The sequence below is a fragment of the Elephantulus edwardii genome, unplaced genomic scaffold (assembly GCF_000299155.1).
Source record: "Elephantulus edwardii isolate Elephantulus edwardi_28Jun2011 unplaced genomic scaffold, EleEdw1.0 scaffold00015, whole genome shotgun sequence".
Classification (NCBI taxonomy): Eukaryota; Metazoa; Chordata; class Mammalia; order Macroscelidea; family Macroscelididae; genus Elephantulus; species Elephantulus edwardii.
In genome coordinates this window covers 28998562-29120588 of record NW_006399765.1, presented here as the reverse complement: position 1 = coordinate 29120588, position 122027 = coordinate 28998562, and the positions used below count along the sequence as shown (strand labels likewise).

At 50.6% G+C, this 122027-nt stretch overlaps 4 protein-coding genes across 5 annotated transcripts; 1 reads left to right on the top strand and 3 right to left on the bottom strand.

Annotated features, from left to right (window-relative positions):
* Positions 1 to 25765: 25765 nt before the first annotated feature.
* Positions 25766 to 27257, bottom strand: FAM209B (family with sequence similarity 209, member B). The gene is made up of 2 exons (XM_006881763.1): positions 27009 to 27257; positions 25766 to 26023 (listed from the first exon to the last, which is right to left on the bottom strand). The coding sequence occupies exons 1-2, from the start codon at positions 27255 to 27257 to the stop codon at positions 25766 to 25768; spliced, it is 507 nt and encodes a 168-aa protein (XP_006881825.1).
* Positions 27258 to 28114: 857 nt separating this feature from the next.
* Positions 28115 to 60573, bottom strand: RTFDC1 (replication termination factor 2 domain containing 1). 2 transcript variants are annotated; one of them, XM_006881655.1, is made up of 9 exons: positions 60505 to 60573; positions 57092 to 57186; positions 55589 to 55682; positions 53057 to 53196; positions 49783 to 49861; positions 32362 to 32475; positions 29699 to 29753; positions 29288 to 29444; positions 28115 to 28241 (listed from the first exon to the last, which is right to left on the bottom strand). In XM_006881655.1, the coding sequence occupies exons 1-9, from the start codon at positions 60571 to 60573 to the stop codon at positions 28115 to 28117; spliced, it is 930 nt and encodes a 309-aa protein (XP_006881717.1). The 2 variants fall into 2 exon arrangements, with proteins under 2 accessions (XP_006881717.1, XP_006881718.1); XM_006881656.1 differs by having other exon boundaries at positions 28115 to 28272; positions 29349 to 29444.
* On the top strand, positions 38359 to 44352 carry GCNT7 (glucosaminyl (N-acetyl) transferase family member 7). The gene is made up of 3 exons (XM_006881667.1): positions 38359 to 39319; positions 40482 to 40577; positions 44126 to 44352. Exons 1-3 carry the CDS (start codon positions 38359 to 38361, stop codon positions 44350 to 44352), a joined length of 1284 nt encoding a protein of 427 aa, XP_006881729.1.
* A 13905-nt stretch (positions 60574 to 74478) lies between the features above and the next one.
* Positions 74479 to 112867, bottom strand: CASS4 (Cas scaffolding protein family member 4). Its single transcript, XM_006881762.1, has 11 exons — positions 112806 to 112867; positions 111370 to 111464; positions 103142 to 103311; positions 100401 to 100506; positions 91474 to 91819; positions 89587 to 89638; positions 85586 to 85993; positions 80156 to 80257; positions 78999 to 79073; positions 76541 to 77818; positions 74479 to 74889 (listed from the first exon to the last, which is right to left on the bottom strand). Exons 1-11 carry the CDS (start codon positions 112865 to 112867, stop codon positions 74479 to 74481), a joined length of 3105 nt encoding a protein of 1034 aa, XP_006881824.1.
* Positions 112868 to 122027: the final 9160 nt, after the last annotated feature.

The window sequence follows — 122027 nt, the reverse complement described above, 5'->3', positions numbered from 1 at the left end:
TCTTCTCTTTGAAAAGTAAAATTCTTTCATTGTTAGTCAATCCCTCCCCACCAAGTCCACTGCACTGTGCAGCCTGCACGCTGGACTCTGTCATGACAATAATATCTAATCATACATCCCTTTTAAACAGTTCTCGCCCTCATCTGTTTCAATGCAATATGCATCATTTATCCATTCTTTCTCAGTCTCCCCCCTACTTCAGTGTCAGCTGATTGCTGATTTTTTAAAATTTTTATTATTATTATCATTATTAATTTTAATAGACATTTACAGAGGTTTTGGATTTCCATTCATTCATTGCCGCACTTTTCTCCCTGCTCACCCTCCCCACCAGCTCGCTTCCCCCTCTGAGGAGAAAAAAAAATTCCTTCATTAGTATACAATTCCCACCCCGAGTACACTTCTCTATGCAACCTTAAGGACTAAGGTCTTTTTCAATCACTTGCTATGGTGCTGAGAGCTAAACAGCGAATAAGGATGACAGAAGAAATATTGATGCCTTTGAACTGTGACGTTGGAGAAGAGTACTGAATATCCCATGAACTCCCCCAAAACCCAAAGATATGTCTTGCAGAAGGTAGAGCCAGAATGCTCCTCGGAGGCAAGGCTGACAAAAGGTTTGTCTCACATACTTTGAGCATGTTGCTAAGATACGCTATTCCTTGGAGAAGGACACCGTGCTTGGAAATGTGGGGGGGGGATGGGGGGGACCATGAAGGAGAGGAAGACCGTCAACCTGGTAGATTGACACAGAGCCTGCAGCAATGAGCCCGAGAGTGTCAGGGATGATGTGATGAGGATGGCACAGGAAGGGCAGGGTTCCGTTCTGTTGTTCACATACAGAATAGGACAAAGTTCTGACCTGTTGTTCATGGGGTTACCATGAGTCTTACTGGATTTGAGGACACCTAACAACATTACTATGAAGAGGAGCCCGAGGCCTGTAGTGAGTGCCAAGCCAGAGTTCAGTGGTTCAAATGATCAGCCATTCAATGGAAGACAGACACTGCCCCAATAAAGATTTATAACCTGAAAACCCAAACAAGGGTCACTGCAAGTGGGAATGAGCTAGATGGCAGTGAGTGAGTGAGTGGTTCCTGGGAAGACCTCTGCAGGCCCAGTGGTTAAAGCATTGCACTGTTAACCAAAAGGTGAGCTGTTCAAGACCACCGATCCCTCTATGGGGAAAGAAAGTTATGACAGTTTCTGCAAACGTCACAGGCTTGGAGGTGAATATTGTTCAATCAAACAGTAGACAGACCTACAAGGTGAACAGAAACACCTGGGAGGCACTCACTTCTCAGAAGACTAGCTCATGCAAGTTCAGCAGGTAGCATTGCCCTAGTATAAAACCGAGAAGACAGGAAGGGGCAGGATAGGAGGCTTAGTGGAAATGAGAGTCACAGGGAGGAAGTGGGAAGAGGGTGATTACATTGTGCGTATTGTAATTAATACTGTCAAACAAAATGTCTATGAATGAAGGGAAAACAGATCTGCTTTGTAGTCTTCCACTCAAATCACCATTTTTTAAACAAATGACAGCCTTGGAAACCCTAAGGGGCAAGCCTACTCTGTCTTCTAGGGCACAGAGATTCAGAATGGACTTTATGGAAGTGAGTTCGGTTTGGATTTAGAAACTCTTCTCCACCCTAAAAAACAAACAAACAAAAAAGCCTCCACAAATTGAAAGAAATCCAAGAACACTTAAAGAAAGGCAACATGCAATAAAGAAGGCTGTGTGGTTGTTATTAGGGGCTATGTCCTGTCCTGTGCCATCCTCATTGTCTCTGACACACTTGAACCTCTTGCTCAGTCACCATGTCAGTCCACCTGGTGAAGGGTCTTCCTCTCACCGTCCCTCCAACGTCCCAAGCATGATGTCCCTCTCCAAGGAACAGCCCCTGCTAACAACATGCCCGAGGCATGTGAGACGAAGCTTTGTCACCTTTGCCTCTAAGAGCACTCTGGCTGCACTTTCTCCAAGATTTATCTGTGTTCTCTTGGCCGCCCGTGGGGCGATTCAGTTCTTTTCTCTAACACCATACCTCAAATTCATCAATTCATCCAAAGGTTGGCTTAGACATTATCATTAATTACATTAACTCAATGTAATTAATGTTGTTGTTGTTAAGTGCCCTCAAGTCGTAGACCACTCATAGCGACCCTATGAATGAAAGACCTGAACACTTGTATAACTTCCATGCCTTTTCTAAATTCATAGGGTTTCCAGAGGCAAGCTATTTTGGAAGTGGATGCCACTCCTGCTTCCAAGCTTGTTTTAACTGGGGAGCTCCACCCAACACTGTCCGCTGTGGGTAACCATTATCACATTAGACACATCAGTGTCACAGTGTTCAGCATCACAGCAACCACGAGTTACCTCTGTACAGCAAATGTTATACCAGTGCTTCTATTCTTAGAATGTTTGACCAAAACCAATTAAAATCAGGCCTGAGGGCCGCAGATTAAAATCACCCACCTTTGACTTGGTAGCAAACTTTCTTTCTATCCACCAGGCCCACAGAGCACTCTCTATGTTGGTGTTGCTGTTCTTAAGTGCCGTCGAGTCATATACGACTCATAGCAACCCAATGAATGAAAGATTATGAATGTTACAAAACAGAAATCTATGTATGGTTATAAAATACAATATGGCTTGTAAGCTTTCAGTAATTTTTTTTAAGTTTTATTATTTTGTGTGTGTGTACTATCAATTTGGATCTGATTGGTACAGGAGGAGATTGCCCCTCCTTCTCCAGCAGAGCATCTGGTGGATTCGAACCACAGCTGTGCTGGCACCTTGGGGACTGCATCTCAGGAAGGAACAGGTGTTCCATCTGGTCACTCTCTTTCTAGAATATTTAGAAGACAACAGGCTAAGCACTTCTACTTTTCAGCTGTCGCTGAGCCAGCCACCAACACTCACCCAGTCCTGTGTCAGCCCTGAAACGGGCTGGGGTAGACCTTTGAGATCCACATGCTTGTATGATTTTCCAAGAGGATCACCAGGCCTTTCTTCCTCATCTTTCTTGGTCTAGAAGCCCTGTCAGAATGTGTCCACCCTGCTGGCCTTGGAAATACTGGTGGTATAGAGTCCAGCATCACAGCCCCACCCACTCACGTTGGCGTAACAAACTGGCAGACGGCGGTGGTTAACTGTACCTGTTGTTCTTATATGCTATGCAGTCAGTGTAGTGAAAAAGAAACCAATGTATGGGAGTCCTGGCAGTGTAATGGCTCAGTGCTTGACAGTTAACCAGAAGGTTGGTGGTTCGAGTCCACCATTGGGTCTTTGTGTCCATAAAGGTAACAGATTAGGACACCTTGTGAGACATGACTGTTACAAGTCAAAGGCAACTAGAAGTCACCCAGCAACAGAAGCTGTGAGAAAGCCCCTGGGTGGTGCGAATGTTCTTTTCTGCTCACCAGTTTGGACCCTCGAGCCACCCGCAGGCACCTCAGGAGAAAAGGATGGCGGTCTACTTCTGCAAAGACGCCCGTGAAACCTCCCAGAGCACAGCCCGGCTCCGACACTCCTCACTGGTCATCAGCAACTTCAAACACATTTTAAAAAACCCAACAACCAAAGTCACCCTGGTGTTGAGCAATCCTGGGATGAGGCGGAAGTCGCCGAGCTGAGTGCTCCAGGAAGGCTCTGCTCGTGGAAGATAAGAGTATGCATCAGCTTAAGTTTCACACTGTCCCTGGTTTGAGTTTCAGACCCTCATACCAGCCACCATTCCAAAACAATGAGGCCAGAAGCTTTGCCCTCTCCATACCAGCCCCTTCCGCCAAAACCTGCTTTCAAACAACCACCCAGCCGGGGTCCTAAAACCTTATAAATACCATTCCTTCATTTCTCCCCAATTCGAGACTGTTGACATGGCCTCTCCTTTGCCGCAGGCGGTCTATAAAACTAGCTTTCTTGATCAACGGGTTTTTCGGGTGGAATGGAGGTCTGGGAAGACACTTCAGAATGCTGCTTCTTGTTGTTAACCTCCAAGATGGGAATAACCCAAATGCAGCAGCTACCATGACAGCTCCTTAAAATGTCCACATGCAGCCCGAGATCTGACACAGCCGAAGTGGTGTGTGGATGGCAGACGTGGTGGATGGAGGACCTGGGGTTGTTGATGTTGTCCAGGGCGTTCTAGGCAGGCTCGGTGGAGTCACGAGGGCCTCATGAAAGGGAGGCAGGCGGGTTAGAGTCGGACATGTGGGTGTATAAGCAGGGGGCACGTTGAGGACGGAGGAGGGGAGGAATGTGGGTGACTTTTGTAAGAGAGAAAAGGCAAGGACACAGATGTCCCCTAGACGTCCAAAAGGAACCCAGCCTCATCCATTAAGACTTTAATTAAGACTTTTTCAAGTCAGTTTCCACTCACTCAGTGGTCCCTAACAACATTGTTAGGTGTGACCGAGTCAATTCACCTCTAGTGACTCCACGAGGGACCTCAGGTGGCCGAGTGACAAGGAGCTGAGCTGCCAATCTCCAGGTGCACAGCTCCTAGGTTTTGTTTTGGTCAGAGCTAAGGGAGCTCTAGTCATAAACTCAAGCGGAGCGCTAGTGGTAAGAAACTGTGCTGCGATCCTGAAGGCACAAGGTTCAAATCCACCAGCTGCTCCTCGGGAGATAGACGGGGAATCTCTTCCCAGGTGATTTCCTGCCTCTAAAGACCTGCTGGCTAATTGGCCCCGACTTGATGTTACACGACAATTTCAACAGTGACTGTGCGACAGAATGTAATCGCCCCAGCGGCTTCCAAGCTGAACTCTTTATGGAAGCAGATCGCTTGGTCTTCCTCCTGCAGAGTCCCTGGGTGGGTTTGAACAGCCAGCTTTTGAGTTAGCAGCCAAGAGCTTAACTGATGCACCCCTCAGGGCTCCTTCCAACCTCTAGAATCACAAGAAAATATCTTCGTGTTGTGGTACATCACTGGGTTCGAGGTGATGTGTTACAGCAGGAAGCTGGCACACCAATACTGCATAGAGACGTGCTCTGACTGTCATCTACAGAGTCCCAGCGTCTCCGAGGCTGGACTGCTTGGGTTCAAATCCCCCTCTCACCTCCCACTTGGGTGACATTGCTGAAACCATTAAAGTCACTCTCTGTGTATTCAAGTGTCCCCACTAGGGGAAGACACCTAAGTTGTGAGGTTGTGGCTGTGTGTATAAGAGCAAAGTGCACACAGTAGGTGCTCAATGCATGCAGAGTTTGGAATGGGGCAGTGCCTCTCCTTGTCTCAGGACAGAGTAAGAGAGAGAGAGCAGGCGTTGCGGAGATTAACCAGCTCACCGCAGCCATGCAGATGGACACCTATTTTGTAATGTTACTTTGCTGAAGCCATTGTTGCTGCACCTGAGTTATAAACCGAAACAGAATGAGTTACCATCAAGTTGAGTCCAATTCATGGCAAGTCCACATGTTACAGAAAAGGACTGTCCCATATGGTTTCCCAAATTGTAATCATTACAGAATTTAGAGAAGGTCAATATGGATTACATCTCAACAAGGCTCAGCAAGCCTTCAGTACAGATTACATCTCAACATCCAGAAGACAAAAGTCCTCACCACAGGCAACATCGTGTTAGATGGAGGAAAGATTGAAAATGTCAACGACTTCATCTTACTTGGATCCATAATCGACACCCTTAGTACCAGTAGTCAGGTGATCAGGACATGAATTGCAATGGGAAGAAAGTCTGCTGTCAGAGACCTCTCCACACTCTTTTTTTTTTTTAAATTTTTGTGTGCGTGTACCGTCAAATCAGATCTGACTGGTACAGGAGGAGATGGCCGCTCCTTCCCCGGCAGAGCACCTGGTGGATTCGAACCGTGCGCCTCTGCGATTGTAGTTGCAGCTTCTTGCCACTAGGCCACCAGAGCTCCCCTCTCTCCACACTCTTGAGGAGCAATGATATCCATTCGAAGACTAAGGTGAACCTGATTCTGACCATAGTCTTTTCAATCACTTGTTGGGCATCTGAGAGCTAGACCATGAATAAAGATGACAGGAGGAGAATTGATGCCTTTGAGCTGTGGTGTTGGAAGAGAACACTAAGTATCTCATGGATGCAAAAGAATCCACAGATACTGTCTTAGAGAAGGAGCAGCCGGAGTGCTCCTTACAAGAATTGAGGACAAAGCGTTGTCTCACATGTATTTTGGGCATGTTGGTAGGAGAGGCTATTCCTTGGAGAGGGATGTTATGCTTAAAGGTGGGTCAGCAAGAGGGGAAGACTCTCAACCACTTGCATTGACACAGTGACTGCAGCAATTGGAGCAACTCTGTTAAGAAATGACGACACTAGCATGGGATAGGAGAAGGTCATAGCATTGCTAGCTATATGTTCACAGCATTGCTATGAGTTGTACTTGACTCAACAGCACCTAACAACAATGGCTCAGTGGTTAAATGCGTGGCTGCGAACTGAAAGTTCAGTGGTTTGAACACAGTGGCTGCTGCTTCCAGGGAAGGTGATGTGTCAGCCTGTTTCCACAAAGACTCCAGCCTTCGAAAGTCTCCAGGGCTCTTCTGTTGTGTACCATCAAGTCATTCTGAGGCAGGACTGACTTGATGGCAGTCGGGTTTGTTGGTTTTATCTTTAGGGCATGAAGTGCTGGTGAGCTCTAGAATAGACAGTCACACAAGGTCACAAAAGCAGCAGTTGCCCAAAGAGAAAGTCCTGAAGGCGGAAAAGGGTAGGATGGAAGGATTAATGAAAATGAGAATTACAGGGAAGGGAGAGATTACACGGCGGCTTTGGCACCAAAGTCACAGAGCAAAGTGTGTATGAACGGTTGAAAGGAAAACCGATTTGCTTTGTAAAGTTTTACTCAAATCGTAATTATAAAAATAAAAATTTTACTAGGTAGTATTGTTATGGCAGGAGTCCAGAATGAAGGCAGCGTAGTGGAGCAGACTTGGGGGGAGGGATTGTATAACCATGATAGAATTTTCCTTTTATTTTTCAGAGAGAAGAGCTAATGGGGGGTAGGGGTGGGCAGGAAGAAAAGTTCAACAATGAATGAATGGAAATCCAAAGTCTCTAAACTTATGAAAAACTTACTAAAATTTATTAAAATTAATTTTAAAAATCGTTAAATAAATTGTGTGCCACCAAGCAGGAATTAACCCATAGCTGACCATCCGGCAAGTTTCCAGAGGCAGTAAGTCCACCGGGAGGAGACTCCCCACCCTTCTCCCGCAGGGTAGCTGTGAGTCGGTAGCATGACTGCTCACCACTGAAAAAACAAAAGACAACCCAAAAGGTCCCGGGGAGCAGGTCTGTGCCGTCACATGTGGGGAACGACAGGAGCTGGAACTGAGTCGATGGCAGTGGACTTGACCCTGAGCGACCTAGAGACTCTGGACCCCAGGAGCAAACATTCACATTCATCATCTCTCCTCCCTCCCTCCTTCCCCCCAGAAGCATCCGGCTGCAGTCTGCATTCTGTGGTTGGATTTCTCCAGGCCCAGGGAGCTGTAGTGGCCTAGTGGTAAGAACCTGCGCTGTAATCCCAAAGGCATTCGGTTTGAATCCCCCAGCTGCTCTGTGGGATTTACTGCCTCTCAAAACCTGCTGGAGAGTCCATGGGTTCTGACTTAATGGCACACGACAATAGAAACACCTCTAAGGCAACACAAAAATGAGAGCAGAGTCCACTGGGCACCCTCTCTGGTCTGAGGGACCAGAGAGCCCCATGGGTCTAGGACGACCGGAAGCCCACACGCTCTGTGAGAGGACTTCAGTTTGCCAGGTTGTCGCACCTGAACCAAAACCTCGTGCTGCTGAGTCAGTTACAGCTTGTGGTGAGTCTCGACTTTCTGAGGTCGGACATCTTTGTGGGAGGAGACTGCCCACCTTTCTCCTGTGGAGTAGAAGGTGAATTTGAACTGCCAATCTTGCAGTTAGCAGTCAGACACATTACACACTGCACCACCAGGACTTCTTGTTGGCTCCAGGAGAAGGTGACCATGACACAGTGAGGTTTGGACCTGCTGATTGGGGTCTCAAGGAGTGTCTCAGAACCGTGCTTGCACCCCCAGTCCCTCCTCCAAGTCTGGGGACAGGCTGTCTGCTCTCCACTGAGTGATGGGTGTTACCACTGTTTTTTTTTTCCTATAATTATATTTTATTAATTTTCATAAACATTTACAGAGATTTTGGGCTTCCACTCATTCATTGTTGCACTATTCTCTCTACCCTCCTCCCAGTTTGTTCTTGTCCAAATGCCACAGTGCTTGTCAAAGCCAGTTCTGATTAATCTTCTTTGTCAGTGTATCCTTTGCCATTCCCTATCACTCCTCCCTGAGAGAGACTTCACCCTGAGTCATAAGGAAAAGGGGATGGCGTATTCTCTTAGCTACTTCCTGCTGAAAAGGGACACTGTGGGTTTCAGGGTGAAGATCTTCTCTCACTACTCTAAAGGGCCCCTTTGGCAGTAGGTAACACATAGACTATTATGGAGATTGATTTTGGAATTCAGATGCACTCTTATTGATTGTGCTTGGCTGTACATGTACATATCCTTCAAGATGTATCATGGGGGTGTTGCAACCTAGAAGACACAAATTTGACTAACAAGTTATAAGTACATGAGTCCAAAAATTATGGAAAAGTAAAAGAAAAGATTCTTTCATTGTTTTACAAACCCTCCCCCAGGTCCCCTCCACCATGCAGCCCTCGCTCTAGTCTCCTGTGATGACAGAAATACCCAGTTACATCTCTCTTTTAGACGGTTCTCTCCCTCCTCTGCTTCCCACTGTTTTGAGGCAGCTGGGGTATTTCCAGCAAGGGATGTCCCTTCTAGTCTTCCCACGGGTACACGGCCGAGGGGCAGCCCTCAGTGACACCTTCAGGTTCCTTCATCACTTCTGAGTCACCAGGTCATGTCAGAGCCTGGCCCTGAGCGAGTGGAGGGGATGGGATGGGACAGAGATTAGATCTTGCTCCAAGCACCATGTACAGAGGGAGATAGGAGCTTTGGCCCTTAAACAAGGCCTGTGGGAGGTAGCCCCTGCCACTTTGTGTCATCTGGTTCACATCTCACATACTTGGGCCGTGTCATCAGGGGGCACCACTCCCTGGGGAAGGACGCCAGGCTTAGTAACACAGAGGGTCAGTGAAAGAGGAGATCCTGGAGGAGATAGATTGACACAGTGGTTGTACAACAGACTCCTTGAGACGGGACGTGAGGATGTCGCGGGATGGGGCAGGGTCTCGTTCTGTCACGTTGGGGCCAAAGGCTGGGAGCCGACTCCACAACACTAGTGATAGTAACGATTTCACATTTCAAACAGCGATGAGTGTGGGTGGTGGTGGGTTTGCCCTGGTCGCAGAAGGCCCAAGAAAACAGGGAAGGTAGATCTCCTGAGGACACCCCCCTCTCTCCTCGGCCTATTCTTGGGTTTTCTCCCAAAGAGCTCAGAGCACCTTGCCAAGCCGCCCCGAGTGCCGACTGACCCCGTGGACCGAGTCTGGCAGAGATGAGTGCCAATCTCCATATCACCTCAGCTCCCTGAGCCTCAGTTTCCTCATCTGTGAAAAGGGCACAAGTCTATTAGCCAGGCTGCTGGGGAAGATGAAATCAGGGTAAGTCGAGGAAGTGTCTTGTGAGTGGTTCCCTAAGAAAACAAACTCTTTGATTAAAGGTGGACAAAGGGCTGCCACCTCGGCCACAAGGGGCCACTTCCCTCTGCCGTGGCAGGAATAGATAATGGACACTGGACACTGGACACCTGTGAGCTGCCTGAGAGCCCAGCCCCGCACACATGTCCCCAGGAAGGAGGAGAGACTGGCCTTCCACAGCGTGTGAAGTGGGACTTCATTCCAGGACCCTGCGGGGACCTCAGTGTGCAGGGCCCACCCACGCCTGCAGTGGGGGCCTGACCTGCTGCTGAGCAAAGGGGGCCGGGGCCGGGCTGAACTCTGCAGTCGGGGTGCAGGCACGTCTTAAAAATGCCTCAGCCAAACCATCACAATGAAGTCGTACAAACTTTTTGATTCCCTGGTATACACAAAGGTTTCCTCTACACCACACTGCAGTCTCTTAAAGGCGCCTGGTGGCCTAGTCTGTAGGAAGTTGGACGCACTGTTAACCCAAAGGCAGTGCCTCTCTGCTGGTTCGAATCCACTCGTGGCTTGGAGGAAGAAAGATGGGCAATCTCTCTTCTCGTGTGTTTTACAGCCTCCAAAAACCCACTGGAGGCTCAGCTCCGAGTCACTTCCAACTCTGTGACCATGAGCTTGAGTTTGCAGCCTATTAACACAGATTTAGTGACTCAGTAGTTAAAGCATCTGGCTGCTATCTTGCTATCTAAAAAGTCAGTGGTTTGAACCCATCAGTTGCTCTACGGGAGAACAATATGGCCAATGACTCCCGTTAAGCTTCCAGCCTAATGAACCCTACAGGGCTCATTAAGTTGGGCTCAGCCAGGAGAAACCAAGGGGCTTCATAGCAGCTAGAATCTTCCCCTGCTGGTGGATTTGGCTGGCTTGAACAATCCATTAAGTGTGCAGTAAATCAAACCACACAAAACAGTTTGACGCCTGGTCATTTTCCCCAGTGGCTCTGCCTCCAGAAACTCAGGAACCGGGACCAGAAGGTGCAGTCTCAGCCGTGGACACTAGATGGCAAGCTGGCACCAAGCACAGGCACGTGGGGGGGCACTTTCATGGGTGCATCTGCCTTACTCTGTGTGTGTGGGTGGATTTGAACCACGGAGCTTTCAGGCAATAGGCAAGCGACCACTTAACCATTTGCATCGCTCAGGGCCTTCCTGAAGACCAATGTTGTTGTTGTGGGGGGGCCTGGGTCAACTGCAACGGCTCCAGGGTTTCCTTGGCAGCAGTCTATGGGAATAGAGTTCCAAGTCTGTCTCCTACGAGCTGCTGGTGGACTCGAACCACCGACTTTGTGCTTAGCGGATCCTTTAAAGAACAAGGAGGGAGCCTAGTGGTGTCACGAGTTAATGTGTTGGGTTGCTAACCAAAAGATCACTGGTTCAAACCCACCAGGCAGCCACTCCTTGGGAAACAGGCAATCTGCTTCTGTTGAGATTGTCAGCCTTGGAAACCAGAGAGAGGGAGGGTTGCTATGAGTCAGAGTCGACCAGAAGGTTGGGGGTTTGGTTTTGAGTTTGGGTGGTGCAGGGATTTAAGCGCCTGCAGTGTGAACCCATCAGCCACTCCTCGGGGAGGCGATCTGTTCAGGAAAGGATTTTGCCCCTGGAAACCTTACGGAGATGCTCTGCTGGGCCTTGTCCTGCGGCGTGTTTATGAGGCACAATCCACTCCAGTGCAGTATTTTGCTTTTCCTTTGTGGATGTCCACAAAGCCAGGTCTGAGCCCTGCCCCTGCCCCTCTCTGCCCACGGAGGGTGACAGAGGCTCACCAACCCGAGGTCTCGCATCTCTAGCTGTGCTGGCACCACCCGTGTGGCCTCTCAGTGGACATTGTGTCCCACAGTTTCCTCACCACTCAGAGCTTCCTGGGCCCACGGGGCCGGGGGACGTGGGGTGGTTTGGGTCAGACAGGGAGCTTGTGGCCAGGCACCCTGCAACGTCGGCAGCGGGAGATCTCTAGCACTGACTGTCCGTCATCGTGTGAGTGACCCAGGGAGGGCTTGGAGAGAAGGGGGCGCAGTCACAAACGGCCACAGCATAGAGGAGGGGTCGGCCAAGCAGGCTCCGGGAAGCCTCTGTCCCTCATCCCGGAAGTCAGAGGCCCAGACAGGCCTGGTCTTGTGGGCTGATGACACGCAGGGCTGGAGGCCAAGCCCCAGCAGCCTGGAGATAGGACTGTAACAAACACTGACTGCACATCAGCGGTGACGAGACGTCATGCGAGAGCGCATGCCAAGGTCACCACACACTCACTGTCCCAAACGGCCAGCAACACGGCCAGATCCGACTTACTCTCTGGGAAGTGGGCCTGTGCTGGGTTCCTTTTAGGGTTGAGCTCTCCGGCCTTGCTGTCATGGGTGGTTAGGTGGTGTCGGGCCTGCTAGGACACTGTGACCCTCTGAACAACAGTGTGGACTTTGCTCTGTCCTGTGCCACCTCAGGATCTGTCCTGCTCAAGCCCACCACTGCGGTCGCTGTGCCCACTCATTCCATTAGGGTCTTCCTCACTCTCACCCTCCCCCTTTTCCAGCAAGAGGTCTGTTCCCAAGGACTAGCCCATCCTGACAATATGCTCAAAGTATGTGAGGCCAAGTTTCACACCGTCCTTGCCTCTAAGAAGCACCTCTCTTGCACTTCCTTCAACATAGATGTGTTTCTTCGCTTGGCGGTCCATGGTACAGTTAATACTTTCCTCCAGCTTCCATCACAATTCAAAGGCATCGATTCCTCTCCAGTCATTTTTATGCGTAAGAAGCAACTGAAAACGCTATGACTTGGGTCAGGCTCACCTTAGTCTTTAAACTGACATCCTTGCTCTTCAGCACTTTAAAGAAGTCATTGGCAGCAGATTTCCCCATCGCAATACATCCTTTGATTTCTTGGTTGCTGCTAACATTGGTGTTGATTGTGGCCCCAAATATAATAAATTCTTGACCACTTCAATCTTCTCTCCACTTATCATGATGTGTCTAATGGTTCAATGGTGAGAATTTTCGTTTTCTTTTCTTTTTTATTTCTGGTGTTTTTTCTTTCTTTTTAAAAAAAATTATTCATTCAATGTTGCATTTCCCTCCCTCCTCCACTTTGCAATGCACCTCTTGTTCCAGATTTTTGTCACACAATGTCCAATCATATATTCCTTTCGGACAGTTCTTTCCCTTATGTGTTCCAATGCAGTGGTTTTGTTTCCTTGATGTTGAGATGTTATAACCTGTGTTGAAAGTTAAAATTTAGCCACTCTTTTCCTATTCTCTCCCCAGTCTCCCGTGTCAGTCTTATTTTGTAACAGTGGTGCTATGTAGTGTTTGTCCTTTTGAGACGGAGATATTTCACTCAGCATAATGTTTCCTGGGCTCACTCGTGTTGAGTAACGTTTTACAAGATCATTGTTGTTCAGTGCTGCGTGATATCCCGCTGTGTGAATGCACCATAGTTTTTTCTATCCATTCATTTGTCGATGGGCACTTGGGTTGCTTTCATCTCTTTGCTATTGTAAATAACACAACAACAAACATGGGCGTGCATACCTCTATTTGAGTCAGTGCTGATCTTCAGGGTACATTCCCAGAAGTGGCATTGCTGGGTCAAGTGGTATTTCTATTTTCAACTTTTTGAGAGAGCTCCAGACCACCTTCCATAATGGTTGTCTCATTTTACATTTCCTCAGGCAGTGATAAGAGCTCTGATCTCTTGACAATCTTGCCAGCATTTGTTGTTTGTTGCCCTGTTGAACTTTGCTACTGTTGCTGGGTGGGTTTTGTTTCCTTGATGTTGAGATGTAACCCATGTTGAAAGTTATAATCTTTAGTCTTTCTTCAGTAACTACTTCAAATCTAGCAAGTAAGCAAGGCTGTATTATTTTCAAAATGTAAGTTGTTGATAAGCCTTCCTCCAATCCTGATGCCATATTCTTTTTTTTTTCTTCATACAGTCCTACTTCTCAGATTATTTGCTCAGCATGCAGAATGGACAGGTATGGAAAAAGGATGCAACCCTGATGCATACCTTTCCTGATTTTAAACCAGGCAGAGTTCCCTTGTTTCTTGTTATGTATAAGTTTCTCATGAGCACACTTAAGCGTTCTCGGATTCCCATTCTTCTCAATATTATCCATAATTTAGAATTATGCACACAGTCAATGACCTTTGCATAGTCAATAATATTAATACTGTTAGATCCTTAATATCTATAGGTCTGATTCTTTCTGCATTTGAGCTTAAGGGAATTTCAGAGCAATTTTTTTAAGGTAAAAAGTAAAGATAGATTTATTAGAAAGTTTTATCTCTGTGAGTCAGATCTTGTTCCCTGAAATGTGGAGAGGCAAGAACTTCAGAGAATTTTTTTTTACTATCTACACTAGTCCCTTCCTTCTAAATTGATAAATCTGTTGTCACCATTTTCACTGCCCTTGAGAGGACTGGAATCACTTGGACTCATTGGTTCAACCAGCACCTGTCGTCGTTGGATGCCATAGAGCCCACCGATTTTCAATTCATATCTGTCTTCAATTCCTTGGGTCCAGAGGATTTTCCTATCTCTTTGTCCTGTGGAGTCAGGGGGTGAGTTCGAACTGACGGTCTTTCCCTTACAAGCCAAGTATTGACCATTGCGCCACCTAGCGTCAAGTCCTCGGGATACAATTAAGTGAAGGGCACATCCCAAGAATGGGCGGTTCAAAGCCACCCACCCCAGAATAAAGCTCAGGGCTAAACTGCCAAGAGACCCCATGGAGCGCTGATGCGCCAGTAACCACAAGAGGCCTGGTGGTGCAGTGGGTAAGCACTCAGCTGCTGACCTAAAAGTCGCTGGTTCAAACCCAGCTGCAGCAGCTTTGTGGGACAAAGACGCAGCATTCTACTTCTGTAAAGATTGGCAGTTACATGAGAGCGATGTAATTTCCACTACTGGACAACTTATGTACAGACTGGCGGAGGCAAAGCCGAACTGCTGGGAGGGCTTAATATTTTAAAAGAAATTTAAAAAAATTTAAATTTATTATCGTGTGAGTGTGTGTGTGTGTGTACCGTCAAATGGGGTCCGACTGGTACAGGAGGAGATTGCTCTTCCTTCTCCAGCACAGCATCTGGTGGATTCGAACCGCACGCCTCTGGGATTGTAGTGCAGCTTCTTGCCACTAGGCCAGCAGAGCTCCCCTTAAAACATATTTTTTTAAAAAACAAAACTCAATAAAGCTGTTCGACTCTGCTTATGGGTGGCCATGAATTGTTAAGTGTGACTAAGTGCTGATGTTGATGAATTGGAATCCACCCATAGCTGACCATCTGGTGAATTTTCAGAGGCAGTAAATCAAACGGGAGGAGATTACCCATCCTTCTCTCCCAGAGCAGCTGGTGGATTCGAACCTCTGAAGCTCACACCTTTGTGTTGGCAGTGCAACTGCTTACCACTAAGTGAACAGAGACACCCAAATGCAGGTGTCAAGGAGGCTCAAGGAGGCAACAGGCCACAGGTAGCCTCAGTCTCTCATCCTGGGTGACACCAGTGGTTAAGCGCTCAGGTAATAACTGAAATCCACTCAGAGGTGCCTTGGAAGAAAGGCCTGGTGACCCACTTCCAAAAGATCCCAGCTTGTGGATGCTGACAGAACACAGTTCCCCTCTGACACACCTGGGGTCGCTCTGAGCCAGGATCCGCATGATGGCGACCCACTGTCACAGGTCCTCAGCCTCTAGGTGACCATTAGCTCCATGTGGTGGGTGAGAGCGTCCCAAGAGAGCGTCCCAAGAGAGCGGGAGGACGATGAGGGAGGCAGATGAGGCATGAGCAGTGAAGGTGAGCTGGAGGGAAGGTGAGCCACAGGAGGGAAGCGAGTGTTTCAGGAGAAGAAAGCGGTCTCCTCGTCTCCTCGAGACTCTAACCCTTAGTCACTCTTCACCCTTGTGGCTGAACTCACCCCAAAACAATCAGTGACCAAACGGCAGATAAGTCTGTAAGGGGATCAATAACATGAAGAGGGAACACCGTCCTCAGAGCAATTAACCACACAAGATCAAGGGGCAGAATCTGTCCAGAGAAAATGCCAGGAGACAAGAGGGGAAGATGAGAAGGACGGATGGAAATGAGAAGCACAGGGCCCTGTTACAAAGTGGGATCATCGCTGCAGTAAACACAATATAATCACGAAAAACAAAGTGGGGCTCGTCGTGATCAAAGTCACTCAACGCAACGCAACGCTCGTGAACTGTTGAACAGGAAACCAGTTAGTTCACTCTAAATATTCACTAAAGTCTCAGTGAAAAGTGAGCCCTGCAGAGCTAGGCTTGTGCTAACGAGAGGGCGGAGTGACATGTGGTGGCAGATGACACTGGCTTGTGGGAAGAGTCCTGCAGGCGAGAAGGAATCCCACTCCCATCGGGCTGAGGGGGAGGTGGGTACCCTTGCTCCTTTTGAGGACAGAAGTGGCTGGATGGGGTCTCTCTGCTGGGAGGGGTGAGAGCAGCTGGGGGAAGTGACTTTCATTTTAATGAAAGTTTAGAAACTTAGGGTTTCCAGTCATTCATTGTTGCACTTTTCTCCCTGCCCACCCCTCCCCCCAATTCAGTCTTCTCCTTGAAAAGCAAAAGAGAAACTCCTTCATTGTTATGCAATCCCTCCCCCCAAGTCCACTGCAACTGTACAACCTTCATTCTGGACTCCTGTCATGACAATAATACCTAATCATATCAACACGCCTCAGGCATTTAACGAAAGAGGGTCAGGGAAGGCGGAGAAAGGAGCGCGCAGAAGACCGGGTGACCTGCCTTATCCATCCGTGGACAGCCTGACGCTGGATCGGGGCCACAGGCCATTGTTTGTATCAATGACAGGATCCAGTTCCTCCCTCCACAGAGGTGCTGGGCCGCAGGGCTCATCAAGGCTCTGTCAGCCACTCAGCAGTGCACCCCAAGTGCTTCCCACGCTTCCAGACAGCTCTGAAGGCCCTCCGCCCACAGGTGAGGCCCCGGGGCACGAAGGCGGGGCTGCCTGCCCAGCCAGCCCAGAACGAGGTGCCTAGGATTCACTGCATTGTCCTGGGCGCCCAGGGGACCCTCCCACATTTGCATACAGGACCTAAGTCATCCTCACCACCAGCCAGGTCAGCTGGAGGTCTCTGAGGAAGGTTCTAGTCCAGACTTTAACCACTGTTTCTAGTTTCCAGGTAACTTCCAGGCTTTTCTGAGGTAGAACCTCTACCTGGCTTTGCTAATAACAGAGGCTCATTGTGGTTCGGCAGAGCAGGGGGAAGGCATGGGGAAGACAATTGTTTAGAAAGTGTTGTCCCTTGGGCTTATTTATAAAAGAGAAATTGGAATTTTCCCACCTTAAAGGGAGCTCTAGTGGCCTAGTGGCAAGAGACTGCACTGCAATCCCAAAGGCATGTGGTTCGAATCCACCAGACGCTCCACTGGAGAAGGAGGGCCAGTCTCCTTCTGTGCCAGTTGGATCCAACTCGATGGTACACAACAAAGGGGCAGGGGGAAGGAAAGGAAAAATAACCCCCAGTACCCCACAAAACCTTGGTCTTGCGCCAACTTTTCCTGGTAGCCTTTTCCCTTGGAAATAGGAGCCTTTTCTCAGAATCTGGGCTTCAGCATGGAGCTTCTGAGCACTTCTGGTCATTCCTCGGGCCTCTTAGGGTCACCCAACCCAAACCCAAGGAGCCCTGCAGGCTTGGTGTATAATGTGTCACTGTGAGGTATATACCTCACATAATGGTTGTATACACTTGGTGTATAATGGTTGCTAACTGTGAGGTCAATGGTTCAAATCCCTCGGGCATTCCAGGGGAAAAAGGTGACAGTGTTTTCCCATAAGGAATTGCAGCCTGAGGGAACCTGCTGGGGGGGGGGGTGTCATTATACCCCATGGTAAGAATGCTCAAACTCACTGCCCTCGGTCCATGCCAACTGGTAGTGACCCGGTAGGACCTAACAGGGGCTCGGGGTGACTGAGGAGACACTGAGGGCCGGGTGGGGGTGGGGCTAGAGGGAGAAACGGGGGTGGGGGCCTTAGTCCAGCCCCAGGCCTCATCTGCTCCCACAGAGCAACTGGTGGGTTCGAACTGCCATCCTATTGGTGAGCAGCACTCGCTTTGACAACTGTGCCACCGTTGTTTGTGTACCGTAGAGTTGGAACCGATCCATAGCTGACCCTCCATCGGGTTTTCAGAGGTAGTTAAATCACACAGGAGATGATTGCCCATCCTTCTCCCCCTGAGCAGCTGGTGGCCTCGAACTATGTGCCTTCAGGATTGCGGCGCAGCTTCTTGCCACTAGCTTCTTGCCAGAGCTCCCCTACTCTGAGTTTTTCTTTTGCTTTTCAAAGAGAGGAGCAAACGGGGGGGGGGGGGTTTGTGCGGGGAGAAGGGTGCAACAATGAATGAATGGAATTCCAAAAAAAAAAACAACCCATGTATAGTCACTTGATAAATAATAAAATCTGGGAAAAAAAAGTTTTGAGTCACGTTCTAGGAATCCCTGGATCCAGACATCAAAGGCCGGTGTCTCCCAGCCAGCCTCAGATCAGCAAAGCCGGGGGGGGGGGGGAACCCTCGACAGTCACCCCCTACTGGGGGTTTCGGAGTGTTAACCTTAAATCACTTAAGATAGTGTTGGAAAAGTTTTTCCCTTGTTATACAGTGAAACACAGGGAGCTCTGATGGCCTCAGGGTAGGAAACCTCACTGCGATCCCAAAGGCACAAGGCTCAAATCCACCAGCTGCTCCGCAGGAGAAAGAAGGGCAATCTCCTCCTGTGCGATTTACTGTCTCTGAAAACCCAACAGAGGGTCAGTGATGGGTCAGTTCCAACTCCACCGTACTTACAACAGCAACCACATAGTACTTCCAGAAAAGCTCAGCAGTATGAAGGTGTCCGTGTGCCCCCACTGAATCGAGACGTCTGGTGTCTTCCCGACCTGCAGCTGTCACTGCTGAGCAGGCTCTCTGAGTCTTCACAGCCAGCAGAGACGGTGTGTCAGTTTGGAGCCTCTGTCTGTCTGTCTCTCTGAGAATATGCACATACGTCCTGTGCTATCTTGTAGATTCCTCCTTGTAGTGACCCAACAGGACAGAGTCGAACTGCCTCATCGTGTCCCTGGGCCTTGACAGAAGCAGATTGCCGTTTCTTCTCTCCCAAAGATTGATGGGTTCAAGCCACCAATCTTTCATTTAGCAGCTCAGAGCCCTGGGGTCCCTTGTGTACGCAGGGACGAGCTATGAAATTCAAGCTCTATCAATTCAGCCATTTCAGAGATAACCTCAAAGTTCTCTTATTTGAATTCTAAACCAGCACTGTGCAGTCAGCAGATGAAAGGGTAACAACCATGGCCACAGTTTAAAGTGTTAAATCCCCAGCTGCTCCACAGGAAGCTGGGGCAGCCCGTTCTTGTACAGAGTTACGACTTCAGAAACTTGACGGAGGGTTATCATGAGCCAGTATCGACTGGACAGGACTGAGGGGTTTTCTTTGGAAACTTTCCTCGAGTGCGTGCTGTTTGCCAGACCCAGACCCCTCTAGGCACTGGGGACGTGGAATAAGGTGACCATCCAAGTAGACTGACGCCCACTAGATAGCGTTTCCGAGACTGTGACCTTGACAGGAGCAGGCAGTCGGCCACATTGTCCCTGACAAGCAGCTAATAAGTTTGAACCATTCATCGGGATGATTGAAAAAAGGCAAAAGGGAAAGATTTTATAGAAAAATTATCGTTGCTGTTGGATGCCATCAGGCAGGGGCTGGCTCGTAAATGAAAGGACAACTTTACAGCATCTAACAACAACTAACCCTGCCCACCACTGCTTCTTCTCTGCCCTCTCCTTTCTCTGCCTCTCCCAGGTTTTGGCTCACCTTCTGTGTAGCTCAGGTCTCCAGGAAGGGGCTCCCCAGACACATCCGTTCACAGTAATATTTATTGTCAGCAAAGACCCAAAGGAAAAATTCCGGCTCACAAGGACTTGCTTTCTGTGTGATGGGCTTTGTCTGCCACATAGTGGCCATCTCCAGTAACTGCAAGCCAGATAAAACAGCCTTTCTCATCTGAAAAAGGCACTTCAGTCACCCCATCTGCTCGTTGGTCCAAAAGTCCGAGCGGACATCGCTGAGCTGACATCACCAGTGAGCATGCAAGCTGATAAGGCCCTTGTGAAGGGCGATGAAACCACGTGTTCTCTCACGGACCTACAGCAAGCCCACTCCTGGGAGCCTCCCAGACACCTGAGCCAAGCTCACTGCAGCAGCCTTGATCATTCTGATACTGGAGCAACCTCGAGGCCCATCCGTGGGAGACCTGACTCACAGGCTGTGTGGAAGGTTATCAGAAGCATCAGTCCCCGGAAAGGACGCGGTGCCTGTCAAAGTAGAGGGTCAGTCAAACAAAGGCAGACTTCCAGTGAGGTGGACCCAACTGAGCCAGTGGCCACAACAGTGGGGACAAGCCCAGAGGCGTTTGCCAGGCGGTGCAGGGCGGGATCCGCCTTCTTAGGGCAAAAGCCGACTGGATGTCTCTGCAAGAAACTGCCGCTTGTCTACATTATGACTCTGGACGGAAGTTCTGATGCTGTCTTAGCAAAGCCTCCAAGTCTGGTCTCTTTGAACTTCCGGCACCCATCCCCTACCCCCGAAGTTCCTTTATCATTCACACATGGCCTTGATATTGCTGGTCAGAGCTGTGGAGTCTTGGACTCCACTCCTAGCGACTTTATGAACATCCAAACCTCGCCCTGCCCCACACCCTCTTCCAGACTCCACCACACCCACCCCATTGTCACAGATGCTGTGTCCATCTTGTTGGGGATCTTTCTTTTCCCACTCATCTTCTGACTTTTCAAACATGACCTCAGCATTTGAAAAGGTCAAGTCTCCCTTAGAGCAAAGGCATCTTGACAACCAGGGCTGCCTTTGTGCTCAGCGCTGCGCCAGCCCCTGGCCCCCACACCGAGCCGCACACACCGAGCTGGATCAAAGAGGTTCTCTTCTGGTTCCCACAGACCGGCTGGATTGATAAAACACCTGCCCAAGCGTCACACTTTTTATTTTTACCTCTGTTTCTCTATCTCCAAATACCTTGTTTGTTGACAACGCCATTGATATCAATGAATTTGTGATCATTGGTGTGACTGCTTCGAGCTTATTGTTGAGCACCAGCGAAGTCAGAAGTGCCCCATGACTGACCCGCCAGCGGGCTTTCAGAGTGGTCTCCATGGGAAGGGCTTGTCCATCCTCCTCCCACAGAGCAGCTGGTGGATTCGAACTGTGTGCCTTTGGGGATTCTTAGGCCTCCAGAGCCCCCTTTTTAGCTGATTAGTTGGGGGAGAGGGGGCCCCAAATGCTACCTTAATCTTGATCTGGCCTCTGTGTATCTGTTTCACAGTAACGCAGTTTGTAAGTGTTTCGGGCGTCGTTGTTGTTATAGGCCACAAAGCAAGGACCTACTTACAGCTGACCCACCGATGGCTTTTCAGAGGCTGTAAATCACACAGATCTTTCTCCTACACAGCAGCCAGTGGACTTGAACTGCCTGCCTTTGGGCCAACAGGGCAGCTCCTTCCCACTAAGCTAGCAGGGCTTGGCAGTGTCTCTGGCAGAACTGGGGAGCCTGCAGGCCCTCCTTGTCCACCCCACTTCCTCCTTTATACACAGTGTGTCAAATCGAATGACTCTGACTGCGGTAGTCTGTTTCCCTGCAGCTCCACCCCAGCTCAGGATCTGTAGTGATGGGTCCTGGTCACCTCCCTGGATGCTGAAATGAGAACCCAGCGCCCATGCAGCCGCCGCCGAGCACTCTGCTACGTTCCACCTTCTAGGTTCACGGCCAGGGCATTTCTCCATGAAGACGGACAAGCTGCGTCAAGAAAAGGTGACTCTCAGGGTAAAGCGGTGGTCTGCAGAGCTTTGCACTGGGCCACGGACGCAGGGGACGCTGTTTCACGGAACTGCTAAGCAGAAATGAAGGGCAGCTCTTGTTCTGTTTCCTCTCCTTGGCCAACTTGCTCTGAGGAGTTCTGAGGCTTCGCTCTTCCCTGATACCATGTCCGCTTGCTAGTGTTCAAACAGAAGCAGACACAGAAACAGCGTGTCTACCAGTTACGCTGTCAGAGAAATAGCAGGCGATGTTGTCAAGATTACAGCTGAACACCTCTGCTCTGAACGGACGCTTCCTGGATGTTAGCGTACAAGCAGGTCAAACTGGCACAAGCCAGGGGTCATCAGACTTCCTGCAAACAAGCAGGTCAAAGTGGCACAAGCCAGGGGTCATCAGACTTCCTGCGAAAGGTCGGGGAAGGAACAGTTTTGCTTCTGGGAGTCAGAGAGGTCAGCTCAGAGCTAACCAATGCTGTGCTTGGAGCACAGAAGCCACCATAGGCCACATGGCTGAGTTCCAATAAATATGTTCTCATGGACGCTGGGATTTGAGCCACAGCCCGTGGTGCGGTGTCTACTGTGTCAGAGGAAATGAATGTTCGGCTGTTTGAGCTGTCAGACACTCTGCGAGCAGAGTCTCCTTGTGGGACGATCCCAGCCTCCGAAACCCCAGGGAGGGTCAGAAGCACCTGAAGGCTCCTGGGGACAGAGCTCTGCCCTAGTGGCCCGCAAGCTGCCGAAGACAGCAGTGAACAGGAATGACTGTGTCTAGTACAAGTGTACAGTTTGTTGTGAGGTATCATTGAGAGGAGTATGACTCAGCGATCCTATGAACAGCTGGCCTGAACTCCACCCTACATATCCTGTTCTCTCATCACCTCTGACACACCAGAGTCCACAGCTGAAGTCACTGTGTCAATCACCTGGTTTGGGGTCTGCCTCTCCTTCGCTGACCCTCCATCTTTTTTTTTTTTTAGCAATGTTTATGTTTTATTTATTCAGCTTCTTTTCCAACATATATATATGTCCAAGTATGTAATGAATCTTAACTCTGGTTTGCATGCTGAACTAATTTCTCTTTGGCTGTACCGTTGCTGACTTGAAATAGCTACTTCTTTCCCTTCTGTAGGGAATTCTTGCGGTGTCATTACAAAGAGTTGTACTGCTACCTTAAGGCAGTTGGTTCAGATCCTCCAGCAAATCTGACCCTCCAGTGGATAACCCTCCATCTTTTTAAGCTGGATGTCCCTCTCCAAGGAATAAATGGGATTTCCCCCCTTTTAATTGCGATTTTAATGAACGTGTATAGAATAGCTGGACTTTCATTCCTTCATTGTTGCATGGTTTCTTCCTTTCCCCCAGTTCACTTGCTGTCTGTGCACCTCTCAACTCTGGACATAATGCCTAGTCATATATTCCTTTTAAACAGTTCTTTCCCCCATCAGTTCCAACCTAGTGTTCCTTACTCTCTTCTCGGTTTCCCCCCAACCCACATATCGGGCCTGTTGTAAACAATGGTGTTATATTCAGTATTTTTGCTTTTGTGACTGAGATATTTCACTCAGCATATTTATTGTCCTCCAAGAAAATGTAACTTTCTTAGGATTTTCATGTTATGAAACATAATTATTTAAATTCCCACTCCCCAATCATTTAAAAGTACAAAAGAAAAAGGAATGGCCTCATGTAGCTACGTGTCCAAAGTCTCCATCTTTGCCTCTGAGGAACACTACGGCGGCACTTTCACCAAGACCTATCTGTCTGTCCTTTCGGCAGCCCATGGGATATTCAGTACTTTCCTCTAGAACCACAACTCAAAAATTCTTCTTCCGTCATCCTTATTCATTGTCTAGCTCTCTGATGCATAGCAGGTGATCAAGAAGACCATGGCCTGAATCAGGAGCACCTTAGTTAGTGTTCAACTGACATCATTGCTCTTCAGTATTTTGGAGAGGTCCCTGCCAGTGAGTGAACTTGCCCAATGCAATGTCTCTTGATTTCCTGATTGCTGGTGGTGGTGGTGGTTATGTGCCGTTGAGTCGCTTGCGACTCATAGCGACCCTACGTACAACAGACCTAAATTCTGTTCTGTCCTGTGCCAATCTCACTGTCTCCGACACACCCATCCTGATTACATCAGTCACTGAATCAATCCACCTCATAGAGGGTCTTCCTCTCGGGTATTTATTGTTGAGTCAAGCAAGATGGAATCATTGACAGTTTCAATCCTTTCTGTAGTTATTATAGTGTAGACTGTTGGTCCTGTAGTGAGGAACTTTGTTTTGTAACCCCTCAACATAATGGCTTTATATTGAATATAGTATTTTTCACCATGCGTGTATTAACCCTTAGAAAGCGTTTGTAAATTTTAAATAAGTCTTTTTTCTATTTCAATATAGTCTTCAACTTTTTTTCTCCATTCTAATATTAGATATATTGTATAAATTTTCTAAGCGTTTTTCTTCCAAAGAAATTAAGGTTTCCATATTTGATGACATTCCACCCAGCTCTGGTGACTTTAGTGGTGGGGGGTTTCGCAGTGAACTCGGCAGTCTTGTCTCCTGTGGTTCGAATCCAACAGCCTCTCTCCCTGGGGAAAAGACAGGCCATCTCCTCCCCGCAGGATTGACAGCCTGGTGAAACCGGAACTGTCTCAAAGGCTGGGAGTGAGTTCATAGAGACGTACAACAGGAATTAGGTACCAGGACGCAAACCCAATAAAAATGTGGAGAGTCCTCCATGTGCCAAGAGGCAGCAGCCGTTCTACCTAAACAAGGGCAGATTCCTGGGCTCCTGGCCCCGGGTCCCCTTCTGGGACCCCTTCCTCGTCATCTCATTTGCTTTAATCATTTATTGCCCCTCCTTTCTGATCAGCAAATGCAAACTATAGCCTTCATTTCAGATGTGAAGGAAACATCATTCCCCGTTAACTTACATTAATCTGCTCCCAGCCAGAGGCAAACATTTAAGGAGGGAAGCCGTTGCATTTATTATCCAGTTTCTTAGGAATTTTTGGAGATCAGAGGCCAGCTCTAACTTCCACTGCGAGTGACAGCGTTTGCAGGGTGAGGCATGATTCAGGACGCCCTCCCCAGTCACATCTGCATTTCTCTTTCGTGCATACACCCCTAAACAAACGCAAACCCCTCTGACTGAGAACCAGGCCTGACAAGAGGGCAAAGACATCTCTTGCTTCAGCGACAGGCAGCACCACCAGCAGGGACACGAGGACAACAGCAGCTGTGAGGCAACTGAAGCCATGATGCTGGGATCCTGCGGTTACGGGGTCTTGAAGGCTGATGGTTCCAAAGAAACGGGGTGTATACGCGGAGTTCCGGATGCTGAAGCTGACAGGTTCCACGTGATGCCTCCCCGCAAGCAGCCCTTACAGGAACGGCAACGAGGACCATGACCTTTGTTTTCTTGATGCCCAGATGTCATCGTGGCCCTTTGTAATGAATTCATAAAGTAAAAAGAAATTCCCCCTCCCGCTTAACACAAGTAACTATAAAGCAAACAAAGAGTTTCAGTAAAAATTCTGCACTGCAATCTTAAAGGTGCATGGCTCGAATCCACCAGAGGCTCCGTCAGAGGAGGAGGAGCAAACCTCCTGTGCCTGTCAGATCCAATTCGATGGTACACCCAATTAAAAATAAAAAACAAAAAATGGGTTCTTTTCACAGAAAGATAAATAGTGTATAAAATCATTATTGTAAAATGAGTATTAGGATCCAGGAGGGGTGGGAGAGGCTGGAGCAGATGGATGTGGATGTGCGGGGGGAAGAGGGGATTAATCATTGCGTTGTAAAATTTGATGGGTGGGGGGTGTGAGAGAAATGTAAAGAATTTGTTCAAAGTTGTATTTGAATTTTGTAAATAAACTAGTGTGGGGGGAAGAGTTTCAGTAATAATTACATCTCCCATTCCCATGCCTTCCACCCACAGGGACCACGACACCCTCTGTGGTTTTCCACTGGGTTCCCACACAGTCACCATCGTGCAGCTGGTACAGGGCAGTGTCCATGCAGCTGCACCCATGCCAGCTCCTAACGACACGCACGTCCCCTTACACCGCCCTCACCACCCAAAGATGCAGAGGACTCAGGAAAGGCTACAAGGAAACCAGGACGTGGCAGGCTACTAAGGTCACGTTCATCTTTAATTCTAGGTAGAAAGGGAAACAGGAAGGTCTCTAACGAGGAAACTTTCTTCACAACAGCTCTGTGTTAACAGTTAACAGCACCCAACTCGCCTCCTGGGCTGAACACGAGCCCCTCACTCGGAGTCCTCTTCGTGGATCTCATAGATGGTAATATTGCGGGCGCTGACGGGCAGGTCTATGTTCTGCAGGTTGAGACTGTTGCTCGTTGACATGGCGAATTTCAGGCTCCGTACTCGGGACACGAATTTCACAAGGTCCACCTCGAGCTGGTTTAGGGTGTTGAAGACACACTCCTGGGCGGGGGAAACGCCATGGCTTTTCCTGAGCGCAGAGCGAAATGAACAGCTCTGAAGGCCGGAAGGATTCTGACCCTGTCAAGAGAGAGTGAGGGTGAGGCCGGTGATGGTGCTGCCAGTGACAGGTGAGGGTCCCTCCAGAGGAGGCACCGGCAGCAGCATCGCACCAGGCCAGTGATGGGGAAACTGGCCAAACCCGGCCTGCTCCCTATTTTCCGTACATGAAGCTTTATTGCCGCCCAGCCACGCTCATTTACTTGGTGTCAATGGCTTTCCGGTTCAGATGGTGGAGTGGCCCAGAGACACAGCAGGGTGTGAAAAGCTGACAGCACTTGCGAGCCGGCCCTCCACAGGCCTCTGCTGACTTCTGCTCCAAGCAGGTGGGACCAAGTCCCGAGGTGTCATGTCTGTCTGGGAGATCACTGTGCCGAGGACTCTCGGGTCTCTCTGGGGACAAGGTACTGTTTTACAACATCATCCTTTTACTATAGGTTCATATCTCCCTTATTCGGAGAAACGACTCCATTTCCATCTAGCCAGCACCTCTTAGTAAGTGGCTCGGGAGGGGAATGCGGGAGTCAGAGACTGGGGACGGAGCTTTGTGAATAGATGAAGTACATCCAGCTCCTGGTTCACTCCTCATATGAAGGCGCCCCCGACCTCACGTAAGAGAACGAGTCAAGGCCCAGCCCAGTCCATCCCTTAGAGAGAGGGTCACTGTCAACTCCTTGTTCTGCCCTGTGGATCCAGGGCGGGCTGGTTTCACCAGAGAAGTGTCAGGGAATGATCTTGCTGCCATTGGCCCAGGGCCCTGAGCCAGTGCCCTGGCCGTACGCTGCTCTCTGGCACAGCTCGGAGGGACTGGGCAGCGCCTCCCGAGCTGAGCTTTCTGACGGTGCGCACAGGGTGCTGAGGACAGCAGCGGGCCCCTGCCCACCCCTACCCCCGGACTGGGCCTCCTGCTCTCTGAGCTGAGATTTCCGACTGGACTGGGCAGCGCCTCCCGAGCTGAGCTTTCTGACCGCGCACACAGGGTGCTGAGGACAGCAGCTCCGCTCACCTCGCTTCTCTTCCCCTCTCCTCGCAGCTTCAGGACCGCGTAGAGCACAACAAGGACCAGGAGCCAGAACCAGGTGCTCTTGAGCCAGCCTCGGGAGGGCTCAGCGAGGTCCAGCCTCTTCCGGAAGTGCTCCCCACAAGATGCCTTGTTCTGGGGCTCTGTGCCTTTCTCCCTCAGAGAAAAAAACATAAAGGCATAGCTGCAGGAGAGCCAGAGGGGCAGAAGCCAGAGCCATTTCCGCGTCCGCATGGTGAGCAGAGAAGACGGAGGAAGTTGCTCATGGTGCCCTGGACACCAGGACACTGGGCGCTGAGGGTGGCCCACTGGTGATGTCACAGAGGGCCCTGGGCTGGCCACTGTGACGTGTACAGCGGAGGTGGAGTCTTAAAGCGGCACATTGCTCCTGTTACAGAAGCCCGCAGAGGCTGAGCCGCGGTGTCCCCCAACTTTAAATGGGTATGAGGCAACCCCCCTAAGCACCACAAACACAGGGTCACGGCTCTTCTGGGGGTGCAGAGGGCGGGTGCTCATGACAGACCCCAGCAGCAGTCACCATGCAGGGAAAACTGACCTCTCCAAGGCTAGTTCACCTGCACGACTGTCCACCTACCACTGGAGGCCTACTGGTAAGCCGGGCAATCACCCTCTGGGATTTACAGCCTCCGCAAACCTGCCAGAAGCTCGGTCACGAGCTGGTTCTGACCTGACGGCGTGCTACAACCACCGTTGAACTTACTGCTGGCAGCAAAACCCACACAATTTAATCACCAAGAGGCAACACAGCTGTGAGCAATGTGGGTCTTTAATGATTTCAAGCAGAGAAAGCGCAGCCTCCAGCCTCCTCCTAGAGCCCAGTGCACCTCCACCTGGAAGTGGGGAGACAGGACGTGCACCCCCAAAGCCACTGCCCGCCTGGGTAGCAGAAGGGACCGTGGCGGTTGTGAGGTTTGAGGACAATCTTCAGTGGAACACCAGTTGACACAGGTCCACAGAGACTGGAGTAACCTGCCCCAAGGGGACCAAGGGTCCCCTTGGGGGGGGCGGTCAGAAGCAGTAGGAGGTGTGGGTGACACAGGGACCGAGGGGCTCCTTGGGGGGAAGGGAACTCAGAAGCAGTAGGAGGTGTGGGTGACCCAGTGGGCCGACTCCTCCTTGGAGCGCTTGGCAGAGCTGTGGGTGGTGAAGAGCGACTTGTAGGCCTCAGACTCCTCGCTGTCGGCGATAGATCTCTTGGTGGATTTCCCAGGAATGATCCCACTGGTGGCTGGAAATAGAAGTCAAAGGTCACTCGTCACTCCAAACATCCCGTTTTCAGAGGGGGTGCACATGCGACTGTCTAGGCACAGATGGTGACAAGCGTCCTCTCACGTGTCAACATTTGTAACAGTCACAGCAATGCTGTTTTCTGGTGTCGCCTCTGAGTCATGTGACCCGCCACAACAGAGCACAAGTGGCCAGGAGGGTTTCCTGGGCCCGGACCTCCAGGGGAGCAGACAGGCTCTCTCCCGTGGGGCTGCTGGTCAGCTGTACTGCCAGCCTTTCAGTTAGCGGCCAATGCTTATCACTGAGCCATGAGGTTCCTTCCAATCTGTACGAGACTAAGCACAAGCGCTGCCAACTGGAAGGTGTGTGGTTCGAATCAGTGAGCTGCTCTGCAGGGAAGGAAGGGCCATCTCCTCCCGTGGGACACCTGCCTCTGGAAGCCTGCTGGACAGTCAGCTGTGGGTCAGCTGTACCTCGAAGGCAAACAACAACTACGACACACGACCCGGAGGTACACTCTTACCCAAGATGCCATGTTTTGTTTCCGGAAGTAAATACTATTTTCTTTGAATTAAAGAGAGAAATGCATTAAAAACTACTCTTTGACAGGTGGCCAATAGGCCGCTAGGAGTGGGACGCTAAAAGAGTGCTGTGTGGGTGCACTTACAGTCCCCAACCTTAGGGAGATCAAAGCCAGTCCTGCCAGATATCCTGAGCCTCTCTGATTTCAACCACACTAAAAAGCTACAATCATCAAAACTGTGTGGTAATTGTGTGTCTACAGATACACAGACCAATGGAACCAAACTGAGATTCTAGAAATAAGCCCACACATATAAGGTGACCCACGGCCATAACTCACACCATGCATGAAAATGAAAGAAAACTAGACCAATGACTTAAGTCCAAGTATGAAAAACACAGGGGTGGCCTTCTAGGCCTTTTACAACAGAGGACTCTTAGACATGGCACCTGAAGCACAGGCAGGACAAGACAGAGCAGACAAGCAGGACAATGGTAAGCCTGGCCCTGGGAGCGTCAGGGTCCCGCTCTCCAGGCCGTTCTCAGCAGACCCACCTGTGCTCTTGGGCGCCGAGCTGCCTATCTTCTCTCGAGAGTCAAGGCTGGGTTCCCCGGGCTTTCTCGTCTTAACGTCGGACGGCCCCGCGGGTTCTGTGCCAGGAACACAGAAGAGAGATAAAATGGTAAGCATACTGCCCAGCCTCGCTTCTAAAGCCAGAGCTTCCTGTGGAAAGGCCGCATCCTCCATGGATGGCCCAGGCACCCAAGGTGCACTCCTCAGCTTCTGGAATTTTCCAGAGCCAACGCTTGAACCATATGTGTCCTTGTTTGGCCTCTGATCCAGGCAAGAGCTAGTTCCCAGACAGTTCAACAAATAAAGTAAGTACATCCTCTCTGCCTCTTACCTTCAGGAACATCAGACTTTGAGGCTGTTTCTGTCGCTTTGGGTTTCTTTGTTTTCTGTAAAAGAGAACAGCAGTCAGGGAACGCCGAGGGCCCTGGAGGTCTGGTCATAACCTGATCCCTGGCTCCCCATCAGACTGAGGTCTGGTCGCAGCCTGACCTCCTGAACCCCATCAGGCCAACGGCCCTGGAGATCTGGTCACAGCCTGACCCCCAGCTCCATGTCAGGCTGAGGTCTGGTCACAGCCTGACCCCGACTCCCCGTAAGACCGAGGGCCCTGGAGGTCTGGTCACAGCCTGACCCCGACTCCCCTCAGACCGAAGGCCCTGGAGATGTGGTCCCAGCCTGACCCTGCATCAGGCTGAAGGAGACACAGGCAGCCACTCCCTAAGGCAAGGCTCACAGGCCACAAACGCTGACCCTCACTCTGGGATGCAGTGGTCACACGAGGAGGACTCCATGACCCACGTGCCCTCGGGCTGCTCGTCAACCACTACGAGGAGGAATGCCCTCTGCAGGGACTGGCATTGCGTTAGACTCGTGTTCTTAAAGTGACTCTCAAGCAGTTAAGTGGAGGTGGCAGGTCTCAGTGGGAACAATGTTCACAGGGACAGCTCCGAGAGTAGCTAAGAGCACGGTGGCTGGGTGCACAGACGGGGCCACAGGGCCATGTACTGGGGGAGCACGACGGAGATGTGGGGAGACAGGGACACACAGAGAGATGGGGACGGAGATGGGAACGTGCAGACAACAGGCACAGATGGGGCCTGTACAGACGGGGACACGGGGGCCTGCAGACAGCAGAGCACAGGGCCGGGGCACACAACCTTACCAGCCCAGAGACTCCTCGACAGCGGGCCACACGGCTTCAATGTGTGTCCACACTCACTGTGCACTGAAAACCTTGGCCACAGCCATCTCACAACTTGAGCCACTCACCACTCTTGTTAAGAGTTTTAAATTTCAGGCACTAGAATCTTGTCACTTACAACAGTTATTTCTAACAGCTCAACCACAAGAAACTAAAAAGGCTTCGTTCCTCAAAACCTAACAGTACACAAGGTCCGGTCAGTCACAGAGAAGGAACAAGGTTCTCAGAGGTCACTTCAAAGCTGTCGTTCTCCTTAGACCCCAGAAGGTGATGCCAGAGACACAGACTAGAGGACCCCCCCAAGCAGCCCCCTCCCCCACAGGCAGGTGGGAGACCCTGCTCCCTGCCTTGAACCTGTGCAGCTGCCTTGTACTTTAGTCTGAATAAAACACACAATCCCTCTGTTCACCTCTCGAGAGCCTCCCTGAACGTGGGAGGGGAGGGAAACCACCGGTCCTTCAGAAATGAGGGTGACCATACTTGAACACACGGCCAGCAGTGCGCTCCCAGCCAGGCGTATTTGGGAAATATTTCGTATCCTGGCAGCAGTAGCTAAGAGACAATCCCCGAAGCTCTGTGAGTGCTGTGCTCTGAGAGGGGGCGCGCGCACTCCACTGGGCTTTGGGGGCCTTGGCACAAAGCCTGGGACAAGAGAAAAGTCACCAAAGAAGACGGTGAGGGATTACAGGAACCCTAACAGTGCTATGGTTTTGCCCTTTCATGTTTGTTTGGGGTTTTTTTTAAGTTTTTTTCTTATTTTTTGTGTGTGTACTGTCAAAAAGGATCTGACTGGTATAGGAGGAGATTGCCCCTCCTTCTCCAGCAATCTAGAGGATTTGAACCACATACCTCTGAGATTGTAATGCAGCTACTTGCCAGTAGGCCACCAGAGCTGCCTGTGTTTTATTTTTACATTTTCTTCAGTTGATAATTGGGAAGATAAATGCAAACCCTGTATCCATCCAGCACTTCTTCATGCGCGAGATGGGGACATGTCTCGCTGGGCCGCTCTCCCCTCCTCTGGGTTGACTTTCTCTGCTTCCCATCTAACCTCTCGAGCTGCCGCTGTCACTCTGACCCACAGCGACATCCTCACGAACACGGTGCCGAGGGCAGGCACTCCAGCGGCCACGTGAACGAGCCTGTGATTTCAGAAGCGAGCTTGCCAGTGGTTCAGTGAAGAGCCTGCACCGACCTCTGCACACGGTTCTTCGTGAAGACCTCAGGCTTGCCTCTCCCTTTCTCACTCACAGCAGTGAAGGCAGTGACTCAGGAAGTCCACAGGGGCCAAGACACGTGTGTGCTCTTGACACAACACAACATGACTGTGTGGCACTTCAGCCCTCCAGACACCGTTTTATCATAAACACACAACACGCAGCCTCTCTGGAGGTTACAAAGGCTGCGCACAGGTTCCTCGCATCCCACGGCTCCAGACATCAGTCACATCCCCTCCACTGCAGCACGCTGATGACGCAGACCCACAGCCCAGCTCGGTCACTGTCACCACGTGGCCATGAGCCATGTGACTGCAAACCATGGCCTTCCGGCCTCTCAGACCCACTCCACTAAGTGTCCGCTCGAGGCCCCCCGGTGCTGGGTCCTTGGGGCAGGTACGCACTTTCTGACATGTCAAGTGTTTATCTGCTTTGGTCCTCACCACATCAGCTTCCCCGTGTGGGCCTGACTTGAGTCCCCACGACTCGGGCTTTGGGGAGGTCAGGACAGGAGGAACCAAGAGGCAGTGGACCCCACAGTACCTTACCCGAGAGGCAGTGGACCCCACACAGTACCTTGCCCAGCTTGGCTTTCTGTCTTCTCTCCTCCATCCGCGTCTTCAGCCGTTCCACGTCTTCCTTGGTGCCATTGAGCACGATGACGTCATCTTCCTGGAAGGCAGCCCCACACTGCAGAGAGTAACAGAAGGGGCAGAGCCCTCAGCCTGGGGAGCACCATTCAAAGCTTACCCACTGCTCCCCAATTCCTCCCCTCTCTGACCTGGCTGAGGTGAAGTCCCCATGCACAGTGAGTGACAGGAGAGGGGGCAGAGCCATCAGCCTGGGGAGCACCATCCCCCAAACCAAATCAGCCCTCACAGCTTTCCACTACCTCCCCGCTCTGTGCTCTACACTGGCTAGGGTGACGGACCCGGGCACAGAGGGAAGTCAGCACAGCTGGCCTGGGGTGCGTTCTGCAAAGGGGCCTGTCTGCTGGGCAGGTCTGTGGCTTGTGCTTGAGAAGGTGGTGTCTAGGAGGGTTCCCACCATCTCTCACTGGGAAAGGCACTCCATGCCTAGAATGCATGCACAACGTGGGTCCCGCTGAGCACCCCCTTTCCTGGGACCAGGAAGAAGGGAAGATGGAAACCCAGGGAGGGAGAGGGCAAAGTGCTATTACACTGAGGGGATTACAACTAGTGTCACAAATACAAAAATACTGTTAAACAGAAAGCTCACTCTATAAATTTTGAGGTAAACCATAAAACAGAAAAAGAAACAAGATCATGCCGTATCTCTGCCTGTGATGAGCTCTGCTAGGAGAGGCTGAGGCAGCACACACAGACACAGGGATGGCCCTGAGGACTTCGCCGGCACACACAGACACATGGCCCTGAGGACTTCGCCGGCGCACACAGACACAGGGATGGCCCTGAGGACTTCGCCGGCGCACACAGGCACATGGCCCTGAGGACTTCGCCGGCGCACACAGACACATGGCCCTGAGGACTTCGCCGGCGCACACAGACACAGGGATGGCCCTGAGGACTTCGTCAGCTCAGTGCCCCATGTTCTCTACCAGGAAGGGCTGAGGCAGCGGACACAAGCTCACGGTCATGAGTACAAGACTTGCTCGTAAGTTCAGTCTAAGAGCAGTAGGGTTTTCTTTTTCATTCTTACACTGAATTCACCCACGCAGACATGTTCTGTGTCTGGTGTGAGACAAAGGTCCTCCCTCATCTCAGTGCATATGGAAAGCGGCGTTTCCGGCCTCATCTGCGGACAATTCCCTTCTCCCTGCGTGCTGTCGGGCTGACCATGAAGGTGCAGGCTTGCTTCTGCACTCTCAGTCCTCCTGATCTGCATGTCTGTCCCACATCAGCACCACACCGTGCGGTAACTGTGGCCCAGACGATTGTTAACAATTACACACGAGTGTCTCAGCCAACAAGCTTCCCCTCCCCCGATTCCTCTAAAAAGCAAATGGGTTAAATGTTTTAATCATTAATAGTTGGCTCCGAACATGTCCCCAGGCTGAGAGCATGCGGGTCTCACCGATGACTGGCTGCCCAGGTGGCATTTACAGACACAGCACACAGCTGCGCCCACCGGTCCCAGGAAACACCGGGGCAGCGGCAACACCTGCCCTGCAGATGAGCACAAGGTCCAGAGCACCCCACCACCTGCTGCTCATACGGCCCAGGAGGCTGGTGGCCGGGGAGGGCATCTCAGCCTCGTCAATTTAACTTGGTTTTGACTGGTAAATAACTACAGAAGAAAACACGCATTGCGGCAGCAATGTTGACGAGCCCACTGACATTAAATACGCCCACCCCTGCCACCCATGCTCCTCTGTGGTCTCCAGAGACCCCTCTCCCACAGAAGTTCAGCGTCCCCTCAGCACTGCCGCCTCCCCCTCCTGTGTGGCCACCGCTGACCCTGGAGCTCCAGCAAAGCAGGGCTGGGGCGGACCTGTCCTTCTGGCTTGCTCTGCTCAGAACATCCTCAGGGTTTCACTTCCTGCTATTAATTTTCTTGTCACTTTTTAAATTGTGGTGAAGATGACAGACCTGTTTGTGTGAAGCCTAAAGAGAGGACAGCATGTGACAGAATCTCCACAATCAGAACAGGGAAGATGGCGGAGAGGATGCATCCGCAACAGAGTAACAGGAGTCGAGTGGAAGGAGTTGCCTTGGCAACGTGCAGTGGTACACCCTCGCCTCTTGGTGGCGCCACAGACACAGAAAGGGCTCAGGTTGCTCTGCTCAGGTGAAGCAGGTCCAAACATACCTGGATTTCTCTGAATGCCACCTATGAGGTAAACAAGCCTTTAAAAGGGCTTCATTCCTTTAACGAAAAAGGATAAGCTCGGTGAATTCTGCCTCCCACCTCGGAGGGCATTTCAAGAACTAGGGCTCTGGAAGCTCCTGACCGGAGGGCTGCGGGAACTGGCACTAGCTCCGCACCCCAGGCCACAGTCAACAAGGACAAATCCTCCAGGGACATCAAGGTGACAAAACCTGCCGAGCAAGCCTGGCCCCGGAACTCAGCCGAGAGAGAGGCGGTAGATGGACGCCCTGGGCCGGGTGGTCCTGGCCAGACGCCCGCCCACGGATCTCAGCCAGCCCGGGTGAGTGTCACTGTGACCACGGGGGGGGGGGGGGCGACAATGACTCGGGGACAGGCCAGCCCGGTGCCCGTTTGGAACGGAAAGGTCCTTTCCTCCAGTGCGGGGCTATCAGTGCTCATGCCTGCCTGAGCCAAAGAGAAGGGCGACCTTTTCAGAGGGGACTTCAAGTCCCACCAGTTGCCACTTCCCCTCGGGAGAGATGAACACCTAAGTTTGCCTCAAGGTCAGGTTCAAATCCTAGATTCTCATCTGGAGTCAATAAGAGAGAGTTTGTTGTTGTTGTGTTGTTTTGAGTGGCTATCCTTAAGCCATTTACCTCTTTAAATGATAATGGCTAAAAAGATATTTCTCTGCATCTTCAGAATTGGTGTCCTGCAACACACATGCATCTTAGGGGACCCCCAGGGGCCCAGTGGTTTAGTACTCGGGGGCTAAACAAAAAGTCAGCAGTCTGAACCCATGAGCTGCTCCAAAGGAGAAAGACTGAGGCCGCTGCTTCTAGGAAGATGGGGTGCCTTGGAAATCCCGGACACCCAAAGGGCCAGCTCGGGCTGACCGTCGGCCCACTAAGAGTTGGGAGCAACTCACGGGCAGGGGGTCGGGCAGGTGGCACAGCAGTGAGGGTGCTCAGCTGCACCAAAGAGTAAAGTTCAAACTCCTCAGCCACTCTACTGGACAAAGACAGCAGTCTGCTTCCACAGGTGGGGCAGCCTTGGGCCACTGGGCAGGTCCACTCTGCCCTACAGGGTCACTGTGAGTGGGATCAACCTTTCAGAGTGCCGCTCCCGAGAGGCCAAAAGGGTGAACCTGCTCTCACACGCTGTGGGGTAGCTGTCGGGAGGGCCAGTCCTTGGAAAAAGCCATCAGCGGGGTGGGGTGGAAGGGCAGAGGAAGAGAGGAAGAGTCTCTGCAGAGGGACTGACAGTGACCGTGACCCTGGCTTGGAGCAGGACAGAGATGGGGAGGACGGCGAGGACAGGACAAGATTCTGACTGTTGTTCCTAGCGTCGCTATGAGATGTAGTTGACTGGATAGTACCTAACAACATAACCTCAGACAGTTCATCAAACAAGGGTGGGGTGGACATCACTGAGCCTAGAGACAACAAACACAACAGACAATTCTCACTGTAACTTTTTAAGGGCAAGCTTACTGCCCCACGAAGACTGCCAAGACCTGTGGGCAGGCGCACTGTTACACCGGGTCATTAGTCAGAATCTACCTGACAGCATCCAGTGACAAGAAGCAGCAGGTGTGAAGACTCCAGCATCCTCAGCCTGGGCTGCCTGGCCAGGCTGGTGGACTCCTGCCTGGAGCCTGCTCGGTGTGACTCCTCTCTTTACGGGAGGAGAATGCCAAGCCTTTCTCCCGTGGTGCTCTGGTCTCTACCCTCCCAGGGCTTGACCACTATACGGTCAGACCTCCTATAAATTATCAGGTTTCCTTTAGGGAAAAATGCAATAATGAGTACCAATATATTTTTTTCCTTGTTGTGTACCGTTGACTGAGATCTGACAGGCACAAGAAGAGATTGCCTCTCCTTCTCCAGCAGAGCATCTGATGGATTTGAACCATGCTCCTTTCAGGACCACAACACAGCTTCTTGCCACTAGACCACAAGAGCTCCCTTTCAATATATTTTAAGTACAATTCAGAAAACTTTCTTTTAGGTATTAAATACATTCTTTTGCTTAGATTTGTGCTAATGATCTAAAAAAGTAGTAAAATAGGACATGAAATGAAATCCTTTGTGTCCAACTTTAAAGATATCCATCCATCACCCATAGGAATTATCCTTTGCAAAATAATGTATAAAATAATCAACAAAAGGAGTTGGCTTGTAAGCGATCTAGCTAACTCCTGCCCACAAAGTCTTTCCAACAAACCAAACGGGCCAGGTGGCCCAGTGGTGGCACATAGCACCAAGCCCACACTGCAGGGTTCCTGGGGGTGGGGAGAGAAGGCTGCAGGGAGATTTAGAAAGAAAAATGGTTAGAAATCACGTTCACTGCCAACAACTCCTTAAGAGGATTTATGCTTGTACAAAAACACAAGATGCAAACCAAGTTCCATTCTGAGAGGTAATTTCTATTGTTTGTTGTTGTTAAGTGCCATCAAGTTGGAGGTGACTCATAGCTCTATGAACCAAAGTCCTGGACACAGGTATAACTTTCGTCTTTTCTCCAGGTTCACATTGTTTCCAGAGGCAAGCTATTATGGAAGTGGATGCCACTCCTGCTTCCAAGCTTGTTTTAATTGGGGAGCGCCACCAAACACTGTCCACGATGGGTAACCATTATCACATTGAGGGTAACCATTATCACATTGACACATCAGGGTCATAGAGGGTGGAGGGCAGTGTAAAACACTGTAACATTACTAAGTATTTCTGTTACAAAATAATCTATAACATCTTTTGAAAGTCAGAAGCCTTCAGTAAACTGCATTTATAATGTTAAAAACAGTATCCACTGCTTGGAAGCTATTTCAGTCTATATGACATGCTACATTCACACACACTAACACACACACGTTTTTACAAAGTCACCCCTTAAAAGGGCTGCATGTGAAGGCTCCCGAGACCACGTTCAGGAGCTGCTCACAGGCCTTTCCTGGCTGCATTCACGTAGCAGATCACCAGGCCTTTCTGTTGCGGCACCAGCAGGGGCTTCTGAACTCAGCTGGAAGCGCCAAAGGATAAGTATAACATTTAAGACTTGGGAAGATCATGTAAGAGAAGAAAACAGACAAGAACCCTCTTAAAATGCCCTCACACGGGAAAAATGGCCAGGGCGGCAGGGAGGGAGTCCTGACAGGACTGAGACTCCACCTAACCTTTCCAAGGGCACTGGAAATACGCTTTCCGTGGACAGAAAGAATAAATGGCTCAGAAATCAGGAAGCGCACACTTCTACAGGCGGCATAGTCTCCAAGCACAGGAAAGTGCTCTACTCAGTGATGCGAACTTGTCTGTTTAATAAACGTCATTTCATTTGGACTAAGACAGGGGACCTCTCACTGCAGGAACCAAGGTCACTCACCCAGAACTGAGCACAGGAAATGCAAAGGCCTGATAAGGTGCTCCCCACTATTTCCAAAGCTGCCAGGCTCCGAGGTGCTTACTCTCCTGGGAATTCTCACATTACCAGCTAGATGTAGGTTAAAGCAACAGCAGAACAATCTCTAACTCAGAACAGGGGTGTCTCCACACGCTCTGCTTAGGCTCGGCTGAGAAGGTGACAGAAAGCTGAGTGGTGGCCACGTGAGTCCAGCTCAGTGTGAACTCAGAAGCCACCCAAGTTGGAAGCCTGCATCTTGACGTAAGTAACACATATGTACGCTCACAGAGGCTGTTGTTACCACTAACTCCCTTTGCTGTTTGTGCAGGAAGCTGAGGGGAACACTGCAGACTCTGGTTCTGAGGAGCGCAGGGAGCACAGGACATGACCCAGCTGCGGGCCACCAAGCCTGGACTTGTGCTGGGCGCCCTCCTGGGCATCGCCGTTTTCCTCTATTTACGGAACCCAGGCCCCGAGGACCCGGAGGAGGAGCCCACCTACCCGGCTGTGGTGGAGTGCGGCTTCTACCCTGAGGAGTTGTGCTCAGCCTTATTTGAAGGCAAAGGGGCAGCCCCCCAGATTGCCAGGTTCTGTAAACCCCCTCACGGCTCCGAGACCCTCGCTGTCTTGCGCAGCCCAGGCAACTGCTCCCAGCTGGTCCGGGGCTTGCACTTCATCACCAGACCACTGTCCGCAGAAGAGGCCAACTGCTCCCTGGCCTACGTGGTCACCGTGCGCAGGGAGCTGGCCTTGTCCGTGCGCCAGCTCAGGGCCATTTACGCGCCCCAGAATGTGTACTGCATCCAGGTGGACGAACGGGCCCCCAAGAGGCTCAAGGCTGCCGTGCAAACCCTGGCCAGCTGCCTGGAGAACGTCTTCACTCTGTCAGACGTGGCTGCCTCCGGCTTCCCGAGACTCCAGGCTGATGTCGACTGTATGAAAGCTCTGGTCCATTCCAGGTTCCCGTGGGACCATGTCATTAGTCTCGGGGGGCAGGATTTCCCCCTCAAAACCAACAGGGAGATTGTCCGCTTCCTCCGAAGCCGGTGGGACGGGAAGAATCTCATTCCTGGAGGGGTTCAGCCACCCAGTAGCAATCTCAAGGCCAATCACAGCCACTCCAGATCCACCCTGGGAACAAACACCCCTGAATCTCCAAAGAAGACGTTCAAGCAGGAAGCACCGCATAACCTCAAGGTCTACTTTGGAAGCGCTTACTATGTCCTGACAAGGAAGTTTGTGGAGTTTGTCCTGAGCGACGTCCGGGCAAAGGACCTGCTTGAGTGGTGCAGGGACACCCCGAGCCCGGAGCAGCTCTACTGGGTCACCCTGAACCGTGTGGCAGGTAAGAGCCCTTTGGGTACATGGGCACGGGGTCTGGGCAATGGGGCTTTCGACTGTTTTTAAGATTTTCTTGTCATTTGGGTGAAAGTTGACAGAGCAAAGTAGTTCCTTGCTGAACATTATACACATTTTGTTTGAGGACAATGAGCGGCCATGTTCCCAGCAGAGCAGCTCCTTCCCCGCGGCCCCTCACGCGTCCCCATCTCCTCTCATCCACTTTTCATCACCCCTTCCAGAACAAAGGGAGCTTCCATTTTAACTAGTATCTTTTGACTTCAGCTTTTTGTCTAAGGCTTTTTCAAATGCTCTGGTAGCCTAGCGGGCAAGGAGGTACACTGCCAGCCCAAAGACAGGCTGTTCAAATCCACTGGTTGCAGGAGAGACGGACAATCTTCCTCTTGTGATCTCCAGCCTGAGTTGGTTCTGACTTGATGGCAATGAGGTGGGGTTTTGGTCGGCTTCTGCATTTGGCAGAGCGTTCCCTTCAGGAGGGCCCTGAAGCTCCTGGCCCACCGGCAGGCTGAAGTCAGCACAGAGGCCTGTGTGCGCACCATAAAGACTTGATGACAGGCTGTAGCTCTTCAAACAAAGCCTTCTGAAAATTCCAGGAACATACTCTTGGAAAGTTCTTCACTTATTTCAAATCTCAACAGATGCCTGCTAGGATTACCCACTCTACAGGGGTTCTTTAAGAGTAGAGATGGTACAGAGCAGAACTAGTTAGTGACTGCAGTGGCAACGAACCCTCAGACAGGACCTCTGATACTGGCTGAGAGAAGTCTGAGGGGCTTAATCAAGTATTTTCTCTTGTGTGGGGTGACTGGCTCCTAGAGGGAACGTGGTGTCATACTTGAAGCACAGACCAGTAAGAGCAGAAAACAGCCCAGACAACAAGCCTGGCAGAGATTTGTTTAAGACATGTGCACAATATCCCATATCCATTGATAATCCAATATCCAAACAAACCACCTCAGAAGGAAATGACACAGAAAACACCCCCAAAAACACCTCAGCATGAAGAACACTTTACAAATAGAAGCTAATTCAGGAGACGGAGAAAGAGATGAGAAAAGAGGTCTAAAGACACGTGACTGTGAGCCCCCACCTTCAGGGTGAAGTCCTGGCGGGAGAGCACCTCGTCTACCTGTTCTCTTTCCCCTCAGATGCCCCAGGAGGTGCCCCAGACACCAGCTGGGAAGGAAACATCCGTGCTGTCAAACGGAAACACCAGGAGGGAGCTGCTCACGGAGGGTGCAAAGGTAAATCCAAATCACCCACAACACTCCTGCTGTGGAGGACTCGGTTCCCGGCTAGCACTAAGAGGCCAGGGGCCACCACACCGTGGCTAAAAACAGCAATCTGCAACACTGTGGTTGTGCTGTGCCACTGAGCCACAGCTCATGCGCCAGCAGCCTTTCAGAGGCAGTAAACTGTACAGGAGGAGATGGGCTTAGGAGTCTCACAGAGCCCACCATCCAGGGTCCCTGCCCCGCCACGCCCGGCTCTCTGCGGCCGTGACCCACCAGCAGAGGACCACAGGGAGATAGATGCAGGGCATGTTGACCTGACCTACTTGTCAGGGCACTGGATGGAGTTATGGTCTCAGGTTTGAACATAATGGATATGCAAACTAAGCGGGGGTGCCCTGGTTTTCAAGCTGTGTCAAAGAGCGCCCCAAAGTAAACAGGCTGTGGACAAGTAGGAGCTCAACAACTACCATGGCAGAGACTGAGGCCGCTGTGCTCCGGCCTTGCCTGCCCCACGGGTCCCGCTCAGGGGCTGGGGCAGTCAAGGGCAGACGTGGTCCAGCGGGGCCATTCACACAGCAGGAAGGGTAAAGTCCACGCGCTGGCTGGCAAGCGTCCTGTCTTTACAAAGCAGTGCTGTCATACACAGACTGGGGACAACAGTGAAGCTGAGCCTGCAGGCCCAGCCGTGGGTGTGTGGGTGGCCCTCAAGTCCAAGGTCACTGCTGGAGGTACTGTGACTCGGAACTTTTGTGGTTGACAAAGTTTTTAAAAAACAGGTTAAAATAATGTTGGGAAAAAAAAAAACCTGAGGTACCGTAAATCGAAAGCAATATTCTGTAATAGGCAATATTCTGGAAAGTTCTTTCGCTGTCTCTGCTGTGCAAGCTGTCCTGACAGTAACCGTACCACAGTCCCATCTCCAGTATGTCAGGTCCACACGTGGCCGATGTATGGCGACAGTGGTGAGGACCTTCTGAGTTCTGATGCGTCATGAGGCTCCAGCTATTCACACTTTACAGGTGAGGAACCCCCAGCTCAGAGAGGTAAATGCCGGGAAGTGACACAGGAAGTGACACAGGAAGTGACACAGGAAGTAGCTGAGAGAGGCCTCAGCACCTGGTGGCCCTGCCTCCACCAGCACAGGTGGTGGCTGCTGACCCACCGCCCTCCGGACAGATCACACAGGGAAACTGCTCTTACGTCCAAACGGCACCAGCCCGATCCTGAAATCGTGTCCCTTGTCGCGTGGATTGACACACACGCGTTTTTTGGTCTGAATTTCCCAGAAATTCAAGCTCTGTGACTTGCTGTCGCTCCACAGAGATCCTACACTGTGAACTCAGAAAGGCTCTTGGGGACAGCTGTCAACCACGCTGGCTGCTGCCACCTGGACAGCTTCCTCTGCCATGGGGGCTGCTCTGCACAGAGGCAGTCACCCCCTCTCCCTTGTACACAACAGCAGGCAGGCTGTGCAGCTCCAGCCCCGTCATAGGAAACCATTTCGTTAGAAGCTGGGTGAAGGCTGTGCAGAAGGGAGAGGTGGCCCCAGAGTGGCACAAACAGCCAAGCGCTTGACCAGGAACCTAAACATCTCACGCACCAGTGGCGCTGCAGGAAGGTGACAAGGTGCACTTGGTCACACAAGGGTCGCCGTGGGAAATCTTGCTCACTCACTGCCGTGGAGTCAGGACTGACTCCAGTGGGTATCAGAGGCTGTAAATGACACAGGAGACACCGCATCCTTCTCCTGAGGAGCCACTGGTAGACAGGAACCATCAGAGGCTGGGCGAGCAGCGTGATTCCCTACCCACTAGGGCTTCCACAGGAAGTACAGATGGTGTGGTCTCCCTTTCCTCACACAGAGGTCACAGAGCGTGCCCAGCTCCTCTGGTGCGGCTTGAGGACTGAAGGTGTGTACTAGGGGTCAAGCGGTCAAACCCCATGCCCAACACAGAAGTACTGTCCTGCACTCACCTCTAGGGGTCCCAGCCAGCATGAGCTGTGAGGGCAAGTCCCACCGGAATGCCCTGCAGCAAACGCTCAGCCGGCACCCAGTCAGGGAGGGATGAGATGCTGTGTGGAGACCAGCCCAGTCCTTGGCAATGGCCCATGGCTAAGGGCATCCCCAAAGCTCACAGACCAGGTTCAGCCAGGGTGATGAAGTGAAATGGGAACAGACCCTGACGTTCACAACGTGACAGATTCAGAATGATAACTGGAAAGTGAAAATTACCAGCCAGAGCCCTGGAAAGAGAGACACGCTGCTACCATAACAAACAACGCCAACAGGTGCCTAGACAGGCAGAAACGCCTTTTCTCACTATCTGGGTGACGGGAAGCCTGAATTCCAAGTAACAGCGCCAGGGAAGGGGTGCACTGAGCCCTTGCAGGAGCCCTTTCAGGGACAGCCTGCTGCCTGGGCTGTGGACAGACACATTCGCAGCTACACAACTGGCCACCATCTTCGTGGGAGCACCTGATTCTAGTGTGTTCAAAATCGGACAGGCCAGAGATCTGTCTGCTACGTGCCAGCTACACTACCCGTTCTCCGGGAGGGAGACGGAGCTTTCTAGCGGGGCTCTGCCCCCAAATTTCTCTTGGTGCAGTTCTGTCCCAATTTGCCACATTTAAGAAATCTAAGTCTGTCTCAGTTTTGCTTCCATGGCCATGACAGAGCTGGAAAGAACTGGTCAGGCTAACGTGGGACTCAGGCTTCAGATCTGACACCACGAACAAGAGGCCCTTCAGCTCCCGGTACTCACAGCCAGATGCCGACCCTGCAGGATTCACCAGTACTCGCCATCGCACGGGGCACACTGGTGGCCTAGTGCTAAGAAGCTGTGCTGCAACCCCACAGGCATGTGGTTCAAATCCGGACAATCTCCTCCTGTGTAATCACAGAAATCTGTAATCTGTAATCACTGCCTCTGAAAACCCGCTGCAGGGTCAGCTACGGGTCATTTCCAACTACACAACATCACAAGCTAGTACACACGTAAAAAAACTCACTAACAGAAAAACGGCAATTTCTCTGCCCATCTGAAACCCAAAACCAACAGAAAAGTGAACCCAGGGAAGAGGCTTTGCTACTGACCAGAGGCCTCAGTCACCGCTGTGGGGAAGAGTTTAAAGGAGGCACACGGGCAGCAACGAGGGGCCCGAACGTGGTGGATGCTGCAGGGGGCACAGGACGGGCAGGTGTCCACGTGCTGTTCACATCCAGATGACTGGATGGCAACCACAGGAGGCAGCAAAGAGAAGGAGCCCTGGTGGCACTGTGGACTGAGCAGCTGACTGTAACAGAAAGGGTGGCTGTTCGAATCCACCAGCTGCCCTGCTGGAGAACGACGTGGCAATGTGCTTCGGCCAAAGTTTCCACCCTGGAAACCCTGAGGGGCAGTTCTCTCCCATGGGCTCTCAGGGGGCTGGGACACGCTCGGTCATGGGTCAGGGATGAAGCAAGGTGTCGTCTCAGAAGGCACAGGGACAGCAGGTGTCCAGCTTGGACAAATGCTGCTGGGAAAATGGACAGCTGAAGGTTTGTGTTTGCTTTGCAGGCCATTACGTCCATGATGTCTGTGTGTACGGACTGGGTGACCTGCCGTGGCTCGTCCGCTCGCCTGCTCTGTTTGCCGGTGAATTCGAGTTCTCCACAGACCCCCTGGTGGTGACGTGCCTAGAGCGGCGACACAGGCTGCGCGCGCTGCAGCAGGCAGAGGGGCCCGTGGAGCCACCGTGGCACTTCCAACAGCACAGCCACTTCAACACGCGACTGAGTCACTGACAGGAGGCAGCCGAGGTCTGGGAGCTCCCTGCTGACCCTCGGCCGTGGGACAGAGGTGGGAAGGAAGTGCATATGGGGGAGGAGCCCCACTGTGTGGGTGGCACGTGACTCGTGCTGGGGCCTGGCTCTCCCACAAACAGTAGTTGAAAACCACACTCTTCCTGGATCTCGAACTGGGATCCTGGTTCAAGCTGGAATCAGAAGGCGAATCTCATGTCAAAGGCCTGTATAACTGGTAAGGCCCTGGAGGCACAGTCCCTAGTGAGCTGCACCGTGAAACAAATGCTGTGAGCTGGGTGTGACAGTGTGGGGTGGACGGAGTGTGGGGAGGGCTCGGGAAGGGAGCCAGAGCGGCAGGCACCCCCGTGTGCTGGAGTCTCAGGAGTGCCAGGCCTCGTGCTCACAATGCACAGCGAGGGTGGAGGCCGGGGGGCCTCGCCTGCTAGTCCAGCCTGTGTGCTCTGCCCACATCACTCTCCCTGCATTCCAGCACCAGGAAAGGACAAGACTTAACCACATGGAAGTCGGCGTGTGCCGCACCGGGCTGCCCCTCAAAGGTGATGGTCCAGTAAGGGAAAGCCTGCGTCCACGGTGCCTGGGAGTGGAAGCTGCCTGCGGGCACGCCATGTCAGCCATCTGGTTCCCTAGTTTGGTTGCCTAGCCTTTAAGGCCACTTGTGCTGTAGATGGTGAGATTCCAGGAGGCACAAGTGTGCTAGAAAGCCAGTCCCTCAGACGGCCCAGGCCTGGAACCAAGAACAAGCTGGCACAACCCGCTGTATAAACCCCCTCTCGCCAACCTCCCCCAGTTCACGCTGCACCCCCAGGGGAGAATGCAGAACAGCTGCCTGAGGGCAGACTTTCCTGCACCTCCATTTCCTCATCTGTGAAAAGGCGACACCATCCTAAGCCTTTCTGTCACGTCTACCTTCCCCTCCCCTTAACACCCACTCCCCTGTCTACAAAGCCCATCCAAGAGGCGTGGGGTCAACAGCGGGAGATGGCACCACTACTGACCCAGAACATGGCCTCCCGACTGCACCGCGTGGACCAGGGATCCTGTGAAAACGTGCACTTCTGTCTGGCTCCCCCCTAGAATAAAACCAACCAACCTAAACCAACACCAGCCCCGAAAGGCCTCAGGGGAGGCCAGTGTTGCAGGTGTGGGTTTACAATGGAGTAGCAAGCACAATATCAACATCATTTCCCTGTAACTGCTAATTACTCTAATGTGTTTCTTCTCGTTACAAGAAGGGAAAAAAAATACAGTGGGGAATACAAGTCTATTTTTCTGGTTCCTGGTTTGTTTATGTTGAAAACAAACAAGCCTAGCAACTCCATCTCTCTGGATCCTGTTTACTCAAACCGAGCAAGCCAGCCACCTGTCGCAGGATCAGCCTCTTTATAACAACAATCTTGGTCTCCAAAGGCTGGAAACACTGCAGGTCAGTCTTCTCCCGCTAAGTAAGCACGAGACCATAATGAGATGTATCACAGACAACTGCACGGAGAGGCTGAGAGAAAAGGGGTCAGCCTTCACCCAGCCCGGCAGGTGCAGTGCTGCTGGGCCCACTCTGGCTCTCGGCGACCCACTGCGACAGAGGACAGTCTGGGATGATACTTCGAGGGTGGGGATTTTATGGGAGCAGATGACTCATCTTTCTCCCAGTGAGACTCTAGTTCATCTTAAATTCACTTGGAAATTTGGGGAGGGGGGCATCTGTGTTTGATAATGGTCTTTATCCGAAGGAATAGGCGATTTTCCCTATTTCTCTAACAGGTCAGTAGCTGCTATTTGGAACTGGATGCTTAGGTTAAATTCTCAAGTTGCTCAGTGGATAGCTGGGAACAGCACCCCTTGTAGTTTATATTTCAAAAAGCAAGTCCTTCAGAAACATCCTGGGCTGTAACTGGCAAAGGACAACCTCCATATCCACGCTTAACAGGCTCGGCTCAACACAGCACATACACGTAAACATATTATTGTAACATTGTAACACGTGTTACCAGCGATAACATATAACTAACGTGCCCCACAGGGCAAGAACTACCCATGTTCAGCACCACTAAAGCTCAGAGAACCTTACGTTCAAAACAAACAGGAGCTTAAACCCTGACACATACGTCAACTCGTCACTTATTTGTGGAGAGCGGACTGCAGGGCAGGTGCCTCTGGTGGGCGTGCTAGTGAGGAACACTGAACACCCCACGGGCGGCCAGAGGAACCAACAATTCTGTCACGGAGCAAGGATAGCCATACGTTCCTCAGAAGCCAGGCCAGTGGGGCTTCAGGCACGTTCTCAGGAGGGACCAGACTCTAGACAAAACTATCATGCTGGGGACAGCCGGGGGTCAGTGCAAGAGAGGAAGACCCTGGGTGACATGGACTGATGGGGCTGCTGCCACAGCGGGCGTGACTCTGAAGAGACGCAGGGTCAGGCACGGTGTCCTTCTGCTCACAGTGGCTCATTATGCACTGGAACCGACTGGCTGGCACCTAACGACAGCAATATCCTGTTTTAGCTGCAGGGCTTGTGGACACGCACAGGGCCTCCGCTGAGGTGGGGTGTCTGGGGTTCTGTCCACCACCTGTGAGGCCTGCATGTAGCTGCAGGCTCTCCGCAGCCTCCTGCTCCTCCCGAACGTCACAGGGTCACCAGCTTTCACTACACTCTCCCAAGGCCCTGCAAACCCATCTCTGGGCTCCCCGGCACGGCTGTGATGCCAGGAAATACACTCAAGCTCCAGGCTGGACTCTGCAGAGGGCGCTGCTCCAGCGCATATCAGAGCACGTGGTTACTCATCTATGACACAACTGCTCGGGGCATTTATGGTCAGTCAACCCAAAGGAGGGCGACAACACGCCAGCTAAGAGACAGATGTCATTAGGGTTCCAGGGGTGGAAAGCGGGACTGTCCACATCTGGCCATGTGTTAGAACTATCTGGCGACCCTGAGACATCAGGCATTGTGGGGTCTGACCTGCCCGGCAGACTCTGACCCCGGAGTCTGCAGCAGGTAATGCAAACAAGTGGCGATTCTAATGTATAGCTGAGTTTAAGAACCATTGAGCTGGGCCATCCTGCCACCATAACACATTTCAGCTTCAGCAACCACCTCCCTATAGATTTCACCTGTTATAAGCAGCATGCATTGCAAACGACTCGACGACACATAACAACAAACAACAACATAAACAGCATAAATGGAAAAAGCGATTATCAGTGACTCACACAGGACAAATTTTTTTGAGTGTTTCAGACCCAAACTGTAACCCACCAAATCATAGCAAGTAACACGTACGTGTGTGTGCGCACATGCAAACGTGAACGGTGCTCACAGCGACACAGCTGTGGGCTCTGTGGCTGGATGCTGAGACGCCTGAGCGTGGGTACCAGAGTGGGGAGCGTCTGATGACCCAATGCCCACGCCGAGGTCACTGCTTTAACACACAACCTGAATGCTAAAAGGAAACCCTCCTTTGGTTAATGAGAACAGGTGCTGAAGTAGGTCTTTGGTAACATCCGTGTGGAACAAAGGAAGTGTCTGAAAAGTTAGGGATGCTGTATTCACACCTGTTCATCCAAACTTCCTGCCTGTTCCTGTTAGGGGTTTAACACCTACCCAGCCCCCCAAGCACTGTGTATAAATCACACACACACACACGCCTGCATATACCCAGCAGCCCACACACTGTGTGTAAACGCCCACATGTGAACACATCACCCACAGCTTCCATCTCAGGCCTGCTGGTGTGGCTCCTGTCTGTCCTTTCGGGGCTTGTCCTTTGCAGGTGACACATTCCTGCCCCTGGACCATTTTCCTGCTTTCTGAGATTCACAAGTGAGCAGAGATCTGAGGGACTGCCTACCACCAAGAAGGAAGGCCAGGGTTGAGCATGCCCTCTGACCCAGGGCCCATATGCTGAGGATCTCCTAGCTCCAAGGGAAACTGAAGCCAAGACAAGCAAGGGCTCCATGGGACACGGGACTCACGCTGTTCACAGGAGACGAGAGCCAGCAGCTGAACCTGGACTTCCAGTCCTCTACACTGCGAGGGAATCATGTCCTATTGCGGTAAAATCACACCCTTGTCTCTGTTTCAAGAGCAATGGAGAATTGAGAGAAGGGCCCTCTCCTGCTCCACGGAGTCCTGGAAGGACATGTCCTGCCTGTCCATGGAGCAGCCCCGGGCTGTACTCCCATCACCGGCAGCCCAGTCCCAGTCCAGAAAGTGTGACCACTGAGCATTACACACTGCAGTCAAGGCCCACGACACACACTTCCTCCCACACAAGCCTCTTCTCATCAGCACAGACCAGAGCAAGGCCCTTAACTCCACTACTCTGCCACCATGCACTTGGCAGCCGGCCTCCAACACATCACTGAATGGAATGTTCACCTGAGCTAGGATTCCTGCCAGAGGGCAGTTTTCCAGAGGGAAAGGAATGCACCACCTCACCTCCTTCCCCTCGGACACCTCTGCACTGTCTTTGTACGGCAGACGGATAAACCCCATCGGATGGCGATCTACCCTGGCCCCAAGAGCATCTCTCTCTGAATCCCCTCCTCTTCTTAAAGAGCTCAGCAGTTAGAGGACTCCAGAGTCCGCTCCAAACTAGAAACATGCAACTCTCCTCAGCGGGGAGAAGTCCACCAGCAAGGCACCCCGCCGCTGGACACGCTGGAGAGACGGAGGGGGGCTCCCCACCCTCAGGTCAGTCCAGTGAGGACGCACACATAAAGATGCAGCTCCGTCTCCACATCCAAAACCATACTGATCAGATACACTGGTCCACAGGAGCCTGGAACCGAATCCACCCTGGGGAATAATTTTAGCCAAACAACAGACAGGCCTGTGAAGCGGCCAACAGCACCGGGGAGGAACATACTCTTAAGTGCAGTTAACCACTCTAGACCAGAGGGCAGCCTGTGCTTGGAATGAAGCTTCGAAGGAAGGACAAACGGATAACCAGGAAGGAAGAGAAAAGTGCTGTTACATCAAGGACAGTGACCAGGGTCCCCGCCCAGAGCAGCATGCCAGCTGGTGGTTGGAAAACGAGCCTGCTCTAGAAATCTGCACCCAAACTACAGGAGAAATAAACAGAATCCCTTATCACGAGCTCAGCGAGAGAACCAGGCGTTCGGGGACAGAGGGAGCTGGCAGGAGGGTTCAGGAATTCACAACTGGAGAGCTAAGTCACAGGGTTGGTCAGGGACCCTCCGGAGAGCCCTGGGTGGGCAGAGAACCTCCGGAGAGCCTGGGTGGGTGGGGACCCTCTGGAGAGCCCTGGGCAGCATCATGAGGAGGAGGCTGTCCGGCGCTGGCTCCGTGCACCAGCAGCCAGGGCAGGCTGTGTGCAGAGAAGCTGACTGTAGACGCAATCAGTGATCTGAACCCACCAGTTCCCACGGCTCCTGAGGGGGACTCACCGTGTGGCAGACTTCCGCTTTTATCTCCTTCAGGGCCCGTTCAGAGAAAACACAGCCACAGCCCCGCAGGAAGCAAAACCTAGAGTCAGACCAGAGGACAGCTCGTGAGCAATTCAGAAATCAGAGGTTACACATTCGATCAACAAACACTGGTTCGGATTACACAAGCCCAGAACCACAAAGTTCAAAATCATTACCTTTTATTCCATTAAAGGAAAAGCAAAATCATCAGTATTTTTTAAAAAAAGTATTATTCTCAGATATAATGAATGGATGCAAAGGGGCCCTGGTGACAACGTACAGCATATCTGGCTTCTAACCAGAAGTCGAGCAGTTTGAACCCACCATCCATCAAGGAAGGGGAGAAATACGAGCAGTTTCCTCCTGTAAAGATTTGCACCCCTGGAAGGCCCTTGGTCACTAGAAGTTAGATGCTACAGGATGGTGATGGGTGGGTTACAGCAGGCGCAAGGGGCCCTGGTGACACAGTAGTTAAAGCTTTTTAAAATGGAAAGGCCAGTGGTCTGAATCTACCTGACACCCGAGGATAAAAGATGTGGCCATCTACTCCCACAAAGGTTACAGCCTGGGGACGTGTCATCTGTCCTGCAGGGCCGCTGACAGCTGGAACCCAGGCGGTAACTGGTTCAGCTTTTTTTTTTTTTTAAATAGTGGTTGCAGAAGGACCTTCCAAAAATCCAACTAAGAGCGCAGTATGGAATTATATCCATTAAATATTTACTACCAAAACAAATCTATTTAAAGATGCTTACTAAGTACAAGTAGTTTTGCAAATAACGGTGTTTTAAAATCAAGGTCTCTTTGAAGACTAAGGTGCACATTACCCCGAGCCACGGTGCTTCCAGCTGCCTCATACGCAGGCAGACTGAACAACCCGATGGCATGTCGAAGAGAAGAGCTGATCTGCTCATTTCATGCTAAGGTGAAGCGTGGTTGGTGAAGAACCCCCCACTAAACCACAGACTGCCAGAGGGGGACCAGATCTGTCTAAGGAGGTGAGATTCTACCTCCCGTCGTCTGGACGGGTCATCAGGAGGGCCCGACCCCTGGGGAAGGACATCATGCACAAAGTAGAAGGCTGGTGAAAAGGACAGAGACTCTCAGGGGAGGGATGACCACAGCGGGCTCAAACAATGACAACAATCAGAAAGACGGCCAGCCTGCGTTTCCTGTTACCCGCTGGGCTGCTACAAATGAGGACGGACTTGATGGCACCACAATCTGGTGTATTTGTTATGTGCATTATAATCGGTATTACTGCACTGATTAATACAATAATCGAGTGTATTTATGATATACACTATAATAGATATTATTGTCTTACTACAACAATCGAGTGTACTTATGATATACACTACAACAGATATTGTCTTACTACAATAATCGAGTGTATTTATTCTATACAACGTAATAAATATTGTTGTATTGATTAAAACAACAATCTAGGTCATTTATTATATAAGCAATCTCTACTTTTATAGAGTTATACAACCTTCTGACTTAACTGCTGCTGAGCTGACAGCAACCCTATGTACAACAGATGGAAACCCTGGTCTAGGCCATCTTCACAATCGTCTCTGTACGGAAGCCCACTCTTACAATCCCTGTGTCCATCCACCACGCTGAGGGTCTTCCTCTCCTTCGCTGACCCTACCCTTTTCAAGCATATTCTTCTCCACAGACTGGCCCCTGTTGCAAACATGTCCAAATGTGAGGGATGACGTCTCACTAGTCTTGCCTCCAAAATTTGATTTCCTAGTGCCAAAGGTCTATTTCTAAAAGGAGGACAAAGTCAAAAGAGGTAAAGCGTATTTAGCTGGGAAGAGGAGAGGGGCGAGATTAGCAAAGATATGGAAAGAGAAAACACGAGAAGCCACAATGGTACCGAGCAACCATATGCAGGGAGGAAGTTACAGGTGACCTCTGCTCAAGACCCGCAGCTGAGGTTGTTTCTGTTAAATTCCTCTTTTGGGGTCACCCTGGTGTTCCAGAAGAGAGAAGTGGGACAGGGCTAATTAGAGTGAATCTGGTTCCCCAGAAGAGTTCCTGCTTTACCGAAACACTGGTGTTGAAGGGTCCTAAATGATTCACTCCCAGGTAATGTTGCAGACGAATGCGATCTTTAAAAGCAAAAAGGCTTTGTTCTTAAATTCGACTTCTCATCATTTCACTAATCTGTCGTTCCATTAAGAGCGTGGAGGTCAGTGTATCCGGGTGTAGCTGGCCACATGTACCAACTGCTAAATCACTGGGAGGGCGTGCTGGTGGCACAGTGGTTAGCTCGTGGCTGTTAAGTGGAAGGCTGGCTTAGATCCACGGGACAGAGATGTGGCGGACTGCTTCTATAAAGGTCACAACCTTGGAAAGACACTTTTAAGTCTGAAGCAAACTTGACGACAATGGGTTTATATTACAATTTACACAAACGTGTCAGAATGCTCAAGGTGACACGTGATTATTTATAGCCAACAAAAGCTTATTCTTAGTTGAGATGTTCCCTGCTCCTGTGACCTCTTTAACGGAAATGAAAATCGTTTAAAAATGCTACCTTTTAGTGAGCAGTGTCTTACACACACAATTCCAGAGGGCCGTCTGGACTACCAGGTATTAAAGACATTTCTCATCTGCCTGAAAGGGTGAGAGAAGGTGCTCGAAGCTTTTGCTGAGTGATAGTCTACAGAAAGGCGTCTACTCACACCTTCCATGTTCTATTTGATTAAAGGGGAAATGCACAGGCCACTTCCATCTGCTGAGCAGCCCCCAGGTAAGACTCTGAGGCTCCACCCAGAGGCCAGGTCAAGTGTGAGGTAAGGCCAGCCATCAGCACCATGGACAGGGCTCTCAGTTGCCATGACTCACACAAGCTTCCCATCCTGGAATGCTTACAGTCATAAGGAAATGTGGCTGGCTTGATGGGCACTGTCAGCCCTTTGCTTCCTCTCCCACAGGAAAACATGGCCCAGTAACCCCTGAGGTCTCCTCGGCACCATGTGTGAGGCTGCCCAAAGCCGCCCGAGTCTGGGTCTTCAGGCTTCGAGAACAGACCCCGAGCACAGAGTTGAGTGCGCTCAAGAGTCATCTCACCAGTGGACAGAAGGGCACTCTTGGATCCAGCACTCTGTCCTCTTGGGCATTAGGACACTAAGAGAGCACACCATAGAGCCCGTCTGTTTGCTAAGCCACTTTGTAAATCCTAACCACCCACAGCTGCTGGACCAGACCCCACGGCATCTGTCCCTTGCCCGCAGCTGACCTGTGCCGCCCGTTCATCTCCAGGCCCACGACCGGGCAGATGAAGCGCGCCCGCTGGAGGTCATCGTGTTTGTCACCTTTGGTGTTTCCTTTGTCCCCTTCCCAGGCGGGATTATCAGAAAGCTTTAGTTCCGTCACATTCTGTGGGGGGAAAAATATCAATCAATGAGTCATTCTTTGCCTTAATAATCACCGTTGTCAACAGAGAAGATGTCATTCTAATCCCTTCCCATGCAAGCACATATTCTGGTTCCGTTTCTTTCATTTTCACTCAAAGAACTCACTGCCCTTGGCTTGGAACTGACTCAGAGCTGACCTATCAGCAGGCTTTCAGAGGCTGCAAACTGCCAGGCGGACAGTGCCCATCTTTCTCCCAACGAAGAGTTGATGGATTTGAACTGCCTGCCTTTGGGCTGACCGCTTAACTCCGTACCACTAAGGCACCAGGGCTCCCTTTATTCTGGTCACCAATTAATTGCTTGTTAAACAACAACAATTCATTGATAGAAATATAAATTATTGTTGCTGTTAGGTGCGACCAAGTCAAGTATGACTCTATAGATTAGAAGCTACACATTTTGATTTTAAAAACCCCAGTGTTTTGTTTTTTTAAATCCCTCAACTAACAAATACATTAGGCAATTTCTACTGTAGTAATAGATTGCTTTTTTAGCTGTGACTTCTGATATTGAAAGCAGCCTCATTAAGAGACAGCTTGGCATCAGCTCCACCTTTAAGGGAACACACTCTCCCTGATGATTCTCAGAGGCAGGTCCAGACAGTGGGAAGGACAGTGCAACTTACAGACCAAGACCTACTGAGGCCCTGGCAGGATAGGAGCCGGGAAACACTGCCACAATGCAAAGTGTACCTATTTAGGTTTCAAAGAATTCTGGTTTAGAAGGTATTTGATTTCAAAGCTCTACTTCAGCATTTGAGCCCTGGCTTTATACTGTTACATGCTTTATATTGTTACACTGACTCCAATTCAGAGTTGCCCCTGGGGACAGAGAACACTCGCTCTCACAGTAGGGCCGCCACAATCCTTATAGGAATAGATCGCCGGGTCTGACTCTCATGGGGCCACTGGGTGAGTCTCAGCTGCCAACCTGTGTGCTTGAGTGTGTTACAGACGTCACCGCACAGAAGTGAGGAGGGGTTGTGTCCTGCTAAGAGCAGAAGTGTATGAACACATTTCAGTGTTAATCACACTTTTGCGGTAAGATCACTCATGCTACCACTGGGCTTTCAGAAAGGAAGTCCCTTCTTGGGGACAAAGGTAACGAAAATCAGCATGACTGTTTCTGTAAGGTGGCTCTTAGCTACAATTCAGAATTACTCATTTGTCCATAATCAATATTTCCTGTACACTGTAATCGACCCCAGAAGTGAAGCAGAAGTCCTGATGGGAGTTTGGTTGGGTTTATTTTTTTAAAAAAGAAAACCCACCTACTTTTTGACCAGCATCTGCACACCTGAGCTCTGGTCCCACACAGCCAGGTGTGACTGGGAGTCGGTGAGGCTTCCCCACCATCCCAGCGCGAACCCTTCCTGCTGTTTTCCCAGGGACTAGACTTTGTCCCCTCAACAAACTTCACTTGCCAAAAATGTTTTTCCACTTTCATGAAAGGATCTTAATTACCAACCTGACCTTCTCATCAGCAGAGAAACTCCGCTTTCACAGTGATCTATTCTAAAGGCAGAGCTTCTCGCGGCAGAGTCTGTAGACCGTGTTAACATGTTTGGCTGTGTGCTGTCGAGTCGCCGCCTCACACCCAACTCTCCAGAGGGTTTTCAGGATCAGTTAGCTGCATAGGAGACTGTCCACCTTGTCCTGCAGAGCAGCTGGTGGATACGAACTGCCTGCCTTTGGGTTTGCAGCACAGCTTCTCGCCACTAGGCCACCAGAGCTCCACTGCGCAGGAACACAGCTCTGTTAACTCAGTGTGGCGCTGCTCTGGCGGTTTGGATCCACTAGCAGCTCTGCAGGAGAGACAGGCAGCTCGCCCCTTGTGATTCACAGCCTCAAGAACGCACTGGTGAGTCAGCGAGGACTGGGCGCTGAGTCCACAGCAGAGGGAGCCTGACCGCCAGCACACAGACAGGGCTTAAATGCTCAGCAGTGAACCAAAAGGCGTGCGGCTCAGAGCCATCAGCTGTTCCTGAGGATAAAACCTGGTGCTTTGCCCCACTTATCACAGCCCTGGGAACCCTCGCGGCAGCCCACGCGGCACCTAATGACAAGTACTTCTAAATCCTCTACTTCTACCAAAGTGTCTTCCAAAGAAAAACTTGAGCGGCTGACTCAGTGAGGGAAAAAAAATGCCTTTCACCATGTGCACAGCAAAGTTTCAAAACAATCTGCCACCTGGAGAAACTTCTGCTTTGGAATTTCAGGACTCTTCCCGTCATTAGGAGGCTGGGCAGGACCGGGACTCCAGGACTACGGATCTGGCCTCAACAAACCCAAGTTCTCACAACACACGCCGCAACCACGGAGCTCCCTGGAGCGTCTATGAATCACCCCGCTTACCTTGATGCTTTTAATGTGAGACGCTGCCTTCACAAGGGCCTTGTCGGAAGACTTGTCCAGCAGAAACTCAATGACGGCATCTTTGTTATAGAGCCTGAAATGACAAACTTGTCAAAGCAAAGTGGCCACAAGCTACCCTCGAATAAACCAGCACGAGAAGCCAGGAGTGGCTGGGGCAAAGCACTCCAATGCCATCGATCCACCTGTGACGACAGAGACGCCCTGAGTCAGGACGGACTCCGTGCCACCCGGCGCTCACGCATCATTGGTAGGGACAGAAGTGACACAGCTCCTGGGAGACTGCAGTCAGGAAGCCCCTCGGCGAGCTGAACACTGACCCACCAGACAACCCAGCAATCCCAATCCCAGGTCTACAGCCAGAAGATGGGAAAGCAGAAATGCAAATGGGAACCTGGACACCGGTGTCCCCTGCAGACTGTCCATCATGGTCAAAAGGCGGAAACCATGCAAATGTCTATCCCCAGGTGACGGACACGCAAAACGTGGTCTACACACGGCAGTGTGTTACCCCATGGTAAAAAGACGTGAGGTCCTGAGGCCACAACCCGGACAGGCCCTGAGAACACCACGCTGAGCAAGTTCATCAGTCACGGAAAGACAAACACTGTGGTCACACGCACAGGAAATCAGCAAACATACAGCACCAACGACTACTACAGCTACGAGGTGGAAGGGGTGCCGAGGGGAAGAGTCTGTTGGGGGGCTTTGCCTTTCCATTAATATTCTGGGAAAAGACAATGACAACACTGACACATCACAACAAATGTGACCAATGCCACGGAATTACAAATAAAGATACTGGTGCCTTGGTGAATGCTTTGGTGAGTGTATTTTTACCATAATAATAAGGAAAGTAAACTTCAGTCTGGCTCAACTGTCACAGAGCACACACAGCAGGCAGTCCATTAACACCAAAGGCAGCAAACGGAGAGTCCCAGGAAAGCCGTGACCTGGACGAGCTTTCAGCATGGGCAAGACCAAGGCAAAGGTCAAAATCAACGTCCAAAGACAAAATGCACATGGACTGCTGAACGGAAAACCTACTTGTTCTGTAAACTGTGCTCCAAATCACAATGACAATAAAAAGATTTCATGTAAACGGTCAATTTTTCTTGAGAATCAAACCAAACTAGAAGCTGTAGAAACACCAGGCTCACAGCCTAAGCAGCCACGATTGTCTGAGCTGCGAGCAGCCACCCCGTCGGGCAGGACACGGCCAGGACATGGGCTCCCTCAGACTCCCCTCAGCTCCTGTCTTGGCTTCACGTGCAGGTTGGGAACTTAGCTATGGATGGCACTGCCTCTCCAGCCCGGGGACCAAGTCAAACCCGCGGAGAGCTGCAGAGACGTTCAGAGACAAGGGGCGCTAACCCAGGCCTCACAGGTTTGCCTGGCATGATTCCTACTTGGTGAATCAAAACTCCATTTACACATTTCCTTCACACTCACATAATGACCTCCATCCGACCAAAGGGCTCCTACCTGCCAAGCTCACAGGCAACTATCGGCCGCCTCAATATTTCCTGACTTAGAGTGCAGTAGTTCCACTGGGCCACTAACTCTGCATCTTTGTCAACCTAAGAAAAAAAGAAAAGTCCCGTTAGTTACTTTCCATCTCCGAAAAGCACAAGACTAATAACAGTTCTACAGAAAAAGATTTATTCATAATCCATACGGTAGTGATTTTTGTTTTTAAACCAGAGATAAGCAAATTTACAATTCTAAATAATCAATAGTATGTCAAGCAAAGGCCTGTTGGAACAGTGACAAGTGCAAAGACATGGTTGTATTGAATCATTCAATTTTCTGTGCAAATTACATATACATATTAACACATATTTTAACAGTAACTCAGAAGGTCACATGGGGGTGGGAGGTGGGTGTCAAGATTAAATTCTAACAAAAAGAAGGGCTCAAAAGTTGTAGCAGAAGTTAGACTAAGAATTATGATGATACACATAAAAATAACAACAACAACAAAAGCCCACCAAAACTCAAACACAAAACTGACACCAAAAATCCCCCAGAAATAAAGCTGCCATGGAGTCCATACAGACTCAGAGTGACTGGAGAACAGAGCGGGCTTTCTCTCCCAAGGCTGTCAACTCTACAGAGAGCTCTGGTGGCTTAGTAGTAAGGATTTATTGCTGCTAACACAAAGGCATATGGTTCGAATCCACCAGCTGCACCTTGGGAGAAAGACAGGCCATCACTTCCTGTAAAATTTACTGTATCTGCAGACCTTCTGGAGATGCGTCAGTTCTTACGCAACAGCACACAACAACACTCTTTACAGAAGCTGAGTGCCACATCTTCCCACTGTGGAACAGCTGGTGGGTTTGAACCACTGATCTCTCAGTTAGTGGCCCCCAGTGTTTTAACCACAGCACAAGCAGGGTTTCTTAAGCTTGGCACAAGACTATAAACCAAACAAAACCCACGGCTGCAAAGTCAATTCTAACTCAGGTTTCTGGGGCTACTAATCTTCATGGGACAAAACTGCCCATTTTTCTCCCACGGAGCGGCTGGCAGATCTGAATGCCAACCTTTCAGTTAGCAGCCTAACACTGTACATTCTCCAACACCAGGGCTCCTTACAAGACTACATCATTGTTATGTGCTACTGAGTCAGAGCCGACTCATGGCGGACCCTCCAGTGGGTTTTTAGAGGCTTTAAATTGCCCACCTTTCTCTGTGGAGTTGGCTGTTGTGAACGATGAGCTGTGGACTGGCACTGCAGCTCCTTACCACTAGGCTACCAGAAGTCTACATAACGCTTTATAAAGCCATCAATGCAACAAAGGGTTCAGTAGGGGGCATATCTAGGGGGCTCTATCCACATGGTGAAAATGCTGACAGGAGACCTTCCGTGGTTCTCATGTGATAACTTGACTTAAAGAGCACTAATGATGGAGTTGTAAGAAGCCATGCTGCAATCCAAAAGGCATGCAGTTCAAATCCACCTGCTTCTGTTTGATGCAACTGCTGGAACTGTTGTTGCTGTGTACTGTTAAGTAAGAACAAACTTACAGCTGACCGTCCAGCAGGTAGGTCTTCGATACAATATCTATCAACAACTTTATCTGATAGCCTATTCAATTCCTACTTTGACAGTTTAAATGACTCTCATACATTAAAAAATAAAAAAAAAAAGTCACACCGCTACTGCAAAAGAGGGACATGGCGGAGCCTAGAGAGAGAGGCCAGCAACAAGCCAGAGGACTCTCTTTCTGGCTCCTGACCTGCAGATCTTTACTAACTCAAATCCTTGGGAGAGCCGGAAAAAGGGAGAAAGGCAATAAACAACCCTTATGCAAAGATTTAAAATTTTGTTTCCTCTCCCCGCTTACAGACCTTTATTCCCCTAGAGTCTTTTCTTAACTCTTTATCTTGTTCTGGTGGTTAAGTGTTCAGCTGGTAACTGCAAGGTCACGAGTATGAACGCACCAGCCATTCTGTGGGAAAAAGACGAAGCATTCTGCATTCTGCTTCTATTAAAATTCATAGCCTTGGAAACTCTATGGAGCAACGGTACTCTGCCTATATACTGTTATTGTTATTATTTTCATCTTTAGCTCCACAATCCCTTGGTAGTTGCTGTTGTTGTTGTTGCTGTTATGTGCTGTCGAGTCGCCTGCAACTCATAGCGACCCTATGTACAACAGCCCTAAACCTTCCTCTACGTTTTGCCAATCTTATTGTCTCTGACACATCTACCCTATTACCCCAGTGATGGATTCAATCCATCTCACCAAGGGTCTTCCTCTCCTGTGCTGTCCCTCCACCCTCCCAAGCATGACGTCCCTCTCCAAGGATCGATCCCGCCTTGCAACATGTCCAAAAGTATGACAGAGCTTCAAAATCCTTGCCTCCAAGGAGCAGCCCAGCTTCACCCTCTCCAGGATGAAACTGTTTGTTATCCTAGCAGTCCACGGTATATTCAATACTCTTCTCCAGCACCAGAGCTCAAAGGCAACAACTCTCCTTCTCTCATCCCCAGTAACTGTCCAGCTTTCTGATGCATAGTAAGTAATGGCAAAGACCATGGCCTGTATCAGGTGCACCTTAGTCTCCAGACTGACATTGTTGCTCCTCAGTACCTTGGAAAGGTCTCTGATAATAGACTTCCCCAGTGCAATTCATCTTTTAATTTCCTGGCTGCTGGTGCCAAGAGTGTTGACTGTGGAGCCAAGCAAACTGAAGCAGTGAACAATCTCAATCTCTTTACCATCTATCATGATGCTGCCAATCGTAGAAGTTAAAAAAAAAATCAAAAGACATGCTGCACTGAGAAAACAGGCTGTCAAGAACTTCGTTAAAGTGCTAAGGATCAGGGATGCCAATTTGAAGACTAAGTTCTGCCCGATCCAAGTCATGGTACCTTCAATTGCTTCCTACTCATCTGAAAGTTGGACAGAGTTAACAAGGAAGACTGAAGAATCAATGCCTTTGGATTGCGGTGTTGCAGAAGAGTACTATCTCTTGGACTGCGAAATAACGAAAGAAGTCTGTCCTGGAGGAAGTGCAAACTGAAGCAAAGATGGTAAACCTACATCTCATGCACTCTGCGAAAGTTGTCAAAAGGTGTCAGTTCTTGGGAAAAAGATATCATAACTGGAAAAGCAGATGTTCAGAGAAAGAGGGGACGATGTTTAACGAGACAGACATAGAGAGACCGCAACAATGGGCTTGAGCACGGCAGATCGTGAGGATGGCAAGGAATAGGACAAGGCTCAGATCTGTTCACGGGGTCGCTGAGTCGCCCAGTCGAACGGGAACAAGCGGGCGCAGCCGCTAGTGGACTCCTGGGTCCCCCCTTCCTACCTCGCGTCGCGCCCCGAGGGCGTCTGCCACCCCACCGACCCCCGCCGCCCCGCTGGACCCATGTCTCTGACCTTCTCAACCTTCTTGGGCCCTTTCACCAGTTCGTGCCTCTTGGGAATAGTTCCTCCGTCGCAACCCATCGTAAGCTGGCACTCGGAGCAGCCACCAACACCCTACTGCCGGCACTTCCGCGGTCGACGCCGACGAGAGCGCGACTTCCGGCGCGCCACGATGACGCACACTCCCGCCGCGCTGCGCGTCTTGGAAGCGCCGTTGCCACGCCGCGGTTGCCATGGAGAGTGTTGCTAGGCGTGGGCGTGGCCCCGCGGCGCGGTGAGTTCTGGGACCCGTGGGGGGGGTGTGCGGCCGGGGCTCGTTCCCACCGCTCTGCGGCGTCCTCGCTGTCCGCGCTCGGTCACCGTCCCGCCCACCCTCCGGCCAGCGGCCAGCGGCGCCCCGGCCACGTGCGTCTGTGCCGCTTACACTGCGTGGTCCCCGGAGGGTCCTGATGGCGTGTTAACAGAACCGACCCAGCCGGTTCACATCCTCTGTTTAAACCAGGGCCACGCTTTACAACCGCGAAGTGAAGGAAGCCGCCCACATAGCGATCAACAAAGGATAAAGAATCAATAAATGGATAAAGAAAGGACTTCCAGGCCCCCCCTGTCCGGGCGCATCCACACCCATGGACGAACCCGGAGGACGCTGTGCTGAAATAACCCCGGACTCCGCAGGAGATCGGAACCGAGACCCTGCTGCCAATTGCACGGGAGGAAAGTGTCATGTTTCTCCCTCGAAGTCGAAGCACCAGACGTGCCACCTTTTGCGTTAGCACAACTCCCTACGGGCCAAGCCACCAGAGTGACATAACGCAGCCAGAAGAGGACTTTTTAAAAAGGAAAAAGGGCTTTTCATCTCAGTGAAAGTTTACAAGTGATTTTAGTCTTTCCTTACATTAGATGATGTTTCATTTGAATGAACATTTACAAAATATGTTGGGTTTTTTATTCCATCATCCATACACTTTTTTTTTGCATTTTAATTTATTTATTTTTCATTTCAGTGAACATCTGCAGAGATTTTGGAATTCCATTCATTCATTTTTGCCCTCTTCTCCCCGCCGACCCCCCCCCCTTTGCTTCTCTCCTTGAAAAGCAAAAGAAAAACTCCCTCATTGGTACACAATCCCCCCACCTCCCCCAATCCCACCCCCAACCCCAAATATAATCCACTCTGCAACCCTCATTGCGTACTCCTACGATAAACATAATGCCCTAAAATATAATACTTTTAAACTATCCTCTCCCCCATAGACTTCAATGCTGTAAACATATTTCATCCAGTTTTTCTCAGTCTTGCCCCCACCCCGATGCCAGCCTCATTCTACAACAGTGGCACCATATAGCATTTGTCCCTTTGTGACTGAGATACCTCACTCAGCATAATGTCCTCCAGGGTCACCCATTTTGAATAATATTGCATGAGTTCCTTGTTTTTCAATGCAGCGTAGTATTCCATTGTGCGAATATACCCCGGCTTCTCTACCCATTCGTTTGTTGATGGGCATTTAGGTTGCTTCCAACTCCTTGCTAATCCAATGCCTTTCACGTAATCACACTCTCCCTACTCCAGCCCTTCTCATTCACATCAATGCTCCTTCTCTTCCTCCTTTCTGTCTTCTGGGCTTTAGCCTTACGTAAATCCTCTTTTGACATCATACAGTTGATTAATCTAAGGAGTGAATGCTTCCTGGTGTTATTGTTCACCTGATTGTCCTGTTATTTATCTGAAAGTTGAGACGCAGAGATGAGCTTTTATCCAGGTTGGAAGAATGACTAAGGGTCCAAGTATTGGGGGTTATACAAAGCACCAGAGTAGTTCTGGTGGTCTAGTGGCAAGAAGCTACGCTGCGATCCTAAAGGCGTGCGGTTCAAATCCATCAGCTGCTCTCTGGGAAAAGGATGGGCAGTCTCCTTCTGTACCATTAGCTGCCTCTGAAAACCAGCCAGAGGGTCAGCTATGGGTCAGTTCCAACTGGACGATACACAGAAACTACAGCCCAGCACCATTGATCTTAGCCTTTTTTTATGGTTTTGCATTTTGTTCCACAGTTCCCCCAACTCTGTCCAGGATGGTCTGCTACTATTCTTCTTAGAGTGATAGCCACGCTCAGTGACAGCCAGGCACCATCTAGCTCTTTTGGTCTAAAGTTATGAAAGTTGAATTTCAAGGCCATCAGTTTTTCAGAACAATTGTTCAATACATTTTACTCTTCCTTCCCTTTCTTTGTTCCGTTTAGGGGGAGGTCAAGAGTGGCACTTCAAATGACTGCTTGTGTATGATTAAGTGAATGGAAAACCAGTTTGTAAACTTGGTGAAATCACCATTTAAAAATACCTTAACAAGAGGGTCAGCAGAAAGAGGAAGAACTCGAACAGCAACCGTAGCAACGAGCACAAACATAGCAACGTTGTGAGGAGGGCACAGGAGTGGGCAGCCTTGCCGTGGGTTGGATGTGGGCTTGCTGTGAGTCAGAGCCTCTGACAGCAAGGCGACACTTCTCTCGGAAATGCTAGCTGTGGCCTAAGCCGTCGCAGCCAGTCCTATGAAGTGGTCTTCCGGGAGATTCTGGGGAGTGAGCAAACCCTGAGTTCTCTCCTGTGGACCTTGTAGGACAGAGTAGAACTGCTGCACAACACGGGGTGACCGAGCTGCAGTCTCCGTGCAAGCAGACTGCCGCATTGTTCTCTCGCAGGCAGGTCCAAACCACCGGGCTTTTGGCGACAGGCGCGCACTTAACCCCTGTGCCACCAGGCTTCCTCGAATCCACGCGAGTTGTTGTTAGGTGCTGTCCGGTCAAGCATGACTCACAGCAGCCTTGTGAACAGCAGATCTGAACCCTGTCCTGGCCTGTCCATCCTCATGGTCCTGGACCCTCTCGGGTCCATTGCAGCAGTCACCCTGGCAATCCATCTGGTTGAGGTTCTTCCTCTCTTTAGCTGACCTTCTGCCTTTCCACTCCAGGAAACCTGACAATTTCTGGTATTAGATTGGCTTCTTTCCTTCCCCAATTAAGTAGTGGTTGTGGTTGTGTGCCGTCAAGTCAGAACCGACCCCTAGCTGATCCCCCAGGGTGTTTTCAGAGGTAGAAGTTGCACAAGAGGAGATTGCGCAGTTGGTGGATTCGAACTACGTGCCTTTGAGATTGTAGCATAGCTTCTTACCACTAGGCCACCAGAGCTCCTGCCTAGTTAAGGAGCAGGTGTAATTCTGAAAATTGTTCCCCATGTCATTTCCATTAGATGGGTTGTCCTGGATCTACAACAAGGAGGAACCGAGTCTCTTGCAAAGTCACCGCTGCAGTCTGGGGTTGCAGTCTTCTCCTGACCCTTGATCTGTTCCTTATTATAAACATTAGAGGAGACCAGTCTGCTAGTCTGCAGATGTCACTGTTAGGTGCCATCGAGCCGACTCCAACTCATGGCAGCCCTGTCAACAACAGATTGGGACTTCAGCCTGTCCTGTGCTATCCTCACAGTCTCTGCTGTTCTCAAGCCCGCGGTGGCCCCCGTTGTGCCAGTTCATCTCGTGAAGGGTCTTCCTCTCTTTTGCTGGACCTCTGCTTTTCCCAGCGTGATGTCTTTCCTAAGGTCTGGTGCCTGCTGACAACATGCCCGATGTGTGTGAGACGACGTTCACCACGCTTGCCTCCATGGACACCCAGGCTGCACTTTCTCCAACTATATCTCACCAGACTGTTACCACGGGCACCCCATGTGTCCAAGCAGAACTGCTCCGAAAGGTTTTCATGCTGTAACTTCTCAGAAGATCATCTCTGGACCTTCCTTTCAGGGAACCTCTGTGGGTATTGACCCAGTACCCTTCTTTTGTTTTTTGCAGCACCCAGGGACTCCAAGCCTACAATAAGGCTTTCTTTGTGATTAAATGTTACGATGGGACATTTTTTTACCTGGTGAAACAATAAAAGCAAAATCATCCCCTAAATCAATAGTAATGGTCTGTCCCAACCAAATAGGAAGAAGCGACAGCTTCAGTCAAAAGCATAGGATTCCTGTTACTGCAATTAATGGGAATGAAAAGACTCAATCTGTCACTGGCTTTTTCTTTTTTTACTCCAGCGATCCATAGTGTACCCTTCATGAGGATGGGCACTAGTCTTCATTCATCAGCACAACTGGGGGTGCAAATGGTTAGGCGCTGCCTCCTGACTGAAAGGCACCGGAACCCTGGGGGCTACGCAGTAAGGAGCTGCACTGCCAACCCAAAGGTACCCAGTTTGAATCCTCCAGCGGCTCCACAGGAGAAAGGTGGGCAGTCTCCTCCCGTGCAATATACTGCCTCTGAAAACCCACCGGAGCGCCAGCTATGAGTCTGCTCCAACTCCACACTCCACAGCAAGACAAGAACACGGGCTCTTCAATAGAAAGGCCTGGCAAACTGCTTCCAGAAGTCCGCGGCTCCAGAACCCACTGCGCAGCTCATCCCCTGAACTTAGGGGGTCAGAGCTGACATGCCAGCAGCTCCTAGTAGCCACATGCCGGGAGGAGGTTTCAGAACAGTTGGTATAAAAGGCTGAAAAACGCCTTATGCAGAGACCAAGCTCACTGGTGGCCCTGGGCGAAGGCATTTGACTGCTGACCAAGAGGTCGGTGCTTCAAGCCCACCGGCTGCTCTGTGGGGGAGACAGAGGCAACCTCTTCCTGTAGAGTTTTACAGCCTTGGAAGTAGGGGCTCGGCTCTGAGCGGGTTGCTCAGCGCCAGAACCCGCAGTGGCAGGGTTTGCTTGCTTTTTCCATTCGTTGAAAACAGCTAAATGCTATTGTTGCTATTTTTTCCTGAGTCTTAGCAACCCGGAGATGACAGCGTAGAGCCCAGAGGTGATCTCTATGGGGCGGAGGCCAGATCTTTCCTCCCGTGAAGCTGCCTGAAAGCTGGGCCCCTGACCTGAGCGAACTCACAGGGGATCTGGGAAGCAGTCAGTGGAGAGAGTGTATGTCTGTGTCCCACCACGCAGCTGCCTGAGGCTTTAAACCTCAGACGTTTCCTTTAGTGACTGAGTGCTTTAACCACCCCACCACAGCTCTCCCTCACCAAGTACTGTTAGTATCCCATTTTACAGATGAGGCAGCGGAGGCCACGTGCTAGTGAGTGAGAGCGCCCAGGGGGATTCGGGGTGGCTGGGTCCAGTAGTGAGAGTGCTGAGGGGGGTCCAGGCGTGGCTGCCTCCAGTGAGGGGGGACCCAGGAGTGGTCACGTGCAGTGAGAGCGCCAAGGGGGGACCCAGGCGTCACCGCGCCCAGTGAGGGGGACGCAGGCGTGGCCGTGCCCTGTGCCCAAGGACACAGCGGGGGCGGCAGGAACAGGATGCTCAGGCCGGGGAAGCAGTGCTTGTTCCAGCGGATAGATCTGCCCTTACCTCCTTCATTTGGGGGAGAAAAGGAGAAACAGCTGCTTTTTATTCACTCCAAAGAGGCCCGGTGGTGCAGTGAGTTAAATGTTAGGCTGCCGACCAAAAGGTTGACAGTTCGATCCCCCCAGCCACACTGTCTGAGGGCGACAGATGCCACAGTCTGTTGCTGTAAAGATCACCCACTGCCGTGGACTTGGTACCCCTTTAGGGCAAGCACTGTCGGTTCTCCCAGGCTGTAAATCGTTCATGAGACGCAACCACAGACCCTTCTGGGCCCCGGAAACCCTGTGGGACAGTGGTCCTGTGTCCTGCAGGGTGGCCCAGGTCAGGATGGCCCCAATGGCAGTGGGCTTTAGTTTGGTTTGTTAAATCTCCACCTCACAATGCAGACTTGGAAGTGTCCTAGCACTTGGTCCTCCCCATGACCTCTAGAGGTTGGATGTGCGCACTTTCTCAGGTCACTGATGCCACCCCCCAACCCTCGGTCACACTGGGGCCGTGGCTCACAGCAGTGGAAGATGAGACACGGGCTCAGCCAAGCCCGGGTGACCGCAGATGCATCGCTGTCCACATCACCCGGCACACCAGCTGCTGCGACCAGTGGTGCCAGCTGTGTGCGGCTGCGGCCTCCCTCTTCCTCTTTCTGAGTGTCGCTCTCGAGGCCGCTCTGTGCCTCAGACCAGCGCAGCTAAGACTTCCATGCACTTTTCTGGAACCACGGTCACAGCCAGTCTGTGTCATAAGCTAGCGTCAGCTGGCAGCTCTTGGGGGCCAGCTGCATTTGAGCCATTTGGTCCTCACAGCTGTGCAGGCCAGGGTGTGTCCTTGGTCTCATTTCCCATTGACCTAAGTGGCATGAACAATAAAGGACATTCCCTTTCAAAAATCCTGGACAACAGTTATGCTCTATCAGAGTGTGGACTTGAGGAGATGGGGAAGGGATGAGGCCATGAAAAAGATGCCGCTTTCTAGTAAAACTGCTAACAGCTCAGGAGGAGAGGATCTATTTGTGTATCGACTACAAAGGCATTTGACGGTGTGGATCATAGTAAATTATAGCTAGCATTGAGAAGAATGGAAACTCCATCACATTTAATTATGCTCGTATGAAACCTTTGTCCAGACGAAGAAGCTGCTGTTCAAACCAAGCAAGGGAACACTAAATGGTTTGGAGTCAGGAAAGGTGTGCATCAAGAGTATCCATTCAATCGGCGTGCTAAGCAAATCATTCGAGATGCGGAACTCTGAAGAAAACTGTGGCATCAGAATAGGAAGGAGACTAATCAAGAACCTGTGTTATGCAGATGACACAAACTTGCCCAGCGAAAGTGAGGAGGACTTGAAATGCTTGCTGCAGAAGATCAAAGATTACAGTCTTCAGTAAGGACTGAATCTCAACATCAGAAAGTAAAACGTCTTTACCACTGCACCAATAGGCGTCATCGTGACAGATGGAGAAAAGATTGAAATTTTCACTGATTTCATCTTGCTTAGATCCACAGACAACACCTTTGGTACCGGCAGTCAGAACTTCTGGAGACGTAGTGCATTGGGAAAGTCTACTGTCAAGACCTCTCCAAAGTCCTGAAAAGCAATGATGTCAGTCTACAGCCTAAGGTGAACCTGATTCAAGCATAGTCTTTCCAGTTACCTGATGTGCATCCGAGAGCTGGACAATGAATAAGGTCGACAGGAGAATTGATGCCTCTGAGCTGTGGTGGTGGAGAAGAGTGCGGAGTATCCATCCATCCTATGGACTGCCAACAGAACAGATAAGCCCTGGCGAAAGTGAAACCAGAGTGCTCCTTGGAGAGAAGGATTGTGGAGTTTCATGTACTTTGGGCATTTTGCTAGGAGAGACTCTTCCTTGGAAAGGGACATCATGCTTGGGAAAGAGAGGAAGACCCTCAAGGTGGATTGACACAGTGACTGCAGCAATGGGCTCAAGTGTGTCAGAGATGATGAGGACAGGGCTCAGATCTGTGGTTCGGAGGGTCTCTGTGAGATGTACTCAACTCGACAGCACTTAAAAACAACAGGAGCCCTGGAGGGTGCGCTAATGGGGTAGTGGCAATGCGCTGTGCTACCAACCCAAAGGCAGATGGTTCGAATCCATCAGCTCTTCCTGGAGAGAAAGATGGGAAATCTCCTCCTGTGCAATTTGCAGCCTTGGAATCCCACTGGAGGGTCAGCTATGAGTCAATTTCAACTCGACCATAATGAGAGAGAAGGATTGAGGGGGAGACGAGTGGGGGAAAGCGCACTGTTATAAGGAGATAGCCAAGCAAATATTTCTGGAACCTTAGTGCAGCTTGTGTGGGGGGCTCTGGTGGCTTAGTCTGTAGGGAGTTGCACTGCTAATGCAAAGACGATGTCCTCCGCTGGTTTGAATCCACCACCAACTTCTCAGGAGAAGAATGTGCAATCTCCACCTGCCCTGTTCCTATCCTTAGAAGCCCACTGGACAATCAGCTGAGTCAGTGTTAGCTCAACAGCAGTGACCTTTTATTTACTGTGTTCGTGTTACCTGAAGGAACCACCAGGTCCTGGAGAAGGTCACTAGATAAAGCAGAGAGTCGGTGTAAGAGAAGGTCCTCGAGGAGATGGAGTGGCCAGTGACAGCTGCGGTGGTGAGAGCCAGCTGAGTCCGTGCAGAAGGCTCAGGGTTGTTTGACTGGCTGGGTTCTACGTAGATGGGGCCCTAGGTGTCGGGGCCGACTCTGTGGACCTAACAACAAGTGGTGCAGTGATTAAGCACTTGACCAACTCAAAGGCCAGCACGTCAAGCCCCAAACTCCCTCTACCACCCCCTCAGGTGACTGTGCTGGTTCCTGGGTCCCCTCCTCAGAGGACCTTTCCTGACCCCTCCAACAGCACAGGTCCCAGTGCGCTAGCCCCCACCTTGCCCCATCTCTCACGGTGTGGATCACTTCCTGCTGTAAATTTCATTGGGTTTTTTTTTCCTTCTGTACGACGTTTTGGCATGAAGTCTTTGTGTATTTCCTTTGTGGAGAAGGGTACACACAGCACAACACACAGGCCAGGCCAGCCCTCTCCACACGCACCCTGCGTGGCACTGATGACTTGCTCAAGGTGTGCGTCCATTCTCGCCTGCCTGTTTCTGAACTCCTCCTCCCCCTTAACATAAGCTCGCAGCCACCTCGTTTCCCATCTACCTTTTGAGCTGCTTTGTCCGTCTGTGCAGTTATTCCTTCCTCGTTATCCTGCACTGCTGCTTGGCTTAGGAGCTTGTGTGGGCTGGTCTGTAGCTTCGGTGTGTTGGTTTAAGTCCACCAGTGGCCCCTGGTGAGTCTCTTCTGTGTGACTCACAGCCTTGGAAGCCCAGTGCAGGCTCAGCTTAGTTGGACCCTTCCAAAGGCAGGGAGTTGAATGGCTTGATGTGGAACACTTCATGGGACACTTTCCTTTGGTTTAAGGTTTAACAGTTATATCTCAGGGCAATAGTTTTTGGGGTTCATCCAGTGATTCCAAGAAATCTGGATTCAATTTTGCATTTTTTTAACAATGCACCAAGTTATTATTTTGTTAATGTTTATCATGATGGCTGAGAGTTTAGTGGCCCCTCAGATCTTGGATCTTAGGGGACCACCCCCCTATCCTCATCCTACCCCTGGCCCAGACTTCCTGGCTCCCCAGTTGGTCTGGAAGCGTAATGACGGCTGAGCTGTATCTGTTCTCTGCAGTATCTCGGTGATCAGAAATGAGCAGGCTGACTGGAAATATTTGCTCAGTGACCAAATGCAATGGAAAGGGCTTGCAGTCAGTCGCTTCGTTGAGTGGACATAGAGCGGACATTGGGAGGTAGAGGATGCACGCTCAGGAAAAAAATGAAAGATGTCTTATTTAAAAATAGATGTTGTGTAGAAAAACCATAACAGCCAAACAGAAACCTAACTCCCCCGGGCTTGTCACATAGGAAGATCTCTGAATTGGGGTCCTCACCACTTCCATCCTGGTGAAGTTTAAGTTAACTGAGGTCAGGTTGCCACCATCACCATATCACTAGGCCACCCACCACTTCCTCTTCCTTCCTGGGAGGAAATGGTATCGACCTCCAGGCTTTAAACAAAAATGCTTAGCAAAAGCTGTCAAACTGAAGAAAAAAAAAATAATCTCTCTTTAAAACATTTTCAGAAGTAAGTATATTACTGAATGAGATATCCTACAGTGGAGACTCCACCCATGGTCCTTCTCTTTCCAAAAAGGGAAGGAAACACATTTAGCTAAGGGCAGCATTTTTCATTATTTTAAGCTTAATGGCTTTGTATTTTGTGAACAAATGTCCTTGGTTTGAAGTATTTTTAAAAATATATTAAATATCTAAAATGATATATATCATATACCCAAGTTTGTAGTATTTGTTAAACATAGAATATCAATATGTCAAAATAGAAAATTACATTTTATAAAATATATGTACTTTTACAAAAAACACACACACGCATGTCCCAGTTTGAACACTAAGGAATACTGACCTAAGCCATGATATTTTTCACTTGCTTCTTATGCATGTGAAAGTTGACAACGAATCAGGAAGACCAGAGAAGACTCGGTAACTTTGACTTACGGTATTGGTAAAGAGTATTGAATATCCTGCGGACACCAAAAGAACGAATAAGTGCGTCTTGGAGGAAGGGCAACTGGGGTGATCTTTAGAGGCCGGAGGGTGAAGCTTTGTCTCACGCACTGCGTGTGGTCAGGAGGGACGAGTCATTGTAAAAAGACATCATGCCGGGAACGGTCAGAGGGTCAGAGAAAGAGAGGAAGACCCTCGACTGATGGGTTAGACAGCATCTCAGCCACCTCATGGTAGTGGCCAAGTCCTTGCCTCTCTGTGATAGGTATGTATCTCAGGTCTAGGTTGACCAGGGCATTGTGTGCTGATGCCCATCATAGAACCTTCAGGAACAGGTACCTGCAGAGAAATCTCTTGTTCTTTATTCTCTTCTGCGCATATGTCTAAGAGGGTGCAGTTTGAAGTAGCACTTTGCAATCCCGGAAGTCAACCTAGAGGAAGTGGGACCGAGACAGGGTCCTCATGACATTTCTGAGGCCCCTGAAACCAAGCAGGTGTAAAGCTAGTCGAGTTCTGGATGACTTTCCGTTATTGAGACAATTGTTGTTATGTGCTGTCAAGTTGCCTGCAACTCATAATGACCCTACGCAAGATAGCTCTAAACTCTGTCCTCTCCTGAGCCAGTCTCACTGTCTCCAACACACCTGCCACTGTTACCCCAGTCACGGTGTCTGTCCATCTCTTCCAGGGTCTTCCTCTCCTGCATTGTCTCTCCACCCTTCCAAGCATGATGTCATTCTCCAACGTCTGGTCCCTCCTGGCAATATGCCCAAAGTGTGTGAGAAGGAGCTTCAAGATTCTTGCCTCCAGAGAGCAAGTTGGTTTCACCCTCTCCAGAACAGACCTGTTTGTTCTCTTGCCAGTTCGTGGTATGTTCAATACTCTTCTCCAGCACCACAACTCAAAGGCGTCAATTCTTCTTTCATCCGTAGTCATTGTCCAGCTCTCTGATGCATAGCAAGTAATAGCACAGACCATGACCTGGATCACATGCACTTTAGTCTCTAGACTGACATCTTTGCACTTCAGCATAGAGAAGTCCCCGACAGCAGACTCTCCTAATCCAGTTCATGTTACCTGGATCTACAAACACCACCCAGGGAAGCAGCAGCCAGGAAATCAAATGAAGCACTGATTGGGGTAACCTGCTGCAGAAAGTGTTAAAAAGCAGAGATGCTACTTGGAGGACTAAGGTGAGCCTGTCTGCGCCACAGTATTTTCCATCATCCCATTTGCATGTGAAAGCTGCACAATGAATAAAGAGACTGAAATGGAATTGATGCCTTTGAATTGTGATGTTGGAGGAGAATATTGAATAGTAGCATAGACTTCCGGTAAACACAGCCACAGTGCTCCTTACAGGTGAGTATGCCAAGTGTGGTGTATATACTTTGACATGTTATGTCGAAGGACCAGTCCCTGGAGAAGGACATCATGTCTGGAAAAGTAGAGGATCAGTGAAAAAGAGGAAAATCCTCAATGATGTGGGTTGTCACGGCGGCTGCGACACTGGGCTCCAACATAGCGCCAGCTGTGAGAATGGTACTGGGTCATGCGGGGTTTTGCTCTGTGTTACGTGGGGTCACCATGAGTCAAGGCCAGCTCAGCCCAGCCACCATAGCCATTCTGCTTCTGTGGAGAGTCGTAGCTTTGGTGCCCTTCCAGGGCTGTCCTCCTCTGTCCTGCAGGGTCTCCATGGGTTGAAATCAGCTTGATGGAAACAAAGTTGGGTTTTGGGGATCTAGTGCAAGATTCCCTGGGTGGTACAAATGGTGAACACAATGGAGTACAGAGCCAAATGTTAGGGGTTCTAGCCCACCCAGAGGTCCCTCAGAAGAAAAGCCTGACAAGCTACTTCTGCAAGCTCTGTCACTGTAAACCATCGGAGCACAGGTCTGATCTGAGACGTGGGGACACCGGGAGTGTGAATCCACTCAACAGCAACCGCTCACCAAGTGCAGACAGGAGCTGGACTTGGGGCCACTGGAGAGGAGGCTGTTTGCAGGCTGCAAAGGTGTTTATGTGGCTGAGATGAATACAGAGATTGGACCTTCACTTCAAGTGAAGGATGGTGTAACCATGGCAACACTGAGATTAAACGCACAGCTGTCAGGGGAGGAAGTGGAGGTGGTTTGAATTGAGGGCAGCCAGGCACCACTTTGAGGTCTGTGCCCAGCACTGGGCATCCTGTCCACATGGCACCTTCCCGCCATAACACCATAGATGGCAGGTTTCCCCATGCTGCCTGGGCCCCAAGCCCACCCCCCATTGCCTCTCAGTGGGCTGCAGGAAGAAGATTTTGAGTGTTAGTAAACGTGGAGACTTGGCTTTCATATCAGAACACATGCGATGTGAACAGAGTTTCCAAAGACAGGAAGAGTACAAAGCCACTGACAACCATAATTATATTTAAATATTACACATTGTCACAGAAAATGGTTTAAGCCTAGACTTTATCAACACAGTATACAGAATCTATCAGCACAAAGTCTATAATGTACAAGAATAAATTAACAGGGAACCCAACAGACCATATTAGGCTGTAAATATGCATCTTTAACTAGGTTAAGACAAAATTGTGTGTGTGTATTCTTGAACATCAGAACTTATGTAAGGCATAAAACCATCAAAGAAAAACACAACTATCTTCCTTTAGAATGAGTGGCGGAGAAGTGGGAGGGCTGCACCGTGACAAAGGTGGAAGACTTGTGGGACCAGGGAAGCAAGGGCGCCTCACTGCGGTCTGGCTCTCATACAAGTCACACTGTAGATAATTTAGATAGCTGCATGTCACAGGTATAACGACCCCTCACATTAACATGCTTAGGTTGCAAAAAACCAGATGCTTTGCAGATCTGGGAGGTGATCAGAACTGGAGGATGACACCACGGGCAGATTACACCAGCACATCACATACTTGCCAAAGCACCGAGAACCGTGGCCCACAGCTCTTACGGCCTGTGTTATTTCCCCCTCATGCTTCAGAGTTCAACATTCTCTATCATCAGACGTACGTCCTCAATATGCAAAAAAGTCCGATGGCAAACTCTTGCAGTAAACTCGTAGTCATGGAGATAAGAGTCTGTAGGTCCGAGACGCACGGCCCCATCAGGCTCCCATCAGTCTTTCCGGAAGCAGACCACCCAGTCCTTCTCCTCCCGAGCAGCTGGGGGGTTATAGCTGTCCGTTGACCTTTACGTTAGTGGCCGAGCACTTCAGCCTCTGCACCACTAGGGCCCTCCCAATGGTAGAATGGCATCCGGTAGCGGGTTGGTTTGATATTGTTGTAAATGGAAAATGTCAGGTGATGAGATAGCTGGTAAGTGAGGAGGACGTGTGCATAGTGTGAACAACGTTACCGAAAGAATTCTATCCAAGATGAGAAACATGCCTTCTCTAACTGATGCAACAGAAACGAATGCTGGGAGGCCAAGCTCCCTCGCTGCCTTTCCACCCCGGCACACTGTTGCTGCTGCTGCTGCCTTTCTTCGCCCTGACTGACCTCTGCCTCATTGCCCTTTCTCTAGAGCCCAGAAGTCAACATGCAGCAGGGCTTCAATACATAAGCGTTGTAAGGATTGAACTCAGGAACACAGTTCACCAACATGAACACTGATTTCTCACAAATCACTTCGGACACAACACTGTGAAAATCTTACTTCACACGGAGCTCCCCCCGACCTGCTGCGGGCTTAGTCAGTGCTCTGAGGTCCCACTGGGGTCCTGCTGACTCTGCCTCCTAACGACACCACGACACAGAGAGGAGAATGACCTTGCTGGGTTTCCAAGGCTGCAGATCTCTATGGCAGCAGACTGCATCGTCTCTCTGCCGAGGTCAACGGTGGGTTCCAATTGCTGGCCTTTCGGTTCCCATCCAAGTGAGGAAGCACTGTGTCCTAAGAGGTCTGTTCGTCCCTTGGTGATTCAGGCCCTGGGCACCGTGGTGGTGGCTGTGGGCAGCGCCCACGTGGTGGGTGTGATGCTGAGGCCGGGAGGTTGGGGTGGAGGGTCGGGGCCTCACTCCAGCACCATCCGGAAGTGGCGCGTGTGCTGCTCCAGCTTCTCGGCCTGGTCCTGCAGGCGCTGCAGGGCGGCGGGGCTGGGGTGCCGCAGCACGGCCTCCTTTGTGGCCAGCGCCAGGTCCTTGAGCAGCCCGCACAGCTGGTTGCTGTGGTGCAGGATCTCGTTGCGCGCGTCCTGCTCCTGCGTCTCCTTGCACATGGCGTCCACCAGCTTCTGCCCCACCACGATGACCAGCTTGCTCTGCGTGATTAGGGTCTCGGGGCGCTGGCCGCTGTCCAGGCCGCTGGTGAACGCGCTGATGGCCTTGAAGAGCGCCCCGAAGTAGAGCCGGCAGTGCTCGGAAAGGGGGGTCTTCTTCTCAAGGTTCTGCTGACTCAGGTGCTGTGGTGTGGAAGCGATGGGGTTCTGGGGGGAGGCAGAGAGAACAGGTGAGAGGATCAGCGGGCAGGCTGGGGGGCTATTCTGCTGCTTGGGATTCCCCGCCCCCCATCTGTTGTTATTGTTAGATGCTGTCCAGTCGTAGATGACTCATAGCGACCCTACAAACAGAAGACCTGAGCACTGTTCATAGAGTTTCCGGAGGCAAGCCGTTTAAGAAGTGGTTGCCGCTCCTGCTTCCAGGCTTGTTTTAATCAGGAAGCTCCAGCCAACACTGTCCACCCATGGGTGACCATGATCACATCTGACACATCAGTGTCACAGTGTTTAGCATCACAGCAACCACCAGTTACCTCTGTACAGCAATGCACAGACCAGTGCTATGCCACTTAGAAGAATGTTTGACAAAAAACAATTTAAACCAAGCCTGAGGGCCGCAGATTAAAATCGCCCACCTTGGGCTTGGAAGCATATGTCAGGGAACAAAAATAACTTGGGGAGTATGGCTAATATTCCATTTTCTCAGTAAGGAACCCAAATACCGCAACATTTGCTCAATGCTCTAAAGTTGTCAAAGTAAAAGCCTGGTGACACCTCTGTAAGGTCGGAGCCAGAGAACCCTCTGGTTCTGCTTGCAGACACGTGCGGCTCCCAGGAATTGGAATTAACGTGGCGGTAGCCGGATGTACCTGTCTATCTACAGATCTGCAGAGGAAGCTCTGAGGCCTCAGTGGTAAGGAACTGCTCTGCTAACTCAAGGCACTGGGAGCTTTCCTGGCCTAGTGGCAAGAAGCTGCGCCACAATCCTTAAGGCATGTGGTTCAAATCCACCAGCTACTCCGTGGAAGAAGGATGGGTGGTCTCCTCCTGTGTGATTTACTACCTCTGTCAGCCATGGGTCAGTTCCAACTCAACGGTACACAACAACAACAAGAACAAGGCTGTGACGCTCTGGTGGGGTGTGTATGTGACATGCTGCTAATCAGGCGTCGGTTTGAAACCACTAGTGACTCCTTCCTCCCACAAAGATTTACAGCTGGGGAGACCCGGGGAGGGTCGCCAGGAACCCGGATAGACTCAGGCAGTGGGTTTGATTTCCGGCCCACCTGCCTTGATGGAGTGGTGCAAACCGTCCATACACTCGACGGTCAGTCAGATCTGAGTTTTGAGCCTATTAAGAGGTGCCCAGAAGGAAAGGCCTGGCAGTGGACTTCCAAAACCATATTGCCATCATATACCCCACAGAGCACTCCTGTGACACAAGAGGTCACGCTGAGTCAGTTGGAACTGAATCGATGGCAACTTTTTTTTTTTAAGTCTGCCTTAATATTACGTTAAGGATCTCTGGTGTGTCGTCCTTGGCCTGCTGCAGTGTTAACCAAAAGCCAAGCATCTCCGCTGGTTCAAATCCACCAACATCACCGGATAGAGACGGGGAGCCCCCTCCTGTTAAGGTGTACGACCCCCGAAGGAAGCCTGTTGGAGAATCACTGTGAGTTCGAGTCAGCTCCTGCACTGGGCTTGGTTACTGGGAATATTACGTTACGTGCCTCGCTGACTATCAGGTTGTGTGTAGAATCCCTCTCTTGTGAATTTCACACCATCAGGGCCTCAGCATATAACTCCATGGCACACACCTCCAGGTGACCAAGGGGACCACCAGGGCCTTGGAACTCACCTGGGTCCAGTTTTTCTTCCCTAACTCTGGGGAATGATCCTGTTTCCTCTGGGCTCCAGAGGGGCTGCTCCCAGAGCATGGCCCCACTTCTTTTTTGGGGGACTTGACGTCTGCATGTGACTGCCACTGCAGAGGTTCGTCCCTGTCACCACTCTGCTTGAAAAGGAGCTTCCCATTGGCAATGACCATGGAGGCGAACCTCTTAACATCTTCCGGAACCATCCGTGCCACCATGACGAATCTCTCCAGGTTGTCTGGGCTGTTCTGGACGTTGTCCATCACGAGAGCCTCCAGGGACCAGTGGCAGCTGTCCAGGCTCTGCTTGGTCTCCAACAGGATCTGGTGGGAGCAGGAGACGGTGTGCAGCTGCTCCCGGATCCTGGCCTGCAGAGCCCGGTCACTGAGGTGGCAGGCCATGTCCTGGACACCCTGGGCAAAGGCCAGGAACTCCCGCACGGCCTCCTCGATGCGCTCCACGGCCCGGTGGACCTGGCGGAGGCTGGCCTCCAGGTGCTCGCGGCACCTCCACCTTCTATTCACGAAGACCATCAGGCTGGCCACGGCCCCAGCCACCTTGTGCTGCAGGATGGTGACGGTCTCCTTGGCCGCGGCCAGGTCCATGGGCAGCTCCCTGGTGGACTCCTCGGAGGAGGAACTGGAAGAGGAGTCAGTGGATGTGGATGAGCAGGAGGAGATCACACTGGTCCTGCTGCTGTCGGAGCTCAGAAGCGACAGCCTGTCTGGTTCCGGGGACGCACAGGTGGTCCGTCCTGAGGACCACGCGGGGCCCTGGTCCTCATGCGTCTCTGCTGCCCCATCGGCTTTGTCCAGCCCTTTCAGATCCTGGGAGACATGGGCCCTGGCTGCCGGGATGTCATAAATGTTGGGCTTGGTGTTCTGCTGTTCCACGCGATCCCCCAGGAAGCTCAGGGGGACTCTGTAGCTGACCCGGCCATCAGAGGTGAGTGTATCCCTGGTGGCTGGCAGGGCCGAGGCGGGCAGCTCTTGTAAGCTGAGCTGCTTCTCCCGGGGCCTGTCTCTGACCAGTGGCTGCCGGAGGGACCGGGCCCTGCTGTCTGGGGAGGCCTCTCGGGCGGCTGCCACCAGCCTGGACGCAGGGCTGGGCCTCGTCTCCTCCATCAGACTGCTTAGGGTTGTAGCCCCCAAGCTGGCCTTTTCTTGCGACACTGGGGTGTCATAAACCCACTCTGACTTCTGGGGGTTGGGGAGAGTATTGTAGTTGCCTCTTCGGGGGGTTGGGGGTGTCCTGCTGTGTCCCTGGAGAGGAAGCACATGCATCGCTCAGCGTGGTGATGAGGAAAGGAGGGTCTGGGTGGCCCCTATCGGGACCTGTGAGCGCGGGAAGGCTCGGAACCCCGCAGCCACTCCCCAGCTCAAGCGCCTTCTGTGGCTCCCCAGTGCTTCCTACTCAAGGCCCTTCCAGTCGGCCCACCCGCCTCGTCACTTCACGGACCACAATGTCTTCCTTGCTGGTCTAGCCCCTCAAGCTGCTTCCCTCTCCCTAAACTCAAAATGCATCATTTTATTCCAGTCACACATCCTTTGTGCACTGGTGGTCTAGTGGTAAGAAGCTGCACTGCAATGCTGAAGACACGCAGTTCGAATCCAACAGCTGCTCCACAGAAGGATGGGCAGTTTCCTCCTGTGCAATTGGCTGCCTCTGAAAACCCGCTGGAGGGTCAGCTGGGGGTCAGTTCTGACTCGATGGTACACAACAACATCCTTTACTACAGATGCTTTTCCAACCCTTTTCATCTAACAAACTGCTATACATCCTCCAGTGCACAGCTGAAAAAGCTTTCTTACAACCTTGGGCGGAAGGTCATTTAAAAGAGCCCTCATGGTGCAACGGTTAGCATTTGGTTGCTAACCAAAAGGTGGGTGGTTCAAATCCACCAGTAGCTCTGCAGAAGACCTGCTGATCGGCCCTCATAAAGACTGTTGTTGTTGTATCCCATCAAGTCAGAATCAACCCAGTGGGTTCTCAGAGTCAGTAAAATGCACAGGAGGAGGTTGCCCAGCCTTCTCACACCCCATAACGGTTAGGTGTTGAGAAGTTAAATGACCTCTCCAGGACCACAGGGCCGGGCCTGCTCCAGAACTCAGTTACTGTGGAGGACTTTGGCCTCAAACGAAGGAGTATGCCGGGAGTGTGAATGGAGGTTTGAGACCATCCACAGGTGCCTTGGAAGAAAGGCCTGGCAATCTATTTCTGAAGGGTTGCGTCTACTGACATTCCTACCGAGCACAGCTCTGCTCTGACACCTCTGGGCCAGTTGCCAGGAGTTGGGCTCAGCCTGGCAGCAACTGCTTGGCCTCCGATGAAACAACTCTGCCTTCCGGGCTCTGTGTTCCTGTTTCTGACCAAGCTAATAAAACTCCCCAGAGACCCACCGGGTTTTCTGAGCACTGAGTGTGGGCACCTCTTGGCACTTACATGGGCTTGGCTGGCCACAGGCCACAGGCATGCCTTCTGGGGACTTGCTGGGACGTCATATAACTGCTGCTTCTCCTGGAAGAGACCACAAAGCAGAAGGAATTAAATATGTCCCCCCCAAGGACAGCCACCAGCACTGTTTCACCAGCGTGCCCAGGCAGTGTCCTCTGCAAACAGAAACACTGATCATCAGGCTTGGAAAACGCACCCTGTTGACCCACGCTGAGGGACACGCCACAGAGGGTGGTCTCGGGTGGCTCTGCCACAGGACGCAGTGAGCATGCTCGGCTACTCGCTGAGCAGTGGGAGATTCAAGTCCACCCAGAGGGCCCCGGGAGAAAGGCCTGGCCATCTACTTCTAAAAAATCAGCTGCCTAACCTTCCTGGGAAGGCCCGGCGTCCTGTTCTGATAGACATTGGTGGGCCCCGAGACACCCCTGAGCATCACCTGTCAGCCACACAGGCCCCCAGACCCTCACCCAGAGAGGCCCTCCCTCCTGGTACGACCAGCTGTGTGAGGCCAGCAGGGCAGTATCTGCCCACGGACAACACTAAGAAGACGGAGGGAGGAAAGGATGGATGGTCCTACAGCGCTGCTGGCCCTGGGTCTCGCCTTCTGTCTGTGAAATGGGCACGATGACCACAACTCTGGGCACAGAGATGGATTCACGCAAAAGGCTTTGCAAAGAGTAAAACCCTTGCTGTGGGTTTGAACTGTGGACCTTTTGGATTGCAGCTGGGCGTTTAGCCACTGCGCCACCATGCTCCAGTCTATACATGTAACATGTTGTGTCTTGTACTGCTGACTGAAAGGTTGCTGATTTGACGGTACCAGCTGCTTCAAGGAGGAAGGTGGCTGCGCCCGTGGAGACCTGGAGATCTCAAGAGGGGTCGCCACCAGCTGGGATTGACTGAGCAGCAGTGGGTGGGCCATTAGAAAGGAGGAGGAACACATTTTTTTTTTAAATTTCAGAGATTAAACGGTGCCATCTTCCTGCTGAGGCAGCCTGGGCTCCGTGGACACTGAGGAGATTGGAACATCGTTTCCAGGGGTGGGAGGTAGTGTGGAACTAGGATAGGAGTCAGTGGCTGATAACTCCAGCAGACAGGACCCACCGAGGCAGACAGGTAACAAGCGTGTCCCAGGTGAGACTCACCTTAACGGCTGGGAGTGCCCGGCTCGAGGCAGGTACGTCATACACCTGGGAGGACAGAGCCGGCAACGAGCCTCGCGTGGGTTTGGGGAGCGTGTGAAGGGCCTTGGAGAGAAGAGAACAAAGGAGAGGAATTATGACCACGGAGTACAGCGGCTGTGACCTTTGTCACTGTGGAATACAGCAGCCGTGAACACTGTCACCAGAGAGTACAGCGGCCGTGACCAGAATCGTCCCCTGCAGTACAGATAACTGCAGACATCACTGACCTGTGCTGGGTGACGGCGCTGAGGACTGGAGGTCACACCCACACCTGCTGCCTTTAATTCTGACTCTGAGCAACTCTGTGTGACATGTACCCTCATTACAAGGTCCTATCCCCTACGGAGCTGATGGTGAACTCGAACCAGTACCCTTTAAATAGCTTCTGAGCACTTAGCCATTGCACCAGCGGCCTTCCTTCTCAAACAGCCTGGCTCCTCAGAAACACTGCTGATGGAATCACACCAGGGAGGAGGCCACCGGGGACCAGGGAGGAGGCCACCGGGGACCAGGGAGGAGGCCACCGGGGACCAGGGAGGAGGCCGCACAGGGTCAGCAAGCAGTCTTAGTTCCCAGCCCAGGTGCAGGGCTCAGTCAGGCGTATCTATCTAATCTGGGACATGGCCAACCTCTTGGCCCTTAAATGTGTCATCTCCAGGAAAAGGCAGATCCACTTTGCATCCCAGACCTGACATGCACCCTTTAGTTCTGCAGCCCTGCTTTGCTCTGAGCAGGGAAAACATGGCTTCAGATTCTCAAACTCCACCCCCTCCATCCCCAATTAACACTCCCCATTCTACGTTTGTGGGATGTCTTTTGTGACCTCTGCTGTGCAGTGTCTCCCAGTTGCAGGGGGTAGTTGGGGGTCTGGCCCGGGTGACTTTAGGCTGATGGTCTGGGGCACGCTCTTCAGTGGGCCCCCATTGCACTGTGGATGGAATCCTCGCTCCTCACCAGACTGGGGTCCCTGGTGGTACAAACAGTTAACGCCTTGGCTGCTAACTGAGGGACCGGAAATTCATGCCCACCCCGAGGAACCTTGAAAGAAAAGCCTGGTGATCTATTTACAAAACCACCATCCACTGGAAACCTTACAGAGGACACACACGTCGGACGGCAGAAGGTGGAGTCAAGTCGACAGCACGGGGTTGGGTCCCTCAGTGTCCGGCTCTAGGAGGCAGGCCTGCTGTGGCTGTGTCCATCCACCAGATCCTCCAGCCCCATGTGACCCCACTCATCTGTCACTGTCCCGCTTCCTCCTGCACCCCAAGCTCTCTCCCATGGATTTTTTTAAAAAAGGTTCCACTGCCTGTTAAACCCACTACCAGAGTTGATTCTGATTCACAGCAGACCTGTAGGGCAGATCGGAACTGCCCCAAAGGGTTTCCATGACTAACATCTCTACAGAAGGAGGCAGCTGCGTCTCTCCTGTGCAAGGGCAGGCAGACGGCTCAAACCTCCGACCTTTCAGTTGGCAGCCATGCTCCTGACTCCTGCACCACCGGGGGGAGGTGCCCTATTATTTCAGCCCCAGTTATGAGCAGCTGACTTGGCTGCTTACACAGGCAGCACGAGCATCTCGAGAGGAGAGGGACTTTCCTGTGCACCGGGCCACCCGAGGAGGGAAATCCAGAGCTGAGGAAACGGCCTAGGGAGATCCAGAGTGGAGGAAACAGCTTCCAGAAAGCCCAGCATTTCGGGGAAAACACGGGTTTAAGGTGGTGAGCGATTAAGGAAGTTTCTTTGAGAAGCACAGTTCTGAGAAGGTTGAACCAGACGTAAGGAAACTCCATTCAAGAGCTTGTGGGCCCATGAACAACGCCACCAGGAAATCCAGCCCTGGCTGCTTCAGATACAAAAGAGGGCCTTCTCTGAATTTAAATGGAAATAAAGGACGTTCTTTAGAAAGTGAGTGTTAGAAGGCAAGTCATCATGTTACATTAAAGAAGTTGTAATACAAGTATAACAAGAGCGTTGAAGGCAGCAGGAAGCAACCCTGAGGACGGCAGGTTTAACCTACAGGGTTTGCAAGGCTGTGAACTTCCTGGGAGTATCTGGTGGGTCTGAACTGTGGACCTTCTAGTTAACAGCCATGTCCTTTAACCATTATGCCATCAAGGGCCTCTGTATGTCATAGTTAGAGATAGGAATAAGAACTGCTGTTTCAGCCACTCAGCCACCACGGGGCTGCCAGGTGAAGAGGGAGGCCAGGTCAAGGGGTGTGGGGCACGGCCAGCCGTGGAGGGTGATTGTGGCAGAGCTGTGCAGACACCAACAGGAAGTGAGTCCCAGCTCAGCCTCGCGGCCTTGGATGGGCCTCCCCACCCTGGAAACCAGCCTCCTTGTTTGTCAATGTCAAGCTTGTTGGTTTTGTTTTTACTCCTGGGGACCAGAGAGGTCATAGAGCCATCGATGTGGACACGTGACCTCTCCCTGAAGAGCCCTCAAGGAAGGTGGCACTCTCCCACCTTCTCCATGTTTAACTTTGGGCCACTTTTAACCGAGAGGAAGGAGCCCTAGCTGTCAACTGAAAGGTCAAGAGTTCAAACCCACCAGCTACTCCACAGAGTAAAGAAGGGGTGGTCTGTGCCTGCGAGGGGACAACCTTGGGATCATATGGTGCAGCTCTGCTCTGTCCTGCAGGGCCGCTATGAGGTGGAATCGGCTTAGTGGTAATGGGGTTTTTTAAAATAATATAAAAGTAGAAAAATAAGCCTGTTGCCATCAAGCTGATTCCAATTATGGTGACCGTGTGTGTGTGTGTGTGTGTGTGTGAGAGAGAGAGAAAGAGAGAGAGAGAGAGCAGAATATACTCCACAGGGGCTCCACGAGCTGTTTTTTTGTTTGGTTTTGTTTTTTAGAGTTGTAATATTTTTGACAGTAGATGGCTGGGTCCTCTGGGTGGATTTGAACCTCTAATCTTTTAAGAAGCAGCCATGGATGTTCACCATTCACAACATCCAGAGACTTGCTTCTTATGAATCAGGACAAAAGAGCCGAGGGGTATGAGGCCTTGGTCAGATAGCTGCCCTGGGTTCCACTAAATCCAAGGCCCCTAACTTCTGAATTTCAAGTTGTATCTCTCACTTTAAGTGATCTCAAACACAGAGAAGGCAGAAGAGAAAAGGGACACACACATGGTGGGATATGGAAGAAGCAAACATACACCTAGAGCGCCTGAGACCAGAAGGATGAGGTGGTGCCTGGCATGACAGTTAAGTGCCATCTGCTCTGACAGGCATCTCGATGGGAGGCCCCTGATAGAGCATGAGAAAACTGTGGAACAAAACTCAAAATCACAAGAAGACCAGGCTTGCTGGTCAGACAGAAGCTGGGAGGATCCCTGAGACAACAGCCCTCAGTCACCTCTCAGATCTGGAACAGAATTCACTCTTGTGGCTCGACATTCAGCCAGACAACAGAAAGGGCTGTAAGGTGAATGGTTACACCGAGCAGGTGTGCACTCACCGAACAGCACACCTCAGAATCAGTGCAGCGTCTCCCTCCTTACCAGCAAGAAGTGACAGGACAGAAGGATGACAGGAAACGGTAACCACAAGGAGGAGGTGGGAAGAGTGGTGATGAGGATAGCAGCTGATGTCTCAGATGAGAGTGTGAGGAACTGTTGAAGGGAAAACCAGTTTGCTCTTTTACTGGAGTCTCAGCACAAAACAAAAACAAAAACCGAGCATTGTTTTGTCACAAAGGTAAAAAAAATCAACACCAAACGCCAGCCCTTGAGTGGATTCTGGCACACTGCTGACTCTCCGTTGGATTTCAGAGGCTGTAAATCTTCATGGGAGAAGATGGTCTACCGTTTTCCTACAGAGCTGCTGATGCCATTGAACTACGCATAGCAGACGTTGCCACCAAAACTCCAAGCAAACAAGAAAATGTGGCAAGGGCTGAGGCAGAGGGAAGCAACAGGAGGTGTGAGGGCAGGAAGAGCCCCCGGGTCCACCGTGGTCAGGGGGAACCACAGTCGGCGGCGGAGTCCCCGAATTCCCCACTGGCTGGTGTGATCTGTCGCTATCCCAGCCAGGACCAGCCTGCACTCAGCTCAGGGGACAGCAGAGGATGTCTTCATGTCAAGAAGCACTCATCGTGAAAGCCCACGCCAGTCCAACCCACCGCCGTCCAGTCGAAGTGGACTCCTGGACCCAAAGGACAGCACCCCCCACAGGGTTTCCACGGCTGTGATCTCCGTAAGGAAGAACCCTGGTGGTGGAGGCGTGGAATGTATCAGGCTGCTAACTGAAAGGTCAACAGTTCAAATCCACCAGCTGTTCCTCAGAGGAAAGATGGGCAGCGGCCTCCCGTAAAGGTCTGCAGCCTCCGAAACCCAGCGGACAGTGGTCCTGAGTGCTAACTGACCTGGTGGCGGCGGGGTTTTATTGTTTTTTAAGCCATTACAGGTGCTGACTGCCTCATCATTCTCCCTCAGAACAGAGGGTGAATTCAAACTGCCAACCTCTTGATTAACAGCACCAATGTTTAATCCTCTCAGCCACAATAGCCCAGAGGTTCCAGCAAGTAGTCTTCTATCCTTCTACGTAGGAGGCCCTAAGTCGTGAAGCCTACTGCTGTTTTCAATCTCTTCATTCGTTTGATCCACCAGCTGCTTGAATCCAAGAAGGGAATGGGCTTATCCATCACTAAAGGCACTAGAGGAACCCTGGTGGCACAATGATTAAATGCTTGGCTTAACCGCTGGTGGTTTAAACCCACCCAATGACTCCAAAGGAGACAAGACATGGCAATGTACCCCTGTAAAGACCACCCCGTAGTCAGCCCCTTGGGGATTTTGGCTCTGTCTGTGGGCCGCTCTGACTTGGAATTGACTTGATGGCCTCAAGAACAGCATCCTTCACTGGCCGACTGGGCGGCTCCACAGCACACAGCTCTGTCCACTGGTCAGTGTGGTATTTCTAGGGAAGGGCCACCCCAGCTCGTTTCCTGACCACCATGCAGCCCACCCAATCCAGCTGACCGCCAATGAAGTCTGGGTTCCCATTCACATAGAGGCCCCTGCCAGCGTGCACCAGGGGTCCAGTCCCCTGCATTCCCACGTGTTTGGCAGCAGTGAACACCAGGGCCCTGGAGTGGGCGGTCCCCTGTCCCCTGCATTCCCACCTGTCTGGGTGGCAGTGGGCACCAGGGGTCCTGAGATGGGTAGTCCCTGGGTGCCCCCATCTATCTGGGTAGCAATGGGAAGCAGGGGCTTTCGGGTGGGTGGTCCCCTGTATTTCCACCTGTCTGAGTGACAGCGGGCACCAGGCGTCCTGAGGTGGCCAGTCCCTGGCATTCCCATGTGTTTGGTGGCAATGGACACCAGGGGCACATGGAGTGGGCAGTCCTCGGCGCTCTGCCTGTCTGGGTACCCATGCTTACCTGTCTGTGGAAGCCTGGAGTCTTCTCGCAGACGATCCTGGCACCGAGAGGCCTCGGGTCAGGGATCTCATAGTCTTGGGCTGCCGGCCGGGGCATCTCCACCCAGCTCCGCATGTGCTCGTACACCGGGCTGGGGCCGTCGGGCGGCGGGGAGGGCAGCGCGGGCACCTGGCGGGCCTCCTTGGAGCTGGCCCTCGGGGAAGGGTCCCGGGACCCGGCGGGGGACTTGGTGAGCACCAGCAGGCGGTTGGCCGGGGCCAGGCCCTGGCGGCCATGCAGCGCACACCTCCACCAGCCCTCGCTCTCGGGCATGTCCTGCGACAGGATGGTCAGGATGTCTCCCCTGCAGAAAGCCAGCTCCTCGGAACAGTCGGGGTGGTTGTCGTAAAGTGCCTTGGCCAAGAGTGCCTGCGGCGGGGAGAAGAAGCTTCAGTGTCACACCGCTAACCCAGGACCCGAGTACATTTGACCCACAAGGACCCTGTGGGACTGCTCAGAGGCCCCAGCACGTTCCAAAGATGCAAATCCTTAGGGAGTTGATGGCCACATATTTCTTCCGAGGAGTGGCTGGTGGGTTTGAACCACTGAAGTTGGTAGCCAAGTGGTCTAATCACTGCACCACCAGCCCCTTCCTCCCATTACTAATAACTGAAAGGCAATGCATGTCTTTTGAGTGACTCGAAACAGCCCGATGCATCTCCAAGTGGAACTGCATTCACCGGGCCCTTGGTGGTTGATTTTCCAGGACTAACCTGCCAGGCCTTTCCCCCCGAGGCGCTATGGGGTGAACTCAAACCTTTAGGACAGCGGGTGAGGGCTTCAAGCGTCCCACCACTTAGGGACTCCACGCCCAGGGCCATAGCTCGATTCCCACCAACAGCCACCTTTGTAGGACGGAGCAGAGCTTCCCCGTGGCGTTCCCAGAAGAACACAGACATGTCTCTTGGCTGGGGATCTGCTGGTGGGTCTGAAATGCTGAGCTTTGGGTAAGCAGGCAGACGCTTAAACCCTGGCACCACCAGGGCTCCGAACACCAAGTCTTTATGGATTGGACAGTTAGATATCAAATACACAGCCATCTTCCATTGCACCCTTCAATCTCAGGTCCCTACGCTACTCAGGGCCACAGTCTTGGGGGTTCGACCGTCTTTATCTGACTAGCAAACCTTGTCTTTTTAAATGACTTTAGTTTGTTTTTCATGTTTCTTGCACTCTCAGATCTACTATGTGGTCTCTCTGTGTGGCTAGCAGTGTGGCTGGGCCCCACCTAGTTTTGGTCTCAGGAACATGGGGGCTAGGGCTCGTGTGTCCCAGCATGCCTTTGGAGGAGTTGTTTCTGTGCATCTTTGACTCCAGTACACTTTCGATGCTGTCCAAACCCTGCCTAACCCTTGAGGTCCTGTATGACTCTGCTGTCGCCCACGTCTCGGGTCTCATGTATCACTTCCTCCCCAGCCTCAAGGAATGCTCATTTCCTGAGGGCTTGAGTCCTGAGTGCATGCTGGTCCCTCTGCCCCAAAGGTCAGCAACCTTTCTCCCAGTGAGATCCCAGATGCCACTCCCACCTCAAGCCTTAACTGATACTTGAGTTTTTTGTTTTGTTTCTTTTATTCAATGCCTTCCCATGCCAGTATCTAGCACATCTGTAGTATTTCATTAAGGGCTAATCAAAGTCGACCTCCCCAGTTAGAATACAAACTTCCAGAGAATAGGACCCACAATTTCCTTGTTCTTCACTGTTCTCCCAGGACCTGGCACTTACTAACGTTGTGACCAGCTCTTAACTGACACCCCAGCAGATTTTCAGAGGCATGGGAGGGGACGAACCCACCTATCTCCTGTGAAACAGCCGGCGGATTCAAACTGCCTGCCTTTGGTTTGGCAGTGCAACTATCTACTTGGCCACCAAGCTCCCTACTACCAGGGCCCGTAGTAGGTGTTGGTTAAATTCTTGTGGAGCTAATGAGTGGATAGAGTGTAGGTACAAAGGTGAATCATGTGATACCTTTCTTTCCAGGCCTTTGGGAGGTAAAAAGGGCACCCAACACCAAGACAAACCAGTAGCTGTGGATTTCAGCTGTGGTAACCCCCGTGTGTCAGAGAAGAATTGCACTCTGTAGGGTTTTTCAGTGACCGGGTTTTGGAAGTTAATTGCCAGGCCTTTCTTCTGAGGTAGACTTGACCTCCAACCTTTCAATTTGCAGCTGGGTGTGTTAACCTTCAGGCTCCAGCACCACGGCTTTGATTCCTAGGTAGAAGGAGGGGTCTGGACGATATCCCTGGCTCTCCGCTCCCCTCTCCGGAGCCTTCAGTAAGAGTGTCCATCTGTTTGTCCAGGGGACCTCACGGTCTGAGCAGTCTTCCCGGGGAATGATGATCATCCTGGATTGTGGTGAGACTTGCACACGCACGTGTGGTCAGCTCAGACACCCCAGCCGGGTCGAGGGGTTCAGAGAGAATAAAGCTTTGTATCCTTACAGAGACTCCTGACTAGAACTTAGGTCTCTGTGAAGATAGAGGCTAACTTTGCAGACCTTGGACCAATAAAGAGGCCAATGATCTCCATTTGGCAAAGGGGACCACAAAGGCCATGGCTTATTACCTTTGAGCACTTGAACCAATTTTGCACCTAACCCTGCAATCATACCTTATTATTCTTTTATCACATTGCCTATAGATGCCAGTCTCTCAGTTCTTGGAGCTGGCTTTGATATCTATACTCATTCTTTCTTTATGTAATCATTTTATCATCTTTGACACATATTCATTTTATATTTTCATGAATGTCATGATTTTATCATTTTGAAAGTTACACTTTAACATTTTACGTTGAGATAAAAGGGAAAATAAAAACAACCATTTCCAATCTATCACCGAATTTCCATAAAATCCCTTTTGGTCAAATATTCTATGGAAGAATCTTGGCCAAGAGAGGGGAAATACAGAACAGAATTTAAAATTATCATGGATTCCGGACTTGCTGGAATCATTGAGGCTTGATGAACCCTCAAACCTATTGCCCTAAGATAATCTTTAAACCTTAAACCAGAAATATATCCTAACGTCATCCTAAAAATCAAATAACATTTTCGCTTAAAGAGTAAAGAAATGCTTGTTAAAGAGCTCTTTTTAAAGAGTTATCTGTATGTGATCAAACCGATAACAATCCAAAGATTAGATAGGAAACATGGGAGGGAGTGAGGTCATGTTGTGGGACAGGAACACTCAGAGAAGGATGGTGAGAACTGCTGTACGGCTCCAAGATTGTGATGCGTGCCACAGAACTGCACGTGGAGAAATAATGGAACTGGTACGTGCTCGGTGGCACAGCCTGTAGGACGCTGCATTGCCAACCCAAAGACCAGGCCTCTCAAACCCACCAGCAGCTTCCTGGGAGAAAGACAGGCAATCCCCTCCCATGAGATTTACATCCTCAGAAGCCCGCTATGGGGTTTGACTATAACTCAATTCCACTTCATTGGCAATGAGCTTGCAGTTTGTGTTTTGATTTTTAAAAAATTCGTTTTCTGACATGTATATTTAAAACCAACAATCAAACATAAAGGGGAAGAATAAGGAAATCAGTCTTAAGAGAGAAGGTCTGTCGTCAGGAGCGTGCTGGCGTTTGTGGAGAAAGAGGTTCGCTCACGAGACAAGCAGTTAGTTGCTGTGCTGAGGCAGCTGCTGGGATGTGAGCAGAGTACCAGTAACCTGCCGGTGGGTTTGTCACTTGTGAAAGGCAGGGACATTCCCCTGACGACAGTCGGCTGTGAACGCCATTCTCCCTTTCGGGCACCCACAGCGGCCCGTGATGGACAGTGACAGGCTCCATGCCCAGGGCGGTTACTGAGTCCTGTGTCCCACCGTCCGTGGGGCAGCAGTGAACACATTGGAAGCACGTGAACTCCCAGCAGAGGAAGACCCCAAACATTTGCTCTTCCACCATCCCCTTGTGGGGGTCACATGTTACGACAGAGAACAGGCACCTCTGGAGATCTCACGCAGTCCATGAGCATCTCAGAGTTCCAGCCGCACTGACCATCACTGATGGTGCTACAGGAAGCGTTAAATGCACATGGGAGGTCTTGGGGGGTTCCTGACCCAGACAGAAGGAAAGCAGTGGAGCTTGGCACGGACACCAACTCTGGGTGGGTGCACTGGAGCCAGGGGCCAGCTAATCCTTAGACACCTTGCAGGTAGCTTTTCTCATTCCCATCTTACAGATGAAGAAACTGAGGGTCAGAGAGAGCAAGTGACTTGTCCAAGGTCACTGGGGCTCTGACTGGTCTGCTCAGATTTACCTTTGAGCTCTTCCCCTTACAAGCTCACTACAGCAGCCAGAATGTTATTCTACACACATAAATCAGATCACCTTGGTCTGTTGTTTACAACAACAGCCCAGAATAAGAGAGATATCATTACAAAGAGTGGCTACGTGGGGAGGGTGTACAGTGACAGCAGCGGCCTTTCACTGGGCTCTCCACGCCCGCCCGTGGCCACCTCCCTGCAGAGATCAGGTGGAAACCACCACACCAGCACAACAAATCCCCACCTGATGGCTGCTGAGGCTGCACAGGGGGCCCTTTTAAAGGGGTTGTTGGTCTGGAAACATTCGCATAGATGCGTAAGAGATGAAGGAGAGCCATATGTTCCCCTTTTGTTCCTGGTGATCACTCAGGGAGTTCGATTCTGGATGCCATTGTCCTCAAACAATTTCCAAAAAGGACATTCTTCCTAGTTGCTCCTCTTCATACAATAAGTGGGCCGAGAGCAAAGGGAGAGAGGAACAGGCAAGTGGAGGAAGAGGGGGAGGAGCCTGAGGAAGGCCAGGCTGGAACCAGGACTGCCTGCCACCATGGTGGTGTCATGGTTACAGGGCTCAGCTGATAACCAAAAGGCTGGCAGTTTGGACTCAGCAGCTGCTCCCTGAGAGGAAGCTGGGTGATCTACTTCTGCTAAAGTTTACAGCCTTGGACACTCCGGTACAGAACGCCCTGCAGGAATGCTCTGAGCGTGGAGCACGACATGTCAATGCAGGGATGCGTGGGCTAGTCTGGGTATGAGGACTTTGCTATGATACTTCCTGGAACTGCCAGAATGCAAAGAGCTAACCTATTTGGGGAATGGCTCAGTGATAGAATCCTTGGCTTCCATGCTGGAGACCCAGGTTCGATTCCTAGATGGGGCATCTCACGTGCAATCAGGATACAGTTTCAGGCTCAGGTGGATGAGGACGAGAGCCTGGGGAAGGTGATCTGCTTTCAAACACCAGCCAGTGGAAACCGTCTGTGTCACAACCATCCGGTCCCTCGATCCTTCAGTCTCTCAGTCCATTGTCAGCTGTGCAGCTACGGGTGGGGGGGACTAGGAAGCCAGTCACTTATTGCTCCATCAGGACTTGAGATAGACTGGTGGGCAGAACAGTGCCCGAGCTCCTGGCATTTCTGTCCAGTGGAGCAGTTGTCCCCAGTCGCAAGTTCACAGAAAGAAACACAGGAGCTGCAAATATAGCCAGTTATGAGGAACCGAGTCTTGTTGGGAAGTGGTGGTGGGTGAGGGCTCCAGGGAGGTTCGTCTGAGAAAGGGCTGTGGACTCTGAGACTGGGGTAAGAGTCAGTTGGATAAAAAACGGGGTGCAGAACCCTCGGGGAGAGGAAGAGTGCGGTGTGAGGTGCCGTGTGTATACACGTGTGTACAGTATGTGTGTGTACCTCTGCCTGTGCACGGTGTGTGTGCATGTGTGTGGCGAGCTGGAGGAACTGAAAACAGTTTGGGCTGGAGAGAAGTCACCCACATGTGGGGCCTGATTTAGACCTGGGCCTGTTTACGTAGGGCTGCTGGGTGGAGAAGGCACAAGGAGGGACAAGTGTGAGGTCTGAGAGGCAAACCGATGCTGGCGAGCTGCCCAGGCGGCAGTCCAGGCCACGAGGAGGGTAGAGTGCACTCGGGACAGTGGCAGGCGGACGGCTGGGCCTTGAAGGGAGAGCAGGATCGTATCCACAGGAAGGCAGGAGGCGCTCCGGATGGAGTGGGGGGCCTGAGGGGAGAGGAGCTCACCCACGTGTTCTCTGTCCTCTGCAGTGACCACGGAGCCACCTCCCACGCTAATGAGGCTAGGTAGGATCAGCTCAGATGACCCCTTAGAAACACCACCTGCTGCAGCTCCCTGATCCCTAGCGTTGTGCTTTGGGGGTCGTTGGGTCGACTCTGGCTCATTGATCAGCAGGTCTTTACCTTGTGGAATTGCCGAGGGGGTTGTCAAACCTTCCACCTTTCAGTTAGCATCCCAGGCCTTAGCCACTGCGCCACCAGGGTGCTCTGAGTTGGAAATGACTCAAGAGTAGCAGGATTTTTTGGTTACTGGACGGAAATCCCCTCTGGGCTGGGAGGATGGGCACGGTTCCTCCGTGGCAGCACCCACTCTGTCTCTCCCAGCGCCCCGTATGTCTTTCCGCTTTACTCTCCACTGTGGTGTGTTTTCTTGGAAGGGCTAAGCCGCAGAGATTCCGAGTCTGAAAGCTTGCTGGGGTAGGTAGGTAGGTGTGAGTCTTGGGGACTGTCTGCACTGGGGCCTGTGTTTTAGAGCCCTGAGTCACCTGAGACATGGCAGCAGGTAGGAGAGCTGGGACTCAGCCTTGGGTTGGTCTGATCCTCAAGCCAGCTATTGTCAATGCACTGAGAACCCTCTCAAGTTCAAGGGCATGTCTACTCGAATCTGCTAACTTCTAAATCAACATGCATGTACATTTAGAGGGAGCTTACTTAAAGGCAGGAACAGGGAAGGAAGAGCAAACATAATGACCCTAAGAATGGAGCAAAAATTATATAAATTTGAGACAGACCAGATATAAGAGATTTGGGAGTGGTGAAGACTACGGCATGCTTGGGAAGACTTAAAATTAGTGTATTCACAATGCTGCAAATACGTCCAAGTGCTTATGGAGGAAACGTTGTGAAAACAACTTGTTGTTAGGTGCCGTTGAGTCAACTATGACTCATAGCAACCCTATGTGCAACCGCTCTGAACCCCGCCCTGTCCTGAGCCAGTCTCACTGCCTCCAACACAGCTGCCCCCATGACGCCAGTCACCGTGTCAAACATCCATCTCATCCAGGGCCTCCCTCTCCTGCACTGACCTTCCACTCTTCTAAGCAGGATGTCCTTCTCCAAGGACTGGTCCTTCCTGGCAACATGCCCAAAGTGTGTGAGACGGAGTTTAAAAATCCTCGCAAATGATTTAGCCATTACCAAATACCATCAGGAAATGAGTTCCTAGGACTGGAGGACATCAAAATCAACAGGTACAACAGTCCACAAAGAAAATGTGCTGCCGCCTCCTTAAAAGCTGCACGTGGCCACTTCAGATGCAACTACTGATCTCTTCCTGTGCAGAGTAGAGGAGAGTGAAGAAAAAAGACACGCGGAGACAATCACTGTAAAGGACTCTCCGTGATTTTGAACACCAGAGAATCTAGATGGTGCCCGGCTGCCCTCCTGACTGCTTTAAAAGCCATTACCCTGGAAGGCTTTCAAGAGAATGGAAATAAAATGTGAAACTATACAAAAACATATTTAAAAATTCAGGCTTTTTGGCCAGATAGGGTCTGGTAGAATCCCTAAGACTATCGTCCTTCCTTAGTTAATTCAGAACAGTGGATCGTTTTGAAGCCAAACAATATTGCCATTTTTGTTGTTTTTAGGTGTCATTAAGTCAACTGCAGTTCATAACAATGGTTTGTACAATAGAAATAGGCCTATTTCAATCCACCATCCTTACAGTCTCCACTGTGCCCAAGCTGAGTGGTCTACAATGTGGGCAGCACGAGAGGGTTACACACGCCTTGAAACCATCCACCAATCGAGATCAGAAGGGAAGCCTCTGCTCAAGGACAAAGTTCAGAAAGCAGGAAGGCTTAGGAAAGAAAGAGGAATGGAAACAGGAAACCCCGGGAGGAAGTGGGGATTGCAGTCCATGTCCCAGAGCACAGCGTGGTGCACTGGAAAACCAGCTGGCTCTGTCAAGTTCACTCAGAACGTGTATGCAGTCTTGAACGGGAACCAATATGCTGTGGAAATCTTCACCCGGTTCACAACAAAACTGAAGGAACAGGCAAGGTGTAATGGGGACTCACAGACACAGGGTGGTAAAAGTCATAGATCAAAAGGAATTGATGATATAAAATACAATGTATAGAAATCATTGTTTTAAAATGTACATGAATGTATATGCACACCCATGTTTGTTGTGGCTTTGTTTGCAATAGCAAAGAGCTGGAAATAACCCAAGTGCCCATCAACAAATTAATGGATAGAGAAGCTCTGGTATAGACACACAATGGAATACTATGCAGCATTGAAAAACAAGGAACTCATGAAATATTATGTAAAGTGGATGACCCTAGAGGACACTATGCTGAGTGAAATATCTCAGTCACAAAAGGACAATTATTGCATAAGGCCACTGTTGTAAAACAGGATTGACATTGGGGTTGAGGGAACACAGAGAAGGAGGGGAGGAATGATGTATACAGCATTGAAACAGATGAGGGACAGAACTGTTTAAAAGGGATATATGATTGGGCATTATTGTCATGACAGGAGTTCAGAATGAAGGCTGCACAGTGGAGTGGATTTAGGGGGATCACAATGAAAGAATTTTTCTTTACTTTCCAAGAAGAGTGAACGAATGACTGGAAAACTGAAGTCTCTGTAAACGTTCATTAAAATTAATTTAAAAAATGGTTCCTGAAAAAAATGTACATGAATGAAACTATGTATAGAAATGATTGTGTAACACACAGTATAAATGAAAGAAACGTAATGCATATAAATGATTGTATGCAAACCATTAAAAAAAATCACCGCACTACAAGAACCCCAAGCTCTCTGGGTTGAACGAAGCCCTTTATGGCTCAGGGCGGCTCCCAGAGCCCCGTCTCTAGTTTCCTTTGCAAATGAACCCCAGTGCCAGGCGCCTGAGCCTTTCTGCCCAGTCCAGGACTCCTGTAGGGGACACTCCTTGTCTGGAGCACCCCACTAGGCTGCCCAAGCTTGTCTCCAGGCTGAACCCCCGGATGAGGCTCTCTGGCCCACCTTCCCCTCTCTCCTTTTGCAGGAGAGACCCACATCTGCTTGTCCTAAGGCATGGGTGTCTCCCGAGCGCCCATGTTATAGGCCTGCTGGTCATCAGCCTCATGGCCCAGTCCTGCCTTCTCCTTTCATCTTTCCAGCTGCGCCCCTCCAAGAAACAAAACACATCTCTTACATTGCTGAAGAAAAAAAAATAGCCAGGGAACAAAGCATTAGGGTTCATGGAGCAGTTCCCCTCTGGGCAATGCCACATGGGGTCCCCACTCTTAGGGCTGGTAAATCATCACAGACACAGCTCAGAGACACTGAGGTGCCTCCCAGGACCTCACACCCTCACAAAGCAAGTCACACAAATATTGTGGTTTCTTAGTGCGTGTAATGGAGCTGCTGGCATGATCCTGCAGTCTGTGAAGTGGGAAGAGCGCAGTGGACAAGGTGAGGATAGTGTGAGAGGGCCCCGCACATGGTACAGAGTTAGCACAGAGCCATCCAGCGAGCTCACACTGTGGGAGAAATGGCCACGGGGGACTTGCAGGGCCTCTCATGCATACAGCTGTGGCCGCCACGGTCAACGAGAGAGGTGCCCTCCCATGACCAAAACCCTTCCTGGGAAATGTCCCGGCTTAACACTTTCTCTTCTGACATCAGAGCTCTAGTGGGAGAAGTCAAAGCTTCGGCCCTATAACTCAAAGGCTGCACCTGCTGCTGGGTAAGTTCGAACCACCAACCTTGAAGTTAGTAGCAGAAAGCTTAACTGTTGTGCTACTAGGGGTCCTTGAAAGAACGAATATTGTCCCTAAACCACACTTCTTAGGAAGCAGAGGCCATAAACCCACAGGTGGCTCTTTGGAAGACAGGTGGACAATCTCTTTCTGTGGTATTTACACCCTGGAAACCCACCGAGGGGCTGCTGTGAGCAGGTTCTGACCTGACGGCAATGAGTTCTGACTTGAGAGAATTCTTAGTCCAATGGGAAGGTGATGAGATTAACTGTTGTTGGATTATGTTATTAATTCCAACTCCTGGCCACCCCTTGTGACAAACCAGAATTGTCCCATGAGGTTTTCCATGCTGCGGACTTTCCTCAAGGAACCCTGGTGGCGTCTGTGCTCGGCATAAGTAGTCAAGTGCTCAGCAGCTGGCCAGAGGTTCTCAGATCGAAACCACTACCTGACGAGGCAGAAGATGACGTGCTGGTCTGTTCTGGTGAAGATCTCTGCCTGGGCAGCCCTTGCGGGCAGGTCTACTGTGTCCTGTACAGTTGCATGTTGTTAGGTGCTGGCGAGCTAAGGCTTCTAACGACCCGGTGACCAGCAGATGTGAGCCCTATCCCATCCTGGGCCATCCTCATCATCTCTGCTAGGCTGGAGTTCATTGTTATGATCACTGTGTCAATCCGTCTGGTTGAAGGTCTTCTTCTCTTTTGCTGACTTTTCCAAATATGATGTCTTTTTCCCAAGGACTGGTCCCTCCTGAGCGCATGTCCAGGATAAGTCAGAGCAAGCTTCACCGTCCTTGCCTTAAAGGGGCTCCCTGGTTGCACCTCCTCCGAGATGAACTTGTTTGTTCTTCTGGAAGTCCTTGAGATATTCAGTTCTCTTCTCCAATACCACGATTCAAAGGTATTAAGTCTTCTGTAATCCTTAGTTATTGTCCAACTTCCAGACGCATAGCAAGCAGTTGAAAAAACCATGGCTTGGAGCCCCTGCACCTTAGTCTTCAAAGTGGCATCATTTCTCTTTAGCATCTTGGAGAGGTCCCATACAGCAGATTTGCCCAATACAACATGTCTTGATTTCTTGACTGCTCTTACCGAGGGTGATGGGAGCTGGATTTAGCATGAGGTTGGTAGGAACAGGAATTGGCTTGATGGATTGAGTTTCAATAGTCTTTGCTGGAGTACAATGCTGGGTCATTTTCCTGTGGAGCTTCTGGGTGGGTTCAAACCACCAACCTCACAGTTAATAGCTGAGGGTTTAACTTTTGTATCACTAAGATTTCAGGAGAATAAGTTCTATATAAACTACCCTTTAGTTTTTCAATAAAGCATAGTCTGTAAACACTACAGACCCTTTGATATGTGGGAACCGTAGATTCCTGGGATCCTGGGAATGTTTCCCGGGTACAGAGGGGCTGTACTTTGTGATCAGTGATAAGTCCTCTCACATCCCCTGTGAACATCGGAGGATGCAGATGCCGACCTCTTGCGTCATCTTTGGAGATGGTGCCCTTGGCAGGAGTCTCTGTTGTGCAAACACAAGATAGGCTGGGCGAGATGAAAGCGAGAGTTTGGTGCTATCTGCTGGCTCTGGACTGTGTGCTGTCCACCATTTTTCCAGAGCACATATGTTAAGTAGGGGAAAAAGTAAGAAAGGACGTTTTCAAGAACATTTTAAAAAAGCTCCTTGCCACCTCTTTCTTTTCCCACCCACATTCTCTAAAAAGAGAAGAGGAGAGAGGAAGGAGAAGCCAGGGGAAGAAGCAAAGTGTCCGTATTACAGCTCTTTGGTGAAATTTTTGTTTGGTATTTTTACTGTGTGGGTTTTTTGGTTGGTTGATTTTGTTTGTGTTGGGTTTTTTGCTTTTGTTTTTGTTTTGTTTTTATGCGCAACAATTTTCTAAGAGAAAGAGAGGAGCAAAAAGCCTTCTAGAAAGGGCCCTCCTTGTGCAAACCTCCTGTATAACACAGACTTTGGACACACGGTCTTAGTTGACAGTATTTTCCCATCACTCTGACGGCTGCCTGGCAAGGAACTGCGCACGTAACCCCGAGGCACCGAGTCTGAATCCCCCAGCTGCCCCACGGGAGGAAGCGGGACAGTCTCCTCTCCGGAGGTTTACAGCCTCTGAACACCTTCTAGAGGGTCAGCCACGAGTCGGTTCCGGCCAGACACAGTGACAGCAGGTCCAGCGCACACAGAAGGTGCAGGCAAACCCTCCTGCTGGGTTAGACGCGGCCTCAGGGCTAAGAAGTGTCAGTTCTACACTGGAAGAGGACCCGAGGGCCCGCCCGATCAGGCCTGCACCAGGCAGGGTCTGAGTCTCCAAGCCGCTGGGAAAGGCACACCTCTCCCAAAGTCCTGGTGGTGTGGTGGTGAAGGCGCTGAGCTGTGAGCCAATGGGTCAGTGATTCAAGCCCAGCAATCACTCTTCAGGGGAAAGACATGGCTGCCTACACCCCTCCTCTCCCTCAGTCTCTCTTCCCTTCCTCCTTCATCATCTCCTCCAGGACCTGCTTCCCCAAGGAGCAGCTGTTCCCTTCACTTTTCTTATCACTCGTCAATCTCAGTAGCTTCCCCACATCCACATTTACGCTGAAAATTCCATAAGTGACAGGGAACCGAGAGTGGCTTAGAATAGCAAAACGGGATGATGTCTCATAACCAGAACTTGTCCCCATCACTCACCACCACGGTCAGGGATTTCCCTCGAATGCGTCCAGACTGTGTATTTGCACTGGGCAAGCCTGACAGGAAGGGCTGCTTGTGTTAATGAACAAAGATGTCACTTTGAAAACTAAATTGAGCCTGACCTAAGCTGTAGCATTTTCACTAACCTTATAGACACGAAATAGATGGGCAGTGAGTAGGGAAGACTGAAGAACTGATACCTTTGAACTATGATATAGACGAAGAATACGGAACATACCACGGATGATCAGATGAATGAACAAATCTGTCCTGGGGACAGGGCAGCCAAAACATGCCTCAGAAGCGAGACTGGTGAGACTTTGCCTTGAATGCTTGGCGGGTTATGAGTAAGGTCCCTGCGGAAGGTCATCCTTCTTGGTAGAGGACCAACAAGAAAGGAAGAAAGACCCTTAAAGAGATGGCTTGATACAGGAGCGCAACAGCCGGCTAAGACAGCAACGATGGTGAGGAAGTCCCAGGACTGGGCAGAGTTCTCTGTTGGATCTGGGGCCCCTGTGAGCATGACCTTTCTCCATTCAATCTGTGTGCTGAGCAAATAATGAGAAGTTGACTCTATGACGTAAAAGGGGGCATCAGGTGGAAGGAAGTCTCATCAATAACCTGTGTTATGCAGGTGACACAGCCTTGCTCGCTAAAAGTGATGAGGACTTGAAACTCTTGCTGCAGAAGATCAAAGACGACAGCCTTCAATATAGATTATGTCTCAAAAAAGAACAAAATCTTCCCCTCTGGGCCAACAGGCAACATCACGGCGGATGGAGGAAAGATTGAAGGTGTCAACGATTTCATCTTGCTTGGATCTACAATCCACCCCCTTGGCCGCAGCAGCCAAGAAATCAAAAGATAATTGTATGGGGAAAGCCTGCTGTAAAGGAACTCTTCAAAGCACTGAGGAGCAAGGATGTCAGTTTAAAGACTACGGTGTGCTGGAGTCAGTCTAAGGCCTTTTCAATCATTTGCTATGAGCCTGAGAGCTGGGTAATGACAAAGGATGACAGAAAAATCGATGCCTTTGAGTTGTGGTGTTGGAGAAGGACACTGAATACCCTATGGATTGCCCAAAGAATAAACAAATATGTCTTGGAAAAGGTGAAGCCAGAGTGCTGCTTGGAGGCGCAGATGGTGAAGCTGTCACACGTACTTTGGATGTGTTGTTAGGACAGGCTATTCCTTGGAAAAGGACATTGTACTTGAAAAGTTGGAGGGTCAGCGAAAGAGAGAAAGACCCTCATGAGATGGAGGGACACTGACTGCAGCAATGGGCTTAAGTACGTCACAGATGGTGAGGATGGCACAGGACAGGACAGGGCTCAGACTTGGTGTTGATTGGGTAGCTGAGTTAGACTCAGTTTGACGGCACCTCACAACAACAACAACGACAACGACAACGACAACAACAAGAGCCCCAGCTGCCTCATCCGCACCTAACAATGTAGGGAGAGAACTCATTTGCGGTTTTGAAAACCTCAAGGCAGCTCTGTTTCAATAATCTGCATTTCATGCTCAGAAATAGTTGAGATTTTTCCAAGAGGTGACAGCTGAGGAACTTCTTGTCTCATCCTCTAATGCAAAGAAAACATGTTTCTCCGGGAGCTGGCTTTACAAAAACCCAAACCATTTAGTAGAGTGTTAAACAAGAAGTGCTGATGGAAAACCACCGCCTTTGTGTCATTAACCGGGATTTGCTAAGGAGACCAGAAAAACGGCTGAGTTTCAGCTCCCCTCTCCCCTTTAGGAAAAGGCCGAACATTCTCAAAAGCTGCAAAATGTGCAGACAGTGACCTGGAAACATGGATTCAAAACGGTGACCCCAAAACCTCTCTCCTCAGCTATGTTTCTCTGTCGCACTCCATTACGATGAAAAGAAACAAAGAGAAACTTCCAGTGAAGACTAACTTGGCAAACAAAATACAACATTTTCTCTTGTTTCAAAACCCAGGCCTGACTCCACTCTCAGCTGCGTCTCCTGGGACGGCAGCTCTTTGGGAAACGTCGCTTCTCACGGTTTCCTTTAGTCGCCCACTGCTGCAGGGCCGGCTGGGTAGATGAGGCTGGGACTCTTGCAGGAAGAGTTTGCCCATTCTGTCTCCTGAGGTGGTGGATTTGAACCGCCCAACCTTCAGTTAGCAGCCCAGCACATAACACACTACACCACCAGGGTTCCTTTCCTTAGGAGCGAGCGCCCGTTTTGAAGAACCAGGTGAGGAAACACTTTATACGGTTAGCCTAGGGTCTCAACAAATCAAATAGTCACAGAAAATGCATGCAGGAAGAGAGAACTCGGATGTACTCACCTTCATCTCGGCCCTTAGGGGAGCGGTTTGTAAGGGGTATAGTCCTGCCCTGGAGGTCGTGCCCAGAACTCACTTGTGAAGGGCCGTCTTGACGTGCCACTTTGGGCTGGAATGCCACCAGGTGTGGGGCCTGGGACACTTGTGCCCAAGCAGAGCCGTCTGCAGCTGCCCACTCCAGGCGTCTGGACAGAGACCAGCGGCCCGTCCCAGGAGGGGACGACCCTTCACGTGGATTCTCTAGCCTTTCCCGGGGCCCCTCCCATCCTCCTAGCCACTGTGGGGGAGGGTTAACCAAAAACTCAGTGGGAACAGAGAGGCTGTAAACCTGGCCTTCAGGTGTATGAGGAGGGCAGGAGAGAAGCACCCACACCTGAGAGAAAACACCAACACCTGGACAAGTCCTTGTTCCCTAGATCTTTGGAAAAGGATGCTGGGAGATTTTAGAACAAGCATGTATCTTAACTACCCATAATAACGTTGAACTCTGACGGGTCCAGCAGTGAATGATTTCTAATTGTTTGGATGGAAATAGCCACACTTGGCAGGGGACTTCTGGGACCGCAGAAGGGACTGTACTAATGGGACGTTGAAGAAGAAGTTGTGGACAGAAAAAAAATTCCACAGCCACTTGGTGGAAATGAAATCAGCTCTTCCTCGGTGCCTGGACACTGTGGTTTCCAGTTGGTGTACGTCTTGCTGGACTGTACTTCCTGTTTGTGGCATCAGGCCCCTGGGCAACAACAAATGGTGGACGCTTGGCTCTCACACAGAAAGTTGATGGTTCAACCCCACCTAGAGGCACTGCTGAAGAAAGTCCTGGGTGTCTGCGTCCATCAGGAAAACCTTCTGGAGCCACATCCGGGTAGGCCGTCAGGACTCGCACAGACATGGAGGCTGTGGGGTAGGTGCGGCTCCTGGGATCCAGGGTCAAACGCACTGTCGGTGATCCATTGATCCGTCGATGATCCATTGATCCCCCACTGTTTACCAACCACCTTCATGTGTGTGAAGGTGCGGGCTGAGGCGAGGGAGGTGGAGAACCAGGGCCCTCGGTGCAGACGCTCAGGATTGAAATACGCAGCCAAGAGAGCCCTCTCTAGGGACCGAGGGGGCACAGTGGCTACATGCTTGGCTGTTGACTGAAAGGTTGGTGGTTTGAACCCAGCCAGGGGCTCTGTGAGCGACAAGCTTTGGCCATCTCCTCCTGCAGAAAGGACAGTTTAGGGACCCTGATGGGGCAGTTCTCGCCACTCTGTCACACGGGTTCATCCGCTTGATGGCTCCAGACGACAGACAGCCACGTGCAGTCACACCCACCCCAGTCGGGAGCGGCTGTCTGAGACTGTGCTCCCCAGGCTTCTGCCTCCCAGCAGCTGCGAGGTTTCTGTTACATCCCATGTACCTCATTTGTAGAGTGTTAAGATGAGCCAAATGAAAGAAACAACCTCCCCCTAAGCCTGCTGCGGAAATGGATCCCAGCTCACAGTGGCCCTGGAGGAAGAGGTTGCCAAGACCGTGGCCTGGACGGACGAACGCAGACGGCCTCAACTTTCTCTCACAGAGTAGCTGGTGGGTTTGAACCACCTACCTTTTGGTTAGCAGCTGAGCATTTAGCCCCTGCACCACCAGAATGCTTCCTCTGGAGATGACAGGTGGAAACCCTCCAACAGTAGTGAAACCACAATCACTGCTGCCAGGTCGGTGGTTCTGCCTCACAGCGACCCTGGAGGGTGGCTGGGAGGACAGAGTGCCCTCAGAGGCTCCCAGGCTGCCATATCCTCCTCCTTCAGGGCAGATGGTGGGCTCGAACTATGCACCTTCCTGTTAACCTGGGTACCTGATGCAGTACCACGAGGGCTCCTTCATCTCATTGCTGACTCCTCCCCCCAGGAAGCTGTAAATGGCACAGAAGACTGTCTGTCTTTCTCCTGAGAAGCCCTTGGTGGGTTCTGAGCACCAGGGAGGCAGGGCCTTGGGGTGACAGCCAGCTCCCCGCAGACTATGCCATCCAGGCCACAGTGCCTGTATAAGGGCAGCCTGAGTGTGCACGTTCAGTTTCCAGAACTCGGCAAATACACTGGAGCTAAGAAAGTGTTCTGTGTACACCTGCAGTCACCTGGGACATCACTTGTTGTTAGGGACTGTCGAGTTGAGTGCGCCTCACGGTGACCCTATACACACAGATCTGACCCCTGGAGGGTCTTGAGCCGTCCACACAATCTCTGATAGACTCAAGTCCTTGGCTGCGGTCACTGTGTCAACCCACCCGTCGAGGATCTTCCTCTCCTTCGCCATCCCTCCCCCTTCCCCAGCATGATGTCTGTCTCCAAGGAGAAACCTGTCCTGGGATCATGTATGTGCAAGAAGTATGTGGAACAAAGCTTGATTATCTTTGCCTCTAGGGGCACTGCGGCAGCACCTTCTCTGAGACAAGGCTGTTCATTCGGCGCCCACGGGACAGTCCGCACTCTTCTCCCCTGTCCCCCTCCCCCATTGAGGCATTTTATTTGCACTATTTATTACATCCCCAGAAGAAGAATCCCAGGATTTTCCCTCCTGTGTGCTTTCATCTTTTTCCTCATGGTCCATGATGCCAGCTGAGGTTTTCAGTATAATGAAACTGAACTGACGGGGAGATGATTCCGCCACTTTTCTAGATCTTTGAGCTGCACATTGAATCTGGGGCTGAGAACGCCACACGTGTTTAACCTGCCTGTGAGGTGGACAGCAGTTCTCCCCACTCTGTGATCATTGGTGATTTCAAATCCGCCAGCGTAGCCGTGCTTCCTCATCACGGTCGGGAACTGAACGATGACTTTGGAGCCCGGCCTGACGAGAACCTGGCGCTCGCCTCTCTTCTCGGCGTTGTTGATGCTCTTGAGAGCGTGGGCCAGGACGTGCATGTGCACCACTGTGGCGGCATGGAGAGACGGCGGAAAGCGGGATACTCAGCACTCTTCTCCAACACGATTCAAAGGAATCAGCCCTTCTCTCATCCTCAGTCACTGTCCAGGTCTCACATGCACTGCAAGGGACTGAATCAGGTACACTTTGGTCCTCAAACTGACCCCCTTGCTTCTCAATAATCTGGACATCAGGGGTCTATGCTTTCTTATCTGAATGACCAGGAAGAATGAAAAGCCAGCACCAGGGGGTTAAGGGGCCAAACTGAGGTGGGTGTGTGGTCACAGAATTCCCATGTGCTTCCAGTGCCATTTTAGGAGGTAACAGGAAGGCAGGTAGGAATCCTGTTGGTGCAGTGGATTAAACCTCAGGCTGCCAACCAGAAGGCCAGTGGTTCGAACCCAGCAGCTGCTCCTTGGGAGAAAGACAAGGAGTCGCCTTCTGTAAGTTAATAGCTTTAGAAACCTCAGGGTGCATGCCTACCCTGTCTGTGAGGGTCTGTGAATTGGGATTGGCTGGCCTGGGATTTCAGAGAGGCACGGAGCTCTGGGTAGGCTCCCCCATCCCATCCCTCATTCTCTTGGCACTGATTCGGCTCTCTGCTCGGCTGTGGACCCCGACCCAGCCCATCTCAAGCTGTGTCTGGGGGGAAGGCAGGCTGACAAATGCTTCTCACCTCATGTTCACTCCCAAGGCTTACTGCTTCCTCCCTTTGGGAAATGTCAGGGTGAGACAGAAGCAGCAGGGAGCACCCCAGTAGGAATGGACTCAATCCACTTCCCCCCTTCAACTGCGGTGAGTTTAGGTTTGGAATCAAGCACTTCATAAAGCAGCAGCCTCTACTTGTTATTAAGTGGGGGAGACACCTCCTAGGAGAGGGGCCCTTCTCCCTCCGCTTCTCCTTCTCTACCTCCCCCGTCTCCCCCACGACAGACGGCACTCAGCCTGTAAACAAATCTGCACTGGATCTCCAGAAGAAAGAACCAGTTTCTAGAAAGAGAAGCTACTTCGCTCTCCCAGGTCCCTGACGCAGCACAGACGCGGCACAAACGGTTTACACTCACTGTCACCGGGGAAGGACAGCATGCGGGGGGCAAAGAAGGGGGTCAGAGAAAAGAGGAAGCCCCTTGAGGAGACGGACCGAGGCAGTGGCTGCAGCCATGGACTCAAACCAGCAAGGCCTACGAGGATGGGTGGGCCCCACAGGGTGCCTTGGTGGTGCATGTGGGGTGGCTGTGAGGGGAGCAGACCATGACATCTATCACCTGACTTGATGGCTCGAACCCACCTAGTGATGCTATGAGAGACAGACAGAGTAATGTGTTTCCGTGAAGAGGCCTCGTGGGACCTAGCTCTGCTCTGTCATGTACTCTCTCGAGCTGGGATCAGCTGATGACTAGGAGGGTCATGGAGGTATGCTCTCTGGAAGAGGGGGCAAGGAGCCCACATGTACCATGAAGGACGTATCAGGGGTCTGCACGTGTCTGAGAGGCCAAGGAGCCCACACACGCCCACGAGGGGATGCCAGGGGTCTGCATGCATCTTTGAGAGGCCAAGGAGCCCACACGTGCCCACAAGGGGGGTTCCAGGGGTCTGCACGCATCTCTGAGAGGCCTCTCAGAGCGTGGGGAGCCCAGAGGTGGCTGGCATGAAGGTGCAGCTCCGGCTACAGGTAACACACATTTTACCAACATCTTCTGCACCTTCCTCACACTCTTGTGGGGTGGACGCCAGAGTACCCGACTCCTGCACACATGGTCTCTGGGCCACAGACTTGGAAATTGTTCCTAAAACCCCATTTTCTCCTTTTTGCAGCTTATTTTCTAAAAACACGCTGCATGGAGTTTTTTTTTCATTTGGTTTTTTTAATTTTTTATTTTTTTACCAGCCTCCCACCTTCCTTGTTCAAGTCCTTCCCTCTCAGGCCCTTGTCACTTCCTCCCTTAGTCATCGCTGCTCCAAAGTGACTGTCCAGTTGCTATGGTGCTTCCCCATTCCAGGATCCGACTGGCCACTGCCCTTTGCGAGGTGGAAAAGCAGCCACTGGAATTGGTTTTCTTAATCTTATCAGGCCAGTGCTGCTGTTCTGCTTATCTCTTCTTTTTTTTTAGTGACATACAATTTTAAAAGAATAGGAATTACTAAACAAGGAAGAAAATAAAGACTAAGTGATTTTCTTAAATTAAACAGAATGGCAATGCAATAACTCTTGAGAAACAGAAGCAGACCCTTGCCCCCCGTGGCATTTAGATGTCACTGTTGAGGTTGTTTGGTGCCATCTAGTCAGTTTTGACTCCTACTGACTCCCTTTGATGAAGACCACCCAGCCTTCAGGATAGGTCGTAGACTGAAGGAGTTAGTTAGAGGAGTATGGGTTATTCTTCAACATCAAAGCAAAAGTCTTCACAACTGGACCAATAAACAGCATAATAAATGGGCTGATGTTGTCAATGATTTCATTTCACTTGGACCCACTGTCAACAGCCACGGGAACAACAAAAATCAAGTGGTGTAGTGCATTAGGCAAATCAGTGGCCAAGGATCTCTTTAAATGACTAAAGAGAAAGGATGTCCATTTAAAGACTAAGGTGAGCCTGACCCAAATCATGGTGTTTTCAGTTGCTTCATACACATGTGAAAACTGGACAATGAACTGGAACGCTGAGGGGAAAACTGGTGCCTCTGAATCGTAGGACTGGCGAAGAGTACTGAACACAGTACAGACTGCCGGAGGAAGGACAAACACATCTGTTTCGGAAGAAGTAAGTGCTCCTTCAATGGAAGCGGGCTGAGATTTCATCTCATCAACTTCTGGCACACTGTCAGGAAGGATCAGTCCCTGGAGAAGAGCATCAGGCTCAGAAACGAGGAGGACCAGTGCCGAAGAGGAGGGCTTTCAGCAGGATGGCGGACACAGTGCTGCCCCCGTGGGCTAAGGGGCAGCGGAGACTGGGAGGACGGTGCAGGGTTTCACTGTTGTGCGTCGGAGCTGGACCTGACGCCCCCCGTCCCCCGTGACAGAGCAGACCTTCCCCACAGGGACTGCTGGGTCGGAGTCTTCCCAGCAGCAGACGCCAGGCTTCCCCTGCAGAGAGCTGGACGGATCTGAGCCTCCCACTGCGTGAACAGCCAAGCGCTCAGTGTCTGCGTCATCAGAGCCCTCTGACATCCAGCTGTGGACCCTGCTGTGTTGGAACTGACCCACAGCTGGCCCTCCAGCAGGTTTTCAGAGGCTGAAAATCTCACAGGAGGAAACTGCCCTTTTTTCCACCATGAATCAGCCGGCGGCCTCGAACTCTCCACCATCTGTTCCCTCTGCCTCGAACGTCCTTCCCACTATTCAGGTCACCGCACATCGGTACCTTGCAGAGGGATTTTCCTGCTTCATCTCCATCAAAGCTCACTTGGTTATGTTTTCTCTGTGACATCATGACCATTCTGTCTTCACTGTCCTTCTGGGCCCCCGGTGATCACCCCCAAGTCCTCAGGCCCAGTCATCCTTCATGGGGAGAATGGATGAACAGTGGACAGTGAGTTGGGTTTACTCTAGGTCTGGATCAATTCTCCTTGTGCCACCAAGAAGACATGACGTCACTGGCCAAGGTGGGACAGAGGCCACAGTTCCTTGTCACTGGGAGTTCAATTCCTACAGTTCAAATCTAAGGCAGGGGCTCGTTTCCACGAGTTCAGGTCAGGCCAGGGCCAGAGAGGCTGAGAGTCAGCACTGACCTCTGTTCTCAGAGGCTGACAACCAGGAAGTGGCGTGCCTGTCCCCCGGCGGCCCATGTGGCAAGAACCGAGCCTGACGTCTCGTAACCTCACACATGCGCTCACACAATGGTCAGCTTTAAACACGCGTGCTCAGTGTTTAGTAACCATCGCAAGGGGGTTAGTGAGCTCTCTGTCCATTCACACGCATGCTCTCACAGCCTTTAGTGAACACTCACACACACCCTCAGAGCGTTGGGGAGCATTCTGTCCACTCACTACACGTCCCCACAGTGTTTACGAAACAACTCAACACACGTTCACACGGGGGTTAGGAAATGCGTACACACGTGCCCGCTCCTACAGCGTTCAGTAAACACACAGAGTGTTTAGTCAGCAAGCACTCTCAGAACACGTGCGTTGCACTTACACACCCCACACCAACTGTTAGCACTAGCTGCTGAGAAGATACAAACACCCACAAACACTGTTAGCACTGTCTGCTGAGAAGACACACACACACACACACAGTTAGCACTGGCTGTTAACTGAGAAGATCCACAGGTTTAAGACAGGGCTGCTGGCTAAGCCCCCGGGGGGGGGGGCGGTGCTAGAGTCCTACAGGGTCGCCGTGAGTTGGGCTCCAGTGGATGACAGTTGGGCTGTGCTGGGTCAGCTCCGGCCCGAGAGGCCAGCATGGAAGACGTGCTCTGTCCCTTGTGTGCTCACTTTGTAGAGGAGACAGACAATGGCAGGTGAGCAGACAGAGACGAGACCCTTTCAGTTTGCCAAGAGAAAGGAAGACTGAGGTGATGTGGACAGTGGTGAGTGCCGTGCAGCCGGGGCAGCAGGGACGTCAGGTGGTCCAGGGAGTGCCTGGGAGGGGCGCTCTGCCGCAGAGAACAGTAAGGGGAGACTCCGAACTGGTCTCTGAGATCTTATTTTGCCTCCTCAGAGCTGGTAGAAGCACACGGAGAGGCTGGAGCCTGAGCCAGCTCTTGTGTCTAGCAGCACCGAGTGGATCTGGTCACAGCCCGGCCAGACTCAGCAGATGCAGAGGTGGCCGGGCAGCCTCTGAGCAGCCTTGGAAATGCTGAAGATTTGTTTTTGTCTCGATTCTAAGTCTTGCCGTTGCCCTTCCTTGAGTGAGTCTACAAACATTTCACTCTGAGTTGAGATGAAATCAAAGGAATTGAAAGGAATGTGTTTTTGACTGAGGCTGGATGTGAAGCTGAACGTGCGTGCATGAGACACCAGTGCAGCCGGATGGGTTTCCTGGACGGTGCATTCTCTTCAGCGTGATGAGACCCTTGTTCTTTAGAAAATGAGAAAGCACCCACCTGACTTTAAGGGCAGGCGCGAGCCTCTACTGTTTGGGGAGAGGACAGACCCTGTGGGAAGAGGTTTAAGACACAATGGAATTCCAGAGATGCCCGGGAGATAAAGGATGACAAATGCCAGGCCTCCTTTCCCTCTTGGGTTCCTGGACATTTACTAGAGTGACACATAATGATTTTTGGGGAAAATGTGTACAGAGACGTGGATTTTAGTATTGTCAAGGATTGACCTACGTCCTCTAGACTACATGTCTGAATCCATCAGCTGCTCCACGCGAGAATTACTGCCCCCCCCCCCAAGATTCTCACCACTGGACCAATTGGTAGCATCAGGATGGATGGCGAAGAGATTGAGACTGTTCACAGCTTCAGTTTGCTCGGCTCCATGGTCAACACTCTTGGCACCAGCAGTCAGGAAATCAAAAAACGTATTGTTTGATGGGAAAGTCTGCTGTTAGGGACCCCTCTAAAGTACTCAAGAGAAACGGTGTTTCTCTGGAGACTAAGGTGCGCCTGATACAGGCCATGGTCTTTGCAATCACTTGTTATGCATTAGGGAGTTGGACAATGACTAGGGAGGACAGAAGAATTGATGCCTTTGAGCTGTAGTGCTGGAGAAAAGTATTGAATGTACCATGGACTGCCAGGAAAACAAACAGATTCATTCTGGAGAGGATTAAACCAAGCTACTCCTTGGAGGCAAGGATTCTGGGGCTTCGTCTGACATACTTTGGGCATGTTGCAAGGAGGGATAGATCCTTGGAGAGGGACATCATGCTTGGGAGGGTGGAGGGACAGCGCAGGAGGGGAAGACCCTCTATGAGATGGATTGATTCAGTGACTGGGGTAATCGGGATGGGTGTGTCAGAGGCAGTGCAACTGGCACAGGACAGAGCAGGGTTTAGGGCTGTTGTACATAGGGTCGCTATGAGTCGCAAATGACTCGACGGCACATAACAACAACAACAACAGCAACATAAGATTGACTGTCTCTGAAAACCTACTGGAGGGTCGGCCATGAGTCACTGCCTACATGACAGCAATGAAGAATGAGGAAAACAAACTTATGTAATGATATGCTCGGGAGCTCTGGTGGTCTAGGGGCAAGGAACTGTGTTGCAATTGTGAAAGCACATGGTTCGAGGCCACCAGCTGCTCTGCAACAGAAGGATGGGCAATCTCCTCCCATGCAATGAACTACGTTCCTCACAGGAGGAGTGGAAGGACATGGAACAAAAGTAAGAATTCTACAGGATGCAGGCTTACAGGCCTGGAGAGACCGATTATCGCCAAGACTGTGGGTGGGCCTCGGTCACCTTTCAATCCTGGAACAAATGCGGAGAAACAGGTCTGCAAGGTCATCATTAACAGTGGGGTGGAGCCAATAACAGCAGGGCGGAGCCAATAACAGTGGGGAGGAGCCAATGATTGTGGGGTGGAGCCAATAACATCAGGCAGTGCCAATAACAGTGGGGAGGAGCCAATCACAGCAGGGAGGAGCCAATCACAGCAGGGAGGAGCCAATCACAGCAAGAAGGAGCCAATCACAACAGAGAGGAGCCAATAAAAGTGGGGAGGAGCCAATCACAGTGGGTGGAGCCAATCGCAGTGGGGAGGAGCCAATCACAGGGGGGCGGAGCCAATCACAGCAGGGTGGAGCCTGTAACAGCGGGAGAGGATCACACTCCTTAGAAACATCAGCCATACCACATTCAAAGGCCGGGTTTGCCTGGTGAGCAAACACAGAATGCAGATAAGAAGGATGAACGGAGGAGGAAGCCATCTCAGACTCAACACAGATTCACTCCCCACGTGGGTTCTGGCGCACAGCCACCCTCCCTTGGCTTTGCAAAGCTGTAAATCCTAATTTACAGGAGGTGACTGCTCAGCCTTCTCGTTTGGAGCTGCTGGTGGATTCTAACCCCTAGAGACCCATGGCCTTTGAGTTAACAGTGCAGCTCGCTACTGGCTACACACCAGAACTCCAATGTGGGAACTGTAACCCGTATCACAAAACATAATATGCATGAATTGTTGAATGGAAGCCAATTGACCCAAATCGCAATAAAAAGTAAAAACAAAACAAACGCCACATACCACATTGGGACAAAATGCTAGGGTCAGCACAATATTTACACACAGTCTACATAAAAGAGACTTATTCAGACATAAGTTCCAGCCGTGCCCCTTATTTTATAATATTATGATTACTGTAACTATAAACATTTCATTCATTTAAGCAGGTTCCCTACTTAGTAACTTTCATTTCTTGATTTCTCTTCTACTTAAAATTTAAGATCGACCAACTTTGCTGTGTCTGAGTAATTTCATTTTTGGGGGACAGCCATTTCCAACTTCTCAATAGCACCTCGCTGAGATTCTGGCTCGGGTCCCACAGGTCAGCACACAAATGACTGAGCGTGGATTGGGCACACCGCCTGCTCTGGACTCAGCCTGCAGCCTGTATGTAGCCCAGGTCCAAGCTCTGCTCCTGGAAAGCCAGTGTGGAAGGAACTCACTGGGAGGTGCTGGGTAGGTAGTGGCCCCATGGAGCAGGAGGAGAGCAGGGCTGGCTGGGCTGAGAAACGTCCTGGTCAAGCCCTTTGCTGGAAGGTGAATGGACCTGGTGTGACAGATGCATCCACCCCAGCAAGGGGGCTTCTATCATCTAGCCAATTCACCCACGTCCAGACTAGACCCACAGGGACATTTCTCACAGCACTTCAGTTGCCCCCATTCAATGAGCCCTGGCAGCTGCTCATTCACCCAGCGAGTTTGGAAAACAGCCCTTTGCTCCCGTGAAGACCAGCACTGAGGAGACTCTCTGGGCAAGTCTCCTTTGTCACACAAAGTCGCCGAGGTACAGCCAGCTCCAGAGTGTCCATCAACAGCACACCTATATTAAGCTTGTCCCTCTCCGGGTCGCAGGTCACCAGCATCCCTCCCGGACCCCCACTAGACCTTGTGGACACAGGTCAGTGTTCTTCCGACCCTCACCCGCTGGCCGCGCGCCCACTCACCTTGGGCCCCCGCTCCGGGGTGCTGGAGCCCCGCATGATGCTGCTGCGAGCAGAACCACTGGGTGTCTGTGCGGTGACTGGTGTCCTGGCTCCGGCTTCAGGGGGGGTTGTGCAACGTCACCGCCCGCCTGGCCCGTTCTCAGAAGCGGACTTCCATGGAGCTGACAACACGTGGGAACCTGTCAACAGCAACCTCCCGGCCTCTCTGGCTGCTCCTCTGCCCGGGCCAGCGAACAAGGGGACGGAGGGAGGGGCCCAAGCCCGCCCACCCCACCTCAGGGCTTGGTCTTGCTCGAAGTGCTGTCTGTAGCATTTGCTGGGTGAAACCACAAGGGAAGAGAAAAAAAAAAACCAAACCAACCCAAAAACCACCCTTCTGCTTTAGAGGATGAAGTTCCTATTTTGAGAAGCCAAGTGTCAGGACTGAGGCACGCTGGGCCCTGGGGACCGAGGAGCAGACCCCGGGACAGACCCAGCACATTTCCCATTAGAGGCCCCTATGGGCTGGGTGCCTTGGAGTCGATCCCTAGTGAGCCGATGTGAGTCAATTGACCCCACAGGGCTTCCTGAACTGTAATCTCACAGGAACAGAGCCAGGTCTTTCTGTCTGTCGGGTGGATTTGAACTACCAACCTTGCAGTTAGGAGTTGAGTGCTTTACTGAGTGGGGGGAGTCACTGGGACACCTTCTAGTGTCTCCTCGTGGTCCTAATCCTTCCTTGCTTCCTGTTCCAAGAGAGAAGGCCCCGGGCTGGCTGGCTACATGACACAGCCCTGTGTGTCCCGGCCCCAGCCCCGGGCCCTCTGCTCTCGGCCTCGGCTGATCACCATTAACTGGGCTCCTGACCACTGACTGCCTGTGCTGACCTGAGCAGAGCCGAGCCGCGGGCCCAGTCTCCTCCGGGATGGAGCGAAGCACCAGGGGCTCTACAATTCGGCGTCACTCGCTCAGTCTTGAAAACAAACACTCCTCAGCCAGTGGATTCTCGCTCACAGCGACCCTGCAGGGTGGAGTAAAACTGCTCCATTGGGCTTCCAAGGCTGTTGAGTTTTATGACTTTGTTTTATGCAGCAGCTGGGGGGTTCAAAGGGCCTTTCAGTTAGCTGTTCAGTGCCTAGCCTTCTGCACCACTGAGGTTTTGTTGTTGTTTTTTTTTCCCACCTGCATTTAGATGCTATGTTAGAGAAGACCCTAAGTGACCCTGGCACAGTGCCTGACACTCAGGATGAACTGACCTTGAGGAGCTCCAGGTTGGCGGTTCGAACCCCTTGGAGTGGCCCAGCTCTTTGCTTCTGTGAAGACGACAGCCACGAACCCTCACGGGAACATTGTGCTCCCTGACACAGAGGTCACCTAGAGTCGGAATCAGCTCCCCAGCGGCGGGCTTGGTTTCCCTTTCTTGCTCATGTCTGAAGCCCCCTGTTAAACACATTTACCTTCCGGCGCTGGGCTCCAGCTCTGCCTCCTGTGAGACCTGCCTCGGCTCTCCCATTCCCATCTCCATCAGCCTTTCCTGTTTTTCCTCCCGTTTTCCCCCAGCCAAGGTCTCATGGGTCTTAGGGCCGGAAAGCAAGGGCTGAACAGAATCCCCAAAGTTGCGTTTTAAAAATGCTGCCGGGGTCCTCTGCATGAGACACTAACTGAAACACTGGGAACCTGAATCTCCTCAGAGGCACCTGGAAGAAAGTCCTGGTGACCAGCTTCTACAGGGTCATGGAAACCACATGGAGAACTGCTCTTCTCTGCACGCGTGGGGCTGCTGTCGGGGCAATGGTTTGGTTTGGGTTTTTTGAGAATGAACGTTGGGGCTGTGGGACTGGGGTGCCGCAGAGAGTACGAGGAGGGGAAATGGACCTAGAAAATAAACACAAGCTGACTCAGAAAAAAAGTCAAAGTGGAGATCACAGAGAGCAGGGCGGAGCCAGGCGAAGTGGGGAGTCATCTCAGGAAGGCTGTGTGGAGACTCGAGATAGGAGTGGGGGCCTGGGGTGGGGGAGAGGGCCTGCTTCCTGGCTGGAACTCCTTGAACATGGAACCAAAAAAATCACCAAGAAAACAAAGCCAAAGTGAACAACAACAACAAGAAGAAGAGCAAATAGTGAGTTCCATTTAAGGAAGAAAAGCAGGATCCCTCACCGCAGTAATGAGTCATGAGGCTGAGGTGGTGATGACGGAGGGCTCACAGAAGCATTTGATCCCAGCACACGTACAGGCACAAGTCGTACAACTGGAGACCTGGCGGTGCTGCTTGCAATGCAAAGGACAGACCATGACCACTACGGAGGAGACCCTAACCAGGTGGATTGGCACGAAGGGAAGGGCGATCTGAAAGGAATGTATGGTTAGACATTGTACGGATGACAATTTAACAATTTGCAACAAGATGTGGGGTACAAAGTAAAGAGCAGAGAAAGATGCAAGTGTATCAAGCCATTGTCACACCAAGATGGAAGTCTGTGTTTTAAGGGTGAGCATCTATTAAACTGAAATTCTATGCTTCCAGTTTTATATTGTTGTTGTTATGTGCTGTCCAATCAACTTCAACTCATATTGACCCTGTGTACAACAGCTCTGAACCCTGCTCTATCCTGAGCCAATTTCATCGTCTCTAACACTCCTACCTCCAATACCCCAGTAACTTAGTCAATCCATCTCATCAAGGGTCTTCCTCTCCTGCACTGTCTTTCCACCTTCCAAGCATGACATCCCTTTCCAAGGACTGGTTGGTCCCTCCTTGCAACATGTCCAAAGTATGTCAGAGAGAGCTTCAGAATCTTTGCCTCCAAGGAGCAGCTTGGTTTCACCCTCTCCAGGACGACCCTGTTTGATCTCCTAGCAGTCCATGGTATATATATTCAATACTTTTCTCCAGCATCGTAACTCAAAGGCATCAATTCTCTTCATGCATCTATTTATTTCTATCTTGTTCTGAATATCATATCCCGCTAGCCAGCCTTGTAAATAGATTTATATATGCTCTGGTGCCTAGTGGTGAGAAGCTGTGCAGCAATCCCAAAGGCACATGGTTTGAGGCCACCAGCTACTCTGTGGGAGACAGGCAGTCTCCTCCCTTGCGATTAACTGGCTCTGAAAACCCACTGGAGGGTCAGCTATGGGTTGGTTCATTCAGACTCTATGATACACAACAAGAACTACTACTACTACTACACACACACTTTCTAAATAGGGGAAAGTCCATCAAATATCTTAATCTACAATTTATTATTTTCTAAAACAAGAATCCGTGTCATCTTGTTGGTACTGACTCATAGCTGACCCTCCAGCGGGTTTTAGAGGCTGTAAATCCCCCGGGAGGAAATTGTCTTTAACATCAGTAACATGTAGAGAAAGAGCCTTGTCAGCCCTGGTGGCACAGCTGGCTGAGCACTGGGTTGTAAACGCAAAGGTCAGTAGTTTAAAGCCACCAGCCACTCCAAGTGGGAAAGATGGGGCCATCTCCTCTCCTTTGGATTTACAGACTCAGAAACCTGATGGGGCGACGTGGGTCAGAACCGACTCGACAGCAGCAGCTTTTAACCCATGGATGGTTTTGTAGAGTGAAAAAGAGGAAAGCCCTCAGGGTGGTGAGCGGACATGGGGGCCCCACCAACGGGCACAAGCCCAGCAGTGACACAGGCCGGGGCAGCGTCACTGTGGTGGACGTGAGGTTGCTATGCGCCAGCCCCTGACAACAATAACAACAGGCAGATGAACAGAAGATAAGAAGTCACACGTTAATGACTTGCTACACAAGTTCCACCTGAGAGGCTAAAAGGAATGAAGTGCTAATAAGAAGTCCTGGTGGCTCAGCGGTTCAGAGCTTGGCTGCGGAGAAGTCGGGGGTTTCGACCAGCAGCTCTGCGCGAGGGCGGAATGTGTGGTAGTCAGTTTCCATAAAGCCTTAAAGCTGAGGAAACCCCATGGGACAGTCCTCCTCCATCACACAGGGTCAGATGAGTCAGAATTCACTTGCTGGAGGGGGTCACGTTCATCACGTCTGCAGGCACGCGCGTGCACTTCCGTGTGTGGATGGCTGAAAGGACCAGAACTGTCCAGAGGCTCAACCCAACACGAGAGGGTTTTAAACTAGAACTTGGAATGTCTACATGCAATGCAGGGACGTGATCATCTTAATTGTGTAAATAAACAACACTAGTGTATTTTTAACATAACCAGAGGCTGTCAGGAAGTTGAGAACACCCAGAGCCAAGAAGGCTCATGTGTGAAGTTGCTGGATTTGGGGGAGTAGGCTCTCTTGAATCAGCTGAAAGTAGGGTGTAAACTGTTGGGTCTTTTTTTGTTTGTTGACAAACGTGTGTAAGCTGATTGGTCACCAGGATTTAGTCAACGATCAGCTATGTGCCGGAAGCCTCTTGTTTAAGTCAATCAGAACCTGGTGAGCCTTAGTATTTAAAAGTTGGTTGGGCCCTGAGTGTCTCCAGTTTGGAGGCTCATGCACGAAGCAGTTGGATTCTGGAGGGTAGGTTCTCTTGACTTAGTTGAAAGTTGGTGAAAACTGTTGGGTTGGTTTTTGTTTCATTAGCTAAATCTCCAGTTTGGAGTCTGTGGCCCTCGGGCCTGCTGTTGATTGTGTTTGGGAAGAGTATTGTTCTAAGTGGTATATTACTTGTCAGTCTGCTGTACTGAGAGAAACTGGGGTTGCTGTGATACTGAACACTGTGCCACTGGTGTGTCAAATGCCATAATGGTTACCCACGGTGGACAGGGTTTGGTGGAGCTCCCAGATTAAGACAGGCTTGGAATGGCATCCACTTCCTAAACAACAGGCCTTTGGAAATTCTGTGAACATTGAGAAGTCATGATAGTTCTAGAACAGGGTTCAGAGCTTTTGTTCATAGGGTTGTTATGAGTCGTACTCAACTCGATGGCACTTAACAACAATAGCCAAGAAGACTATGCCCAAGAGTGGGTTTCTGAAGTTATAAATCTTCACAAAAGGAGACTACAGATGCCTGGTGGATTTGAACTGCTGACCCTTCAGTTACAACACAACACACAACTGCATCCCCCTGGATCCTTGAATGCATAATAGATGCAGAAACTTTGTTTTGCCTCTTCTGTGAGTCCCTCCTGTCCCCTTCCTTCCCACACCTGGGGAAGCTTTAAGAGCAGGATTTGATAGACATGGGGAAGGTTCATCCCACGATGAGGAAGCAGTAATCCCAGGCTTTGGGAGGCTAGAGAGAAGTCACTCCTGCCTTCTGTGATGGGGCCTGAGGAGGTGGGAAGAGGCTGCAGGGTGGACAGTTCTGCCACTTTGTGGAGAGGGTCTGCCAGGGGATGACACACACCCTGAGGGGCTGGGCAGAGCGGAGGGAGAAAGACTCCAGCCATGGAAGTGCCTGGATGCAGCCTGACCTGAAGCTTGTCTCAGAGTCACCAGTTCTCCAGCAAAGGGCTTGGCAGCTGGGTCCTGGAAACAGCTCCTCCTAACAGAGGGCTTACCACGTTCCAAGCACCGTACATGCATTAACTCACTCGGTCCAAACACCGACCTGTAATGGTAGCAGCTGGGCTGTTAGTCACATCTTACTAACGACACACTGGGTGACAAAGGAAGATGAAATCATTTGGTCTGACCAACACATCAAGGAGAAGAGGGAAGAGGAGGTGGGATCTGAAGATGAAATCAGAGATACCTCAGAGATAAACCGAATCACACGGGATGGGCCAGGTGCTGGTACTAACCAGTCACCAGCCTCTTGCTATTAAAGCATCAGAGCTAGTGTGTAGGAATGGCGGTGCAGGGGGGCTCTGGGGGTGCAGGGCGCAGTCCATAGTGAGCTGTGCTCACCCCAAGGTAGCAGCTCTCTAAGCGTCTGAAGCCATCAGCGGCTCTGAGGGAGAAAGACGGACCATCAACTCCCCGCAACTCACAACCTCAGAGAACTGGAGGGTCAGCTATGAGGCTATTCCAGCTCCACGGAAGTGAGTTTGAGTTTGGGGTAGGTTTTGTCATTTTGTTTTGTTTTAAATAGTGTTATGATTGTGGTGTTTAAAAAACTGTTTTATATTCTTTTTAATTGTTGAACATTTTCTTCCTCCCCTCCCATCCCCCCAAAACCCATCCCTTCATCTAGATTGTTGTCATATAGATAGGATTGTATTTTAAAAGTCTAGTGAGGTATCAACAAACGATTGGCTAGAGAAGCTCTGATATTCACACAGTGGAATACTACGCTGCACTGAAAAACAAGGAACTCAGAAATATTCATAATGGGTGACCCCAGATGACATTTATGCTGAGTGAAATATCTCAGTCACAAAAGGACAAATACTGCATAGGGTCACTGTTGTAGAATGGGACTGACACCAGGGTTGGGGTGAGACTGAGAAGGAGGGGATAAATGATGTATACTGCATGGAAACATGAGGGACAGAACTGTTTCAAAGCAATATATGGTTGGGTATTATGGTCATGACAAGAGTCCAGAATGAAGGCAGCACAGTGGAGTGCTGGGGAGGGGGGGGGATTGTATAACAAAGAAATAATTTTTCTTTTACTTTTCAAAGAGAAGAGTGAACTGGAGGGAGGGGTGGGCAGGGAGAAAAATGCAACAAGGAAAGAATGAAAATCCAAAGTCTCTGTAAATGTTCATTAAAATTAATAATAAGTCTAGTGAGGCGGTGGCAAAGTGGCTGCTAACTGAAAGGCCGGCAGTTCTGATCTGCCAGCTACCATTCAGACGAAAAGATGAGGTAGCCGCTTCCATAAAGATATCAGCCTCGGAGAACTGACGGTGCGGCCCTCCTCTGCCCTACCGGCTCAGAAAGCACCAGAATCCGCCTGACACCAAAGGACTCGGTCTTGGTTTGTAGGTGATAAAAATATTTACAGAGAAAATACATCTGAGATTTGCATCAACATAGTTTTGAGATGCAGAAGTGAGCAGACACATATACAGCTCAGCCTGGGCATCGGATGGTAATCCACTGGTCAGGCCGGGCTGTTGGGTCCTGATGATTCACTACATGGTCCTGTTGACTTTTCATAACTGGAGTCCTGGTAGCACAAGGGTTAAGCACTGGGCCACCAACCAAAAGAGGAGCGATTAGAATCCACCAGCTGATTTCCGAGGGGGCAGGTGAAGACCATATAGGGGTATTTTAACCATTAAAGCTATTATGCATGCCAGTCATAGGAGGTTTCATGATCAGGAAGGGGTTCATGGTTTAGTTCAGTACTGCAAGATTATGATGTTAAGTGAACCTAGGGAATTTTGTAATGAAATGAGAACAATTAAGAGAGGGAGGGATCCAATGAGTGTGTAGAATAGAAAATAGGTTCCGGCGTTTAGACGTTCAGTTTGATTGCCTCATCGTGTAATAATAATTAAAGTGGGAATGAGTGTTGCTTCAAATATAATATAAAATAAGATTGTTTCTGAGGAGGAGAAAGTTAGAATGATGAATAGCTGAAGTAGGATAAGTATGGAAATGTATGTTTTTTTACGAGTGATGGATTCAGTTATGAGATGATTTTGGCTCGCTATGAGTGGAAGAAGTCAGGTGGTTAGGACTAAAAGTGGTGCCGATAGGGCATGTGAAAAGAATATAGTTGAATGAATACTGAATGATTCTGAATGAAGAGTGAGGAGTGATAATGAGGTCAAGCTGATTAAAAAGCTGTGAAGGGTTGTGTTAGTTCAGATTAGTGGGGATTTTGATAGTCATGTTAGTGGTAGGAGTATAATGGTAGGGACTAAAATTTTTAGCATTGTAGTAAGTTAAGGTTTTGGACATAGTCTAGGCCGTAGGTGTTAGATACTGTTACTAGTAGTGATAGGCCAATAGCGGCTTCACAGGCTGCGAATACTAGGAGGATAATTGGAATAATAGATAGGAGGGTAAAATTTATGCTGGTAAGGTTGTTAAGATGAATAGTGATAGTATTCCTTCGAGGCATAGAAGTGAGGATATTAAGTGTGAATGGTAAAGTAAAAGGCCTATTAAAGAGATGAAAAATGCTAGTATTACATTGAGATGAACAGGAGTGATGATGGGTAGTTATGAGTTGTTCATAATCTAATGAGTTGAAATCATTAATTTTAGTTAAACTAACTACCAATTCGGTTCATTCAAGTCCTTTTCGCAATCACTCATATGCTAGACCTAGTGCTAGAATGCTAATTAGTATAAGAGCTGAAAGTAGTATGAGTTTAAGATTAATTGTTTGGGTTGCTCATGGGAGGGGCAAGAGAAGTGCAATTTCTAGGTCAAATAAGAGGAATGTAATTGCTACTAGGAAAAATTTTATAGAAAAAGGCAGGCGTGCTGATCCTATAGGGTCAAAGCCACATTCATAGGGTGTTGATTTTTCTGAATAAATATTCAGCTGGGGAAGTCAGAATGCAATGGTGACTAGTAGAGATGAAATAATAGTGCTGATTGTTAGTGAAAAGAATAGGTTTATTACTCTTTTTCAGGGTATTCTGAACCTAGATGATTGGAAGTCAGCTGTACTGGTTATACTAAAAGAGTAAGGCCCTCATCAATAGATTGATACGTATAGGAACAGTCAAACTACGTCAACGAAATGTCAATATCAGGCTGCGGCTTCAAATCCAAAGTGGTGGTTAGATGTAAAGTGGAATTTAAGTTGTCGGAATAAACAAACGGTTAAGAATGTGGAGCCAATAATAACGTGAAGGCCGTGAAATCCTGTTGCTATAAAGAATGTTGAGCCGTATACTCCGTCTGAAATTGTAAATGACGATTCGTAATATTCGGATGCTTGAAGGAGGGTAAAGTATACTCCTAGTAAGATAGTAATGGATAAGGCTTGAATTATGTGACTTCGATTTCCTTCTATAAGACTGTGATGGGCTCAGGTAATAGTTACTCCTGAGGCTAATAGGATAGCAGTATTTAATAGTGGAATTTCTAATGGGTTAAGAGGGTGAATGCCGGTAGATGGTCAACAACCTCCTAGTTCTGGTGGTGGGGCTAGGCTAGAATGGTAAACTCAGAAAAATCCTGTGAAGAAGAATACTTCTGAGATGATAAACAGGACTATACCGTAGCGTAAGCCTTTTTTGTACAATAGGTGTATGATGTCCTTGGAAAGTACTTTCTCGAATTACGTCATGTCATCATTCATATATGGTGAGGGTATTGGTTAGGAGACCAATTGTGAGAAGGGAAAGTGAGTTAAAGTGAAATCATCTTACTAACCCTGATGTTATGAGGCGGGCGGATAGGGCCCCTGTTAGAGGCCATGGGCTTGGATTGACTATGTGGTAGGCATGGGTTTGGTGGGTCATTAAGTGTTATCATGTAGGTAAAGGCTTACTAGAAGGGTAAAGACATAAGCTTGAATTAATGCTACTGCGAATTCTAGAATTGTAAGGAGAATAAGGATAACGAAAGTGATTATAGCTGTAGGTGTGCTAATGGATATGAGTACTAAAGTAACTCCACCAATTAAGTGAATCAGCAGATGACCTGCAGTGATATTAGCAGTTAGTCGTAAGGCCAGGGCCATAGGTTGAATGAATAAGCTAATAGTTTCAATGATAGTAAGTATCGGGATTAATGGAATAGGGGTTCCTTGTGGAAGGAAGTGGGCTAAGGAAGCTTTGGTTTTATGTCGAAATCCCATAACTACAGCTCCTGCTCATAGTGGGATTGCTATTCCGAGGTTTATTGATAATTGAGTAGTAGGAGTAAATGAGTGTGGTAATAAGCCTAGAAGATTTGTTGAGCTGATAAATATAATTAGTGATTTTAGTATAAGTGATCATGTTCGGCCTTTAATGTTGTGCATTATCATTATTTGTTTTAAGATCAGGTTTACAATTCATAGTTGGATTGTTGTTCATCGGTTGTTGATAAGACGGCGAGGATTAGGAAATAGAATGTTTGGGAAAGCGATGATAAATACTACAATAGGAATTCCTACTATTGTAGGAGTGATAAATGAGGTAAATAGATTTTCGTTCATTTTATTTCTCATGAGTTAGGGGTGATAGAGGTTTTGGAGATTTTAGGGGTGGGGTCATAGGGATAAATAAATTTTGTTAAGCTTACTTGGAATAAAAGAAATAGGGTGACAAGTATAGATAAAATGGTAATGAATCAAGAAGATGTGTCTAATTGAGGCATTGTCATTAAGGAGGATTAAAGTCCTCATCTTTAACTTAAAAGGTTAATGCTTCATAGCTTCTTAATGATTTATAGGGTGGCAGATCAGCTATCAAAGTGTTTTAGGGGTACAATTTCTAGTGCAATAGGTATAAAACTATGGTTAGAGCTGCAAATTTGGCTGTCTCCTTCTGTCAAGATTTACAGCCTCAACTCTACGGAGGATTGGTTCCACTGTCCTCCGGGGGCCACTCGTCGCCTCAGAAGTGACTCCATGGTGGTGGTGTGGACATGGTCCATTTTTGGTTGGCTATTCTCGTCAATTAAAGAAAATTAGTGAAAAAAAAAAAAAGAAAATTAGTAATACCTTGCAATGTGTCTTACTTAGTTCTCCAGTGTGACCGTAACAGAAAAAGCACAGAAAGTGGCCTTACCAAAATGTATTTTTTTTTAATTTAGGTTGTTTATTTTTCATTTCAATGAACATCTACAGAGATTTTGGGATTCCATTCATTCATTGTTGCACCCTTCTTCCCGCACAAACCCCGCCCCCC

Bases quoted from the DNA above. Each gene is read 5' to 3' on its own strand.
- FAM209B (XM_006881763.1), bottom strand. From the start codon at position 27,257: ATGCGGACGCGGAAATGGCTCTGGCTTCTGCCCCTCTGGCTCTCCTGC. The intron at 26,024-27,008 runs GTGAGCGGAGCT...CTCTCTTGACAG, and splicing joins GAGAGGGGAAGAGAAGCGAG to GGTCAGAATCCTTCCGGCCT.
- GCNT7 (XM_006881667.1), top strand. From the start codon at position 38,359: ATGACCCAGCTGCGGGCCACCAAGCCTGGACTTGTGCTGGGCGCCCTC. The intron at 39,320-40,481 runs GTAAGAGCCCTT...CTTTCCCCTCAG, and splicing joins CACCCTGAACCGTGTGGCAG to ATGCCCCAGGAGGTGCCCCA. The intron at 40,578-44,125 runs GTAAATCCAAAT...TTTGCTTTGCAG, and splicing joins TGCTCACGGAGGGTGCAAAG to GCCATTACGTCCATGATGTC.
- RTFDC1 (XM_006881655.1), bottom strand. From the start codon at position 60,573: ATGGGTTGCGACGGAGGAACTATTCCCAAGAGGCACGAACTGGTGAAA. The intron at 57,187-60,504 runs GTCAGAGACATG...TTTTTTTCTTAG, and splicing joins GGCCCAAGAAGGTTGAGAAG to GTTGACAAAGATGCAGAGTT. The intron at 29,754-32,361 runs GTACTGTGTGGG...TCTCTTTTACAG, and splicing joins AGAAAGCCAAGCTGGGCAAG to AAAACAAAGAAACCCAAAGC.
- CASS4 (XM_006881762.1), bottom strand. From the start codon at position 112,867: ATGGGAATGGGAGAGCCGAGGCAGGTCTCACAGGAGGCAGAGCTGGAG. The intron at 111,465-112,805 runs GTAAATGTGTTT...CCCCCCCTGAAG, and splicing joins CTGGAGCCCAGCGCCGGAAG to CCGGAGCCAGGACACCAGTC. The intron at 77,819-78,998 runs GTAAGTGCCAAG...CTTCCTCTCCAG, and splicing joins CTGTGGCCAGCCAAGCCCAT to GGACACAGCAGGACACCCCC.